This window comes from Thamnophis sirtalis, unplaced genomic scaffold (genome assembly GCF_051295495.1).
Source record: "Thamnophis sirtalis isolate CommonGarterSnake01/CBP01778 unplaced genomic scaffold, rThaSir2_p1.2 scaffold_10, whole genome shotgun sequence".
NCBI lineage: Eukaryota > Metazoa > Chordata > Lepidosauria > Squamata > Natricidae > Thamnophis > Thamnophis sirtalis.
In genome coordinates, this window is record NW_028261390.1 from 28,159,196 (window position 1) to 28,281,091 (window position 121,896).

Sequence of the window (121,896 nt, forward strand, 5' to 3'; positions counted from 1 at the left end):
AGCTATGCCATGATATAATTGAATCTATCAGTGTCTGTCTGTCTGTCTATTCTACCTGTATGGTTTTAGGTTCAGCAACAGAATAAGGAGTTGCAATTTATTAGTGATAAGGTTGGCTGGCTTAAGGCATTTTTATTCTTTTTCCTGTTCATAAATTTAATATTTTATTTTTATATAGAAAGGCTAGGAGAAATTCATTAAAATTATGAACGAGTTAAAATAACAAAATCAGCTCCAATACTTGCATATTGGATTTCAATATGAATCTGAAAAAAATTAAGACTAACTATTATGAGTCACTGAGATACTTTAAACTAAATTTGTCTGTAAGTAAAAGAGATACTTTTGATCAGACTTTCCTGCAGGCCATAGTCTTCAAACTTTAGGGTGGATTATGAAAGCATAGGTAAGTTCTTTGCTTTTAAATGTAGATGTCTCTAATGATGGGGTGTATTTCCTAAAATTTCATATCATAATAAAATGCCAGAAAAGTGCTGGGAGAATTGCATATAAGCTACCTTCTTCTCTTTTCCCATAAAATCTGACCCTGAATAAAGCAAAAGATTACCAAGCAAGGAAACCTTTTTTTTTTTTTTTTGGTGGCTGACATTATAATGAAGTTTTTGTGTCAAGCCAAATTTTTCTTGAATAATAGAAGTACATCTGTAATCTGATCGGAAGATTTCATCCCAGTGAAATTAGGATGCTGTCTTTCTTTTATATTGAGATACTCCATTATAATGTACCTAAGCAGGTTTGGGGAGATGCAAGCACGATCCCATTTAATACCTGTATCTGAATATTTAAGGTCCTCTGTGAACTTCAGCGCTTTCTTTTAAGTTCTCTGTGAAGAGGTTTTTATCTGCCTTCAAAACTCTACCATCACTAAGCAAACAAGAGCACTTAGGGGCTTCCTGCCACAAAAGCTCTTTCACTTGGAGTTTAAACTGATTTTTAACATTCTGGCATGTGAAGCCTCCGCAGGGTGCCGTGTTTCAGTTCCCTGGAGATTGTAGCACAGCACCAGCAAAGGAGGAGGAAAAGTGACAGCTTTGAAGCTTTAGAAGTGGTAATAAGAGGAGCAAGAGAAGGCTCTTGTAAGGCAGTTCTCTTTCCCTGTATTAAAACCAATGAATTCCCATATGCAAAATGCTCAAGAGGCCATCTGCCACTTCCTCTGCTTGGATCCATGGAAAAGTTCTTGCTTCATATGGAGACAAACACAGTTCCCTCCCATATGTTGGTGGATTGGGGGTGTGGGAGGCAGTATTTTATTTGTACTTTATAGCTATGTGAGCTCAGGACACAAAGGACTGAATGTGTTAGACTCAAGAACTGTTTCTACCCTTCTCCTTTTTCATGCTTAACCTTTACAGAAGTTCTTACATTGTTCAATCTTCTTCAATTTGCTGCCTGCCATACTGGGGTATAAAGTTTTGGGACTTCAGCTCCCAGAATTTCCAGACAACTATGAAATCGAATTCTGAAAATGTCTGGCGAGTATCAGGTCCACAGGAAACTAGTTGTATTTGATCTATTTATTCCATTTTGATTGATACCATTAACAGAAATAGTCTATGGATTTTTAGGAGGTTGTCTAACTGCTGCCTGTGATATCACTTTTATTTGTTATTTAATTTTATTACATAATTAGAGATATAAGCGCTAATAATGAAGATAAATGTTGTACCACTCCTGAGATTCCCCCATCTTATTTATTCTCATTTTGCTTTGCTTTCCACTTTTTGTAACATACAGTACATGCACCTTACATGCAATACATGAAATACAGGCATTTGATTCATGGCTTTTATTAGTATATTTGCCATTGATTGATTGGTTCTTGATATTAGAACTTCTTCTATTGATTGATTGCAGATGAAGTGACTATTTGACCTTTAATTATAAGCTTGGCTATTGGGAATGACATTGAGCTATGGTTTCACATAATCTGTCTGGAAAGTCCAACATGATGTTATTCCCTAGAGTTAATTCGGAAGAAGAAAGGAGGCCTAGAAGAAGAAGTGCCATAACAATCAGGTCGGCTTTTCTAAAATAATACTGGAGCAATCCTCTCCCTTTGAATGAGTTAGCAACAAGCATTATAGAGGCCATAAATAGTAATAGCATCTGGCAGACTTCGTCTGGGTTGGAAAACTAAATGGAGTTGGGACTGGCTAGTCTTTAAATAGGAGACTGTCAGCTACATTGACAAGTCAAAGCCGCATCCTGGATGAAGGTAATTGGGCTTGTTGCTAAGAATACTATCTGAACATGAAACTATCGAGTCAAGCTCAACTTAAAGGAGGTTTTTAGAACAAATAGTGCCAGCTACAAGTTGTCAATTCACAAAAAATATAGAAAATTCACCAGAAATTAAGGGAGGTTTAGTCCTGTGCTATTTAAAGAGTCTTATTTCCTGTTTGTAAACCTGGATACGTATGATCAGAAAAATATTATTAAATTATCAAAGAATCATATATTTTCAGGAAGGTCAGTTTTAGGCCATTGCTGAACACAGTGACAAAATTTGACCAGGAGAGTTTTCCTTTATCCTCTATCCCCATGTTTCCTTCCTATTTGCTTGGAAACAATGCCAAATCTTCCGACTTATTTTGGGATGAGCCAGGCAGGATCAGCACCTCCAGTGGTTTCCATTTCTCTAGCAAAGACATCAGTACAATTCTCTGGGGTTTTTTTTTTTGCCATTGGATTTCTAAGTATACTCTTTTATTTATTTAACACACATACAGTCTGCTACAGTCTGCCTATCTACAGGGCGGGGCATAACCTTTTCCTAGGGGGTCACAGCAACACTTGTAATAACAACACAAATAATTCATACACCATTCGAAAGCCCATCAAAAACTGAGTTTATTGACACGATTTAATAGTCAGTATGACCACCATTAGCCCTTCGAACAGCATTCAAACGAGGTGGATAAGAACACAACAAATCTTCAAACAGTTCCGTTCGATTTTCCAGATTTTTCAACACAGTTTCCAAATTCATTCTCAAAGTTTCAACCGAATATCGATTTTGACCTTGCTCCTGAATCATCAGAGCTTCCACTTCATCCTTAATCCTTAATTATGGCCCCAATGTTCTCTGCCAGATTGAGATCTGGCGAATTTCCCGGCCAGACGTCATTGCCCCAAAATTCGACATTGTTTTCCTTTAACAATTGCTGAGTCGCATTTGCATTTCCGAATCGAATTTTCCAGCCATTCTTAAAGCAAATTTAACATTTAATAGCTCATTCAATTCAGTTTTCTATGGGCTTTAAAATGAGGTGTCGCGGAAGTTGTAAACTGCTGTCGATCTTGCTGTGACCCCCTAGGAAAAGGTTATGCCCCGCCCTGTACTTAAACTATTGAAATGCATTTTAAGCCTTTTTAAATGCTGATAGTTCTCAATAATCATGGCATCAATTTGGACGATGGAGCAATTTAAAATGTGTGTCATAAATGAACATGTGTCTCCTAGCTTACAATAAGTATCTTCAGTATTTAAATTGTCAGCAAAAACTTTAATAACCTATTGCTTCAATCTCCCAAACATTAATTAAGTAATAATCAGTGATCAGTATTGTGCCCTATGTCCTAATTTAAAAAATAATTTATACACAGTTTTATTCTTCGTGCCATCACTCTGCTAAATACCTAATTCCCAAGATACTGTCTTATGTCTAAGGATATTTACCCATGTAGTATGGCTGTATTATTATGTAATATAATAATATCATCCTTCTGATCTTCTCTACTATCCCCTCTTATTGGTATCATTGTTATGATTATATTACTTTACTGTTTGTGTGTACACTGAGAGATTATGCACCGGAGACAAATTCCTTGTGTGTCCAATCCCATTTGGTCAATAAAGAACTATTCCATTCCATCCCATTCCCATTCCATTCCATTCCATCCTTTTTCTTTTCCTTTCTATCTATTCTGAATATTCCAGCTCTTTAAAAAAAAAAAAAAAAAAAAACTAAGATTGGTACAAAAATATTTTGTCACCTATTTTTTTTTTCAAATTTGAAATTTGTCTCTTTCTCTTCTATGTTGTTCAATAGCTATGCTAACTACATTATGGGATGCAAATTTCTATTACAATCATCCCTTCCTTGCTCTTTCCCTAAAAAGAAGAAAAGCCACAGCTCATTTCAGATATATATTTATATGAAGACTGACCTGAGTGTGTAATCAATTCAAACTATGGCTTTGGACAATATTAATGTCGTAAGTGTAGTAGCAAACTTTTTAAAAAATGGATATTCCTCAGTTGGCTGTAATTATCCAAAATATGACGGTAGAATATTGAGACTCAGTACAATTGGTTGCAGTATTAAAGACTGGTTCATAGTTGCTTTCAGATAACAACTTGTCCCAAGAGAAGTGGTTTTATCTTTAGTTTGAGTGCTTTTTTATCATTTAAAGTTTTTATTTTTTCATTTTCATAACATATAATCACATGTACACTGTTACATATTGTATTATTAAATGTTCACATCAATTCATCTCCCAAAAACAATTATTGGCTCTTCTTCTCTCCATACACCATGTTTGCACCTTATCTATCACTTTCTTCTCCCTCTCCTCCCCCTCCCTACCTCCTTTCTTCCATCTGTCATCCTGGCGCAGTGGTTAAATGCAGCACTGCAGGCTACTTCAGCTGACTGTTATCTGCAGTTCGGCTGTTCAAATCTCACCGGCTCAGGGTTGACTCAGCCTTCCATCCTTCGGAGGTGGGTAAAATAAGAACCCAGATTGTTGTCGGGGGCAATATGCTGATTCTGTAAACCACTTAGAGAGGGCTGAAAGCCCTATGAAGCGGTATATGTCTAACTGCTATTGCTATTGCTATTCTCTACTTCCCCTTCCTCTCGCCTTCTCCTCTCTCCCCTTTCCACTCCTCCTTTTTCTCCTCCTCTTCCCCCCCCCGCCCTCTCTCCTATCCCACTCTTCTTCCCTTACCCCTCTCCTCTGCTTCATACTCTCCATCTCATTTGCTTGGTGTATTTCAGCTTCTGAGTGAGCTCCATTTTATGTTGATGGTATTTATAATTCCTTTTCAATATACATATTTAATTTTAACATATAACTTCCTCCTTTTTTTTAAGAAATAGAACAAAAAAGTATACATATATAGTCATTGTGCCTTTAAGAGTTTGAGTGCTCTTATTGTGCAATAGCAACGATCTACATTCAATTGAACAGACTGAGAAGCAATTTCAGAGTCAAGAAAATCAGTTTCACAGGAGACTGAATATTTATATAAATACAGAGAATGAAATATAAGTTACAATAATAATTTCATCTAAAATATAATATTTCCAAATTAAACCTTTTTATTTTGGCAGGAAAGTGAGTAATGAAGCATTTTCTAGAATTTTCACTTTGTCCTCTACTGTAGCAAATTTTGAATGAATAGTTAGAAAACCTGCCTGCAGTAATACTAAAATGTGCATCAGAAGACAACAATTGCTTACTACGTTGAGCTAAAGTCTCACCCAAGAGATCACATTCACTTGAAGTTTACATTTCTCCATTTCAGTCTGCAAAAAGGGATCGATAAATATCCATTGTCATTTCAGAGTTGCAGCTGTCCAATTATTTATTTTGTAACATGTCTTTCTAAATGTGTACAATTGGATCAGACACTAAAAACCACATTGCAGATTTCCAGTGACAGCAAGTTCATACTTCTTTATAAATATATATCTTTAAAAATCCTATCCCTAGATGTAAAATGATAATGACACAGGAGATCTTTTTGTCTTCCTCCCTGTAGAAAGCAAAGTTGATTTATCATTTTTAAAACGCCTTATATATAATAGTTTGTTGGCAGGTCTCCCATGGAGAAATCCCATTTTATTTGTGATTTGAAATTCTTTTATCTTATGTTTTTGCAGACTATAGTGATCCGTGCACTGCCTTAATATCATTACCCATATTTTTGGGGTGTAAGACGCACTGGAGTATAAGACACACCAAGGTTTTGAAGAGGCAAATTTAAAAAAAAAAAAGTTTTTGCACTCTGCAAACCTCCCCAAAACAGCCCTTTTTCGGGAAAAGGGCCAGGGTTTTTTTGTTTTTTTTTTAAAGGGCATGAATAGCCCTTAGGAGGCTTGTAGAGTGTTTCTGGGGGGAAAGGCAAAAATGAGCACAAAACGGTCCGTTTTTCATTATTTTTTTTTGTCAAAAAAGGGGCATTAGGAAGCTTATAGAGGCTCCTGGAGGCTGTGGGGGTGGGCAAAATTGATCTAAAAACATTTTTTGCTCATATCTGCCCTCCCCAGCCCCCAGGTGCTCTCTGAAAGCCTTCTACAGGCTCTGCATGTCCATTTTGGTGAAGGGGGCAGGGTTTCAGGAGGCAAAAAATGCTGAATTCAATGTATAAGACGCACCCAAATTTTCAGCCTCTCTTTTGAGGGAAAAAGGTGTGTCTTATACTCTGAAAAATACGGTATATCTACTAACTGCCCAGGTAGAATTATGGGGCCACCCCATTTTTGCCTACTTGAAACAAAGACCATCCCATTTTTTTTCAGTGGGCATAACTCAGTGTGGAATTTGAAACAATCTCTTTTTGCTCATTTTGAGCTAAAATCCGTATGTTAATATGCCTCAGGAGATCAACCAGGTAACATTCTGGGTACTTATGGAATGATGAGAAATAGATTTAAAGGGTAGGTAAAAAATACAGATCCATTTATAAAATATTGAAGGAAGCATCAAAGAACCACTTAATCTGTAGCAGCATAGTTTTTAGGGATTTTAAAGCATCTAGAACAGGGATGTCAAACTTATGTTATAATAGCATCATCACGTAATATATTATGAGTTTTTCCCTTCGCTAAACTCTGTGTGGGCATGTCCAGCGTATTTCTGTATGATTCATGTTTTAATTCATTGCTAACGAAATACTACTACATTACAGAGACCTAAGATAAGGCAAATGTCTTTAAATGTTGGTAACAAATGTTTCATAACAAATATTTGGAAAGTTTATTCAGGTTATTTGTTAAACTTCAATCCCATATTATATAAATTTATGTAAAGGAAGCAGAATACTATACACCCAACTCATATTTTACATGATACCTAAAACAACACTTAAATCTACCGGCAGCGCTACTTTTTTACCAATTGGATGTGAATTCTGTGAAACCATGAGCACTGTAAATTACTGACTAAGTGACCAACTGACTTTGTTGTTTGTTTGTTAAACTTCTATGCCACCCATCTCATCAAGACAACTTTAGGTGGTCATGTAAATACCATGTAAAGGAGGGGTGTCAAACTCAAGGCACGGGGGCTGGATTTGGCCCTTGGGGTGCTTAGATCTGGCCCACGGGGCTGCCCTGGAAACAGCGAAGGACTGGCCCATAGTGCCTCTGCCAGCGAAAATGGATATTTTCTCTGCTCTGTTTTCACTGGCAGAGGGTTGCAGGAAGCCATCACAGCTGAAAACAGAGCTCACAAGAGCCACAGGTGGCCCTCCGGAGCTCCATTTTTGCTGGCAGAAGGTTGCAGGAGGCCTTCGCAGCCAAATATGGAGCTTGGGGGCCCGTTTTCACTGGCAAAGTGCTCAGGCCACCACAGGCGTCCCCAACATGACTGACATCAAGCTGGCCATACTCTGGTCACCCCCACCCCTGTCCCCAAGATTAAACATAAGCTTGATATGGCCCTCAATGAAATCAAGTTTGAAACCCCTGATATAAAGCATTAAAACAAGGACCATGCATTTAAAATTCAGTTAAAATTCAATTGACCAATATGGAGAGGAAGGGAGCAAAGTGCCCTTTGAGTCCTTCCATTCTTAAGATAAACAACTTTGGATAATGTGCTTTCTCTTTGTTTTCCCTGAGTTCTCTGACAGACTTGCAGATAAATGGAGATTCAAAGTTATTGTTGCAGAATTTCCCTATAGGCAAGAGACATAGGCCTCCACACAGAAATTCTGAAAATAAGCCCTTCAGTACTGTTTTTTTTTAGAGAGCATGCTTCATCTACTATTAGTTATAAAGCAAAAGAGAAAAACAGATTTCTTTCTGTCTCTTGTTTCAAGATTTATTGTCCGTGAGACTGAATCATCTCCTTCCCTCAGAAAGATTTTTCTGAAAGAAATAGCTTTGAATCCCAGATTAACAGCTTTGCCTTCATAATATCTTCACCCTGTGGCCTTTCCCAGAATTATGTATAATATAGAAATGTGCATTTCTATATACTTTCCCTCTTTTTAATGTCTACAATATTTATGTCATTATCACTACATACGTTGTATTGGTGGCTGGTGTCAGCAGGGAAAAATATAATATGAAGGCACAAGATGTGGAATGAATTTCACCATAAAGAAAGTGAATGTTGCTGATGTTTCCAGAAGATGCTTCTTGTTTTCCCTGTTTCCCTTATTATTTACCATGCACATGTGTTTCATTTCATTGTAAGGTAAATCTTTTGCTTTTATGACAAACGTTACTGTTTAACTTATATTGCTTTCATAACGAAAGGAAAGCATTCAAACAAAAATTGTTTGCATGTGTTCATCTGTAGTCTGACCTAAACAAGCTTAGCTGCCCTAGATTTCTCATAAATGCTTATTCCAACCTAGCATTGTTTATACTGAATTGATGAATGGGTTACCTTACATGTATCATCCATCATGTGGCTTCAGGCTAATTTCATGCAGCCCTCAACATAATATCGACATTCCCCCTCCTCCGTCCCAAAAATACAGGATACTAGTGAGAGACTTCTAATATCCTCTGCCTTCAGCGCATTTCTGCTACCTGGAGGGGAGAACAAGTGACTGTCAGAGACAAAAATCAAGGACACTTAATGTGACCGAGCCTGCTTCAGCTGAGCCCACTATGCCGACTGCCAGCTACGCCTGAGGAAATGCATTTCTCTCTAGGCAGAAATGCTGGTCATCTTTGCTTTAAGGCTACTATCAAATGACAAATACTCTTTCAGGTCATCTGTTAATAGGGTTTGAGACACTCTCATAAATGTTCTACTACAGACTAGTATAATGGAAAGAAACTTTTGGAACTATTTTATGTTTCTTCTTAAGATACCCAAACTAAAAGTGAGATTATTCTGATTATTTACAAATGCAGTCATTTTCAACTCCCACACAGGTTCAGCACCTCCAGATATTCTTTGATGCCTATTCGTCATTACTTTGACTCAAATGTTTGCAGCACATACGTATTTTACTGGAAACTGTTTCAATACAGATGGTAGCACCTGTAACATGCTTAATTTGTAACATAGAAAAGGCCCTATAATTCTTTTATCTGCAATTCATACCCAATCAATATAGCAGCAACAAAAGGATTCACTCTATACCAGTGATGGCGAACCTTTTTGGCACCAAGGACCCAAACCAGAAGGTGTGTGCATGTATGGGTGCCGGAGCATTGGAAACCCAAAGATCAGCTGGCCAGTACGCACACAGGTTTTCGGTTTTCCAGCATGTGCATGCGCGCTGGCCAGCTAGTCTTCGCACGTGCCTGAAGTGCTGGAAATCCAAAGACCAACTGGCTGGCGCACACATGCCTGTTTTCATGTGGTTTTTCTGGGCCACTTTCAGGCTGGTTTTAGGCTGGTTTGGGGGCTGTTTTCTGGTGCTCCAGCATCTTCAAAGACCAGCCAGAAACCAGAACACCAGCTGTTGACGGCACAAGTACCCAAGAGAGGGCTCTGTGTGCCACTTCTGGCACACATGCCATAGGTTCGCCATCACGGCTCTAGTAGATGTACTACTATGACAATTACTTCAATGGCAAATAAGCCAATTAATTCTTTTCAGAGATGCTCTAAAAAAAAAGCAAATGAGTAAATGCCACTGACTCTCGTAGTCCTTTCATTGCTTATGCTTCCAGGTCTTTGGAGCCTCTAATAATGTCCAAAATAAAAATATCTATTTCAGGAAAGTGCTCTATCTCATAAAAAATAGTGCAAGTTTTTTTTAACCAAATGGTAAAATAATAGGCAGACATTTCTGTTTCCTTTCCTTTTTCTAAATATTTATTTTGTTTCACCGTACCAGTGCTACCTATCCAGAAACACAAGGAAGTACTGTATCCCTGCATGATGTAGAATGACACAACTGATCAAGGCACTGCATATTTTTTGTCTTTTAAATTAGGAATTTGGTTCTCTGCATTGGATGCTAATGCAGCATATTGTAGTTCCACATTCAGAAACTATCAGAGTAAGATGAAGTGATCACCAAATGGCTCCTTTTTGCTTGTCCTTTGTTGTGTATAGAGATGGGTTGAATAGGCAACCCAGAGCCTACTAGCAAATTTAGGCCTATATTTGCATTTGCAGCTGAAATCTCACCCTCTACCCAGAGATCACACTTCTGAAATTCAGCTGCAAAATGCTGGTTTTTGGCATCAATTCTTTTTGTTTGTTGGTTTGTGCATCTGACAAAATAAGAACTGAAACAAATGTGTTAAGCCTCTGCTAGGCTTAATGTGTGTATAGCATTAACACTTCCATACCCTGTGCAGTTTTTGATGCTTTTACACACACACACACACACACACACACACACACACACACTAGATAACTGCTTTAAACCATTGAAAATTTTGTGCACCATAAAACAGTGCAGTTGCAAGTTTTTAGTACTTATTGCCTGACAGTAATATCAAACTGAGAAGTCAAATCAAATTAGACTGTGTTTTAACTTTTCCTTTGACAGATGTCTTCAGCAGTGTATTCTTCATTACAGTCATATATAAAATAGACACCTTTCATCACTACAAGCTTAGGTTAAGGCCCGTTTATATGGCCCAAGGAATTTTGTTTTGTGAAAAGAATATGTAAAAGGAGTTCTTTAGTGGGGTTGTCTTTTTTTTATGTTTACGAGATAACCCTTTTTATGGGAAAAGTTCATTTTCTTTGGGGGTTATTTTACCATAGAAGCTTTTTGTCTTTTGTTAAATATCCCAGTCTGGTGCCATAATACCAAGGATCCTTAGCCAGACTGCTAATGGACATGATGGAGTCAACATAGTTGTCATTTTGGAAAGATTACCCCAGTGCATCCATGTTACAAGTAGCTATTTCCTCTAAAGCAGGGGTGTCAAACTCAAAGGCCAGGGATCAGATCTGGCCCATGAGGTACTTAAATCTGGCCCACAGGACCACCCTGGAAACAGTGAAGGACTGACCTATGGTGCCTCTGCCGGCAAAAACAGCTCAGGAGGGCCGCATGCATGCACTCCATTTTCCCTGGAAGAGGGTTGCAGGGGGCCGTTGCAGCCAAAAACGGAGCTCAGGAGACCATTTTCTCTGGCAGAGCACTCGGGCCTCCACAGGTGCCCCCAACATGATGTCAATCTGGCCACGTCCACCCCAACATCGCCCACTCCAGCCCACTGAGGTCAAACACAAACCTGATGCGGCCCTCAATGAAATCGAGTTTGAGATCCCTGCTCTAAAGCATTGCCTAGAGTCTTTTAGTAAAATATATACTCTACATGGGGCTGCCCCTGAAAAGTGTTCGGAGACTACAATTAGTCCAGAATGCAGCCGCGCAAGCGACACACTACACCTATCCTCCGCGAGCTGCACTGACTTCCTATTGGTCTCCGAGCACGATTCAAGGTGCTGGTTATTACCTTTAAAGCCCTACATGGCCTAGGACCCGGATATCTACGAGACCGTCTTCTGCCGCACACCTCCCTAAGACCGATAAGATCGCATAGGATGGGCCTTCTCCAGGTGCCATCAGCTGGACAATGCCAGCTGGCGACGCCTCGGAGTAGGGCCTTCTCTGTTGCCGCTCCGGCCCTATGAAATCGGCTACCCCCAGAGATCCGGACCCTACCCACTCTCATGGACTTCCGAAAAGCTATTAAAACCTGGCTATTCCAGCAGGCCTGGGGCTGTTGACCTCTTGATTGAGGTCCAGCCCCGCTTAAACTGGGTGCATGTTGTGTCTCTTTTAATCTGCTGTGTTATTTGTTTTATTTGTTTTTAATTTTTTTCTTAATTTTTATTTCTGTAAGCCACCCGGAGTCCTCCGGGATTGGGCGGCCTATAAATTTAGTAAACAGTAAACAGTACTGTAAATAAATGAAGGTGATTTGGAGTGCAATTGAGTAGTAAAAGGATGAATTGCTTTGATGTGACTACTGAAGAAATAGAACTCCAACTACTAGAATAGGCCAAATAACAATTTCATTTTGCACAATGAATTTCCTGTATTTCAGTTTCTACTCTGAAGAAATTATAGAAATCAAGGTACATAAAATAAAAATGTCAAAATAGAGAGTGGATGTAGGGAAGTGAGAATGTAAACGTTGGTTCTTCGTGTGTTATCTTTGTTGTCATAGGTCTGGGATAAAATAAATCCTTGGATCCTTGTTGCTCTTACGTGGATTTCCTGCTTGGGAGATGACAGTTGAAAGCTCTACGTTGCAATGTCAAAATCTGTTGAGTAATTTTAGACAAATGTGTCATGTGTAAGATGGAAATAGGATGTGCTGTACATTAGGATTTCCCAAGTGATTGGATCAGGTAGTAATGTGCTGAGATGATGCTCTTTATCTATCCTTGGTTATACTTGTACACAGTGGGGGCAATTTTTTTTGTATAAATTACATTAGTCAGAAAGAAAACCATTTAGGGATGTGCTTCCTTACGTCTCTCAAACAATGCATGGTATTAAAGAGGCATTTTTATTAATGATTTATAAACATTCTTCAGCATGTCAGTTTTAAAATTCCTGTAACATTGTAAATGCATGTAGAGTGCCATAAAGTCAAATGCTATCTCCTGAAGCCTGCTTGGATCCTGTCAGCAATGGTGACACAGACGCAGCACCTGAGGCATTAACGCTGATTTGTTCATTTCTGTAGCTTCAAGGAAAGCAAGATGGAATTTGCCCATTTGTTTTTACAATTATAGCTTTAAAATGGTGTGAAGTTCAGCATGCTATTTTCACGGAGGATAGCGATTGCAAAAGAAACAGTTGTGAAAAAAACAAGAAAACAGATGGCTGTATGTGAAAGTATGTGGGGTATCAGCATACGACACATACTGTATACTTACTAATTTTCTACTGGGTTGAACTGAAGTCATGTGTGCTCTAAAAAAGAACATCTTTTTGTGCCAAAGGGTGCAGTCTTTTTCAGTCATTTCTTTTTTGTAGATTTCTTAATAGTTTCATTTAGTTATATTTTTTAGAGTAGGCCATAACTAGCACTAGGCAAAGACTTTCCACTCTTGTGCAAAGAGGTTAAAGTAATAGAGGACTTTTTTGCTTTTTATTTTGTAAAAGGTTTTGTGGTTGTCTTTAAAACGCTTGTATTGCTCTGAGCTGAATTTGTGCGTATGTCAGTTTTACAGCTGCAAAAAATGATACTAAATATAAGAAAATTGAAACCCGCAGCCCCAAGTTCTATAAATTTACATGAAAATGTATCCTGACATTAAACATCAATAGGACACAAGAACATGGATGGTAAAGTGCAAGAAACCAATCCAACAAAAACCATAGATTTTTACTGTTTTAAATACTCCCTAAACCAGAAGTATCAAACTCACGGCCCATGGGCCGGATCCACCCTCAAAGTGCTTAGATCTGGCCCCCATGGGGCTGCCCTGGAAACAGTGAAATATGCACACGGCCCTCCCGAGCTTCCTTTTAACTGGCAGAGGGTTGCTGGCAGAGCGCTCAGGCCACCACAAGCGCCAACACAAGTGACATTGTGCTGGCCACGCCCACCCTATCCCCTTAAGATCAAACACAATCCTGATGCGCCCCTCTGCATTTAACAAAAAACACCTGCATGATGCACCCAAATGCCTAACAAATCTATAAAGATCTACAAAGTACAATAATTGCATTGATATTTGCAACTTAAAATATTACTAGGGTCTGAAGTAATTTGGTAGCAGCATTTAGAGTACAGTCCACAGTAGTAATTCAGCCTGGGAGGATCAAGCCCAGAATGGCTTGGATTGGGGTGGGTCCTTGTCTAACAATTCATGGAATTTGGCAATAGGGAATGCCAAGATTGCTGTCACCGAGCTTTATGTGCTATATGACCAATTTGCTTAGTGGCAGAAATTCCAGTCCTAGTTGTGGAACATGCAAAACATCTCACCTTATGTTTAGCTAAGCCATTTAAACCAAATAAAATATCATAAGGCTATTTAAACCAAATAAATTGCATTGACAGAGCTCAACAGGAAAACTGTTGATCCATCACCCTTGTCACCACCCATCATCCCACTTTATTGTACCACTAGGTGATAACCTGGTGTTGCACAAGTATTTATTTATTTATTTATTTATTTGTCCGGACCAAATGTAATTTCTAATGTTGGATTTTTCCCCTTACCAGAGGGAACCCCCTTGTGGAGTACTGTGAAGCCGTTGCCATGGCAAATCCATTATGCTGTACAGTAGAAGCCATTTTATGGCAGTACAGTAGAAGCCATTGAAAGGCACAACAGGCTGCATCTTAACAGAACACACACTTCGAGGGGTGTTAGGGGTGTCTTACCCCCACAATATTTTTCTCCAGAGAGAAAAAGTCATCTGTGTACCGTTTGCTTGAAATTGCTCAAGGTGCTCCAGAGTTACGGCAATACAGTAGAAATCACTGAAAGGTACAACATGCTGCATCTTAACAAACCTTGGGGGGCGTTAGGGGTGTCTTACCCCCACAGTATTACTTTCCAGAGAGTTAAGTCATCTGTGTACCAAGTTTGGTTGTTATTGCTTTAGGCATTCCAGAGTTATGATGGATGGATGGATGGATGGATGGATGGATGGATGATAGATAGATAGATAGATAGATAGATAGATAGATTAGATAGATAGATAGATAGATAGATAGATAGATAGATAGATAGATAGATGATAGAGTTTTGTGTATAAAGAAATGAAGGGAAACTAGTATAGATCTATTTCAAGCTATTTAGCTCATCAGCTATTTATTCATCAGCTAGCGATACCCTTGTTGGGATTCGAACTTGGACTGCTTACATATTAGACAGTTGTATTAACCTCTAAGCTACAAGTTCTCCCTTTATTTGCTGAGCCAGAGGAGAGATTAAATGCTTTTTTTCTTCTGTCAGAGCACCTGGTCTACCCAAATATGGAAGGGCACATATTGCTTCCCTTTCTATACTATAGTCTCCTTTCATTTCTTCATCAGCAAAAATGTAACTCAAAATAGTTTGTCGTGAAAGCGACTGCCTGGAAGCCTTCTGCAATAGGGATGAAAGGCGAAAGGGAAGCAGTATGATCCCTCCCACCTTTGGATAGACCAGGTGCTCTGACAGAAGAAAAGCACGCACTCATGCACGCACGCACACACACACACACACACAAAATAATATAATATAATAAAAAATTATATATAAGAAGATAGTTATAGTATTTGAAGATGTTTAATTTCCCTAAATGGGAATTATTTCTTGTGACATATGACTTCTGTTTTTTAAAATATCACTTTTTCATATTTTCTCACATACTTATAGAATGTTTCTAAGTTCTATGTTCTCTCAGTCGTAGAGTATCAAAGCACTACAAGAAGGCTACTTAGAGATAAGCTATTTCTAGACGGGTCTTTACTGCTAGCAGGGTAATGAAAGCCTGTCAAAGTAATTTTCCTGTTCAATCAATGCCAGGCATAATTGGGGGGATTCTGAGCCTGTTTCTGCCCCCATCCCATACCTCTGAGCTGAGCTTTTGCAACAGTCCTGTTTTTACCTTTGCTTTCCCATAATACAGAGTGACTCTGGATAGTTTATACCTAGCGTTAAAAGCATCAGATTAAAAGCAATTAACAGAGTTGGAAGGTCTTCTAGTCCATCCCATTGCTCAATCAGGAAACCCGACACCACTTCAGACAAAAGGTTGTCCAACCTCTTCTCAAAAGCCTCCAGTGTTGGAATCCCCACAACGGTGCCGCAGTGGTTAGAGTGCAGTACTGCAAGCTACTTCTGCTGAGTGCCGGCTGCCTGCAATGTGGCAGTTCAAATCTCACCAGGTTGACTCAACCTTCCATCCTTCCGAGGTGGGTAAAATGAGGACCCAAAATGTTGGGGGCAATATGCTGACTCTGTAAACCACTTAGAGCTGTAAAAGCACTGTAAAGCGGTATATAAGTCTAAGTGTTATTGCTATTCTGGAGGCAAGTCGTTCCACTGATTAATTGTTCTAGCTATCAGGACATTTCTCCTTAGTTTTAGGTTGGTTCTCTCTTGGATGAGTTCCCATCCATTACTCCTTGTCCTGCCCTTCAGGTTCTTTGAAGAATAGGTTGATCTCCTCTTCTTTGTGGTGGTCTCTTAGATATTGGAACATTGCTATCATGTCACCCCTAATCCTTCTTTTCCCTAGACCCAATTCTTGCAACTGTTCTTCATATGTTTTAATCTCTAGTCCCCAATCATCTTTGTAGCTCTTCTCTGCACTCTTTCTAGAGTGCAGAATTAAAAGCAGACAAGACCAGAAGAATGCATGGCAGACACACTGGAAAAGAAAACTCAAATATATTCCCACCAAAATCTATTGTATGATCATTATATAATATGTTATATTAATGTGTGGTAATAATGTACTGTGACTATATTATACATTGTTATATTTAATTATATGTTGCATTATAATTCAACGATCTTTTAATTTATTGCTTTATTTTTGTACCTTTTTATTATAAATGGGTTTTCCTGCAATTTTTAGCTCAGAAAAATCATCAAAGGATTCTTAATTTTAGTTATATTTCTGCCCACAGGTATACCAATGCTGAAGATAGTATTTGAAGGCTACAAGCATCTGTCCTTAATTTCAGTCCCATTACTTATATATCACCCCGCCCAGATCCTCCTTGGCAGCATTTTGGTACCAACAATAAAATCTTGGATGATTTCTAGACAAAAGGTAAGAAATCATGACCCCATGAAGTTCACTATTTGGAATAAAGAAGAGAAACAATTATTGAAAAGTATGATTTACCATTACATTGTTAATGCTGGAATAAAATGTCCCTAAACAAGCAGTCTTAATGCTGTGAAATAAATCTGAAACAGAACAAAGATTGGAACACATTTGATGGTACTTCTAAGCAATGTGTTGGATGGTGCAAATGTTGAGAATAGACTGTTGTTTTGTAGCTGAAGGAAGATTTAAAATATTTCCATCTTTGCTAAATAGTACAGAAACGGGTATTAAGAAATGGAATGAGATCACCAGGAGGCTGGGGGCAAACAGCAGTAATTAAAACATCCAATAAATCAGAAGAGACACTTTAGATTCTGTATAGTTGTAGAGATGATCAATAGAACTCTTCTAAACTATATTTACAGTAGGATATTCTAGATTGCTCTGAGAAAATACTAGACTAGCCAGAAAGAAAAAACAAACGTGCTAAACATAGATGCACATTAGGACATATTGAAAAAGTAGGTAAATAAAGAAGGATTCAAAATATATTTATCAATTTAGCTTTATTTTTATGTACTTATTTTATATATAGTATTGTGTGTGTGTGTGTGTTTGAGAGGTGGGGTCTTTTCCCTTGTTTCTCTGCATAATTTACAGTAACCACTATTATAGTTGGATGAGTTTGGGTTAAGATTGCATACAGATTTCTTTAAAAAAAAATAGTTACAGTTGATTTTGATGTGTATAAAAATGGTTTCCTGCTTTTCAAATAAATATAGCATCATGTTTTGGTGCTTATTTCCTTCATTTCATTTTGGTATTTCGCTAAAGCAGAAAGCTATATTCTCTTTCAATGAAATCCTAAATAAGGCCAAATTTAATTGTTTGAAAGAATTTAACTGTTTGAAGCTTTACCAACAAGCTTGAAAAATGGTACCATGGGATGTGCTATGTATGAAAACAAAGATCTTGCTTTCTCAATATGTTATGAAATTTTTAAACTTTTACTTCCATGATCGAATACACAATCTTGCAATCATACAGTATTGGGGGGGGGAGGAATCATACTTTCTGTAGGGTCAGAATCCCTACAAATCCTTTGTGCTTTAATATCTTGTTTTCTTCCGGAGAGACCAAATATTTTTTTCCTTTAAAAAGTTCCTATAAAAATAGGACCTCACTCTAAGTAAATGTTACCAGCTCTCATTATTTAAATTATGCTAGATGACTTATTTCATTTGTTATTTGTGCAAATGCCTAAAATGGTAATATATTTTGCCAGGGAGGGCAGAAACACAAAATAATGTCACAATAGGGAAAAAAAGTGTTAAGCCAAGTTGTGATACTATGAAGTTATGATGTGACATTTGTAACAAAACTACAAGTTTTGATTGCTAGTAATCTGAGAGATACATAAATTTGTTCTTGACATTATTTCAGTAAAAGAAGAGGAAACTACTAATACTACAAGGAATTAATTTTGTAACTTGCGGCTAGAACCTTGCATCTCCTGTCACTGCTAGTGCCCGGGGAATATTCCAACAGTTAATAGCCATTATTTTAAAGATATGTTCTATTGTTGTTTAATTGTGATTTTAAGAAGGCAATAAATTGACCTTTGGTTTGATGTTTTTCAGGCAATGAAATTAACAAGGCAGCCCAAAGTACCAGTGAAAGTATAATGGAACAGCCCTCGTGAATGTATATATGTCCTATTTTGTACATACACAGAGACAATGCAAAAGATGATCCTATATGAATGTTGCCTCAGCACTTACTTTATTTTTATACCTACAAATATATTTAAAATACCTACTGAAGTGCCTTAAAATACTTTTGACAAAAGCATTGATTCCAAAATCAGATGACTGGTTATTATAAGAGGTTGCACTCAGAATTTCCATTCATTCACTTTTATTTCTCTTCCTGAGCAAATCATCCTAGCAGTGAAACTTCAAAGCTTTCATGATCACATCTTAGTCTCAATCCACCAAATGGTTCCTCTTCTGTAAGCTTTATTGCAGTGAATGAAGACCAAACTGGACCTCTCAGTTGTCCTAATTATTTGTGAACTTTGTATATGTTTTCCTGGGCACTGTTTTCTTCTAGTTCCTTGAAGATGATTTCTGAAGATTTAAGTGAGAAAAAAAACTTGATTTTTGGTGATTCTGTCACGTCCTTATTTTGACATGCCTTTTTTCTTCCAAATTTGTGTATATTCAGCAAGGGGCCAGCCATTGGAGAGAAACTGAGAAGCATAAACTTTGCATTTGTTGAGACCATTTTCTCCACCTTCCTTCAAAGTAAATGGCTTCTCAGGATAATTCAGATTCATTTTTATGGTGCTGTGGCATTTATATCTTAAATGAACTGTGAACTTCTTCAAAGGCAAGGCCATAAGGAAACACCAGTGATTTACAAGCACTGCTGGATGAGTGTTTTTATTATCATTGCTATAGTTTACTAAAGCCGATTATCTTTTTCCCTTGTGCAGGACATCCCACCCAATAGTGGCAGAAAAATACTAATATTGCAGCGGTCACTTTATTGCCACTTACAAGCTTTTCAGTGCTATATTGTTCGATATCCCATGAGCAGCATACAAAAACTAATGAGGTTGGAAGACTGCCCCCTCAAGCTAGTGTATATATATATATATATATATATATATACACACACATACATACATACATACATACATACACACACATATACATATACATATACATATACATATACATATACATATACATATACATATACATATACATATACATATATATTCCATAGAAATTTAAGCAGCATTGGAATGAATATATATCTAGTTAACCTGACAATCAGAGTTTAAAGGTGATTTTTTAAAAACAAAATTTTAACTTTTTAGCAGGGATGTTGATTAATATCCACATTTGGATAAAAAGAAAGGGAAAATAAAACAATATATATTTAATAATATAATCAACAGGACACTTAAAGATATTGGCCTTCAGATCTCAAATTTAGAAACAACATTATTTCCACAGCGGTGTGGGAGCCATGTAAAGAGTCTATAAAAAATGTATGGGTTTCTAGTGCTTTCAGAGTCCTGTTTTTCTTGACATGTGCAGGGAAGCTGCCTTATCCAAGAGCACATTTATGCATTTTCCTCTGCATAACATCCCATGAAGTAAAACCCTGGTTTTAAACACAGATACTTGTCTGCATTATAGTAGAAAACTACAAAAGCCTCTTGAAGACTGGCATATATCTTGTATGTTGTTCTAATTTCAGATTTAAACTATTGGAAACATGCCTACTCCTTCTATCCCAACATGTTGGGATTAACTATCCTTTCCCAGTAATTTTATCAGATGCCAAGCTGAAATGTTAGAAACAATTTGTGTCAAATAGCTTGCTCGCTAGTGTCCAGTTGCCCATTTTTCTGAAATAAGCAGTTGTTTCCTGAATGATAAAGATGTATGAATCAGCAAACTCTAAGCATCTATTTAACAGCTATTGAATTTGGTGAAATTTCAGAAGTCAGCATAAAAGATACTGGTGTCCTGCCCCTCAATCATTTTTATGTACATCATAAATCATAATTCTAAAGTTGTTGTGACATATAGATGTCTTTAACCATAATCACAGAATTAGCAAAACCTGCAGAAATGCACAGCAAAGCAATCACAAGATTCTCCCACTAAGCCAATCAAGATGTAAATCACACATTCCTTGCATTTCCTACTGGTGGCTTTAATATACAACAAAGACCAATTTTAAAACTTGAAGAGAGAGAAAATTAGAAAAAGCACATGCTGCTCATTTTCCTGTTTGTTTTTTATAAATCTTTTTCTAAGTTTATAAATATGTGTTACCAAGTCAACAGCCCTTTTAGCCATTGACTAAGTAATGCAGGGGTTAAACTTGGCAAGTTTAAGTCCCAGAATTTTGGGAGTTGAAGTCCACAAGACTTAAAGTTGCCAAGTTTGAAGACCTCTGAAGTAACGGAAAGAATGGTTTGTTTTATGAGAGATTTGCAAATTTATTTTGCATGCAAGTTCCAGGGAAATGTAAAGAATTTGCACAAGAATGCATGTTACCTTGTTACAGAGATTCAGTTGAATTGCCCCTTACAGATGAAAACATGGTTCTCATTTGCTTTGGTTCATTTCCCACTCTTCCGTCTTCCTCTTAAGTTAGGCAACATCCTTTGAACAGTTAGTACACTGCTACTATTCCAACAGATCTACCTCGAGTTCAAGATTTTGATGAACATGTATCATGGCAGTTTCATATATATTTTACCAAATTCCATGGAGAGACGTTTGGGGATAATGTTGTTTATGGTTGGAGAAAACTAAATGGCATATATTCTTTTATTTACTTAATTGTTGAGTAGATTGTTTTAGAATGACACATAAAGCAAAACTGAAGGGCATATTTAAAACCACAAACAGAACTTTTTCGTATTTAGAATGTTACATTGTTGGTAAAGATGGTTAAGGCCTTTAAAGACTTGACTTTAGCTATAAAAAAGGTTCCCTGGATTGGATGCTATTTTGGAAAAAGACAAGCATTCTGCAATTGATTTTGTAACAAGGGTCATTATCTTTCTATTCCCTCTCTACCAATAAGTTTTCTATTTGTTTTTTTAAAGCTTATATACATAATTTGAAATAAAAACTACTCATTAAAACTGTTTCCTTGTTTTTCTTCATGTTGGGGATATCAGTAGATGTAACTAGTAATACAGTGGTACCTTGATACTTGACTGCTTTAAAACTCATTGGATTTGGTGCTTGACTCCTTTGGACATGAAAATAATGTTCTGGTACTTATCATTTGTTTGGTACTCAATGTACTGCAAAAGGAAGTGGAAAGACAGCCACACAGGGTGGGCAGAAAGTCGGCCATGCTGGGAAGTTCATTACAAAGGAAGCGGGAGGCAGCCACGAAGGGAGGACAGGAGATCAGCCATGGTGAAAAAATTTCTGATACAGATAGGAAGTCCTTCTCAGCTGAAACAAAGGTAAGTCACATGGTTTATTTGGCACTCAACTTTTTTAGTATTGCCATGTCTCCCAGAACTAATTAAGGATTAAGGTACCACTGTATATGGTTAAGTAGCTCTTGCTTTCCAAGTTACTGGATTGTTTGTGGCCTTCAGTAGAAATTTCCATTCTCTTCTGGAATATTACGCCGAGGTGGCGCAGTGGTTAGAGTGCAGTACTGCAGCCATTTCAGCTGACTGCTAAGCTGCAGTTCGGCGGTTCAAATCTCACTGGCTCAAAGGTTGACTCAGCCTTCCATCCTTCCGAGGTGGGTAAAATGAGGACCCAGACTGTGGGGGCAATATGCTGACTCTGTAAACCGCTTAGAGAGGGCTGAAAGCCCTATGAAGCAGTATATGTCTAACTGCTATTGCTATTGCTATTACAATTTATCCATTTGTGGTATTTCTAAATCTCAGCATAGCAGCAATAATTACATTACTATCCACGTACCAAATCAGGAGATGATCATGCTAACTAATCACTATGCTAAATTATGGATGTATGTATAAACTAAATTATTGATTAGCATAACAATAAATGTTAAAGCAAAGTCATTAATTATTTTCAATATGTTTAAGAATAGTAGTAGCCTTGAGTACTGATGCTCATAGACGTCAACATGAGCATTAGTTACCTATCCTACCACAGTATGTTTGGAATGAAAGAGATGAGGTAAGCACCATTGATTGATTTTTAGCTTTCAGTCATTTTGTCAGCGTTTTATGTATCGTAATGCTTATTTCAAAAGAAAAAGTAAGGTAAAAGAAACCTTTAGCTATGGCCATATTGAATTCCATGCAGTCTTGCAAGAGTGTAATTTGCCAGAATGTTTTGTTTTACTTCCAATCTAACCAATAGCCCTGTAATTCCCAATTTAACTATAAAAGCCAGGCAATGCCAGTTCCTTTTCCTCCCCCTGGAATAGCAATCTTTAAAGTATAGAGGTGAAATTAAAGATTTCCACTCTTCCTAAAATTGATAAATACAAGAGAGTTGTTTCTGTTGTTTCTAATTTATGGGATTCATTGCTCCAAGATGAAGTGATAGGTACTTACTATAAGTGGTCCATCTATAAAACAGAGGTCTTTATAGATGATTATAACAAGCACTACCTTGCCAGAAATGAGTGTGTCAGAAAAATCAGTAGAAGAATGCTCTAGCAATGTCAGAGGAAATATAAAACAAATTACCAGTCCCAGGTGTTGATAAAGAGTTTCCAAAATTTCATGTGCAGAAAGAATTAGGTTGATTTGCTGTTGCTTACTAAAACTGGTGTTTTTAGTTTTGTTAATATTTTTATATTATAACAATATCACATATATACCGCCTTACAGTGCTCTAAGCTGTTTACAGAGTCAGCACATTGCCCCAACAATTTACATCCTCCTTTTACCCACCTTGGAAGGATGGAAAGCTGAGTCAACCTTGAGCCTGGTGAGATTTGAACTACCAAGCTGCAGGCAGCTGGCAGGCAGCTGAGATAGCCTGCAGTACTGCACTCTAACTACTATGCCACCGCAGCTCATTATAGTATATATATTTTTTGTAGACTAAATTGGGGAGGAGCTCTTGTTCATGATTGTTGAATCAGAGGATATATCACAATAATTGCAAATAATATGAAAATGTAGTCCATAGCCAATGAATTCCATTGTATTAAAATTTGATTAGATTTAGCATAGGCCTTTAACTTCACTACCTATTTTTATTGCTATTTTGTTTTGTGTAACAACCTTGGGGCAGTGGGATCACTAGTGAAAAGAACACAAGATTTATGTGATGTTTAGACTGCACCAAGAGTCTAAAATATGACTTGCTGAGTGTACTACCCATCTCCAATTTTAAGCAAAAGAGGGCAGTGATCTGGCAACTTCCATAGTTATTACTTCTGAATTACATTTTAATATTCTGACTGCCAAACAAATCCAGAAGTTAATCAGTTCAGCTGCCCAGTTAAGTATAAACTTCATTTTTTTTAAAAAAAAAAACAATCTAGTATGAAAGTAAGAAACAGCTGATTCATAAATGGCATCTAATTACTATGAGGAAGTATACTAATAGGTTTCCCATTGATTTAAGTTCTTACAGATTTCTGCTAGATACTTACTTCCTACTGAAGAATTTTCTCCTCTGACCATCAATGAATTCCTCTGGACATTCATATTAGCAACTTTAGCTTTTAGGGCCATTTTAAAAAACTGCAGAGACACACTTGAAAACTTATAGAAATAATAGCTCGGCAGCAAAGAAAGAAGCAGCTAAAAAGTATTAAGATCCACAGATCTTCCTTCTGGGTTTCAACGTTAAACTACTGGGATGAAATTTGTATTCCTCCCACAATCCCATTCTAGTCACCTGATCCCATTTTTATAGATATTAATTTCTAGCCATGGAATTTTCACATAAATATCAAACTATTATACACATATATCAGGAGCATCTTTGTTCAAGCTAATTTATGAAACCTTCCCACATCTCACATGATCAGAAAACCAGGCAAGGCCTTTTAGTAGCTATCATAACTTGAAGAATTTGGTAGATCCTTTAGATCTTTTTAGGGGATTTTTTCCCCTTCTGCAGTCAAGCTTTCTCGTGTGTTCACATATTCACAAGGTTCTATGCGATGTATTAGGATTTGTCAGCATCCCGAACATTTTCAATTTTACAATGATATTTCAATACTAATCAATTCCAAAGTGGTTAGAATATTTCAGCAATTAAGAAAAGCTAATTTTAAGCAAAATACTGGTTTAAATATTACATGTATCAGAGCTGATCAGTAACACCTGTGACCTGGAGGCTCAATTCCATCTGGTGCACCAAATCCCAGGTCAGGCTACAGTCACTGTCTCCCATGTCTTGCTCTACTCTCAGTTGGACTATTGCAATGTATTCCTCCTAGGCTACTGAAAAGCTGCAAGTAATTCAGGATGTGGTAAAACTGGTTGTTATGGGGTACATCTCATTTTGCACAATATCATTTCTACTGCAAATGCTGCATTCGCCACTAGTTGGCTACTGGGTATAATTCAAAGTGCTGGTTGTCACCTTTAACATATTATATAGTTATATATACTGCTCCCAGCAGTATCCATCTACTGAACAAGAAGAAGTGAGGGTTCCCACATTCAGAAAAAGTGGACCTTGCTTGTTGCTGCCTTCCTTCTCTGAAATATATCCTCTAGGGCAGTGGTCAACCAACTGGACCCACTGGTGGTCCACGAGAAAATTTTGGTGGTCTGCAGAAAATTCTTTACATTTTTGCATTTTTTATATTGCACTAAATCAGGATCCTCAAACTACGCCCCCTGGGAAGGCCCGCTAAAGCAATCAATCCCACCCACTGATGAGATGGGGTCCTTTAGGCACTTAACTTAGCTGCCTGTTTAGTAGCTCCAGTCCCTCTCTCCCTGGGAGTCCAGGTGCTTCAGTTAGTGGCAGACAAATCTTCAGCCGGGCTCCTTGAAAGACACAGCTTGCAGGGGGAAGATCTAGCACCCAGCTGACTACAAGGCAAACATTCATTCTTGGCCGTATTTGAGATTCCTAACTGAACGGGCGCTTCTCTCCACCAACAGACAGCCAAGCTAAGTGACTGAAGAATCCCATCCCATCACTACTTCATAGTGGTCCACAGGATTTTAAATTATGAATGTAGTGGTCCCTGAGGTCCAAAAGGTTGATGACCACTGCTCTAGGGCAGAGTCCCCCCAACCCCCATGGACTGGCACCAGTTTGTAAAACCGGGCCACGCAAACAAGCGAAGCCCTATCTGCAGGCAGCATATGAAACCGTACCCTCTCTGGTTCGCAGAAAATTCTCTCCATGGAACTGGTCCCTGCTGCCAAAAAATTGGGAGCCATTGCTCTAGGGATAAAATCCTGTTGGCCCTTAAGAAAGCTACTAACACCAGGTTTTCCAAAAAAAATCTTGGGGATGTGAGCTGACAATTGGAATGCCCCGCCCAGCTGCGGTAAATCATGGTTAGTTATTTGAGAAAAACGTATTCCTATATTATGTATTCACACATAATATAGTGGGAGGGAGAGAGGGAGGAATAGAAAGAGAGGATGGATGGATGGATGGATGGATGGATGGATGGATGGATGGAGAGAGAGAGAGAGCAGGAGGGATAGAAAGAAAGAGATGATGGATGGATGGAGAGAGCGGGAGAAAGAGGAATAGAAAGACAGATGGATGGATGGAGAGAGTGGGAGAAAGGGAGGAATAGAAAGACATGATGGATGGATGGATGGATGGATGGATGGATGGATGGAGATAAAATGGTAGTAAGGGCAGATTTTAAAAGAGAAAATGAAAAAGATTGTGTAGATGGGTAAACTAATCATAGCTTACATCTAATCTTCTTTTAAAAGTTCTAAGTAAAAGCATATGATTAAATAAATGTATACTATACATGACAGAAATGTTATGCCAAAAAACAATACAATGAAAATGTAAGGTTTTTGTTAATATTGATGCATCCCAGTGGTTTTGACTTGGGGCTAGCAATCTGAGCTACGAAAACTAGAATAACCAGGAGATGGGAGGAAAGAGTTAGAGGTTTATGTATCTCTGGGATTGATCTTGCCACCTTCTGATTTTTGGCAACCCAAATTGGTAGTCCTATGAGCCTGTCTGCAATATGATTCTACATTATAAAAATACAGCTAGAATCTTAAGTGTGTGTGTTTGTGTCTCAATACATTCATATACATAAACTGAACAAACCAGTCTTTTTCTTGGGGAAGAAAGCCTGAATTAAACAATACATTTAGCAATAGTGCCCTCTTGTGGAAAATATAGGCACCTGCAATATGAATAGAATGGATTGCTTTCCATATTAGAATGGAAAGTAATTATCCTGCTGCTAAGATTAGTATTATTCAGTTACTGTAAGCCTTCATGACAATTGGAACAGGATTTTATGTATTTTTAATATCATCATCATCATTTGCATCTCCAAGCATGGAAATGTATCTAGGGAAAACTGAAGTTGTTGAACATGGCTGCTAATCATGACTTCTTGCCGAGTTTTATCACATCGATATATCTGTCAATAATTAGGTATGCACACATTGCAAAACAATTGCTGTTCTAGAAGCTATGTTCACTGGAAGTTTTTAGGAAACATCTAGAACAGGGGCGTCCAACCCTGGTCACTTTAAGACTTGTGGACTTCAACTCAGTTGAACCGATAGCGGTGGCAGCGGGAGGCTCTGCTCACCTGCCCAGATGTCATCACGGCCTGTTTTTGACGCTCTGCGCATGCGCGGAAGGTCCTGTACATGCGTGGAGGTGGCACATGCAAATGAAGTGTGCATGTACGCACGCTCACATTTGCGAACTGATAGCAAAGATAAGTTGATTTCATCCTTCCTTCAACTCAAAATGCTCCAGCCAGCCATCATAGCTGGGAATTGAAGTCTTAAAGTTGCCAGGGTTGGACACCCTGATCTAGATAATGGCAGCTTGGGGGAGATTGTGTCATATTCATCTAGGATTCACCTGTGATTGTGGTTTAAAGGGGAGAATGTGACACACAGAATGAAGAACAACTTAAAATTGAAGGAGCACAGTACCCACAACAAAGTGGGTATGCCGCAAAGTTTCTTATACTTGTACACTAGTCAGTGAATGCATTTTTCCCAAAGAGCCAAGATCACTAATATACTACTAGATTACAGTTTCCATAGTTACTACTAGGCAATTTAATCAAATAAACCTGAAGAAATCAGGTTCAGGCACCCATTGTAGATAGAAAATATTAAGAGAAATAAGCATGGATTCCCATACGGTAAAATATGCATGGGGGCAACTTGCCCACCTGAAACCTGTTTCAGAGGCTTGGCTTACCTACTGCACAAAGACAAAATGAAGCACATTAGGTAAAGGTAAAGGTTTCCCTTCACATATGTGCTAGTCATTCCTGACTTTAGGGGGCAGTGCTCATCTCCGTTTCAAAGCTGAAGAGCCAGCGCTGTCCGAAGACATCTCCGTGGTCATGTGGCCGACATGACTAAATGCCAAAGGCGCACAGAATACTGTTCCCCTCCCACCAAAGGTGGTTCCTATTTTTCTACTTGCATTTTTACATGCTTTCGAACTGCTAGGTTGGCAGAAGTTGGGGAAAGTAAAGGGGGCTCACTCCATTACGCGGCACATTACAATTGATCAAATTGTATGGTTATAGTAATGGTATGAGCCACATCTACATTACAGGGAAGGTCTGTCTAAGGCTAGCCCTCTTTTAGAAAAATCAGAATTTTCCCCCCCAGAACTTAGCACATAAACTTCCTCTTCATCCAGGAAAGTACAAATATGCCATTGCTAATCTTTTCAGTCCTTGTTTAAAAGTCAAACTGTTAGCTAAAAGAATTTTCTATTGACCTTCTAACAAAGCACATATAGGATTACTTTGGACATTATCTTCTCTTTTATGAGTTTAGGTCAGCACCCTATTAAGTATTATGTTACATCAACATTTCCCCCTCACTGGTGAAGGACTGGCCTTGGCGTCTCAGCAGTAGCACCTAATGAGTGACAATACATATTAATTGTTATTATGATCTTTGGCTGGCCTGTAAAACAGCCACTGTTGATAAAGAATCAATTATGGGTTGACATTAGAAGTAGCTCAGCTGTAATGGATAGTGCAGTTCCAAGCTTCAATGGGGACATCAGGCATCCCTGACCTTAACCTGCAGAATCAAAGTCCTTCTCCTGGTTACTATATGAGTTGTTAGCAGATCACTATCTAGGGACCCTATTATTGGACTGGAGTCATTAAAGCCACTGCAAAATAATTATCATAATAAAGTGCCATTTAAGAAAAGGCAGCTGGAGAGGGCACTGAAGACGAGGTAATGCAAGTACTTCAAGCAAATAACATGAGAAATCAGTAATATGAAGCCATGAGGCACAAACAGCAAATCTGAAAATGCAATGAACTAATAAAAGGGATTCTAATGTCTTGCAAATAAAACATACAAATGATAGGCCTGCTAATAATATATTTGTTGGTATGACTGCTCTTCAGTCAGCTGACTTGCCTCAAAGTATCATGAAGTCATAAAGAAATCTGCCCGCTTTTAATCCCTCCAGAAAAAAAAGAGAGATTGTGAGAATGCCCCCCCCCCATGCACTCTGGACATTTGCTCCTCCTGAGTAGATTGCAGGAACTGAGGTTTTGGCCATCAGTGTATGAGCTGAGTTCCACCAAGCTCAGAACCATTAATAGAGTCTATATTGTGTGAAGAAAAAACTAACCAAACTCTTTTTCTTGACAAATTTTGGAATTGCTTTTTAAAAGCTTTACAATTCTAAGAATCTGTGGATCAGCAAGTTTTACAACATTCACTGGGAATCTTCTTCAACCTTGGAGAAGTAATTAATTTCAGGACCCAAACATAACCAATGACATACCGCTACTTGCTGAGGCAACTATTATACTAAACTCTACTTATCTCACCTTGAAAGATCATAGTCCAGCCATCCTGACTTATTTTACCTATCATTTATATTTCACATGCATATGCAGAAATTTTACTTCTTAAGAAGTAAAGTAATTTTTACTCTTTACTTATTAATTCGATTTTTAAAGCACCAACTCTTTGGAACTGACTTTGATCTGCAAACTGTGTAGGTTAAACAGCCAGCCAAATGTGTATATGTTTTTCCTTATTCCTTATTTTCTATTTTGTCAGAATTTGGGCTGAAAGAGTTCTGAAGAAAACAGAAGTGTGTATGCTTCAGCCTCATTTTGGTTGGTCCTTGCAGAGGGAGGGGTCTGGTTTTTTTTGTTTATTTTTCACATTTGCCTCCATGAACAAAGAGCTTTCTCATCAACAAATCTGGGGGCTTCACAAGAGACATGCCTTTTTCCTTACTGCAGCAGAGGTGGGTTTCTACCAGTTTGCATGCGTGAAGCGAACAGGTACCAACACCGGTAGAAATCCACTCCTGGACCACAGAGTGGACCTTCTACCTCACACCAGGCCCTCGGGTGAACTTCAGCAAAGGTTAGCTTTACTGTGTGTGTGTTTTTTTTAAAAAAAATTACTTTATGTTTGTTATGCTTTTCTTCCATTAACAATTCTTACACACTGACACACTTCAAGCAAGCGTTCTCAAAATTTAGTTCGATTTTGTGTTCAGGCTAATTTCATTTCCCGAGTTTCTTCATTTCTGATTGCCTATGAACTAGAAAACAAGGTGATGACTGGATTTATAGTTTGCAAAAAGCTGAAACATAGCTACACAGCTAACCTTATAAATTAAGTTGACAGGTGAATGGTCATGTTCATTGAACAAAAATTAGAGCAAACTGTGACAGCCATTCTACTTCACTTTCTAAACTCCCTTGTCATTCAATGGTCCTGTATGTTGCCAGAATTGCTCATTGTGGCTATTTAATAAGAAGCTGGGGAAAAACTGTGAGAAAATTGTGCTACTTTATTTTCCTACTCTTAATACAGGGGTTTCATCTTCTCTACTGAAGCTATGGACAAGTCTTTTTAAAAGAAAAAAGGACTGTAGGCTATAGCAATTCCTGTTCAACACAGATAAAGAAATAGTACAGGAGGATATAAGTTTTTGTTACTTATTCATAAACTGCTAAGCCATCAGAACAAACTTTTTAAATGAAAGCTGATAGTTGTTTAAATATTTACCAGTTTGTTGACCTATTTTCTCAGTTAATTAGGAATCCCATTAACAATGTATTGAATATATAAAGGCTTTAAAATTAAGCAACAATTGTGAGGTGCAGAATATGTTTATTTAGTAAGACCTGTGTTGAATAGTTTCCTTACTTTACATGGGAATCAGGATCCAATCCAATTTAGTCACACAATGAATTAAGAACATTGTCCTTGCTGCATTGGTTTTGTAAAGTAGTAAAACACACAATTCTAGGAACTATTCAACCATTGCTGGAATTATTTTTAGTAAAGCATTACCGTATTTTCACGACCAAAAGCCGCACCGGATTAAAAGCCGCAGTATCAATTAACGTTAATTTTTTTAACTTTTTCCACATATAAAGCGCACCGGGTTATAAGCCGCACATTTCCCGACGCTTCTGGACATCGCGAGGAGCGGCACGAGGGTTCTTGGCGCTCCGGGGGGCGCCGAGGGCGGCTGGGAGGGGCGCGCGGCTTGGTTTCTCCTCCCTGGACGTCGCAGCGGCGGCCCCGGGCTCACCGATCTCTGTGTTTTTCGCATCGGGGCATGCTCTTGCAGCGCGCCCCGATGCGAAAGGCACTGGGATCGGTGAGTTTGGGGCTGCTGCTGCGGCGTCCAGGGAGGAGAAACCAAGCCGCGCGCCTCTCCCAGCTGCTTTCGGTGCTTCCTGGAGCGCCGGGAGCCACAGATGTCCAGAAGCGGCTTTTGGGGCTGGTGGGGATTGGATTTCCGGCTCGGTGGCCCCTGTCGCTTCTGGACGTTGTGGGGAGCCGAGGAGAGTGTGGAGGGGAGCGCGCGACGGTTCTTGGCGCTCCGGGAGGCGGGAGAGGCGCGCGGTTTGATTTCTCCTCCCTGGACGTCGCCCGATCTCTGTGTTTTTCGCATCGGGGCGTGCTGCAAGAGCATGCCCCGATGCGAAAAACACGGGGATCGGCGCGCCCGGGGCCGCCGCCGCGACGCCCAGGGAGGAGAAACCAAACCGCGCGCCTCTCCCGCCTCCCGGAGCGCCAAGAACCGCCGCGCGCTCCCCCCCACACTCTCCTCGGCTCCCCACAACCGCAACAGACGTCCAGAAGCGACAGGGGCCACCGAGCCGGAAATCCAATCCCCACCAGCCCCAAAAGCCGCCTCTGGACATCTATTGCAGTCGCGAGGAGCAAAGCAGCTGGGAGATCTTTTTCCACATATAAAGCGCACCGGGTTATAAGCCGCACTGCCGATTTTGGATCAAAATTTAGGATTTTTAGTGCGGCTTATGGTCGTGAAAATACGGTACTTCTAATAAAAATGAATTAATGATCTTAATTAATGATTAATAAGAATCAAGATCACTTGAAGTGTTAATACCACTTTATAATGCCTTGGTAAGGCCATACTTGGAATACTGCATTCAGTTTTGGTCGCCACAATGTAGAAAAGATGTGGAGACTCTAGAAAGAGTGCAGAGAAGAGCAACAAAGATGATTAGGGGACTGGAGACTAAAACATATGAAGAACAGTTGCAGGAACTGGGTATGTCTAGTTTAATGAAAAGAAGGACTAAGGGAGACATGATAGCAGTGTTCCAATATCTCAGGGGTTGCCACAAATGAGTGGGAGTCAAACTATTTTCCAAGGCACCTGAGGGTAGAACCAGAAGCAATGGGTGGAAACTAATCAAGGAGAGAAGCAACTTAGAACTCAGGAGAAATTTCCTGACACTTAGAACAATTAATCAGTGGAACAACTTGCCTCCAGAAGTTGTGAATGCCCCAACACTGGAAGTATTTAAGTAGATGTTGGATAGCCATTTGTCTGAAACGGTATAGGGTTTCCTGCCTAGGCAGGGGGTTGGACTAGAAGACCTCCAAGGTCCCTTCCAACTCTGCGATCATATTATTGTATTTTTATTGTATTGCATTATTATTATCTGTACATTTGTAATCTAACATGGTGGTGGTGTACTTGTTTTATTCCACTTTTAAGTAACCAAAATCTATGCGTGTGCTATTGAAAGATGCAGTTCTATAAACAAAAGTCTTGTCTTAAGAAAAATGTGTCAATTAAAGTAAATGTGGGTAGAAAAATGAGGATTAGACAGCATTACCACCAGATGGATTTGTAACTGGCTGACCAACCACACTCAGCGTATAGTCTCAATGGAATTGCATCTACATGGAGGGAAGTATACAATGGAGTACCACAAGGCTCTGTTTTAGTCCCATTACTCTTCAACGTCTTCATCAATGATTTGGACAAGGGGATAGATGGGGAACTCATCAGATTTGCAGATGACACCAAGCTGGCAGGAATAGCCAACACTCCAGAAGAGAGGCTTAAGATACGGAAGGAGCTTGACAAACTTCAACACTGAGCGCTATCTAACAAAATTAAATTCAATGGTGAAAAAAGTAAGGTTCTACATTTAGGCAAGAAAAAAAATGCATAGATACAGTATATGTGGTACCTTGCTCAATAGTATTAACTATGAGAGGGATCTTGGAGTCCTAGTGGACAACCATTTAAATATGAGCCAGCAGTGTGCTGCAGCTGCCTAAAAAGCCAACACAGTTGATGTTTAATAAATGTTTGATGTTTAATAAATTTATAGGCCGCCCAATCCTGAAGGGCTCCGGGCGGCTTACAACAATACATTTAAAATAGAAGTTAAAAACACAAAAACATAGTTAAAAAGACCACAACATACACCCAGTCTAATCGGGGCTGGAACTCAATCGTGAGTTCAACAGCCCGGGGCCTGCCGGAATAGCCAGGTCTTAAGAGCCTTATGGAAGGCCATGAGAGTGGGTAGGGTCCGGATCTCTGGGGGCAGTTTATTCCAGAGGGTTGGAGTGGCTAAAGAGAAGGCCCTCCCCCGGGTAGTTGCCAGCCGACATTGTCTGGCTGAGGGCACCCGGAGAAGGCCCCTTCCTGTGCGATCTTATCGGTCGTTAGGAAGTATGTGGCAAAAGATGGTCCCGCAGATATCCGGGTCCTAGGCCATGTAGGGCTTTAAAGGTGATAACCAGCACCTTGAATTGTGTCCGGAGACCAATGGGAAGCCAGTGCAGCTCGCGGAGGATAGGTGTGATGTGGGTGTACCTTGGTACACCCAATATCGCTCGCGCGGCTGCATTCTGGACTAATTGTAGTCTCCGAACACTTTTCATGGGCAGCCCCATGTAGAGCGTGTTACAGTAGTCAAGCCTCAAGGTAACAAGGGGGTGAGTGACCGTGTGAAGTGCTTCCCGATCCAGGTAGGGCCGCAACTAGTGCACCAGGTGAACCTGGGCAAAGGCCCCCCTTGTCACAGCCGACAGGTTTTGCTCTAATTTCAGCTGTGGGTGCAGGAGGACTCTCAAGTTGCGGGCCCTCGCTGAGGGGAGTAGATTTTCACCTCCCAGGCATAAGGATGGACTAATCGAACTGTCCTTGGGAGGCAACATCCATAGCCACTCGGTCTTGTCAGGATTGAGTGTGAGTTTGTTCACCCCCATCCAGACCCTGACAGCTTCCAGGCACTGGCACATCACTTGCACCGCTACACTGAGCTGGTACGGGGCGGACAGATACAACTGGGTATCGTCGGCATATTGGTGGTATTTGATCCCATGCCGGTGAATGATCTCACCCAGTGGCTTCATGTAGATGTTAAATAGGAGGGGGGACAAGACCGACCCCTGTGGCACCCCATATTTAAGGGGCCTAGGGGTCGACCTTTGTCCCCCAACCAACACTGACTGCGACCTGTCGGAGAGGTAAGAGGAGAACCATCGCAAGACGGTGCCTCCCACTCCCACCTCCTCCAGCCGTCGCAGAAGGATACCATGGTTGATGGTATCGAAGGCCGCTGAGAGGTCAAGGAGCACAAGGATAGAGGAGTGTCCTCCATCCCTGGCCCGCCAGAGATCATCGATCAGCGCGACCAAAGCGGTTTCGGTGGAGTATCCAGGCCTGAATCCAGACTGAAAGGGATCCAGTTCACAGCTCTTCACTGGGAATAAATAAATCAAAGATTGTTGGTAGTATCAGGTGCTAATTCAAAGTTTATGGGTCATTTTTTAAACTTTCATCTGCTATCAGGAAGATCTGGCGCCACTGAATGGGCAGAGGGCACAGCGGGAGTAAGACTTTAGGGTCAAAAGCCCTCCATGTTTGTCTGAAATGGATAAATTGACTTCCTTGATTAGAGAAAATATTATTTTTAGTGACTGGAAACCTCTTTTATAGACTTATTGTATAAAAATGATTTTTTGGCGATTTACGTTTTTTGATGATTAAACACAATAGATTATAGAAAGAAAAGAATCATGATGTAACTTTAGAGAAAGAAATTAAAATGACTATAAGTACAAAGAGATTTGTATTTATAACAGTTGTGAAGAATGTTGGAAACCACTTCTTTTATAACTTTTTTCTTTCTTTTCTATTTTTCTTTAACTTTGTTCCTTTCTAGTGCTTTTTGCTTTTTCTCTGGTTTCTTTCTTTGTCTCCCTTCAGGTTGTGTTGGTTTCTAACTTTTTGTTTAAAAGTTTTAATTATATGTCAATATATATCTGTAGCCTCCATGCTGGGACTTCCTGAGTTGAACAAAACCTTCCTGTTCTTTAATAAACTACTCTTCCAATAGTTTTTATCAAACTGATCTGGAAAGGAAACAAAGCAAATGCCATCTGTGTACATCTAACAAGCCAAGTGATCAAGGTGTAAATGGTCAGAAGAAGCTTTCTTTCCATTTACACCTGATGAGGAGCCATGTTCCACTCCCAAAAGGTGGCATTTACTGTATCTTTGTTTCATTTCTGGAGATCAATTCATAATAAAGGCAGTCAGTGTGTTGTATGCCAGGAATCAATTTTCTAAAAAGCAAGTGTTGCTCTCCATTGTTTTTTTTCTGAAATGGAAAGTTAGTTCAAGTGGCAAAATTTGACTTATCTGAGAAATATCACACACATCAAATCAAAAACACTAAGTGAGAAGAGGGATGAAGGGTTGAGTTTGTTTGAAAAAGAAGAACCAGAAGAAAAACTTCATTTATTTATTTTTTGCAAAAACTAACTATAAGAGACATAGGTTAATTGCAGTTCTTGTTACTCATAGCATTCAAATGCACCAACAAAACAAAGATGCCCACAGAATTCATTTTAATAAGTATGGGTATTAACTGTAATACTTTGAACAAAAAAAAATGTGACATTTGAAACGAAGAACATCTCCATTTTATAATACGTATCAAATAGTTAAGAGTCCACTGTAATATAATTAAAGCATGCACATTTTGATTGTGTTCACTTAAATGAATATATGCAATTAGTCAGATGTTTATGTTCTTAGTAATATTTATCATAGCCTCAAATATAAACACACTTCAACTATAAAAGAACAATATCAATAATAGTACAATGAACTAACTCCCTACATAGAAGCTTTTTTAACACTACTTGAAGGGCTGATCCAGTTGTACTCTGCCTGCACCACGACAAAGCTATTTTCCCGTATCTTCCTGAAGTGCATCATCTCTCCACTGTCTTGGAGTGCAACAACATTATTATCTGGCTCACTAAAAGAGACTTCAGTCCGCTTATGACAATACTGGGAATGGATGCAGCGGAGGCCAACAGCTAGGACCATGCCAAGGATAGCAGAGCAGCCAAGGAGAACACCAAGTTGAGCTGCTACAAGACGTGACTCTTTGGGTGACCTTCCTTTTCCCACTCCAGAAACAGCAGCTTGGGGTTTTATCCTTGTTACTTTTAGGAGGGTGTTCCTGGAAACCTCCTTCTGATTGTATGTCTCCTGCCCAGAGGTAGGAAATTCAGCCTGGGGCAGAAAATTCAGTGGAACTTTCTGTGTTATTGGTTCTTTATTTGCTATCTGGCTTGAAACTGCTGATAAACTTCGGTAAACATCTCTCTTCTCTTCTCTATCCAAATCTTCTGGCATTGGAGAGTCCCAAAACTTGACCAATGGTGAAGTTGTAAGGGGAGGTGCAGACTTAGTTACATCTGGAGTCGGAGTCATCAAAGTCTCCTTGAAAGCAAAAACATTAAATGCATATTGGATAAAGTAACACCCCTTGCACATATGTGCTAGTTGTTCCCGACTGTAGAAGGTGGTGTTCATCTCCCTTTCAAAGCCGAATAGCCAGCACTGTCTGAAGACGTCTCCGTTGTCATGTGACCAGCATGACTAAATGCCAAAAGTGCAGGAAATACTGTCACATGTCTTCCCACCAAAGATGGTTCCTATTTTTCTACTTGCATTTTTTATGTGCTTTCGAACTGCTAGGTTGGCAGAAGCTGGGACAAGTAACGGGAGCTCACTCCGTTATGCAGCACTAGGGATTCGAACCGCTGAACTGCGGACTTTTTCTGATCTGCAAGCTCAGCATCTTAGCCACTGAGCCACCAAATTCCTATTTGGATAAAATAGGTGGCACAGTGGTTAAATGCAGCACTGCAGGCTACTGCTAGATCAGCAGTTCAGCAGTTCAAATCTCACCGGCTCAGGGTTGACTCAGCCTTCCATCCTTCCGAGGTGGGTAAAATGAGGACCCAGATTGTTGGGGGCAATATGCTGACTCTCTGTAAACCGCTTAGAGAGGGCTGAAAGCCCTATGAAGCGGTATATAAGTCTACTGCTATTGCTATTGCTATTTGAGATCTAACAGTGGCCTTAATTGAGCATCATGGGAATAAAGAAAAGATCTCATTGTAATCTCCAGATAATAATGATTAAGTTACAAGTAGTCTTCCAGTTACATCAACAATTGAGCCCAAAATTTATGTTGTTCAGTGAGACATTTGTTAAGTTGGTTTTGCCCCATTTTACAACCTTTCTTGCCATAGTTGTTAGTAGAATCACTGCAGTTGATAAGTTAGTAGCCCAGTTGTTAAGTGAATCCTGACTTCCCCATTGACTTTGTTTGTCAGAAGGTCACAAAAGGTGATCATTGAACCTTGGGAAACAGCAACGATCATAAATATGAATGAGTTGCCAAGCATCTGAATTTTGATCACGTAATCATGGGGATACTACAGAGGTTGTTATTGTGAAAAATGGGCGTAAGTCACAATTTTCAATGCTGTTGTAAATTTCAATGTTCACTAAACAAACTCTTATAAGTTGAGGACTACCTGTATTACCATTGTTTATTGTAAACTCTGTTGGGGTCTGAGATAGAATTTTTGAGCCCCTAGACTTCTCACTATTCATGTAGTTTTAACATAAAGTAGCATCCAGTTTTATCTAATCAAGCTGCTAAGATTATCTATCTTCTCTGTCATACTGCTAGTCCCTTGCTGACCTGCTTTCTCACTTCTGAAGGAGGTCTTTGTGATAGAATTTAATACCATGTTTCCTCCAAAACAAAACCAGATCTTATTTTCTTTTGACCCCGCCCCAAAAAAACAGATAGGGCTTCTTTTTAGGTAGGTCTAATTATTGACTCATCTTGGCCGCCGCAGCATTGACAGCCTCACCCAGTAGGAGCTCGCTGCCAGCCCACTTCTTTTGCAGACGCTTGCTACTGCTTGCACATATTGCCCCCGGCCTCCGTTTCACCATCAGAGCCTTCCGGAAAGACCTCTGCAGTTGAGAAGTGGGCTCCAGATTGACACATGCAGCACCCCCTGACTTCCATTTCACCTTCAAATGCCTTTCAGAAAACCCTTGGCAGCTGATAACAGAACTCTGGATAAACCCAGGGGCGACACATGTAAGCGGTAGCAAGTGGCCACAGAAGAAGTGGGCTACAGACGAAGCAGCTGCAGAAGAAGTGGGTTGCAGAAGAAGGTGAGGCAGATGTCTCAGGTCCACCCCCCCACATCCCCACCCGGGCTTAATTTTTACCTCACACCATCCCTTGAACTCCAAGGTGGGTGAGGTCTTAATTAGGGCTAATTTTCAGGGTAGTCTTATTTTAGGGGAAATGCGGTATTTAAGTATGGAAAGTCAAGGACACTGTCTTTAAAAACATAAATGTATTGGTGTGGATGATACTGAAATTAATGAATTATTTGTGCCTTTACTATAGTTCAAAGATTGATAATACAACATTGGAAAAATATATGTATAACTCCATGTACTCAATGGATTTAAGACCTGATTACGCTTGCAACGTATGAGGGATTGATTATGGGTATGGAATTTGTATGGATAAATGTAATGAAATATGAGTCTCATTTATACAAAATACAGTAGGCTTTTTTAAAAAGCATATTATATAAGATGTATTAGAAATGATATAGAATTGTATCATGTTTGCAGTAGATAATTAGGTATACAATTGTGTTTGTTGTCATAACAACATATATCTTTTTCCTGCTGCATTTTTTCACTTATTTTAGAAGTTATGCATTTTTTGGATAATGTATGTTTCTTTGTGTGTGGGGGGGGTCATTTCTTTTCTGACACTATTTTTTAAAACAATATAAATATAAAAACACTTTATATCTCACATCTTTACACATTCTTGTGCTTGAAGATATTGGAAGGGGAAGAGGTGGAACTGAGAGAAAGAATTAGGCAAACTTTAAGATTAGCTAGACTGCAACTTATTTTACACGTTACTGTGTTTCCTCGAAAATAAGACTCCCGAAATAAGTGCTTGGTCTTATTTTCGGGGAGGTCTTATTGTTTTTAAGGTTCAGGAAGCAGTGAGCATGGTCACCTCATGTCTGCTACTGTGTTGCAATATTTTTGAGAAGGGCTTATTTTCAGGGGAGGGCTTATTTTAGCGCATGCACTCAAAAGCCCAATTGTGCTTATTATCTGGGGCGGTCTTATTTTCTGGGAGTTTTTAGACTACCCAGGTCAATGAAGAATTGCAGTTGCAATGAAGAGTTCCAATTTCCCAGATACTGAATCACATTCCAATATATCTGATACCTGGGCTAAAAACAATGCCTTTTAGTTGATCATCTGTGCAAGTTTTCTTTAAGAGAGTTCTTTTTTGATCAAAGATAGCAAACATTCTACATAGGGCAAATGTCTGATCACTTATTTGTTTAAGAAAAGGACCTATTGAGCATGTAAACTGATGGGAGTTATTGTAAGTCATTATATACCAATATATACCATATACATTATTTGAAGACATGTTGGTAAGTGTTCATAAATTAATTGTAAATGTTTTAATTTATCTCTGTAGTTTTAACTTTCTGATAAATAATTTTGTCATTATACTATGTTTTAAATCATGACAAAGCTTTAGAAGCACTTTGGCATGTGAGTTACGAGTAAAACTACTGAAGTCTGGCAAAAAACAGGACTTCAATGTATGCAGTTTGAGATTTTTCACTCAACAGGAGTAAGAATGATAGCACTTCTAAAACAAAATTCTAAAAATGTGCCTTATAAGACTGGACTTCTACTATGGAAAGAATTGAGGCTATTATAGAGGTGAATAGATTTTTTCTAAAAGATGTTATGTCTTAGTTTACTACACACACACACACACACACACACACACACACACACACAAAACCTCCCCAAAGGCTTACCTGCATGCTTTTCTTACACGTGAGACACAAGAGAGACATGGGAATACTTGAAACAGTTTCTGTCCTAAAATGTTGAAGAGGAAGTTCCAATTAATTACTTGTAGTATTAGGAAATATTCAGAGATTGTACTGCACTGTATTCATATATTACTACTGTTTGAATTCTGTAGGCACTTTTCTTGCTGCCACTATGTATTTCTTATATTATTCATTTTGCAAATAGAAAATGCAAGGACGAAAGCTCCCACATCTGAGCTATGCTATCCATGCTGAGGTTTTTTTGCTTTTGGTTTTGAATCTGCTGCTTCCTGTTTTGAATCTCTATCATTTTCGGAACAGATGTACAGAATTTTCAAGTAATCAGGATATCTCACAGATGCCAACTTCCAGTTCTCAGTCACAATTTTAACATCTTGTGAAACATTGAGTGAGTAAGATCTTCACACCTCACTCACACATCTTTATAAATATAATGTATTCCCGACATTTAGAAAGTGGAATTTTCTAAGGACTCATCTAAGGACATTGCTCCTATATTAGTACTTCATAATGATTCAGCAATGAGATGAAGCCATTACAGTAGGTAAATGACATAACGAACAATCTTGTTTGTCTTATTAAAAAGCAGGTATGGAAACTGTTCTGACCTAGGCTTCACAAAATCACGAAGCAGACTTCTTGTTCCGACAAAACACCTTTTTATTAAGCTAATGTGAATTCCTCTCATTCGCATCCAGCAAAGTCCTGAAAAACAGTCTTTCAAGGGTGAATTTACAACCACAGACCTCATCAGGCTTGGAGAGCTGCCAGGCCGATATCTTCCAAAAGCAATGCTGCACCATAAAATACTTGGCAAGGAATCTCTGAGAGTCACAAACAAATCTTCACGCTAATTAAACAAACTAATTGTCTCCTGCAAACTCAACTCCCGTTTAGCTCCTCTATCCCTATTAGAGGGGCCATTCACCGTCCACCTGTGCCTTTACTCCTGAGTCGGCCCTTGTTCCTTAACTGTTCCCTTCTTCTGGCAGCTCTGTGCATGAGTATATCAGGAACAGGCTCCAGCTGTTTTTCTGGCCCACTGATCTCCGACTCCAAAGACAGCTGATATCTGTCAGATGGCCCTGGCCCCATCTCTGCCTCCAACACAGAGCACTCATCAGAGCCTTCCCCAGACTCCAGGACTGGCCCATGTTTGTCCCCAACCTCCTCACTCTCTGAATCTGCCACCAGCTCTGCTGGCTGCTGGCGGGCCACAACAGAAACGTATGGCCCTCTGGATGATACTTGATACTTCAATTCCCAGACACCTCAGCATTTATACAGCTACTAGCAGTTGTGAGGTCTGTACTAGATTAATTCTGAGCGATCCCATCTCAGTATGAACTAGAGTGGATAGGAAGTTTAAACTTTCCCAATAAGGCAAGTGAAAGAACTTGCATTGTTGGTAGCCATTCTGTTTTATGAGATACTGGTGGTAAATTTGGCTATGCCATGAGGATTTAAAAGATTAGGATTATAGGAAATGCATCATTTCCATTAAAGATGTGATTCAATTAAATCTGCTTGTAGCAAAAGGTCTGTAAGATTGGGGTTTGAAGGCCAAGAAGAATATTATTTTCCTAAAATGAAACACAATCTTAAGATTTAAGGGGTCCTTAGTGCTCTCTGAGTTTGGTTGTTTTCTTGCAGACATTTCATAACCCAAACTAGGCAACATCATCAGTGCTAGCATATAATGACAATTTTTATATATGCTACTTTCACTATGTGAAACTAGGCATTTTATAGAATGCCTAGGAAATCTATAGAATGCCAAAATGGGACGTCAAAGTATGAAATGCTTAATATTTCAGACATTTGCTAAGCATTTCCATGCAATGCAAAAAACAAACAAACCAGCAAGCTATGAAATACTCCCATTAAAATGCCATTCTAGCCTTCTTTGTTGCAACAAGTACTGGTCTTTTTCTCTTGTTTTTTCCCAAGAAAGAAAGTCCTGTACTTCAGTTTGTAGTTCTTTCATTTTCATATATATGTCTTTCAGTAAAGGGTTAGGATAAAGGTTAGTGTTAGGCAGAGGTAGTATTCAGCCATTTCTCTCTGATTCGGGCGAACCGATAGTGGCGGCTGTGGGAGGCTCCACACACCCCAATGTAATGCGCGACCTTCTGCACATGCACAGAAGTGGTGCGCATGCACAGAAGGTGGTGTGCGCTCACATTTGCAAACTGGTAGAGAAGGTAAGTTAACCCCACCAAGGGGGTTAGGGTTAAGATTAGTCTAAACCTGACCCTAGTCCTATCATGGCCCTTTTCATGGCTCTCTTTCATACTTTGCCTAAATAATTCTTGTCATTCTGTATAATGCCTAGTTACTATAAACAGTGCCTAGGGAAAGCCTGCAGCATATTTAAATACCAGAGATTTCATAATTTTCCTAAAATGTCACACATTCTATAGATTTCCTAGGCATTCTATACAATACCAGCTTTTCACACATTGCCATTAACACGCACACATAGACATTTGATATTCTCACAATACCTATTGTTTGCACTGGAAAAATAATCTTGCACACTGAAATTGAGATCCTGAAGCTGAAGGGATGATTCCAGAATGAAACCACCATTTTTCTCTGTTCCATTACTGAGCATTATCTCATGCGAAGGGACCCGGTCTACAAAGGACTCAGAAAGAAAATTTCCAGTGATGCCAACATCAGAGGCTGGTGTTTCATGGGAAGTTGAATCCAAAGCCAGGGTTGCTTCAGTTCGAATCAGGCTGGGGGTGGGTGTAAACATCGCAAATGGAGTTACAATGGTGTCAGGAACAGAATTTCCTTGTGGAAGGGAAAACAAAAACAAAGCATTTAAAAACAACTGAATAGAACAAAATATAAAACATGCTTATTTACATAAACATTTTCCACATTAAACGATTGTCACATATATTGTAAAGTATTGAGATGAATTATATAATTAGACAAACGTATTTCTAATCCATTGTTTTCTTTCTGAGAGAAGTCAGTCAGATGCCTCTTGAGAAGTGTATTGTCGATGGATACAGCCAGGTTGCAAAAATTTCAGCAACGGGTTCTCTGCCTGGTTGCTGGGTGGGCGTGGGATGGTGGGCATGGCTAGTCGGCCTCCTGCACCACAGAGGGAGGGGAGAAATTTTTGCCTTCCTCAGGCTCCAGAGGCTTTCCTCAAGCCTCTGGGAGGGAGAAAACTACCTCCCTGGGCTCCAGAGGCCTTCCGCAAGGTCCATTTCCCCCCCTACCCGAGCCTCTGTACATGCCCTGCACTTATCTCGCATCCAAAACAGGCCGCATGAAGACTCCTGGGAGAGGAGGGGTGGGGTGGGCAGGGCCAGCCAGAGGTGGGATTTGGAGGTTTCCTGAACCAGCCATAACATTAGCTACAGGTTCTCCCAAACCCAGGTGAGAGCAGAGATTGTTATTGAATGCCATATTTTCTTTACTTGAGGCAGATCTGCTCTCCCCTTTGCCTAAGAACTGTTCGTGTCTCTCAAAAGGAAAAAAGTTGTTCTAATGCTTAAAAGATGCAAAGCAAAGGAGAACAAGGGTATTTGGCCCTTTTAGTATAGTATAATCTTTATTGCCATTGTACTTAAATACAAAGAAATTAGTTTTAACCTCACTGGTGCAAAATTATAGCAGAAACGAAAAAAGAAAGAAAAAGAAAAAAACTAGTGTGTGCATGGAGTGATTGTGATTGTATTTAAAAATCTGACAGGCCAAGGATAGAAACTATCTTTAAACCTATTTGTTTGCCTGGCTATACTTTGATGTCTTCTGCACGATGGTAGAAGTGCAAAGAGACACTGACCAGGGTGTCAATCATCTCTGAGTATCTTCCTTACTCTGCTAAAGCAGCAAGATCTGGCGATGTCCAGTGGTGTCAGAGGGCAACCAATGGTTTCTTGTGCCGAATTGATCACTCTCTGTAGTGCCTTCCTGTCCACAGCTGTTAAACCAGCATACCATACTGTAATGCAATATGTGAGGACACTTTCTATGGTGGACCAATAGAAAGAGGTTATCAGCCGTTGTTCCACCTGATTTTTTCGCAGGACTCTAAGGAAATGAAGTCTCTGTTGGGCCTTTCCAATCACCAGAGACGTGTTGTTTTTCCAGGTGAGATCTTAACTAATAAGCACTCCCAAGAATTTAAAAGAGGAATTCTCCACACAGCCCCTCTCGATATACAGTGTGCAGGCTCCTCTCTGTGCTTCCAGAAATCTAGCACCATCTCCTTTGTCTTATTAGTATTTAGTTGTAAGTTGTTTCTTGAGTACCATGCAGATACCTTCTGGACTTCTTCCCTATATGCTGATTCGTCCCCTCCAGTTATGAGACCCAGCACCGCTGTGTCGTCTGCAAACTTTATTATGATGTTGGATGGATCAGAGGATTTTCTTTTCCTACTTGCATCGAAAGATCCAAATGAGGTCTCATAAAGTTTATGCATATGATATCACCTCATAATATACATGCACACACACAAAAAAAATAATCAGCAAAAGCTCTCCTAGAGAAACTCTTGGTCATTTATAATCTATTCACTTTACACAAGACTGTTAATTGAATTAGGGCAGTAATTAGAAATTAGTTGACTTGGACATTTTGCTCATGAAAATAAGAATCTACTTTATGCCTCAATACATTTTGAATTCAATATAAAAACTTGTGGCAAAAGTAACTATTGTATAGTTAAGAGAACTAAAAACAGCTAAAAAATAAAACGGGCACTTACAGTCTTTCCTACAAGAAAAAATGTATGTCAGAGGACAACTTACTTTTTCCTACAGTGAATGTTCCTTTCGGATCAATAAGTTTCTGAAGTAGAGCTGGTTTAATTGTACTGGAGACATCATTATTTTCAGTAATTGTTCTATTCTGTATTTGTTGAGAAACAGTTGACGATTCAATCTTTTCCCAATAAACAAAGTACGACTGAACAACTGATAAACTGTAAAGTATTCAAAGAAAGGCCTTAGTCATTCTCTGCATCAATGAATCATTTAGTAAATAAAAAAGAATTATTCGAAATCTGCAAGCAGTGTAATTGAAAAACACATGAAAATAGAACAATTTTACACTTAGGTATAATATTCATACATCCTATATTTTGCTAATTAGAAACTCATACCAGACATGAATAAATTCTCTTCTAGATTTTCCTATTCAAGTAAATAAACAATCAGAATGTAAAATAACATTTTAAACATGTCCATATTTTTATCCAAAATCTAAAACATGCAAAGCAGGCAAAACCACACCTTCTCTGGTCTGTAAAAAAACCTCTTCTCCATGAAAGGTTGAGGACCATTGCCCTATTCTCCTCTCAATGAAACATGTAAACCAAAACACTTATCTGATTCTCATTAATTGAATTATTAGAATACTTCCTCAGGAGGCGACGTCATACTTAGCAAGCAAATACTTACAAGAATCTGATGTCTCCAATAGGCTGATCTGGGGCTTTCCACACAAAAGACAAGTTTCTCTTAAGTGATTTGTCTGAATGGGTAACGGTGTCACCATCTTCGAAACAAGTCAGCAGTTTGGAGCCAGGAGGAATGTGTACAAATGTGCCGGTTATTTGGTCATTCAGTACCCTGCGAGCTTGAAGCATGAAACCCATAAAATCACGTGAACTCCTGATTGTAACTGGAGGGGGGGGGGGAGATTGTGATGCAAAAACATTTATATTACTGTAGATGTGGGGCCGAAGAGGAGAGGTTTTCTGTTAAGTATTCATAGTGAAGCAAGTAGCTACACTCAGGTCCACTATTCTGGTGGGAAACAAGATTGAATCTGATTGGTTGAGCTGTCTGAAAGCTCCCTATATAAGGGCAAGCTATCAGACAAGCAAGTTGCTGGATTGTACATAGTTGCCGAATAAAGAGCTGTTTGTTGTTGAAGCCTGAGTCTTGTCTCTTCCATTCGCCCTATCTAACAGTTACACCTACAACAATTTATTGTAGAGGTTATGTTTATACTAGCATTCACTTGCTTCACATTTCAGATGTGCTTTTGCTCACAACCATGTTTTCTGGAAGGAATTGAGCATAAGTATGATTGACAAGTAGGAAATAATTTCATTCCAAACTCTTACCTTTTTTTTTTTGAAAGCCTGTGATACAATTTGTCAGAAGACATATAAAACCCTCAAGCAATTTGGCAATCTTTTAGAAGTTCTACTGAAGTAGAACATTAGTGCTATGGCTTGGGAAAAAAAGAGGTTGCTATTCTGTGTGCCAGAACTACAGTGAACACATTTTTCTTACATATTGTTCAACCATTCTCATCCATTTGTTGGGGAAAACATAATTTTCTTTTTTTCCCCAAAGCAGATGAGAAGTTGCATAGTGTATGATATTCTGGCATATTCTTAGTAATATAGGGGCTACAGAGACCGTTTGGGAGAGCTTCGTGTCTTTTATCGTACAATCTTTTCAAATATTTGCAGCTTTCTTGGCTTTTTACATTCAATTAAGTCCCAAGGAAGGGAATTTCACCTATAGAGCTTCCCATATGGGTACATATAGGCAATAGTGAGACTTCAGAGCAGGAAATAGAGGGGCAACAAGACAGTAATATCAGCAGTATTTTCCAATTAGTGCAAAAGTCCACCCAGAGAAATGGGAAAGCACTTTTCAATCTTCTCAAAAGCAAAGGAGCAAAACAAAATCCATTTTTAGAGAAAAATAACATTTTCAAGAAATTATAAAATCGGTTGAAGCCCAGTATTGCACCTTTATTTCCTATCATTCTCCCTTCACTATAACCCCTCTTCCTTAAAAAGATGCAAATTTTAGGCCCGTTCAGTCATTCCACATTTAACATGAAACTAATAGAGATAAAATAGAATAGTGTCTATACTACTAATCACATCACCAATTCTTTTATCTTTATTTCTTTCTCCCATTACATTTTTTGAGCAAGATTATGAAAATACAAAAGATAAACAAAAGAAAAAATACTATGGAATATTAAAGACAATTAATGACAGAAAAAAACTTGAACAGCACTAAGAAAAGATGTCAGGAAGGGAATATGGAAGAGATATACAGGACAATAATTGTGATAGTGATGAGCATTCCTCTTGCCTCAGACATTTGAACTGCCTTTTATGAGAAGGAATGCCTAGAAGAGGTGGAAGTGTTGTGGGTAAGGGTTGGTGAGGCACAATTCCACTTTTTGTTCCCCACATTGGAGGAGACTAACTAGGACTTTTCCTTTGCTAAGCTAAAAGCAGAAAAGCTGAGCATCCTTGGGTCATAGAGAAGACTATTGGGTCTGAAACCTTCTGGCACATAACCTAAATCAGAGTTTGTCTTTTGAATATTATAATCTCTTATAAACAAAGAATGCATATGGGAGCTTCAAAACTTTATTTATCCAAAAGCTTTATCTATTCAATAAACCCAGCAGCACAATAAACATATCATACAGACTGTCAGAGTTCCAAATAGCATCTAAAAGTAAATCAGAGTCCAAGGCAAAGTATCGCTCAAAGTTCCATTTTATTAAGAGAGCCATGTTGGCACATCTGGGAAAACCCGAAACAGAAAGTTTTCTGGTTTTCCCCACTTAGCTGAAAGTTCAAGATCTTGCCCCCACACCCACAAGTCCGTCACATGCTCCAATCTTACACTGCCATGCTGGCAGTTCCACCCATCCAGTTCCGGTCAGGTGCAGAGGTGCAAAGACAAAGGATGACCTTGGCTTTCTAGAAGGAGTTTTGTTATAGCTACATCACATCTTACTCCTACAATCCCCCTCCCATTTTCCCACAATAGAAAATGTGTGGTAGAATAATAGAAAGTGTGGCAGGCCAAAGATCCAAAAGAAAAGATGGTTGCAGGCGTGACACAGATCAGCATAATGATTAAAATGTTGCAGTAGGAGTGGGGAAACCCAAATTCAAGCTATAGTTAACCCTAGAAATGTAGGGGAATTTAAATGTCATTTCCCATCAACACAGAGCTTCTCTTGGAATTGTAATAAATGGAGTTTCATATTATTTGTCTTGAAGACCTGGTGTAAAGGTATCATATAATGCAATTATTTTTATTGATACTGATTTATGGAGTTTTGTGTTGGGTGATTTCGGCACTAAACTTAATTAGCCAATGAAGGCAAGAGACAATGCCTGTAATGGAAGTTCTCCACCTGCTTATTCTAAGCCCTTCTAGCTCTCTTAAGAATGCCTTATCTGTTGCTCTGATAGAGAACTTCACTTTGTTGAAATACTATAAATTCCACAGCAGAAGGTCAAAGTCATGTCCTTTGATGAGGAAAGTAGGAAATAGTAAGCAGTAGTAATTCATAAGTTCTTTGCAAAAATACTAATGCTTTCTTTTCAACTTTGTCCGATGTATGGGCCTACTACTACTACATTTACAAGTTCTGTTTTTAGAAGTTCGGTTTATAAGGAAATAATTCTGTCTGAAACTGCACCCTAGAAACCTAATGCAAATAAATCATCACATGTATTCTAGGAGCATATGTCTTCTGTGCAGCATTTTATCTTCCCAGATATGCTGAATGCATATCATTGTGAGAAGCATATAAAGCACATTTTTCTAAAGTTACTCCAACTACTTCAGAGATAACTAATGTTTTCTTCCTGTTAGCCTTTTTTTTTTAAATAAATCTTCCTGTTTACAAATCAATTCTGTCTTCCTGCCTTAGAAAACCAAGAGGAATGTTGAAAAATGAAGGCCATTCTCCACAGCAAAATTCCCCAAAGAAAGCAAAAACCGAAGTCCCACAAGTATGGACAAACCACCAAGAAGCATATCAAAAGCACTGTGTACAGGAAAGTTGGGCAACTTCTTATCTGAGCTTAATTTGGCTTGTCTGTCTTCTTTTTCTAGAGTATCAGGGAGCATGGCTGAAAAAGTGGTCATGACAACTAACTTAGCATGACTCAAAATAGGCTTAAGAAATTTCACACATGTATTTCAAGACAGAAAAATAAATGCTGCCTTCCCATTACTATTTTGGCGGTGTGATTCTCAGAATTATGGATCAAGGTGCAAAAATGGACTGTGATCACATGTGTCTCTCTCCAAATAATGACTTATTGTGAAGACCTTATTGATAGCCTTGCACTAAGCTGCTATCTACAGCCTTCTAATTATTCTTGAGAAGCCTGTAATCAGGTGCTATTTCTTACCTGGTACCTTGTCACCTGGAGAAAAGGAAGTGTTGGTGTGGATGGTGATGTAATTATTCTGAGGATTCTGAAGGTGAGCTCGGATATGTTTGGGTCTCATATCAGAACAGGCAGAAAGGCTGGCCCCATGGGAAAAGGCATCCGTATATGAAACCAAGTACAGGATTGTAAATGCCCACAGAACAAGAAAGGACCATGCTTTCATCTTGCCCTCTGCCTGACAGGAAAAAAAACAAAAACAAATACACTTGAGAGGAATATTTTTTTAATCTATCTTCTTCTATCTTTTGTGTGTGTGTGTGTGTGTGTGTTCCAGCATAACTCTGGAACACCTAGAGCAGTTTCAACCAAACTTAGTACACAGAGGATTTACTCTCTGGAAACAAATACTGTGGGGGTAAGACACCCCTAAAACCCCTCTGGGTGTGTGTTCTGTTAAGATACAGCCTGTTGTGCCTTAAAATGCCTTCTACTGTACTGCTGTAAAATGGCTTCTACTGTGCAGCGCAGTGGAGTTGCCATGGTAATGGTTTCAAAGTACTCCACAAGGGTGCTCCCTCTGGTAAGAGGGAAAATCCAACATTAGAAATTATGTTTGCTCTGGACATTTTTGCCCAATAAATAAATACCCGGGCAATGTTGGGTTATCCGATAGTCTTTATATAAAAGATAGACAACCCGAATGAAGTTATTAGTAGTATCTTTTGTGGAGTTCTGCCTTGGTGAGAAGTACAACTTCTCCAGAACAAAGTGGTAGTTTGACTTCTTAGCTGGGAACTGTTTTGAACTGAACTTTCTGATGCGTGTGGTGGGGCTACGTCAGAAACCTCTAGAGTAGAATTTCTCAACTGCAACAACTTTATAATGTATGTATTGTGTGGACTTTAACTTCAGAATTCTGGCTGAGGGTTTCAGGGAGTTAAAGTCACACATCTTAAAGTTGCTAAGGCTGAGAAGCACTGCCGTAGCCATTTTTTTCCCTAAGCGACATTTTAATATGCAGGGAATTAATGCAGCTACTCAAGCTCTGTGACCCATCTAGAAAATATTCACCCAGTAGCAGATCCATTGTAATGCAATCACATTTTTCCATCATTCAAACTGAATTACCTGAAACCTTTTTTTGACCTTGCAGCTGTTTAATCGAAACATCAAAAATATTAACTTTACATCCCTGTACATCCTTTGTACATAAACAAAATGTGTACAATATTTTCTGTGCTGAGGGTCATTTGAGTAGCAGAATGGGGAATGGTGTGCATAGCCAATGGTGGTGGTAGGAAGATCAAGACAAAATTAAATGTTTCAATTCAGTGATACTTGGATTGAAACTAAAGATATAATTGTTCCTGAATGTCTAATTTATACTTTCTTCTTGTTAGAGATTACAATTGAATAATAACTTCTGGAGTTTATGGAAACCACAACTCAGGAGGCTGTATGTAATTCTGGGACCTCAACGTCTGCATTTCTGATTAAGACAATTCCAGGCAATTTGATATCTATAGCACAAAAAATCTTCACTCTTCCAAAGTCCAAATATAAATCATCAGCCCAGTGGAGTAGGCCACTAGAGGTAGACTACAAAAATCTTCACCAGTAGATAATCTTTGGGTGGCTTTTATTATTGCATTATAAAAATAAACATATTATTATAAACAAAAAATCTCAGTACGTTTTACTGTATTATATTTCACATTATTTATATTTCACCATACTATATACTGAAATCTAATAAATAAAAATAGCAGGCTCATTCTATAGGTTTTTCCTTCTATTTACAGTGCACTGATTGGGATAACAATTATACAATGAACTGTTTCTTTTCAGATTTTATTCTCAGAACATTGAGTGATTTGTTCGCTTTTATTCCCCTGAATAGATTTATGCAAACATTTCCATATTAAGGAAAGTTATAAAGTCGTAGAAGGGACCCATTTTAAAAACCCAGTGGCGTGATTGATAGTTTTGAACAAAGAAGCCACTTACACCTTTTTTATTCTGATACCTGCCAGTCAGAACAATTCTCACAAAGCATCATCTATACTACAATGATAAATTTTTGTATCTAAAATTAGTGATTCTATCCTCCAATACACCCATTGGCAATCTCCTGATGGTGAACACCAAAGTTGCATTACAGCCTGCTATTACTTACCTGGGGATCCATATTCCTTCAGACACAGCAGCTTTCTCCTGTAGCCTGACAGGCAGACATTCCTTAAAGAAAAAAGCTTTTTGCTTTCTCCACTAATGGGGAGAGCAACAGCTGTTTCTGTTATTACTTAATAGCTACAGGAAGCCAGTAAGTGCTCAAATCCAGTTTTAATCATGTTAGTTCTTCACACTCTACTCATTCATGGGGAAAAAAAGGATCACAAAGAAATAATTTCTACAGTATTGCATAATGTTGTGTAGGGAAATGATACTGCTTCATGTAAATTTAAGTTCATAATAAGATTGTAAGGGATTCACCTGGAATTTCTTTCAAAAAACCGTATGTAGAGGGCCTCATTTTTCCATCTGCCTCTAAATATGACATAACTGGTGGGTTGTTCTTTTTTGTTTTGCACATTGGAAAACATATCCTGCCTGTTTCATCTTCCAAGTTTGTACAATAATATTGAAATTAAAATCTAACAATATAGGAAAGGGGAGTTTGATTCCATCCAGTCCTGAAAATTTTCTTATTCCTCATCTCTCTTTTAGATGATGTCATTTCAGGCAATAATACAGGTCAGAGCCATAAAATCGATTGTTAACACAAATAAAGGCTGCAAGTATTAACTGAAGTTTCACAACAGGTGTTTGAGGCACTGGAGCATAAGGAAATTCATTTGTCCATGTTCCTTGACTACAGCTTCTCTTAACATAGAAACCGCTCTGAGAACAGAACCTGGGAATAAACTGGCTTAATTGTTTACGTCTTATTTATATTTTATTTAAAAAATTTCTAATACTAGTTGGTAGAGGAATACAACATACTGTATCAAAGTATATATAGAAATTGTCATATGTATACAGGTTGTGTGTAGCCTTCAAATTAATTGGATGACCTCTGCTATAAATTAGATTTAATGAGCACCTAGTTCACCGTATTGAGTGCTTTGTAATTTGATATAATCTTCCATATATTAATCCCTTATGTTCTATCCATCTAATGTTCCTGCCCCCTTTTAATTTATAAATTTATGTAACTTTTATATCTTCTTGCTTCTCATAATTCTTTTTTAGAGTTACATTTTCATTCTTGATGTATCCTTTATGCTTTGTTAATGACTGTATCCCATCTTCCTTATGCTGGTCTATGACCATAATCAAGATTTGATTTGATGTTACTTGTTTTTTCTTCTGAAGAAATATCCTTTTAGTTAGATAGCAGGCAGATGTACACTCTAATGTAGTCACAACATGAAACAACCCTGGGACAGCATATCTAATGTTAATCTTACCTTTATCAAAGATGCTATTGTGCTTCTCTATATTATAGTACAAATGCAAACTACATTCCTTGAGGTAGGTACTAGGTAGATATTGTACAGAAATTTACAAGATCTTAAGTCTTAAAGTAACTGAGCACTTTACTAAAGCACATGTAAAATACATGTAATCTCATATATAACTCCCCTCCATTCACTCACTTATTTTTAAGTGTTCCAAGTTTAAAATCATAAATGTTTGAAGGAAGGACTCCATACACTGATGGGTTTAAAAATTTTTTAGAACCTCTTCTGTGGGTGTGGCCTTTGTGGGGGTGGCTTGCGGACCATGACCGGATGGGAGTGGCTTGGCAGTCATGTGACTGGGTGGGCATGGCCATCTTGTAAAATGTAGTGAAACTCACTTAACAATGCTCTTGCTTAGCAACCAAAATGTTGGTTCAGAAACTCTGGCATTTGAAGAACGCAAGTCTTAAAGCTGTCAAGTTACAAGACCCTTGCACCCCTAACCCTTTAGAAAAAACCCCGTGTTCAAACTTGACAGCTTTAAGACTTGTGGACTTCAACTCCCAGAATTCCTCCTCTGGCTCTTCATCTTGATGATGTGCGGACGGGCGGGGGGAGGGAGCTGGAACCGGTTCTAAATGGCACTGTAGATTTGTGGAACCTCTTCTACAGAAGAGGTTAGAACTGGTAGGAACCCACCCCTGACTCCATACCAGTGGTTCTCAACCTTGGCAACTTTAGTATGGGTGGACTTCAACTCCCAGAATTCCCCAGCAAGCAGGGCTGGTTGTGCTAGCTAAGGAATTCTGGGAGTTGAAGCCTTCCCATCTTAAAGCTGCAAAGGTTGAGAAACATTGGACTAATCAATGGTTAGCAACAATTAAGATTTTTTTTTAATCTCAATTTTTATTTTGTCTTGAAATGGCAATTAGAATATTGACTATGATTTAAGAAAAAAGAAGAAAAATGGAATTATAAGATTTTCATCAAGCTGCTGAATTTTATATTAAACATCATAACTGTCCCAGAATGTGAGGCAATAAGATTTAGGAACTCCCTAAGCCTGCTGAGACAAAAAAATCCTCTGCTTAACGATATTAAAAGAGTTGTCAAGGTTCTGAAAAAATAACTTCTCACAAATTGTGATGCTTATTTCTTTCTGTCACACTAAGTTCTGGATTTTCCTTTCATGGCATTTTTATTGCAATTTCCACCCCCTCCCCTAAACAATACGTTTGTTAGTTAAAGTCAGCAATTCACCATATATATTTTTTAAAAATGGGAATGTTACTTACCCTACCCTACCCTGTCACTGAAAACTCAGATCATCCTTCCCTTTTTGGCAGTGAAAAATATTTAAATGTGGTTATTCTCTAGCTTATAACTATTACCATCTGAATACCAGATGCTGTTTTAAAAAAACTTGAAAGATTAAACAAATCACACTATTTTACATTTTTTATTTCTTTCCAAATTATAATACAAACAATATTGAAACAGAAAAATGTTCCATTTTGTTTAACATTTTAAAAAAAACCATTTTCATACAGATTATGTAACTTTACAACAGAAGGAAGAAACAAAACAATTATTAAGAAAAGTTAATATGAAATAGTCCATCTTCAGCTCACATTCTCCTCTTCTGTGTACTTATATATAAGACTGTTAAGAGAAAAAATAATACATTAAACAAACTCATCATAGACAAACAATCATCACTGTAACTACAGTTCACAAATTATTTATTACTACTGAGCAGGAATATAACAACAAAAAATAATTTTTGAGAGACACCCAATTATGAAACTCTCCTAAGAGATGTTGGCTGGCCCTAATGTTGTCTTAAAAGGGATGCGATGGCTCAGTGGCTAAGATGCTGAGCTTGTCAATCAGAAAGATCGGCAGTTTGGCAGTTCCAATACCCAGCACTGCATAATGGAGTGAGCTCCAGTTACTTGTTCTGGCAACCTAGCAGTTCGAAAGCATGTAAAAATGCAAGTATAAAAATAGGAACCACCTTTGTAACAGAAGGTAACAGTGTTCCGCACGCCTTCAGCGTTTAGTTATGCCAGTTACATGATTACGGAGACATTTTCAGACAGCACTGACTCTTCGGCTTTGAAACAGAGATGAGCACTGCCCCCTAGAGTCGGGAAGACTAGCACATATGCGCGAGGGAAGCTTTTACCTTTTAATGTTGTCTTACAGTTTACTCCAGGCTTAGACTGCATCTAAGATGCATATTATTTTGTTTTTCTTTTTTAAAGAAGTTTTTTTTAATGTTTTTAATTACTGCCATTAAACATTTCTGGTTCTATTAAGGTTGTTTTATCCAAGACTTTAAATAGGGAGTTTATTGTAAATATCTCAGGACTCCTTTGAAAAGAGTGATTATTGCATAACAGGCAGAACTGAAAAAATCCTTTATTTTTATGGAAAACATGTTTTGTATTACTGAAAGAATCTATAACCTGCAGTTCCAGGACTGCATGTGATTTGGCCCATGGAAGTCTCTGCATGGGATTTGGCAGCATGAGGCTAAGGATAGGGAAGGGATATAGGAAATGTAGATGTTCCTATCTTTATCAAATTTATATATTTACTGGGTATTTTTAACAAGATGACCTATTCAAGCCTCTTTCTGACATATGTATAAAATAATTAGGTATTTCATTTTATTTGTTACTTTTTTGTGCTACCTATATACCTCCCCTATAAGGGCTCTGGGCAGCTTACAAGTTGGAAAATAATTAAAATATTAAAACTACATAGATTAAGATTTTAAAACTATACTAAAATCAGAGGGGATGGGATGGAGAAGAAGCCTTTTTCATCCTGTCAACCACATCCAGATTGAATGTCTCATTCAGGTTTTCAGGCCAACCAGCAAAGCCAAGTTTTAACACCCTTCTGGAAAGCCAAAAGGGTGGGAACAGTTCTCGCCTCTGGTGATAGGGTGTTCCACAGAGATGGGACCATAGCAGAAAAGGCTTTTTTCCTCAAACCCTATAAGAGCACAATTGGTGCACAACACAGTTGAATAAAGGCCTTCCTAGCACAATTGCCACCTGCCCTTTGAGGAATTGTATTCAGGAGGATCCCCATGTTGTGTAATGGATCTGTCTGGGGTAGCACGACCCCATCAAAATTAAATATGATAAATCACTGGATCCTGACGTCCCTTGTAACCACAGTCACTGTGTCTTGATTGGCTTCACCTATTGTTCTCCATTCAGTATTAAAATGTTGCCAGCGACATTTCCTTCAACTTTTCCTATTCTTAAACTAACTGAAGTTGAGCTTAAAGAAATCCCAATTTTCCTATCAATTTTCATTTCTCCAAAAAAAATTTTAAAATGAATCCTCTTGAACACTGAAACAAATCAACTTCACAAAAGCTAGACAAATTAGAATTCCGAAAGGAAACAAAGTTTTAAAAAGCAAACAGAAAAAATGCAGGGGTAAATATAAACGCTAAAAAAAAAACCAAATAACATTCTTGCATGTAATACACTATTCATTTCTAAGATTTTTTTATATCAAAGACTGCAAGATGAGAAAAGTTAGGTTTTAAATGATAAGACCAATAAATTTTTAATTGTATAATTAAAAGCTAGCATTTTCTAATAAACATATTTACCATTATTTCCTCTGATGAAGGCATCTCCATATTTATTTTTCAATTGTCCATTTACATACTCTTCTGTCTGTTCCAGAGCAATATTCATGTAGCCATCCAAGCAGGCTAAAACACCTAGAATTACAGTCATTCACATATTATAACGCAATCTTCCAAACCTAATATTGCTCTAAAATTTAAACACAAATATATCATTATACAATGTACAACTAGTGAGAATCAAAGTTAGTTATGGCACAACAGCCAGCCCACTCTTATCTATGTAATAGTCTGCCAAAGAAATTAACGATCAAAAATAAGAAAAGGGAGCTTTGTTACAAAGTTATTAACACCATTACACCTGTCCATATCTTTTCATCTTTATAGACTATCCTTTAAATTACATTGTCACATTAATTTATATACCACTTTTTGTTCTTTAAATTTCTCACTTTTTTTGAGAATCTGACCAACTCTAACCATTACCTTCTTGGTTATGAGCCATTCAATCGTCCTTGATATATCTGTTTTGCAATTCTATCCTCGTGTATTTTTTTTCTATATGACCAAACCACCTCAAAATAGTTGTTTCATGCTAGTTACACATTTTGGTATTCTATCCACATTCAGCATATTTGCATTTTGACTCTATCTAATTTTATTTTACATCACTCACTTTTTAAATAATCCATTCCCATTGCATTCAATTTGTTTTAGCTTTCTCTTGACATACACAGCTATTGCTGCCTTATCAAACAAGCAGGCATAGCCATTTCTGTTTTCTGACATTCATCAAAACTTTGATCAAAAATATATGAGAAATACCATCACTTTCCCAGGCACACTAAACAATCCTCTATAAATTTAATTTTATTCTTAACTTATACTTGGAAATTAAATGTACATGTATAGGTAATCCTTGATTTAGAATCACAACTGAGACCAAAATTTCTATTTTAAGTTGAGGTGGTTATAAGTCAAGATAAAGAACATCATAATACATATATGTATTTTATTTATCAGCACAAATACAACACACACATATATATATATAACTCTATATACACACATATATGTAACTCTAATATATATATATATATATATATATATATATATATATATATATATATATATATATATATATATATATATATATATATATATATATATAAATAAATAAAATGATTCACATGGAGAATTTTTCCTTTTTCATTCACAATGTCACAACTCCTATAAACCTAGAATTCAATTTTGATTAAGAATTTTTCAAGAGCATGCTATTTAAGGATGATCGCTATCGGTCTATTTCATTGTTGAAAGAGTACATAAATCTATCACAGTTGGAAGATGAAGCAGGAAGAATATACCTCGGTAATCAACTCCAGAATTTAATTTTACAACAACTGGTCTTCCTATGATTTGCTTCAAGAAATCACTTGGAGTTTGTTTCCGTAGGCTCATTTTGGTATCTTTCAAGTGTTCTGTGGAAAAACAAAGAAATAATAATCTAATATTTAACTCTTAAAAACTCAATTACCTCATCATTACAATACCCACATGAAAACATTACATTCAACTTTGTCATCTAATATTTAAAGCAGTACTCTACATATTGTCTACATCTCTGCTGAATATACAGCTAAGTCTACAGTTGAAAGTGTTCAAAATTGTCAGGCATGATTGTATTCTGTATTTCACTTTGATACAGAAATATTTGGTACTGCAGTTTAAAAAAACCTCCAAACTTTAATATTCACATTTGGTCTTGGTAGGCTTCCTAAAATATCATTAAAATGTATTCCTAAATAAATCCAAAGTCTGTGTGTGCAATTCCAGACCCATATATTTAAACTAAGACAAATTAAAATCATTTGGCTTATATTTGACTAAGATTGTATAGGAATACTGTGTTCTTTTTAATTGTAAATTCTGTGTTTAGCCAGGCGGTTAGTATAAATGATATTTATCCTAAACATGTAAGGTAGAAGTGGACAAACTCTTTATATTTAGGACCTGCAGCTTTTTTAACCTTTAAGGGCCATAAGAGGCATAGCATAGTTGAAATAATTAATACATTACTGCCATGTCTCTTGTGATTCTTAAAGGACACTTTTAAAACAGCAGTAAGTATGATAAGAGATCTTGAAGTATCCTTTTTCTTCTTTATTTTAACAAAATTCCAGAATCATGCAGCCAAAACTTTGCATTTTACCATCTAATTATGATGGTGAAATTTCATAAACTTCTATGTGGCTTCAAAAATAAGTGATTGGTCAAAAAAAAAGGCTACTATCCACAAGGTAGAGTTAAAAGATACAATATAGTACGGATGCCCTTGAATTTCGAGAAACCCGCATTCTAATATTCCAGTTTATTATTTTCCTCCATATTCTTTGCTCCAGATTTTTTTTTCCCTTTCCCTACATTTTCTACGTTTGATTCCAGATCAGATAAAAAACACATCACTGTAATGTCAGTTTACATTTTTCCCCAACATTTTGCAGCTTTTTCCAACAATTATACTTGAGGTGGGGGCGGTCAGGCAACGAGTATTAAGATGCAAATATCTCTGAAGACAAACAGGAAAAATAGCAACAAAACCCTGTTTGCTACCTGCAACCACTTGAGCAGCGAAAGCCTTAGGCACGCTAGTAAATGTGAAATCAGCCGCTCCTTCGGCAGCCGGGTGTGCGGGAATCCTATCGACTCGTGTTCAAAACGATCCGGTTCTGCGCGCCGTGAGGTTGCACCCTCCAAGCCTATCCAAGCGCTCGGCCGGCGTGCCAGTAAAAAGTGGCGTCGCCGAGCTTATATAGCGGCGGGAGAGCAAAGGAGGAGCGGAGAATAAAGCCGAAGCTCAGCGCCTGCGATCAAAAGCCGCCACCGCTATTCAGGAACTTCCGCGAAAGACGCGGCGGCGGCAGAACGCTCCTGACCCGCCTCTGCCTTCTACTACAGCCTTCAGTTCCTGCTTTTCCCGCCCACCACCACTCACCCGCGCTTCTTCCACTTCTTTAATCAACTCAGGGCGTTCCCCGAAGCAAGGATGATGGGCTGCTCAAAGGACCAATCAGTGCTTCCCGGCTGTGTACTGCGAGCTACGGTGGCTAAACAGAGCCAAAATTCTTATGTGTCTTTAAGAGGTTTCCTGTTTGAGGCCGCCCGGGGGAGGGGGAGGGGTGCTAACGCAGGACGTGGCTCCTGAGCAATTTATGGGTCCTTCCTTCCCAGTTAGTTTACACGCATGGGATCGTTGCAGATCACTCTCTTAGAAAAGGCAGTGAGCTAATTCACAATATTTCTATTTAATTCATTAATTAATTAGGTATGAGCTTCATGAAGTTAAATTAGAAAGTATTGTAGTGCGCTTAAGATGTGGCTATACACAGAGAATATTGCAGTTGATAAAATTATTTGCTGATTTTACTAATTGAGGTGTCAGCCGAGTCCTTTGCAGGTCCAGAAACAAATTGATTGATGCATCATTAAGTCTTTGTCGTTTCTTAGCAGCCACATAGATTTTCATGATGATCTTCTGTAACCTGCTCTTGGAGGTCTACCAATGGTGCACTCATCACCACTATAACAGAAACGGTCCATCTCTCTGCTGGTGGTGGTCTTCTTTTTCCTTTCACCTTTTCCAGCTTAGAGCCTTTTCCAGATAGCTGAATTGTATCTTAATGTGTCTCAAGTAGTATAATCTGAATTTAGTCATTTGTGACTGGATTGAGAACTCTGGTTGATTTATTCAATTCCATTATCTGGTTTTCTTGTCTGCTCCTGATGTTGTCAGGAGTCTTCACCGCCACCAAAACCATTCTTCAGAAATCACCAGGAACTTCACTGGAAGTGTGCAGCTTTACACTAGTAAATATTAAGATTAAAAAACGAATCTGGACATGGGAAGAATTTTTGACCTCACCTCACCCCTCCAGCCAACATTCTTGGGTACTCAATAGATACAAAATAAAATTACTGACTGTGGACAATGCAGGTTACCAATGCCTGTACTAAAGGAGCTGCATGCAATCTGCGGAGCACCCAGGGTGGCTGAAAAATAGATGCTCAATTCTGTTGTAATGTCAGAATTGTCTTAGATACCCACCAAACCATCAACTGACGTCTCAGGAAGAAGGGATATTTTCTGTTATGGGTTTCTTAGGTAATTGAATAGTTTTTGGTGGCACCTATGTGCGATAAAAGAAAAACAAGCAGAACCTACCATAACTATGTACCAAAAGGAGGAGGAGGAGATATGACTAGGCATATCTTAATTGTTCTTAATTTTCTATTATTTGCATATGATTTGCTTTCAGTTACATAATGAGCTATTCTTTCCATGCATCTTGTTTAATATACAACTTCCGCTTTTTTAAAAATAGTTCCTTTGACAAACAAAGCAGGAAATCTACTCCAAGTGCTGGTATGTCTGTAAAGCATGCTTCCTAGAATAAGGGTGTCAAGGGTACACAGAAGAGACACACAGAAGGAAAGAGAAATAGAAATATATTCTTGGTATGCTTTAAATTCTTTTTCTTCAAAGAAAATAGATCTTCAGATTGAAGACACAAATTTCTAGAAAGATCTCTTGCCTGAGTGCCATTGAAATATTTTTCATCATTTGTATATCCACATCAGAGGAGCATAAAGCTATTGGGGGCAAGCATCTTCTAGTGACCTAGTTCAGTCCTTCCAGTCCCTTACAGCCACATAATAGCCAAGTCTGCATGAGATCCGCAGTGCAGTATAAAGTCTTTGGAATCCACTGTTTCCTATATTTAGGCATTATATCTCCTATGAAAATGTGCCCTCTGAATTGTCAGTTCTTCATCCAGAAGAGACTTTAAAATTAATAATAATCTTATATAACAGGAACTTATATTAGTATGAGATCCTTGCCCCATTATATGAGAGAAAACAACTAAAAGTTGTTGAATAGCTTTCTGCCAAATACGTTTTGGAAATTCTAAGTAATGAAAATGCTGCAAGTAAGTTCAACCTTACTTATAAAGGACAGCTATGTACATGTGTGTAACACACATATAAAATTACATTAATTTAAAATATAAGTGGCTTATCTGGAGGAAGTCATATCCTTAAAATATATATTGAAAAGTGAAGGTTGCAGATATTTTGCAAATAGCAATAGCACTTAGACTTATATACCACTTCACAATGCTTTACAGTCCTCTCTAAGTGGTTTACAGAGAGCATATTGGCTGAGTCAACCTTGAGCAGGTGAAACCCAAACTGCCAAACTGCTGTTGGCAGCAGTCAGCAGAAGTAGCCTGCAGTCCTGCATTCTAACCACTGAGTCACCAAGGGTCATATACAGATTTCTTTTGAAAACTGGTCATGTATCTATGTCAGGCGATACGAGATTTTTGACACGATCTCTCTTGATACTGAGATAGTGCCTTCTATGCTGACATTAGTAAGTAACAGAAATCTTTCATAATGTTTTGCTGGAAACACTGGAAAAAGCACTATATTTTGAACTGTATTTTTACTCAGCAACCTTCTCCAAACAATTATATCAGAACAACTCAGTTGAAATCTAAGAGCAGCTTTCAATCAATGCCAAAACCACTACTAATAGCACTTAGAACTTACTTCTCCTTCCTGCAATTCCTTTAATGTGGCTACACATTAAAATTATACCGGTGTATTTTCTTTTGTAGTAAAAGGTAACTCAAGCATCATCTTAGGCAGAATTTTGATACTGAAAAGGAATAATATAAATCACTTGGCTCAATTACTGAATTCTTGTTAAAGCATTTACATAAATAAATATCTTTTTGTTGTTATTTTTTAAAATATAAATTTTTGTGCTTAACAAGAAATGTAAAATTGTGTATCTTTAAAAGGTAATTAAAAGGTATCGCTGTTGTGCAAACAGAAAATACTATATTAGAAATTGAAGATAAAACTGCAGTGGCCAGTGTCTTAACATAAATATTTTATTTACTTGAAGTAAGACTATTACATATGGCATTGCTCAATGTACAGTATCTCAGAGACTGTTAAGCTACCTAAATACATCAAGTTATAGATAAATTAATCAATAGTTTGGAGTATCCCATCAGGAAAGATATAATTTAGAGGGTATAACTTACTAAAGCTTACTAAAAAAAAGTAAAAATAAAATTATATATAGTGTGAAGAAAATTGACATGAAGATTCTAAAATCAAATTCTGGGCAGATGAGATAATGAAATACCATACAGAGCATTGCCATCACAAGATATATTGGTGGCTGTCTAAATAGTTATGAGTGTTGATTTCATGTCCTGCTGTGGACTTGTCACATCTGCTTTCTATGAGAACAGAGTGGTGCGCTAAATGGGCCAGGGGTAGGGGCAGGCAAACGATTTTGGCTAGTGGACACAGTTTCTAAATTCACGATGTTACCTTATATGGAAGCAGTTGATGGTCAAACCATTTACAATTCTTTGGAAATACTATATTTATGACAAAGTGTCCGTTCTGAATAATATTCACCCAACAAGAAAATGGAGGTATGTGTTACCTCCTTTATCAGGCAAGATAAATGCTAATTATTAACAAATACAGTATAATATGAGCATATGAAAGTGAAATATGATTGAATTCTATCTTCATATTTTTATAAAGATAGTGTAATCCTATCTGTTAACAGGCAACTTAAGAATGCTACATTTCTTGAGTGACAAAATGTATATAATATGGTCTTTGGAGGACTTACATATTTAATGTTAATAGATTGTTTAATAGTTTAAAACTCCTGGAGGGGAAACTATAGCTAAGCTAGGTTGGCTTCACATAGCTATGACTTCAGTTAAATTGAAAATAATCTTATGTGTGTTGCTTAAGAATTGTGAATTAATCCGCTCTTTTTAAAAACTTATACTGATGAAAAGATACACTCATTTTTCATTGGAGTAACTAGGTTTCAGAGCTTTAGTGGAACCAGAATCAAACAAAGGCTACTCTTGTACTTTAATCAAGATGAACCTGAAAGGTCAACATTGGAGGTGACAGAAATTATTTATAATTTGGTTATAAAAGTTTATGTCTAGCATTCCATATTTCATACATCTGTGTTGGCCTTGAGAGACATAAAAAGTTTCTTTTTATATATTGGACAATTGTTGAAAAGTTATAAAACCATAGTGATTCAATTCATTGAAATATCTCACTCACAGCATTTTCATATTAACATCTTCAAAAAAAAAACCCCAAAATAAATGATTGCAAAATTACAATAAGAAAAATAATGTCAGGCTTTACCAGTTTACCTTAATGAAGGTAACTAAGCCTATGGAACATGCACCTATTGCCAAGTGTCAAAATGGGGAAAAAATTTCAGAATTCTTTTGCAGAAGATCGAATTAAAATTTTCTGACCATCTTTAAAATATATTTGACTGTCTATTGCTATTCTTTACTCATATACATGGACATTCTTTCACCCCCAGCTATTTATAAAGAAACCTTTCTATAGTTGCACAGAATTATATGGATAAAAAGAAATTGTCATTCAAAGTTATTTTATCTTATCTGTAAGTTAGATATTAGTATCTAAATATAGATCTATTTAACATTCATATTTTACTGTGTTTTTAACTTAGGTGAAATGTTAATATACATTGTAAGTCCATATACATATTTGCCGTATGCTAAATGAAAAAATCTGTAAGTTGTCCTGCAATAACTGTCTATGAATGTAACATGGCCAAATGCTGCAAACACTAAAATTTGATTCAAACAACCCTTAATATATAACTGAAGTTAAAAGTTCTATGTTGCTTTGGAAATACAGGCAGCCTGGAAGATCAGGTATTCAACCAGTAGAACAGATACTAAGATTAGATATCCAGGGGCTTTTTCGTCCATTATCAGCAGTGACGTGCAGTCAGGGGAGGTAAGGGAGGCAGGGCCTCACCACTGTTATCATGAAAAGAAAAAAAAACATGTAAAAGGAAAAAGGCAAGAGCTGAGGTCAGGCTGAGCTAGTTGCTGCCAGAGTCACCGTGGATGACTCTGCTTAGTTCTTAACCGTTTAAAAAAGCCTCTAAAAAGTGCCCTCTACAGGAGGCGACAGGAGAACGACGTGCCTCATCTAGTCTGACTTTAGGCATTTTATGATCACTCGAGCAGAGTTAAGCAAGGGTTAAAAGCCTAAAAATTCCTGACATAGATGAGGCACATCGTTCTCCTGCCTCCTCCTGTAGAGGGTGCTTTTTTAGAGGCTTTTTTAAACAGTTAAGCAGAGTCATCCACGGTGACTCTGGCAGCAACTAGCTCAGCCTGACCTCAGCTCTTGCCTTTTTCCTTTTACATTTTTTTTCTTTTCATGATGGCAGGCAAGAGCAGAGTTGAAATCCTCTCTGAAACAGCTGGAAAAGGTACATGTGGGTCGGAGGGAGGGGGAGGAATTCAAACTTCATCCTCCTGGGGCGGGGCTTTGGGCAAAGGCTGGAGGGAAGTGCTCTCCCTCCCCAAGTGTAGTTTGATTGCAGGCAGAACCACATTGTCTTTTCAAACCTGTAATCAGTGAAGCTGGGCTGGATCCTTCCGGGGCTGGGGGAAAGTGTGTGTGCTCCAGTATGGCTCTTTGACTGGCTTCCTGCCTCCTCCTGTGTTCTCCCTGACTCCCTCCAATCCAACTGTCTGTGTGTGTGTGTGTGTGTGTGTGTGTGTGTTTGTGTGTGTGTTTGAGAGGGGGGAAGGAGGGAGAGAAGGAGGAAGGAGGGGAAGGGAAAAGAAAAAGAAAGAAGGAAATTTATTTCACAAGGGAGAAAAACAAATGCTGCCACTTTAAATCGGAACTGAGCATGCTTGGCTGTGGAATTCTGGGAGTTGAAGTCCACAAGTCTAAAAAAATGTGTGTCAGTGCCTCACCAGCCATAAACCTCACTGCATGTCACTGATTATCAGGCACATTACTGGTAACTAAAGAGGATAACCTAAAGGTGTTTTTTCAAAAGGCAACTGGACTTTTTTCCCCCTTGAAGACATTTCATTTCTCATCCAAGAAGTTTCTTCAGTTCTTCAGCTTCTTGGATGAGAACTGAAACATCTTCAAGGAAAAACAAAGTCCAATTGCCTTTTGAAAAAACATCTTTGGGATAACCATGACCTGGATGACCAAGAATCGTTATAGACATTTAAAGAGGATAAGTGTCTCTTTCTCGCTTGCCTTTATATGAGGAAAACAATAAAGTTAGATATTCCTTACAGTAAAGATTAATTGCGTTCAACTGTTGTAATCAAGATAACTTTGTAAAAAGGTAACGGTTCCTCCGCAAATGCATGCTAGTTGTTTCTGGCTGTAGGGGCGGTGCTCATCTCCATTTCTAAGCCGAAGAACCAACGCTGTCCGAAGATGTCTCTGTGCTCATATGGCCGGCATGACTAAATGCCGAAGGTGCACAGAGTGCTGTTACCTTCCCACCAAGGTGGTCCCTATTTTTCTACTTGCATTTTTTACGTGCTTTTGAACTGCTAGGTTAGCAGAAGATAGCTTTGTACTTATCTTCTTTTCACTTAAGTTACACATGTTACTACTTTAATTTCAGTACATTAAAAAAAAACTTTTGTCACTATTAGCAAATTTGGGATTTTCTTGTTTTCTTGTTTTGCCTAAATCAAAATTTTCCACTTCAAAGTGTATTCTGTTTTATTCAATATGGATCATATTGCCTTTTTCTGGCTTTAAAACTGTATCCTAGGTGAAATGTAGGAAACTGGTTTCCTGATTTGTCATAAAAAAAGAAAATTTGAAATTGTTCTACCTCTCTCATAACATTCAGCTGATTAGCACTCAGCCTAATTAAAATTACACTACATTCCCATACTCAGCAAATCAATGTTTACAACATAACCCAGAGATAGCCATATACACCTTAAAAAGAAGGTTGAAATAATTTGGATTAGGAACAACATATTCCTCCTGGTTCAAGATGATATAATTAGTTCAATAAACTAATAAATTGCCAAACACATGTCTGGTGAGTTTTTAACTTTTCAATTTATTTTCTAGCATTTAGGCAATGCCTTATTATGTTGTCTACAAGCTTCACAAATTTCAACATAATTAATAATTGCCCACTACTAGGAAATATAAATGGAATGTGCTGAAAGCTTTTGGAAATAAAAGAGGGAGGGGATAGCTATGTGTGAACTCTATAATAAAGGACTTAATGAAACAATATGACATGATGATAAAGAATAGCTTTTTCCAACAGATGTCCCTAGTATTGAATCTTAAAAATCTGCTTTGCCCACACTGGCTGGGAAATCTCAAAGCTGCAGTTCTAAAGTATTTGGGAAACACCAGCCTAGAGAAGTTTCTTCGGTAGCTCTTTGAATACTTGTATTTTGCTGACATTTGACAACACATTTTGGGTTATGACATATGTGGAAATTCACAAGCCCAGAAATTTTAAATACCCACCATTTATAAGCAAGCACAATTTCACTCTTTGGAATTATTTGCAATCCATCAATACAACTACCTAAACCATGAAACACAGTAGAAGGTTCTTTGCTTATTCCTGCACAAATGTCTCCCTTGAGAAATAATATTTCTTGAAGTTGTATCTTCTTGGGATGAAATAAAAATTCAGGGTGCTTTGTGTGATTACAATATCTGAGCAGAAAATGGAAATATATAGCTCAAAGATTTCAACAAATAATGTTTCCCATTTATTTTCTAAGGAGGCTTCCTAGCAGATGCAAAGTCTGAATCGTTTCTTGACTAAAATTTAATCTTAAAATTAAGATTTTAAGGACCCTAAATGATTTCTAGGGACACAGTGGCTCAGTGGCTAAGATACTGAGCTTGTTGATTAGAAAGGTTGGCAGTTCGGCAGTTCGAATCCCTACCACCACATAATGGAGTGAGCTCCTGTTACTTGTCCCAACGTCTGCCAATCTAGCAGTTCAAAAGCATGTAAAAATGCAAGTAGAAAAATAGGAACCACCTTTGGTGGGAAGGTAAGAGTGTTCCGTGTACCTTAGGAGTCTAGTCATGCCGGCCACATGACCATGGAGACGTCTTCAGAAAGCATTGGAACTTTGGCTTTGAAACGGAGATGAGCACCTCCCCCTAGAGTCGGGAATGACTAGCACACATGTGCAAAGGGAACCTTTACCTTTACCTTAAATGATTTCTAAGAACTCTCATAGATTCACCCCAAATTTCATGACTACCGTATTTTCACCCATATAACCCGCGGGTTATATGCGTTTTTTACATGCACAGCGCCCCCTGCGGGTTATATGCGTGGGCGGGGTATACGGAAAATATTTTACACGATCGGAGGCTTGCACAGGCTTCTTTCTCCGTTTCTTCCCCCACCCCGATCTCAGCTGTTTCCTTCTCCTCTGTTCCTTTCCTCTTCCCCAGCTTGCGCAGGCTTCTTTCTCCATTTCTTCCCCCACCCCGATCTCAGCTGTTTCCTTCTCCTCCGTTCCTTTCCTCTTCCCCAGCTTGCGCAGGCTTCTTTCTCCGTTTCTTCCCCCACCCCGATCTCAGCTGTTTCCTTCTCCTCCGTTCCTTTCCTCTTCCCCAGCTTGCGCAGGCTTCTTTCTCCGTTTCTTCCCCCCCCATCTCAGCTGTTTCCCTTCTCTCTTACTCGTCGCGGGTTATATGCATGGGCGGGGTATACGGAAAATATTTTGTATTTGTTTCCAAGTTTCTATGTAGCAGTTATATTTTATGTTTCCCTATTAAATGTTCAGTTCAAATACTTTCTCCATTTCACCATCAGATTTATATGGGTCAAATACAAATATCTAACTATCTATCTAGAGTCTAGACTGTCTTGTAAAAGTCATATTATCTATCTGTTTTTAATTTCTTCAAAATAAGATTTATTTTGTTAAGTAGAGCCCTTGCAGCATACAATAATATGAAGCAATGTGGCTTAGTTTAGATCGGATTTATTATTAGTCTTCATGCTATTCCCTAATTATGTATGGTTTTGACTATGATTTTTTATTTTGCATTCAGAAAATATGCAATGTTAAAATATTAAAAATATGCATATTATATTTAAGGATCCTGTATATTCATTTTTCTACTACTGCTTCTACTCTAAGTACAAACAGGTACATCCAAACATTGCCTTAATAGCTATGTAACCTTGCTGTAGTTGTGCATTGTTTTCTTAGTAACATGGAAGCCATGTGCTTATCTTCATATTTTCATAATGAATGGTCTCCCAGCTCAGACAATGATTTTAATACCAAAGGATATATGATAATTTTAATATATAGTGAAGTCTTTGGTTACAAGGTGAGAGATAGCTGGTGCATGGCTTGTTTCTTTTTTGTGCCTTAGCCATTAAGCTAGTAGAAATTGCAGGTGGTATAACCTTTGATAAATGGGAGAAAAGTTTGATTAAATGTTTAATTAATATTTACTTAAAATAAGGAAAACCATTCTCTGCATTCAAGTGGAAGGAACATGTAGCAGCTTGAAGAAGCAGGTCTTTAGATTGGAAATCTAAAGCCATTAAAATTAATGTTGGAAGTATGATAAAACAGCATGATGCTAACTGTGGAACCTTATGGATTATTGTACTGATGTTCTGGTACTTCAGGAAACACACATGGAGGACAATCACCAACTAACAAGGCTAAAATGTTTGGACATAAAATAATAATACCGCGCTTTTACCCCCAAAATAAGCACTTGGCCTTATTTTTGGGGAGGTCTTATTATTTTTGAGTTGCAGGGGCGGCGAGTGTGGTCACCTCATGGTTGCTGTTGTGTTGCAATATTTTCAGGAAGGACTTTTTTTCAGGGGAGGGCTTATTTTAGCGCATGCATTCAAAAGCCCTATTGGGCTTATCTGGGGAGGTCTTATTTTGGAAGAAACAGGATAGCATTGCACCACACTAAATATGGAATTACAATTTATATCATGGATGATAATAACAGTTACAATGCCCTTTCTCCAATTATTAATTAAGCTACCAATCAGAATGTTTTCTCTATATCCACAGAATTACAACATGGTTGTTTACAAATTTCCAATGGACAGTTGGCCAGATTTTGTCTTATCAGTGCCTGCAGGAGATAGTATAGGATACTATAGGATAGTGTAATCCTTGATTATTTCAATAGTCACCACACATCTTGGAGCTATAATCAATGCGATTAAAATGAGAGTAGATTATTTGATTGGATGGAAATAAACAATCTTACTTTTAAATCTACCCATATAAAAATGGCTTTGTGTGTGTATGTTCCAGCATAACTCTGGAACGCCTTGAGCAAATTCAACCAAACTTGGCACACAGATGACTTACTTTCTAGAAAAAAATACTGTGGGGGTAAGACACCCCTAAAACCGCTCAGGTGTGTGTTCTGTTACGATGCAGCCTGTTGTGCCTTTCAATGGCTTCTACTGTACTGCCATATTGTTATACAAACATTCTACTGTACAGTGGAGTTGCCATGGTAACAGCTTCACAGTACTCCACAAGGGGGGTCCCTCTGGTATGGGGGAAAATCCCACATTACAAATTACATTTGATCCAGACATTTTCAACAAGGCTTTGATTATTTTTGAGGAAAATTTATGGCCATGATCAATAAAACATTACTGCAACCTGGCCTGCCTCCACCACTACGATACCGCCATGATGTACTTCATGCAGGTTACAAAGTAGAAAAGAACTACAACGTCGAACAACTTAGTGCAAATATCGCACACAAGAAGCCACTTCTAAATCAAGATAAGAAAAAAGCTTACTAAATGATCACTTTTCTTGACGCTTCTGGGGCCACAGGGAAAACATTTATAACTAATTTAATTGTCGCCAAAATCAAGGATTTTCCTGTCTAATACAGGATTAGGATAAATAAATAGCCAGGCAATGCTGGGTTATCAGCTAGTATGGTAATAAAGATAGGAGCACATTTCATCCTGCTCATTGGCAAAAGGATTATTCCCCAGCTACAGAATAGAACTCCCAATCCCAGCACTTAGGTTCATTCCAAAACCTCATTGGAACTTCCAGAAAGCAGTTTGGAATACTTATGCCAAACACATTAATGCTAATACAGATGGATCAAAGCAGGCCCTAAGAACTACAACAGGTTTGTTGGCTTAATTAAATCTGTGGCTAAAAGTAACATCCCCAGAGGCTACTGTAACGATTACATCCCTAGATAGAGTGAGGAGACAAGTCGCTTGTGTGCTGAGTTTGAACACTACATTAATCCAGAGAAAGCAACTGAATTGCTGAAGTCCCTGGACAGAGCCAGAAAAAGTCCAAGTTTGTGGAAAATCTAAACTTTACTCACTCTAGCAGGAAAGGCTGGTGCTTTATCCGGAAATCCATATTGCTGAGAAAACATTCTACCATCAGTGTAGAATCCATAGGTAACCATCTTGTCTCTACTTCAAGGACAACAAGATGTATGAAATTCACCAGACAAATTAGAGCTGAAGTCAGACTATTGGAGCACTGCTTTATAGAGTATTGCTTTATACTCATGTCCATTTACACTAGAAGAAGTGCAGGATACTTTACAAAATGGTAAAGCTGCAGGATTTGATGGCATCTACCCAGAACTACTGAAGAACTGTGAACCAGCAACTAAACATTGGCTTGCCTCCTTTTTTAGTTTCATATTATACTCAGGATGGTTGCCTGCTTTATTCAAGAAGACCACAATTATTGCAATTTTGAAACCAGGGAAGAATCCAAATCTTCCCCAAACCTTGTACCAAGCACGAAGCCACAGGCACCAGCCTGAAGATCACGAGTGTGACCTCATCGAAATTTCACCAAGATACTGTCAATCTTACATGGGAAAAGACCCGAATATGCCAAGACCTGCATACCTATACCTATCAAGCTGAATTTCACCACAAACATGAAATCATAATAATACTACTGCTGATGATAATAATAATAATAATAACAATAATAATAATAATAATAACAACAACAACAACATCGCAATACCAGGTGATAGCAGGGTCGCCGAGAAGGAACTTGAAAAAATCGCAAGATACCAGGACTTAAAAATCGAAATTCAACGACTATGGCACAAACCAGCAGTGATAATTCCAGTGGTAATTGGCACACTGGGTGCTATTCCAAAAGCACTGGAATTACATTTAAAACAGTTAAAAATTGACAAAATCAACATCAGTCAAATGCAAAAAGCCGCACTGCTTGGATCTGCACGCATATTACGAAAATACGTTACGACGTCCTAGGCTCCTGGGTGGGGCCCGACTAGTAACCAATGCCAAATCCGGCGAAACAACTGGCCGCTGTGATACAATTGTATAATAATAATAATAACAACAACAACAACAACAACAGTTTACATCCACGTGGTGATACTGATAGACTGTATCTGCCACGAAAATCAGGTGGCAGAGGATTATTACAAGTGAAGCAAACAGTTGAAGAAGAAAAACATGCACTGGCTGATTATTTAAAAGAAAGTCAAGAACATCTATTAATCGAAGTAAAGAACAAAAATCTACTGAAGGCCCAACAGACGAAACAAGAATACAGAAAAGATGTGATAAAATCAAGAATGGAGAGTTGGCAGAACAAAGCACTGCATGGCCAATTTCTGGAAAAAATAAAAGATAAAGTAGACAGTGAACAAACTTGGTTATGGTTAACAACAGGTACATTAAAGAAAGAAACAGAGTCACAAATCCTGGCTGCGCAAGAACAAGCTATCCGCACAAATGCCATCAAGGCCAAAATCGAAAAATCCTCTGATGATGCCAAATGCAGACTTTGCAAAGAAGCTGATGAAACTGTTGATCACATACTCAGCTGCTGTAAAAAAATCGCGCAGACTGATTATAAATTGCGGCACAATTCAGTAGCACAAATGATCCATTGGAATTTGTGCAAAAATTATAATATTAAAACAGCAACAAACTGGTGGGAACATCAGCCTGAAAAAGTCACCGAAAATCAGATCTTGTCAAGATCTTGTGGGATTTCCGTATACAAAGCGACAAAATACTGGCGCATAATACACCAGACATCACACTGGTTGAGAAAAATAAGGTCACAATCATAGACATCGCAATTCCAGGTGATAGCAGGGTCGCTGAGAAGGAACATGAAAAAATTGCAAGATACCAGGACTTAAAAATCGAAATTCAACGACTATGGCACAAACCAGCAGTGATAATTCCAGTGGTAATTGGCACACTGGGTGCTATTCCAAAAGCACTGGAATTACATTTAAAACAGTTAAAAATTGACAAAATCACCATCAGTCAAATGCAAAAAGCCGCACTGTTTGGAACTGCACGCATATTACGAAAATACGTTACGACGTCCTAGGCCCCTGGGTGGGGCCCGACTAGTAACCAATGCCAAATCCGGCGAAACAACTGGCCACTGTGATACAATTGTATAATAATAAAAAAACAAAAAAAACAAGAAACTCTCAGGAACCTGACTTCTCTACACATTCAGAAGAATCAACTCTTCTGAGGGAGAGTTAAACTTGTTCATGTAGTAAGGATGGGTTTTGATGTACATAGTTCTAAAAGGGTTAACTCTTTTTAGTGCGTATTTTGGTTGTTCGTGAAAACAAGACCTAGAAATCTAGTAGCATCTTTCATTATTTGTATATAAAAGTCTAAATTGTATTAATATCTTATTAAGATAAGCAAAAATAAAAGCTAAACTTATTATTTGGCTTCAATTAACCATATTACCTCCAAGACCGCCTACTGCCACATTCCTCCCAACGGCCGGTGAGATCCCACAGGGTGGGCCTCCTTCAGATGCTGTCAGCCAGACAATGCCGGCTGGCGGTTCCCCGGAGGAGAGCCTTCTTTGTGGCTGCTCCGACCCTTTGGAACGAGCCACCCCCAGAAATCTGGACCTTGCCCACTCTCATGGCCTTTAGAAAAGCTGTGAAAACCTGGCTATTCCGGCAGGCCTGGGGCTGTTGACCTCATTGTTGAGGTCCAGCCCCGATCGTAACGAATGTATGTGTGTTGTTTTTAACATGTTTTTATTGTCATTTTTTATTCTTATTCTTTCTTCGATGTAAGCTGCCCGGAGTCCTCCGGGATTGGGCGGCCTATAAATCGATTTAATAAATAAATAAATAAATTATTAACATTAATCCTAGTAGTAGGCCATGCACTATCCTTCTAATCTAATGAGTAATGTTAGGACTTTCTTGATAGACAGAGCAGAATAGCATTCCTTTTACTATTTTATTTTGCCCGGAAGCATGTATCAGTAAACTGCAGAAGATATGTTGAACCCTTTGTTATAAAACCTTGTGTGAATAGATTTCTATCCTATTTGCTCTCTATTTTAAAAAAACATTTAGATCATAAATGCATATTTGACAACCATCTCAATCTCTAGGAAATTTAGAGTAAAATCTTCCACTTGCTTATGCAGAAGTTTTTACCATCATTAATGGGATTTACTTTCTGGTAAGTACTATATGTACACAACATTACATTCTAAGTCTCCAGCAGGCATGCCAAATATTTATGTTTAAAAGTCTTTAGTTATGAAAGATAACTGAATGTAATGAAAATGTCTGAGATTGTGCCTTAAAAACATATACTAGTGTGTGCTCACCCTCCCAAGATCTTCCTTTTCAGAATCATTTTTAAATCATGGATAGACCTAGCATATAGTAGCTAAATATAGCATATGTGCACAGAACCCATCTAGGCAAAGAAAATGTATAGTGTTTGTAAATTACCTTTGCTATGGATAACATCCAACCTTCAAAAACTAGCAAAGAATCTCTGCAACATGTGGGAATGTTTTCTATGTAATCAAATTTGTCCAATTTTTTCAACCTTAAACTGTGCACACAATATGGAAATATATAAATGTCAAATATATTGTACAATCAGTTGTTCTCCAGATTTATACTTAAGGTCACATCTGTTCTGTGTATTAAATGTGCCTATAAACCATTTTTATATCAATGTGCTATTTGATTAAAGGATTACATGTTGAAAAATGTTGCATCTCTACCCTCATTTATATTTCTTTATATTTTATTTTATATTTTCATTTTTAATTGATTATAAATTTTTCATACAATCAATTGCTAGGCCTACTTAACCTCCTCTGAATCCTCTGTGAATCTCTTTTATTTAAAAAAAAGTCAGAGATGATAATGTGTCCTGTATTATGAACTCTGGTGAGTGTAGATACAGTAACTTATGTTGTACAAACATTCTCAAAATATACACAGAATAAGTTCACATCATTAATTTATTACAATGGTAGAGAAGACTGTATAGCTGGTTCTATAATTATTATTATTCTGATCAGTCTCTTTCTTGAATACACACTTATGTCAGGTTCACTGGCAAGAACTTGGCAGGAATTCCCAGATACTCATATGAATCATGCGCTTTGGGTGGGTATTCAGTTTAAGGCTCTTGACTATACCACTAGGTATATCTAAATATTAGGGACGCAGTGGCTCAGTGGCTAAGACGCTGAGTTTGTCTATCAGAATGGTTGGCAGTCAGTGGTTTGAATCCCTAGAACCATGTAATGGAGTGAGCTCCTGTTACTTGTCCCAGCTTCTGCCAACCTAGCATTTCAAAAGCATGTAAAAATACAAGTAGAAAAATAGGAATCATCTTTGGTGGGAAGATAACAGCATTCCGTGTGCCTTTGGCATTTAGTCATGCTGGCCACATGACCACAGAGACGTCTTCGGACAGTGCTGGCTCTTTGGCTTTGAGACGTAGATGAGCACCGCCCCCTAGAGTCGGGAATAACTAGCACATATATGTGAGGGGAACCTTTACCTTTATATCTAAATAAGAATATTTATTGCATATTAGAAATAAGACCCTAAAATGATAATTCATTCATTATAAGAACATGAAAGTGTACTTATATGCTTCTTTCTCCTTTTCTTGTCGTGGATGAAAAATTATGGTCCATAGTTTAATCCCTGCAGTATCTTGACAATGACATGACAATACAAAATCAGGGCTAAATTCTGCCAACATTCGCATAGCTCATGCTGGACTAAAAACAGAAACCTATCAATATTCAGGTACCCAAAAGGCAACCAAGCGTTATTGGTTCTATGGATTCTGTAGAAAAGTTAACTAAATATACAAAAATAACACAAAAATTCTAATAGTATATTTATTAGTAATGATATTGGAGCATAGTTTAGCTCGGGGTTGAAATGAAGGATCCTTGGTGCTCTCTGAGCTTGGTTCTTTTCTTGCATACATTTTATTACCCAAACTAGGTAACATCATCAGAGCACTTATTAATAAGCTATAACTGTGTCCTTAAATTCAATGCAATTAAAAATAACAATAATTACTCACAGCGAACATTTAACTCTTTCCTTAAGCAATATTCTTGCAGCATGGATTATACAACATATGCATTTTCTAAATTTGTGATGAAATGAGCAAAAGGAATTGTAAAATATCTCCATAGTTGTGAATAAAGAATAGAGTTCTATAAGTTAAATGCACCCTGTCCAGTGCTAAAGGCAATTAAATTCCTGGATCTTGAAGGCTCCAAAATCTAAAACCACTAAGTCTTGCCAGGCTTGAGCCAAATCCTGCCATTTCCTTATCCAAGCCCCACAGCCTCCAGACAAGACATCATTGTTTAATTTCACACGAGTGGAAATGTACACATGAGTATCATCAGAGTATTAATGACATCTCACATTAGCAACTAAGGACTTCATCCAGAAGCTTTATATTGATGTTAAACAGGAGCAGAGAGAGTACGGAATCCTGTGGGCAGTGACCCTACACTGTAGGAACTGAAGATAAAATGCCTCCCTCCCAATCAACAAAAGTGGAGCTGGCTACAGAGAAAGGAAAATAACCAGCATAATATTGTGCTGACTAACCCATCCCACAACTGTTCTATTGAAAGCTGCCAATAGATCAAGTAGAGGGATAGTATTTTTATTAGACTTCTAATAGCCAAGTGAGAGTAGAAATTAGTCATATTTTCTTTCCTATTGTGATTAAATTCTGGAATGTGGCTAAGAATTATATTCTATGATGCTGTATGTGAGAGACAGCTTACAAAATAGTGCAAGTAAGCTCTTATACAGTGCCTAGGCAGTGATAACTGTATTTCAAGTATCATCTTAATCACATCTGGTTGGGAGATGGAGGAAAGGGAAGTTGTTTAAACTGCCTGCAGGGAATGTGACTGGCAGAAAATCTTCTCTTGTGAGTGAGCCTATCGTCTCTTAAAGCTTTGCTGTTGTGTTCAGCAAAAAAAAACCCATTTTGATCCATGCTATTTAAGCACAACTATCAATAATCAGAAGAATGTATAAGAGAAAAGAACTATTGTTTTAAATCACAAAGTGGACCTTGTTAGCACACACATTTTGCACTGGGATGAAGGACAAATAAGCAGAGTAAAAAGAAGTGACAATTAAGCTTTTGCTGCAGTTGTTGATGCATTTAAACTCTTAATTGTTTATTGTACATTTTATTTATTTAAAATATCAGCTTAGAGCAGTGATGGTGAAAATTTGGGGGTTAGCATGTCAAAAATTCAGAAAACCTCTAACTTTACTCTGTTGGCGTGTCACGCCCACTTTTCCACCCAAAGAAAAGAGAAACAATTCTTTACATATTCTTTTTTTTTTTTTTAAAGATACAATCCAATTATGTGTGTGATCCCCAGGATCTGTCACATACTACTTATCTTCAGGCAGTGTTCTATTGACAGGCCCCTGCAGCCTACCCAAGGCAACTTCAGATCACACAAGGCCTTCATTCTTGAAGCAGCTTTGAAGAATGATCTTCCGTGGTGTCTGCAGCCTCCAAAAACTGTGCAAAAGCATGCCCCATTCTCACATGATTTTCAGATGCTCCAGAGGCCATGCAAAAGCACAACCCATTCCCACATGGTCTTCACAGCCTCTGAAAATCATGCAAGAACCGGATATGCTTTCAAGAATAGTTTTTGTCAGGTGTTGCTTGTGTGTTACCCAAAATGGTGTGGCATTTAGTTACATATATTACACGTTTTCCATCACTAGTGTACGATGTAGAAAATTACATATCGGCATAAGTTGTTTTAAGAGATCCTCAAAAATAAAATTTTGCTGTATTCCAATACCAATATCCTATTAACTATTGTGTGCATGATGTCAATAATACATGTCTTTCATATTAGGCAATAAGTTATCAATTATGTAATTTATTTATTTTTATTTATTCCGGGGGGTCTCCTGAAACACTGAAGGGGAAAACAACCCATGCAGATACATAACTTTGTACAATGTAGCAGAAGGACTCATTATACTGGGATCAGAGCTAAGACTAAGAAATCCTGAAAGATAGAACCAGTGTCTTTGCATTACTGTGTAACCTGAGTTGACATCTTCATAGTCATAGAAATATACCATAAACATCTTGTTGAAATATCAAGAATTATTACAAAGACATCTCAAATACGTTTTGTCTGTAAATGTGTACTGTTGGGGCATTCAATTCCTTGATCATTTTAAGGCTTTAATTGTATCTTTTTTGACACACACATATTAATAATTATTGCTTTTACTTAAATAGTCCAACAATAAGAGGAAAATAAAATCAATCATTTCAGAAAATCAATTAAACTGTGACAAAGACAATTACCTTCCTTTCTCTAGCACTGATAATGAAATAAGGCAACAAAGAACAATGTATTCAAAGACTTGAATTTTAGCTAACTAGATAGAGCATGGCATCCCAAAAACAAAAAATGATTGCTGTCAAATATGGTGGCAATCAAGCAGTCATTTTTATGCTCAATTTGTGCTAATGAATTGTGCTGGCATTTACTTTGATATATTTATGGCCATGAACTTTTTATGAATTATGAATGTGATAGTGTTTTTTTTTTAATGTCTTGGGTTGTTTGTACACAGCTCAAAGTTGTTATTACTTTACATCCATCTGGAATACTTTGCCTATGGAGAACTTAAAACAATAATAAATTATCATTGGTGTTATAAGACTAAGCACTGGTCTTCTTGGATTGCTTCTTGCTATATAGTTCTTGATTTTGTGAACCTCATGAAATTAGTTGTTCTTAGGCATATTAAGGCATATTAAGACCTGCTGAAGTTCTCCATAATTAGTATCATCCAGTCATAAAAATTATATATGCTGTACAAAATAGTTTTTAAAGGAAACTGGAATAGTACTTCAGGAAGTAAATCTGTACTGGAACAAGTCTAAAAAGCTGGGTAAAGAATTGACTTGATTTGCAGGAAATCTTATGTGTTATATGACCTTAAAAACTTAATGGGGAAGTGAAATCTGTTAGAACTTGGAAATCATAAACCAAAACATTGGCTTATATGTGTAAACCAATTTTATATAATAACTCCTAAACTGAATCCTGGTTGCAAACTGACAGTTTTTGTCATGATGTTTTTTTTTGTTTTGCCAGCTGTGCTTATATTCTAAGACATACGGTAGGCTGACTCTTGTCTGTAAGCCTACTGAGCATGTCTGTTCCTTTTTCTCTCTTTCTGTTTGCCTGCCATGAGGAGGTAGGCTAGGAACTTTACCAGAATGTAGTTATTAGCCAGTAAGTTTGTTTGTTATTTATGTTATAATAAAAATATGTTTTTTAGAATATACCTCGGGTATATACTTCGGGTTTATTGCTCTTACTCATAAGCTTTACTCCAAGGAAAAACCATGATTCAACCCCCTCACCAAACACAGGGCTGGATTTCCAACCCTCACAGTTTTGAACCTTCTACTCACTGAGATATATCATCTAAAAGCATAAGAAAATTAGTCTTTTACTGTATCTGTAAATGGCTAATTATTGTGCCTTCCCTTTTATAATTCCCGATTATGGTACTTTTATTATGGATTTATTACTTGGAACCCTGGCAACTCTATTCAATCAATATATCTATTTTTTATGTTTTTGGTCAAAGTTTGCTACACACCCACACATTCATTCTCAAGACACAAATTTCCAAATTCATTTTGGCTTCCTTATTGTTGACATTAAAACTTGAACAATAAAAAAGAACACCTATTGGACAGACAAATATTCCAAAACTTAGAACACATGAATGTTTTTAACAAAAACTGGATGAGGAGATGTGGATTTGTATTAATTGCAGATAACAATACTGAGCTTCAAATAGCAGTATAAATCAGAAAGAATACTATAAATTGGAAACATATTGGGAGGAGTAAAGAAAAAAACTGAATGTGTGCCATGTTTGATAACAATACGTTCATAATAAAATTATATTTTTCCAAATTAAAATGTCACATATTATGATGTGTTGCAATGTTATTTTGTTTTTCAATTTTACCGTATATTCCACTTTATCTTGTCAGAAACAAACCCAAGCCAACTAATGAAGTACTTAAAAAAGAGTAATCAAGTTGGAATATTTGATTTTATTTGAAATAATTAGCGTGTGAACTTTATATAAATAAATGAGTAAGCACTAACATTAAAGTGAGCCAAGCATCTCTGCAGGCAAACCAATGACAATTTCTTCAGCTGAACTGCTAACATTTCCTCTCCGGGTATGCTTTTATTTTGCTCCTGAAATGATTCTTTGTGATGTGATGGTCTTTCATAGTCAGCCCTGAAGAATGATTATACTGCCAATGGATTTGGATTGTGTATATGGATGTCATTTGTCTTTTGCCTCCATCAGCAAAACATCGAGCCAACTCTTTTTAGGGGTTATTGCTCCAAAGAAGTAATGTGTGGATTTTTACCATTTGAGGTAAATCAACTTTGCATTCTGCTTTTGCTTTTGACAATAAAAATCCTCCATCATATAATATGTTTCTCCTGCCATTCATGAATCTTCAGTTCTACTTCCTGATTTTGCCTTGATAATATTATTCCTGATTTATCGCACACTATAACCTAGTCCTGAGAGTAGTACATGGGCGTGTTTCTGCCTTCCTTTTTTATTCTCAGAAGAATCTTGTTATATAAATTAGGATGAGAGAAGACCTTCCAATGAGTTGTACAGCTACATTTGAATCTTTATTTCCCAGATCTTCAGTTAACATTTTAACCACTATGCCACATGGAAAATATATATTTAAGTCATTGTTCTGACTTACAGCATTCATCTTCATGTACAGCTAATTGCAAATTTGAGTCATATAAACATTAGAAAGTTATTGTTGATGGTACTTCCTGCAATCTAACCTTTTGTAATCTTAAAATAGCTCTTCACCAAGCAATTAAAAAGATTGTAAAAGGAATTATGAACAAATTGCTAGAACAGCTAATATCAGCGAACTCAAATGGTGTTTACAACTTTGGCTTTCTCCTTTGAATCTTTTGATCATTAAGTCAATGATCTATGGTTAAAGAGCTGCAATTCTAGGAAGAAACATTTATTTGGTCATGACAGAAAAACATGGGGCATATTAAAGTGGTCTATTACTAGAAGTACTTTAACAGTTGCAAGCAATAGTTGTGCCAACATCATTTCTTCCAAGATCAGGAATGCCAAAGAACCAATAGCCACTATCTTAACCCTACCGTATGTTGAATCAATCTAAAATGAATTGCATTTGTGAATCCAAGTAGAACTTATCCATAACTAATTTCACACTATTTTTAGTAGAATTTAAGTTTGACCAAGTTTGTAATAACTTCATGGATTTTGACAATCATCATATACACATATACAATAACTCTATCCAATAATTTATTTATAAATTATTGGATAGGGTTATGTAAACATAATAAATATGCACAATATAATATTACAACATTTAAAATTATTTTAAGTTTCTATATCATACTAATATTTGGCTTGCTCAATCATGCTAGTGAATAAAACACAACTGCTTGTTTTGTTGCAAAGCCAAACAAAGTATAAATAGGTCCAATGACTGAGTCCAAACAGTGGGCTACTATTCTGGTTTCTAACCTAATCTAAGACCCCTAGAAAAATGAGGTAAAAACTCTTTTCTCAACATTAAACAATTTACTTGTTACCCAAAGAAGAGAACATTTGTAGCTCAAATTTGAACTATGGAGATCTTCCTGCTCTTTGAGCTTGGTTTTTTTTTTGCCATCATTTCATTGCCCAACTAGGTAACATCTTCAGGTGTTACTAGTTGGGTAATGAAACATCTGCAGTACAACAATCCATCTCAGAGAATATCAGGAATTCCACAATTTACTTGTTCTTCTTTAAAGTGAACATACAGCTAATTCAACGTTCAGTTAAACACTTTATGTCAAACTAAGGGCTATTAATGTGTGGAGATCAAACATTGAAGAGGCAAAATTCAAGCATAAAACCAAGAATCTGAAGTCTGTTATAATCTGTGCAACTGTGTATTTTTGCATCTGATTAATTTTAATTAAGTTAATGCTGAACGTTATTTAAAATAAGTAAAATGTAATTGACTAAATATTTACATTGTTTAATTAGTTTTACAAAAGCAAAGAAATCCCAAGATAGTAATAATTAGGGTAGCAGGCTTTAAAATATTCTAAAATATATTGATAGGCCAGACTCAGCCTGATTTCTGGCCCTGTTGTCACTACAGGAAACAAGTAGACTGTTCATGTGTGATTAAGATAATAATGAATATTTGTATGTAGCTTTTGGATGTCCAAGGCATTTGAGATATATCCACAAAGTCTTTATGTGATGTATGTATATATGTATATGTATACAGCATAAGGCATGTCTGTATGTGTATGTGTGTATGCTTATATACATGAATCCTTTAGGTACTCATATCTCACATCATGGAAATCTTTAAAAGTTGGAAAAATACAGTAATTGAATTGAGAAATGAACTGGGAAGCCAGCCAAGGCAGTCTATCCATCATGTACAGAAGTAAACTAACCTGTAAACTATCAGAGCATGGAGAACTGAAGCCAGGTCATCCCCAGTCTCTAGTGATAAACTAGTCTAAGATACCTGACCATACCACAAATATGCTTCAGCAACACATTGTTTCTGGTGTGACCTTGTTTGCCAATATTAAAATACTACTTTCCCCTATTCTGATACTGTCCACACCCCAAGACAGGTACAAAACCATAGACTTTGCCTTCATTACCTTGAAGAAAAATGAGGTGAGTGGCAGTGACAGGGAACAGAGGCGAGAGAGGCAGTATAGGATCAACAGTAGAGACAGCCAATTAATACTGGCCAAGTTTTCCACTGATATGTTAGCAGGTGCGAATGCTGGTCAACATTGAAGGGACAGTATGTGGTCTGTCACAAAAATAAATGTTTCTCAAAAGAAGTAAAAATGGCTATGAATGAAAACATGCTTCTGTCCACTTTGTTGCATAGGCGTAATCATTGGAGATGCCAGGAAAACATAAAAATAAACAAGAACTGAATACAAAAGCAAATGACCAGGATGAAAGATGTATGTTGAGATAGTTTGATTATACAGAGCAAGGAAATCACAAAACAAACATGTGACAGAACTGTCAATGAGCTGAGAGGAAGGGAAGTCTGAAGAAGTTGTGGTTCAACAGAATTGATGTGGTCCTGTCCTGTCCTCCCAAATGATGAGAAATTTAAAGAACAACAAACACAAACAGTATATGAAGCAGTAAATGGGCATAGTAATAGCAAAAGCATTTAGGCTTATATATCAACCCCATAGTGATTTAAATACTCTCCAGTCTAGGTGGTTTATAATGTCGAAGCATTGTTTGCATATTGCCCTCAACAATCTAGGGCCCTGTCAAGATCAAACTCCAGGCTGTGGGTTGTACTGAGTAAGTTGTACTGCATCACTAGAGCACATGATGGAAACAAGGATAGTTTGCAAGATAAAGAGTCCTGAGAGGCTTATTGAATGGTTAATTGCAAACGAGATTTAACTTTTTTTTCTTTTTACCTCTTTCTTTTACCTCATGGCCCTAACTTCTTGCTCCTTTTCTGAGCTGAATATACAATTGCTTACTGTGAAAGGGAATAGTATGATGGATATGGATATGTGGAGAGATAGATTAATTCAATGATGGCGAACCTTTTAGACACCAAGTGCCCAAATTGCGTGCTTGTGCATGCCCAAGCTGAAAGGTGTGCGCGTGTGCATGCACGGACATGCACACATGAGATGTGCGCATGCGCAGCAGAGACCCGAAGATCAGCTAGCCAGTGAGAGGTGGGGTATCCCAACACCGGCAGTGCAGCAAGAGGTAAGATCTTTTTCTTTCAGGAGCTTCTGTTTCATCGTTTGCATCGTTTGCTGTGCCGTTTCTTTCTCATGAAAGAAACGCCAGAGAGATATGACCTGAGGCAACGGTGCACGTGCCAACAGAAAGAGATCTGTGTGCCACCTCTGGCACGCGTGCCATAGGTTCGCCATCACAGGATTAATTCTTCTACAGCAATATAGATTCATGAAGAATTAGCACACTTAATTTGGTTTAATGGACAAGAACAATTAGTTGGAAGTTTCTTAATGTTTTCACAGCAATATTAACATAATTTATGCTGTTCTGTAGTCTTAGTCTGGTTGTCCGATATACAAACATCACATTAAGATGAGGAAGGATATAGAAATATTATCAATATATTAAAGTTCTTCAGTTTATTAATAATTTTATACTTTAATCAGGAAGACTCCTAAAGTCTTTCCTATGATTTTTGTCATTAATGCTTGCTAAAAAGCATCAAGAAATCTGACAATTCCTTCAAGTGGCATTAATCTAGAAAGCTTGCCCTTAATATGCTCGTCTTTCTGAGTTTATTCTCCTTTTGAGGCATTGTTCCAATAACTTTTGTTCTTTTTTACTTTATTTACAAGCTACCTAAATGGGTAAAGTAGGACATGTCCTCATTGTCACATTCAGATTAAGTGATATTTTTTTTAAAGACAGGAAAAACTAACAGCAGGTTGTGGGAGAGGGATAAGGATAAGCTAAAGCTTCAGCCCGCAAAATGGATTTGTAAGAATATACTTCCCATTGAACGTAACATAATTTGCTTATTGAAAATATGCTTTAGATTATAAGCCTAAAAGTATAATGCATACTAACATCCATGCACAATTTAACATGAATTCTTTAAGATTTTTTATTACAGTTCTATAATAGCTACAAAGATAAGGGCAAAAAATATTAAGGGATTTTCAACTTATACAAAATGCTTAAATTGGAAATCCCAGAATGTTTTTTTTTAATGCATGGTAGTCAAGAACAGAAATTGTAAGGGAGCAAAGACACAATAGTCAGTTTCACTATAATTATTTTCATTAAACATCTTGTCAACTTCTAGTTGAAATGTTTTATTAATAAAAGTTGCCTGGAATATTGTGCCTTTTCACTGTAAATACATGTGTCTTTAAAAAAAGAAACCAAATAAACAACATTCTTAGAAAGGGAAATAGCCACATAAGAGTCAAGATTTAATTTTGAGCAAGGACAGATCCTGCACTAACATTGTTCTTTTAAGGAGATGGTGTGAAACATAGGCAGAATAGGATGTCCAAGCAATGGGGGCCAAGTGAGGGATTTGGTCTTTAAAAGACCTACAGGAATCTGTATTACCCACAATAAGCAAGACCAGTTCAGAGAAGTAGGCCATGATTTTAGAATAAATTTGAATAGAGTATAGTAAAGATGACCTCCAATTTAATAATTCCACTTCTCCCCTTTCTTTCAGATCTAAAATTATAACTAAAGAGCCTTTTGGCAGGTCTATGAGTTGTATCCAGGGCTCCAAGAGACATGTAGCTTGGAACTCAATTTTGCTGTAGCCAATATTGATAATCACAATTTCTTTTCAGTGCAATTTAATCGAGATACTATATTTTCCCAGAAACTTTTTCTGGCTATTTAACAAGAGATAGCATCCAAACAGTATAAGTCCATAGTAGAATTTCATCACCCATATAAATTATTGTGGAATAATATTAATATATTCCTGCATTAGATGATATTATTTTCAAATTTCAGCTGTAATATTCAGAAAAATCATAAGCAAGCCTGAGCAAAGAAAAGTGGTGAAACAAGTAAAACAGAATTAGAATCCTCTGTAACTCAAACTAATCTCAGAAAATTGCAGCAACCATACAGATATATTTTCTTATAACAGCAAATGATTTTAAGAACTTGATAGCTTCCCGAGATTAGAAGATCTCCAAGGTCCTTACAGCTCTATTCTGATTGGGGGAAGAGAGCAGGGGTGGGTTCCGGCTTCTGCTACTGCTGGTTCACTCGGGGGGGTGCGCACACTTGATGCGTGCTATGCGCACATGTGCAGTACTTAAAAATGCTTCTGCACATGCGCAGAAGCAAGAAACAAGATGGCAATGCCTATGGTGTCGCCAATAAAACTAGGAGGCCAAGTTACTACCTACTCAGCCGAACCGGTCCAAACCGGTAGGAACCCACCTCTGGAAGAGAGAGAAACAAATGACCCTCAGATGTTCTTGAACCAGCATTCCTCCCACTCGCCATCCTTGATAAAGCTGCTATTCGCTGGTAGACTTCAACAACTTCTGGCAGACCACAAGATCTCAGTTCCTGATCAATGGAGTTACACTTAGTTACAAAATTCAAAATGTAACTCATGAATTATGTGGCTTCATATCTAGGTATCTATTTTAATGAAGTTTAAGGGGGAAAAACCCCTGAAATTTGGATCTTTCTGGGATGCTTCAATAACTGAAGACAGCTTGGACATGTTTCCTGTTTTTATTTTTATTTTATTTTATTTATATCGCACCTTTATTATTTTTACAAGTAACTCAAGGCAGCAAACATATCCAACACACCTTCCTCCTTTTTTCCCCACAACTACTATATTAGATGATATGGCTGAGAGAGACTGACTGGCCCAAGATCACCCACCTGGCTTTCATGGCTAAGGTGGGACTTGAACTCTCAGTCTCCTACTTTCTGCCTGGCGCCTTAACCAGTAGATCAAACTGTCTCTCTTTGTGGTCAAGGTCCTAATCTATTCACTGGGAAGTAAATTCTCCTGAGCTCAATACGGCTTCTTTCCAAATAAATATGTCCAGGGTTGCCTTATTAAAGGCTGCCAGTCATTACGGCTATAATAGCATTAGCGAGGAGAAACGGTTGATTTCAACATGAGTCTGTTCTGTATTGTTCATCTATTTGCTTGCTTTAAAAACAAAACACATCAATACTCCATTAATTTTCCCTGGCAGAATTGCAAGGATTCTGAATTGAAAGGATGCCAGTTTCATCATTAGTTTCAGAAGAAATGTGTATCATTTTTAAACTGAACTATGCAAATTGCCAATTCTGACATCTCACCCCGAGGTCTGAATTCACTTTAGGGACAAGCTGCTGGGCTGGTGCTTCAGTTAGCCACAATTTTTAATTGAACCAATTTTTTATGTTTTGCAGGTGAATAAGTGTGTCTCACATCTGCCTTGCCCATCAATTGTAATCATTCAACCGGTTTTTGGTATGCATGTTTTATCTCTTTCTCATTCTCCTTGATATCTACTTGTGAAAGCCTGAACTTTCATATCCTTTCTCTATTATGCAATAGACCAGAGGTCAGTCATGTTTCCCTGCTTTGAATAATACATATCTCTGAAGTCATGGTATATTAACTATTGGGAAATTTGTTTCTGTCATTTTAATATTTTATCATCTTTTGTCCTAAGAAGATGACCTTAACTGGTTGCAGTTCATTTCATTTCTTTTGCTGCTTAAATATTTTAAAGGTTCCAAAGTGCAAACATCAATCATATAACGTGTAAGAAAAATGCCAAACTTGAGCTTTGAGTTACTTAATTGCAATTGCCAAACTGACAACTGAACAGAAATTATTCTTTTTCTATTCTGTTTGGATTATTTTTTTAAAAAAATTGAGCATACTTCTCCATTTTTATGCTCTTTTGGAGAGAACATTTCAGAGCTTTTATTTTCCAACCCATTAGTAAAATAAGCCGACTTCCTTTCACATTTGCCAGTCTTTGTCTAATAAAAAAGATCACAACAGTGTACAAAGAGGAAGAAAAAGGTTTACAAGAAGAATTGATTACTTATTGATATGCTACCAGCAATAGACCTGAACAAGTGCTATGAAAAACAAAATATGCCTTTTTCTATGTGTTGTCATTCAACTGATGAAAAATTGACTTTCCAGTTTTCTCTGATATGGCCCAATGTTCTTGCCCTTGTGTAGTTACAAGGTAGACGGCATATACTATATATTGCATTTCTTTCATTGTATAATCTTTTCTGCAGTAGTCTACAGCCTCCCTCGCCACACTTCAGTTCAATCTATGAATAAGGAAAGTTCTCCCCTGGAAGTCTTAGTGAAATAAGATATAGCAGTAAACAAGCAACACTAGCAACAGTATCTACTTTAGTTTCCATATAGGAAACTAAAAGCAAATATCACAAAGAGACATTTAAAATAAATGTCAACCACTGTGACTATAAAGTTTTTATTAGTAGAAGATTGTTGGGAGAGAAGCAGAGGTGGGTTGTTTCTGGTTTGACTGAACCGGTAGTAGTGGTGGTGGGAGGTTGTGCCCACCCACCTGGACACTTCTGCGCATGCGCAGAAGCATCACACGCAGGTGGGAGTGCACACACACACAAGTGAACCAGTAATAAAACTGGTACAAACCCACTGCTGATAATAAGTAAATGGTTGTGGATGATCTGACTAGTACCCTGTTTCCCCAAAAATAAGACCTCCCCAAATAATAAGCCCAATTGGGCTTTTAAGTGCATGCGCTAAAATAAGCCCTCCCCGAAAATATTGCAACACAGCAGCAGCCCTGAGCTGACCACGTTTGCCGCCTCCTGCACCACAAAAATAATAAGGCCTCGCCGAAAAGAAGGACAAGCACTTATTTTGGGGGTCAAAAGAAAATAAATTCCTTTCTTATTTTCGGGGAAACATGATAGCTGCTGATTGTCCAGGCCAAATGTCAATCTCATTATCTGAAGAAGAAAGTCAAGACTGATTTAATTCAGATAGGGGTGTCAAACTCAATTTCATCGAGGGCCATATCAGGGCTGCAGTTGACCTCAGGGGTGGAGGTGTTTCTGACTGGGTGGGAGTAGCCAACTGGTGTGACTAGTTTGATGCCATCCCCAACTGCTGGCATGTTTCCTCTTCACCTTGAGTAGACTGGGTTGAAGCCAGGCTGGCCCGATCTTTCCTCTTCACATTGGGTAGACCAGGATGGTCCCACAGGCTGTATCCGATCACATGGTGGACTGGATCCAGCCTGCGGGCCTTGAGTTAGCCCTGACTTTGTGAATTAAAAAATTCAATTCAAATTCAATTTTTTTTAAAAAAAAATATTAAAACCCAATTCTCCTAACCATTCCCTCCTATTTGCTGGAGGGCACCAAGTGGCCTTTTTTCCCTTTAGGCTGCAATTGCAACCACTCTTCATGTACCTTAATTTTCATATTTGTCTTCAGTACGACAGGTGCAATCTTTTAATTTGAGACAATGTTGTTTCTGATAATTAGTTTTCTGAAGCATATAAGAAATAAAGTGCCAGCTGTTGATATCAAGTAGACAAGCAATATCAATCAGAAGGGACCTTAGTGATCTTCTAGTCCAACCCCCTGCTTAAGCAGGAGACCCTATACCATTTCAGATAGGTGGTTGTCCAATCTTTCCTTAATGATCTCCAGTGATGAAGCCCCTACAACTTCTGAAGGCAAGCGGTTCCACTGGTTAATTGTCCTCACTGTTAGGAAGTTTCTCCTTAATTCCAGGTTGCTTCTCTCTTTGATTAATTTCCATCCATTGTTTCTTATCTTGCCTCCTGGTGCTTTGAAAAATAAGTTGACCCCCTTTTCTTTAGGGTAATCCCTCAAATACTGGGATACTGATATCATGTTACCCCTAGTCCTTCTTTTCTCTAGACCAGCCATACCCAATTCCTGCAACCGTTCTTCATATATTTTTGTCTCCAGGCCTTTAATCATCTTAGATACTCTTCTAATATATTTTGTTGTTTAATTGACTGTGAGGTTAGGTTCTGTCTTCTGATTAATAAACATACATTTTCATCTGTGCAATCTAACATGTTCCAATTGGATAAATTCTATATAAATAGGTCCTTTTATGTATTGCCATGAGCTTCACGCTATTGCAGACACATATATGAGCCTCTAGTGGAGTTAGGGTTGCAAAGATTAAAAGGGAGAAGTATGATGACTCAGTAATATCGCTGATTGATCTCATAATGTGTTATTTACAGATAGGAAATATACAGGGCATTAAAGGCCCTCTGCTCTGTAATTGAGTAGATGATAACAGCTAATAGCAAATGATAATAGATGGAATTATTTAGCTAGACTTACAGTAGAGAATTCAAATCATTTAACACTTTTTTAAAATTTATCTAATAATTTCCTGAGTGATAAAGAGAGGAAAAAAGATTACACGAAATAGACCCAGAGTATTTTTAATAGCTGACACTGAATAAACAGAATTTATAATTTTAAAAAAATTACAATAGATTATATATCATTATAAATTTGTATTCTTCCATAGGGACAGTTGTGCAATGATTTAAAAAATGATCTGGAATCTCCAGTTCAAAAGGCTTCATGCAACATTGGGAAAGTGGTTTGTAACTTGACTTATATAATTGTCTATGATTACTAGGAAATAACTACTGTATCTATCTCTCATGTGAGATTTAATCTAAGAATAATTCATTTAATCTTAGATATAAATGAACACATTCTGAAGGTAAGTATGCTTCAACCCATGGACTTTGCCTATAGCATCTTAGAAAATGCATAATGTGCTGCAGATGAGCTGGGAAGGAGATTCTGCAATGATACCTAGTATCTTAGACCTTCTAAAAGTTAAAGGGCATCTTTCCAATTAATTAAAAAATTTTTTATTTAAATTAGATCACTTTACCATCACCAATTATTGGCAATGTAATATAAAACCGAACGTAAAGTGTCTGAAGTTTTGTACATTTAGAATGTGTTATAACAGGGCTGTCAAACTCGTGGCCCACAGGCTAGATGCGTCACATGTTGGCCACGGTGCCCATGCCCAGTTTAGCGAAGGGGGGGAGTCCAAATACTTCCCGTGACATCGCCGTGATGCTGTGAGTTTGAAACCCCTATATTAGAGCAATGTTAGATATTGCCATTAGCAAAAGAGGCTTGTGATCTGATGCAAAAAAGAAGTAAATTTCTTTTTGTGCCTGATCCGAAAAAGGTGCAAAGCATTTTTGCTAGTTCTGCTGTCTCTGTTGGTGATTTCAAACGTTTGCCCCACCCTTGACCTTAAATTGTTTCTGAAGATATCTTTCTGCCACCTTATATTTGTAATCATGATTGCTCTGGACAATTGCTAGTCATTGATTAATGGAGCTGGGAAAGAATTTTATTCAAGCAAACTAGAAGTGGCTTTTGGACTTCAAAGGTGAAGAAGAGTTGCCTTCTTAGAAAAGTCCATCAAAAATTAAGCCAGTCTGAGACATACGTTTTTAATGCAGTATGTCTCTACTATGTGATTGAAACATCACTTTATTATTGAATAAGTCACCCTTGCCTAGGTTTCATGGTTTAAAACAGTGTTGGGTTCTGGATCCTGTTGCAACTGGTACGGTGCAACGGGGCCAGGTGTCTACCACATGAAGTATGCGCACATGCGTACTTACTGTCCGCAATGCTCCGTGACGCTCCAGCTGCTTGGCAGAGAGTTGCGCAGGTGCCCTACACTCTGTATGTGTACGCGGAAGCCCTGAAAACCTCAAATACCGGTAAGAAACGCGGGTGGATGGGTGGGCACTCCAGAGCACTGTACCGGAACGGTACCTAGTGCTCCCGGCAGGCACCAGTACACCCATACCAAGGCATACCGGTCATAACCCACCATAATTTACAAGGTTTACATGGTATATAAACCTTAGTAGCTGATTCAGACAACCTGTAAGCTAAATTTATAAACTAAGCAAATTATATGTAGATTAGAATGATACATGGTTAAGGTTCTATGGGATCTAGATTATTTTCTATGGTTGAGCTCATGCATCATATTAGGCCATAAAGTAATTTGGTTGGTTTTGATATAAAGTTTGCTGCTAACCAGCCACTGGAGTTTGTACATGTACGTGTGAACCAAGTAAAAGATTCATATTGGGTTACTCTATCCTTTCTCAATATTCTTCCTTTCAGATATGTTTAAGATTGTGCCATCCAGGAGGCAAAGAGAGCCAAATAAAAACAATCTCCAAGATATTTTTTCATGGTTAATATGCTTAAACCCCACATATTTATATTTTAATAAATATTAGCATTAACCAAGATAGTTTTATAGTCTTGTTTGATACTTCATGTAAAGGAAGACAGCTAATACGTATATGTTCCAATTTCAGCATTAAGTTGAGGTCCTTGTACCGAGCTGACCGGGAACAATGGCATCTGTGTATATTCCACTTTGGATCATTACGGCAGAACAACTCAATTAACCTTATGTGACACTCTAACATGAACCTATGAAGTAATGTTTGAATACTTTAGAGACTGTTGTTGGAAGGACAGTATGGTATGGGGAAGGCAGTGATAAGAAAAAGACACAATTTATAAATATTTTAGTGTTTAAATGTTTTAGTCTTAAAAATCTATTATTGCGCATGGAAGTAAGTAGCTTCTAAAAGCATAATAATTATGTTTCACTTACTGTATTACAACTATGAACAAGGTATTTCAAAGATTACATTTATAATTTTGCCTTCTTCTGATTTATTTATTTATTTATTTAGCGAACGGCATCTATTTCTGATGATCACAGGTTTATAGGTTTATAGGTTTTATTTGACTTGTATGCTGATCTATTCCCAAAAGACTCAGGGCAGCTAACAATCAGAAGGGGAGGGGTTACAAAAATAAAAATAGAAAAACAGAAATTTAAAATACAGAACAGCCAGGTCTTAGTTGCTTTGCGGAAGGCCGGAAGGGTGGTAAAGGTCCGGATTTCAACAGGGAGATCGTTCCAGAGGGTTGGAGCAGCCACAGAGAAGGCCCTCCCCCGGGGAGTCACCAGCCGACATTGGCCGGCAGATGGAATTCGGAGGAGGCCTAGTCTGTGGGATCTAATAGGTCTTTGGGAGGTGACTGGCAGCAGGCGGTCTCTCAAGTAACCAGGTCCGATACCATGTAGGGCTTTAAAAGTAACCACTAGCACCTTGAAACATGTCCGGAGACCAATGGGCAGCCAGTGCAGCTCACGGAGGATAGGTGTAACGTGGGTGTACCGAGGTGCACCCACAATCGCTCGCGCGGCTGCATTTTGGACAAGCTGAAGTCACTGGAGTCACAGCAAGCATAATGCACATAAATTCAAATGGAAGCCACTAAGGTGCATGGGAAAAATTATCATATATTTTAATTATATAGTAATATGTGAAGCATTACAAATAGATAAGGAAACAATATTTTAATAGCACAATAATTCAAAATGGAACTATAGTCAATAATTAGAGTTGTGGTCCTATTTTATTTCCTCCATATCATTTTTTCTCAATCTAGATGATTCCCACATTAGAAATCACAGGTGAGAAAGAAACTAAGGTACAAACTGTCAAATTGTTTGGATTGAGGAAGATTTAGGTTACTAAAAATGGCACCAAGGAGAGAAAAAGTACATCATGTTCAAACAGAAGCTGGGATTCACATAGAGATATGGTTCTGATGTAGTTCACACCTAATGCTAAGCCATAAACATGATTTACAAATCACAATGCCTAAGCTCACATATCATACTAAGTCAAAAACGTATATATTATGATGGTGTGATGGGTGAAGCCAGGCAATATGTTTTATTGTATGATTAGACCATTAACTTCATTGTAAGTTCTTCTTCCAATCAGATCAGTGGTGATAGCCAGATTTATTTCCTAGGTCACTTGCACAGGCTGGGCAATAAGTAGATTGATATATCGCATAATGTGATTTGCTTGGTGTTGAATACTAGCGCGGGAAAACTAGCGCGCGAACAAAGGGCTCCTTCCTGATTGGTTCCCGGGCGGAGCCGGTTCAATCCTCGCCCTGATTGGCCGAGCTACTCGACGCCCCATTGGCTCCTCGTTCAAACCCGGGGGTATAAATGTAGGGCGCGAAACACGCCACGTTGAATCGCAGTTTACTATGAGCTGAATAAAGTCACTTTCCTCTTAACTCTTGTCGCGTCCTTCCCTTCGCTCCAAGCTACAAAACTGGCGACGAAGGTGGGATCCCGATTCCCGCGACCACGGAGAAGAACAGCCAGCTGCCACCGCGTCTGAACCAGCTAGCACGCTATCCTCGGACCAAGAACGCCGGCAGCGAACGCGAAATTTTCTCCGTCATTCACTCTCTCTCTCCGGCTCCACATCACGATGGCGTCATCGCTTCCTCCTTTCGCGCCATTCGGCGGAGCCACCGGAGAATCATGGGACGGGTTCATGGAGCGGTTCGAGTGCTACCTAATCGCCTCGAAAAACCAGGCTCAGACCGACGAGGAGAAGTGCAGTTTCTTCCTGTCCTGCTGTGAGCCGTCCATGTTCGCCTCTGCGAGAGCCCTGGCCGCCCCGAGGCCAGCCTACAAACTTGGGTGGGCCGAGCTGATGTCCAGGCTGAGGAACCACTACGCTCCCTCACCCTCTCTGTTTGCACGCCGTTTCGCTTTCCGCCGCCGAGTACAAAGGGCCAACGAGTCCATTAGCCATTTCCTGGAGGCTTTGCGCACCGTGGCCGCCCAGTGTGATTTCGCAGACCTGGAGGAGAATCTTGCGGAACAGTTTGTGTGCGGGGTCCGCGACGCACATTTACGCGGCCGATTACTCCGGAATCACAAGATTACCCTGATGCAAGCCGTGGAGATAGCGCGAGCAGCCGAACTCTCCGAACAATCCACGGCCGACATGGAACGCCTCCAGCTAAACCCCCCCGCACAACCCGCCGCGGGGCCGTCCACCCAGACGAACCTCATCGACGATCTCTCCCCTGCCGAAGACGAGGAGGAGGAGGAGGAAATCGTTGGCCAGATGAGGATGCAGCCGAAGCAGAGGCCACCCCAGCAACCGCCGGCGCCCGTTCAGCCAGCATCAAACGCACCTTGCCGCGGATGTGGCGGCCGCCACAGCCGCGCAGCCTGCCCGTACCGCTCTGCCGTTTGCCGCCGCTGCCGAGGAGAAGGGCACCTCGCCAGAGTATGCCGGGCTCCCCTGCCAGCCCCGTCGTTCATGCAACCCAGCAACCAGCGCCCGGCGCCGCAACGCCGCCAGCAACCACGTCCCGCGAAGCGCACTGAGGACTGCTACTCAACCTACCAGCCCTCCAGCGCTGACTGCGTGGTCTACCAGGCATCCCACGTTCCTGCCGGCCACCGGAAAATAAGCACCGCCGTCCGGCTCGAAGGTCAGCTTTGCCAAATGGAGGTGGACTCTGGTTCATCCCGTTCTCTCCTATCTTGGGCTTTGTTCTCCCGCCTTTGCCCCGGGGTTCCCCAGAGAAAGCTGCGCCCCGCCCGGGTCTCCCTCCTAGACTACCAGGGAAATGGGATTCCCACAGCCGGGATATACCACATCCGGGTGGAATACGGGAATTTTAAAGGGAAACTCCCAGTTTTAGTCGTTAGAAACAACCTGCCCGCTCTCCTGGGGTTGGAATGGTTCTCCGCTTTGGGCCTCACCATAGAAGGGGTACACAGGGTAGTTCCCCTCGCCGTAGATAGCGTCCTAGACGAGTTCTCAGACGTATTTGATGGGAGATTGGGCTGTTATAAGGGCACCCCAATTTCCCTCTGCCTCGATCCCCAGGTCGCTCCCGTTAGACTAAAGGCACGCAGGGTTCCCTTCGCATTGCGAGCAAAAGTAGACGCAGAACTGGACAAACTTATTGAGCAAGGGGTACTCGAGCCCGTAGATCACGCCCGTTGGGAAACCCCCATAGTCCTCCCGGTCAAACCCGACGGATCGGTGAGAATATGTGCCGACTACAAGTCGACCATCAATTTGGCCCTGCAGGCAAACCCGTATCCGGTTCCCGTAGTGCAGCACCTACTCCACTCCTTAGGACAGGGCCGCATTTTCGCCAAGCTAGACATGGCACAGGCCTACCAGCAGCTTCCCGTAGACGACGATGCGGCTACAGCCCAGACCATCGTCACCCACCGTGGGGCCTTCCGTTGCCGCCGCCTACAATTCGGCGTCTCGGTTGCCCCCGGGATTTTCCAGAGCCTCATGGAGCGGTTGCTCCATGGGCTCCCAGGCGTCGTTCCCTACTTCGACGACGTCCTGGTCGCAGCCCCCAGCCACTCGGAACTCCTGAAAACACTGCGGGAGGTCCTCACACGTTTTAGGGAGGCAGGACTGAAATTAAAGCGCAGCAAATGCGAAATTGCTGTTCCCAAAGTTGAGTTCTTGGGATTCCTCATTGATGCCCAAGGCATCCACCCCACTCCTTCCAAAGTTGCCGCCATCAAAAACGCACCCGCACCCACCTCTAGGGCGGAATTACAGGCGTTCCTGGGGCTTCTAAATTTCTACGCCCCTTTTATCCCCCACAAGGCGTCACTAGCTGAGCCGCTACACCGACTACTTGACCGGTCAGCGGCCTGGAAATGGGGTAGCCGTGAAGCGCACGCGTTCGCGGCTATAAAAGATATTTTAACTTCATCGGCAGTCCTAATCCAGTACAGCGATAGGATGCCTCTAATTCTGACTTGCGACGCCTCCCCCTATGGCGTTGGGGCGGTCCTGAGCCACGTCCTCCCGAACGGCTCAGAAGCCCCCATAGCTTTCTATTCCCGGACACTCTCCTCCACGGAGCGGAACTACAGCCAAATCGATAAAGAGGCCCTGGCTGCAGTCTCCGGCATTAAGCGGTTCCATGACTACCTCTACGGTAGGAATTTCACCCTGGTCACGGATCACAAGCCCCTCTTGGGGCTACTGGCGGGCGACAAGCCAACCCCCCCCATTTTATCCCCCCGCATGACTAGATGGACGGAGTTTCTAACAGCGTATTCATATACGCTGTTATACCGTCCGGGCAAACAGCTAGGGCACGCAGACGCTCTAAGCCGTTGCCCTCTGCCAGAGACGGACACAGCCCACGTGCCCGCGCTCTCTGTTCTGTCCATCGCCGAATCCGACCTCCCTGTCTCGGCCGCGGACGTCGCAGCCTGCACAAAGGCTGACCCCGTCCTATCTCAGGTTGCTTCATGGGTTTTGAGGGGGTGGCCCACGGAAAAGGTAGCGGAAGAATTCCGTCCATTCAAAATGCGACAAGCCGAACTCGCCCTTCATGGGGGGTGTCTTGTCTGGGGGGATAGGGTAGTGATCCCCACAGCCCTGCGGGCACGAATCCTGCCTGCACTCCATAAAAACCACCCAGGCATAGCACGAATGAAAGCGTTAGCCCGTAGCTATGTGTGGTGGCCCTTGTTAGATTCCGAAATCGCAGATTATGTAGGCCGATGTAGAATATGCCAAAATTCCAGGCCGAATCCCCCCACAGCCGCCCCTCGCGAGTGGGAAATCCCTAGAGGCCCATGGTCCCGTTTACATATTGATTTCGCCGGTCCCTTCCACGGCCGAAACTTTATGATAGTGGTAGATGCTTACTCTAAGTGGGTGGAGCTGGTGATCATGACCTCCACCACAGCGGAGAGTACAGTGAGGGCCCTCCGTAAGATGTTCGCTACCCATGGGTTACCGGATGTGATAGTTTCCGATAATGGGCCCCAGTTTACCTCCACCACGTTCCAAGAATTCCTGGCCGAGCAAGGAATCAGACACGCGGCCACAGCCCCCTATCACCCAGCTAGCAATGGCCGGGCGGAGCGCGCAGTTCGCTCAGCGAAAGAAGCCTTGGGCCGCATGGGCCAGGGCGACTGGCAAGAAAGAGTGGCGGCTTACCTCTTGAGCCAGCACTCCATACCCTGCCCAACGACGAATAAAAGTCCCGCAGAGCTCTTGATGGGTAGGAGATTGCGAACCTCCCTAGACAGGCTCCATCCACTCTACGCAGGGGATCTGCCGAGCAACCTGGGGGCCCTCCCTTCCCACGCGTTTAAGTTAGGGGATCCGGTATGGGCCCGCTCCTTTTCCGGGGATCCACGGTGGGTTCCCGCAACCATCACAGCTCTGACCGGCGCCTGTTCCTTCAGGGTCGGCCTGGCCGACGGAGCACAATGGAGGCGCCACGTGGACCAATTAAGGCGTCGCCTTCCCGCGGAAACAGACGGCCCGAGCCCTGCGCACACCCGCTCACACCAGGAGCCAACATCGTTGATTTTTTCCCCATCGGACCGTTTCCACCCGGGGAACGAGAGGCAAGCCGATGCGAACTTTCCGGACAGGCACGCCTCAACCGGCTACTCTTTTCCTCGAAGCCCTTATCGAGACTCTGAACCTACACCCCAACCAGACTGCACGGGACCGCAACCGGACACTCCGGTTGCCACGGAAACGCCACCCCAGACAGTTGGACATTGGACAGGGGACCCGGGGCCAGCTCTCTCCCGCGGGCCCGAACCACAGGTTCACCGCCCTACCACGGACACACCTCCGCCAGCGGGTTCCCCCCCGTCAACGACCGCCGGGGAGCCACGAAGGTCAGGGCGAGAACGCCACCGCCCCGCCTACCTACAAGACTATGTTTGCCCTTCCCCAAAGAACTCTTTGACTGGGGGGGGAGGGGTGTTGAATACTAGCGCGGGAAAACTAGCGCGCGAACAAAGGGCTCCTTCCTGATTGGTTCCCGGGCGGAGCCGGTTCAATCCTCGCCCTGATTGGCCGAGCTACTCGACGCCCCATTGGCTCCTCGTTCAAACCCGGGGGTATAAATGTAGGGCGCGAAACACGCCACGTTGAATCGCAGTTTACTATGAGCTGAATAAAGTCACTTTCCTCTTAACTCTTGTCGCGTCCTTCCCTTCGCTCCAAGCTACAAAACTTGGTTTTGACTTACCGTGTTTATATGAGGAAGAAGTAGTATTGTGTACCTCACAAAATATTTGTAAGAATGATACAAATTATGTAGTCTGTCTCAGCTTGATGACATCACAAGACCTGCAACATTGAGACTTGTCCCATATTCCTATGTATATTAACCCAGTAATTATAACCCAGTAATAATACGCTGTCTATATTAAGAATTTGAAAGTATCATTTCAAGGTTTTCCACATTTCATTTTTTTAAATTGAATAAATAAGAAAAGGTCTTATATTTATTTAATGTCACAACAACAACAAAACTTTAGCTATACAGAATTTAGAATGCAAAGTAAAACCAGACATCTCTGAAGTTAATCTTATATGCTAAGAAGACATCAAGAAAGTAGCAGCCTATTTTTCCCAGTTCAGAATAGCCTCAACTACAATTCTATAACTTACAGTGTACTGAAATCAGATGTATGTGTGTCCCATCCATCTTCTAAATGAAATGGCTGAACTTCAATTCTCCAATAAAGCAAAATCTATTTTAAGAAATAGGACACATTCACATAAAACATTTGTTATATGGAAATAAGAAAATACAAATGATGCTTACAGTTTCTCTTCAAATTAGGCTATGGCTCATTTGGAAGACAAAACAAATTCCATTTTATACCCGAAATGCCAAAAATACTTGGCAAAAAGCAGAGGTCATGTCTAATTCCTTTGCAAGACTGTCTAGGGGCAAGGATGAATATTTTTCCTGGATGGAGGTCATACTTAAAATCCCCCCCCAGATTCTGGGTAAAAAATAGATCATAGCCACCAAAGGGGATGAAGCCCAAACTATCCCCCCACTCTTTTTAGACAGTCTTTTTAAAAGAAAAAAAAGAAAAGAAAATGTGTGTGTTAGGTCCTCAATAGTAAAATACTTGTTTCCTACACAAATCAGAGAAATTGCCACATACAGCTACAAAGCCTCTCCATTTCTGATTTTCATATGTATACCATTTAGGAGGTTGCTGAAGTATAAATCTATGATTCCTTGGCTCTATTGTTTACTTTTTAAAACTGTCATGCATTCACATTACTTTCAAACGTATTTACAATTTCCAGTAAACCCTACAGTGGTTCATATTCGCATCATATTCATCTTTTGAATCTATCTGAGATGATCTGGTGTGCCAATCAACCTCACTTGTAATTCAAACATGTACTTGGGTGCATAGATCAGCAAAAGTTCTCCATGAGGGTCAGCAGGAGTTGGCTATTTTGAACAATGGTGCTGAACAAGCAACTTCTTGTTTTGCCTCCCTTTGCACATCTAAAACAGATTGTTAGCATGATAGGGTAAATAAAGGGAACAATATTTCTCCTTTTCATCCTTGTGTGTATTAAGTTAAATATGTATTATCTAAGTAAGGAAATTAATGTTATATATGTGAACTAGCATATTTATTCAAGAGCAATGCGCTATTGCATGGATTAATCTGTTTTGTATGGATTGCTATACTTTGATCTCCTACACCTGCTACATTATATTAACTCTACACAAGTATCCTCTTCAGGAGTGAAATGCTACCAGTTCGGACTGGTTCGCCCAAATCGGTAGTAAAAATGCTACTGGTTCACCTGAACCAGTAATAAAAAAAATGAAACCATTTCGGTTTTTCCAATGATCAACTATGACACATGATTTGTATTATCTAAATCACATGACACAGTAGATTCCCCACGCCCGTTTGCTTACCTTTGCAGGTGCACTTGGTAGCAGGCTCCACCCACTCGCCCAGACGTCATCATGTTCGTTTTTGATGCTCTGTGCATGCATGGCCCTGTGCATGTGCGGAGGTGGCATGTGTGAGCGAAGCCCGCGCTCACATTGCTACCGAACCAGTAACAAAGGTAAGTGGATTTCACCCCTGATCCTCCTCCAACATTCAACTTGGTTTATATAGTCACCTTGTATATTCCATTGTTGGAAATGCACATCCATTCTTTTACCAAATTTGCAACAGTGCATCTGTAAATCCAGCAATTTATACAGTGTTTCAAATAGTTTTAATGAAGTCTGTTAATAAATAGGGGAAACATGGGGCTGCTGTTGAAGAAGCCTGACTTCTGTATTAATGGAATAGCCATTAAGGTTTTAGGGAGGGAGGGAAGGAAAACTCCAGAAAGAATAAGAGTATGATAAGCATAAGAGAAAAAATAGGAAAGCAAATTATAGCATATAGATGGACAGCATAGAAAAGTACTAACATAGACACGCTTGAATCCAATTCCACAATTTAAAAAAACCAGTACAAAAATGTATTCTAAAATTTGCCTATGAAATATATGATGATACCTTTTACTTATTTTGATTGGTAAAGTACACTATAATCATAAAGCAAGCAGCTTCTTCTACAAATGATTTTCTGCCATATATTAATTTATCTACCATGGGGTAGACTTTACATGAAATACGATTTCCTCTTGAAATTTAATTATTCTTTTCAATAAACCAAGAAAAATAATTTAATAAGTAAAAAAAGTAAGTAAGAAAATTGCAGTGTCTAGTCCAAGTGGTTGCTAGGACTCAACGCTGACTCAGAAAAAAAAATCTTATATGCTTGTTAAATATTCAATATTATAGTCCCAAATAATTTGACTGTATAAGTTACTGAATGTGGATGCATTCACATAGAGAGGTCATAGATGGCAGGTGCAGCATCAAGATCCAAACCCCACCCTTTTTGTGCATGCATGCATGCAACATTAATGTATATACAAAATGATAGGTCTTGAATTACAATAGCAATAGCACTTAGACTTATCTACCGCTTCATAGTGCTTTACAGCCCTCTCTAAGCGGTTTTCAGAGTCAGCATATTGCCCCCAGCAATCTAGGTCCTTGTTTTACTGACCTCGGCTGAGTCAACCTTGAGCCAGTGAGAATTGAACTGCCGAACTGCTGGCAGCCGGCAATCAACAGAAGTGCACACCAAGCATCTCACAGATCTTGACTTTCCACAGGTGCTACTGCACAAAATTTCAGATGTTGCCAAGTCATGCAACCTTCCTCTTTTCAGGAAGTATATTGGCTAATCCTTAATGTTAATGATTAGCAGCCTTAAAAGAGTGATCTTTGGTGGCCTCTATTGCCTTTTCAACACCTTTGGGATTGGGGGTGGGAGGAAGATAGGTTTTAAAAGATATTCCTTCAATAAAAAATAGTAGCCATGTTGCATTTGGAACATTTCTGAAGTAAATAAAACCTTAATGAACACTTTGTAAAAGACTTTTGATGACATGGCTCTGCATCCTTGCTTGGGGCTCACAGGAGACAAGACATGGGGCTGTTAGCACCCCAAAAGCCCTTCTCTGCCTTTTAATTAATTTTTACTCTTAATTTGTAATCAATCATTGCCTTTTTACATTGTAAATTTCTACACTGTTTTTATATTTTCAAACTTTTATTTTTACATTGCCCAGAGTCCTTGGGCAGTTTAAAAAAATGGATAAGCAAATAAACAAACAAACATTTATCACAGAGTTACACATCAGGACATACCCTTCTATAGCAGCAATTGCATTGATCAGGATATCTCATCTAATACTATAGTAATAAAGGCAAAAAGAAGCAGTTTGAATATCTATTAGCAATAGCTCTTAGACTTATATACTGCTTTACAGTGCTTCGCAGCCCTCTCTAAGCAGTTTACAGAGTCAGCATATTGCCCCCAACAATCTGGGTCCTCATTTTACCCTGAGTCAATCTTGAGCCTTGAGGTGAGATTTGAACTGCCAAATTGCAGGCAGCAGGCAGGCAGCTGAAGTAGCCTGCAGTACTGCACTCTAAGCACTGCACCACCATGGCTCATTGTCTTATATGTAAGCAGCTTGTCCAATTTCAGAAAAAATACTTTTTATTAAATAAAGGTTGGTATATGGTGATGCTATATAATTTTAAATATCTCAAAATACAATGTCTCACTTTTTGAATACCCTGTGTCCCTGAAAATAAGCCATCCCCGTATAATAAGCCTAATCGGGCTTTTGAGTGCATGCATTAAAATAAGCCCTCTCCTGAAAATAAGCCCTCCCCTAAAATATTTAAACACATGTGTAGCCGGTCCCCGCCATTTCCTGAGTGGAGGGGGAACATGCTCCACGCGCCCCACATGCACCTGCCGTCCACGTAGAATCGCCTTGCGGAGGCCGCTATCACAAACCCTAGCTACCGCGCCCCTTCTCTTAGCCGCAAAAAGAGCGGCAGACCCAGCAACACTAGAGCTGGCAAGTGTGTGCCAGAAACAGACATAACTTCCTGCCCCCTCTGGATCAGCTGATCTATGGGCCGCAGGCCGAGATAAAGGACCTCCTGCACCTCAAAAATAATAAGACCTCCCCGAAAATAAGGCCAAGCACTTATTTTGAGGGTCAAAAGAAAATAAGACCCTATCTTATTTTCGGAGAAACACGGTACACTGTACTCTATTCAATTACAATTTTGCAGCCATTATTTTTTGTCACTGTTTTCATGAGGTTTGTAGGGACCAGAAGTTTGTAAACTACAGATCTTCCATTTGAGTTCTTAAAAGTTTTTTTCTCCTATACCTATCCTCTTGAAATAGGTCTATTTGCCTAAATACTTTTTTGTTGAAATATGTATCTCTATCTTACAAAAGGCAAGAAAAAAAGCAAGGCTGTATCTTTAAATAAAATGTTGCTTTTCTTGCACTTGCCAACAAATGCCTTTTACAAAAGTTCACAAGGGTTTTATTTACTTCAGAAACCCTTAAAATAGGAGGCGGTTGCTATGTTCATCGGAGGAACAGTTTTTAAATCCCCTGCAAAATGAAGGGTTTTTCAAAAGGCAAGGTTAGGGTTGCTGGAAATCACTCTTTCAGAACTTTAATCATTAATTTCAGGATTAGCAAGAAGACTTCCTGAGATTAGGGATGACTGCATTATTTCTAGAAGGATTCCTGTTCTGGTGCCATCTGTGCCATCTGGGGTTTGTTTGTTTACTTCGGTGATGTCACTGATCAAAACTACTGATAACAGTCTCATATACCCAGGCATACACTGCTATGAGTCATGAATTGAATAATACATTTTTATGATTGGATTCACAAACTGAACTTAAAATTGTATCCCTAAGCATGATTGATTGGATAAGCCACAATTAGCTAAACATTTTACAAATGGCAAATGCTAGATTCATACAACATACTAAGCCAAAACATAATGCACTAAAGAAGAGCTTAGCATAATAACTAAATTCAGCCAGTGTGTTATTATAAAAAAGCAAAAAGTATATAAAAATCCCAATAATCAGAAATATCATAAAGATTCTAAATTTAAAGTGCAAAATTGGGTTATTCATATGCAGGTATTCCTTGACTTATGGCTACAATGGAGCCCAAAATTTCTGTTGCTAAGCAAGACATGCCCCATTTTACAACCTGTTGGGCGTGCCTCCATCAATAACCAAGAAAGAAAACTCCCAACTCCATTGTTTATGGAATTAAAATACTTTTACTGGTTATGAAAAGACAGCAACAAAAGTAAAGCAAGTTCTGAGCCAGAAAGGCCTGAACAAGTACACATCAAATGATAACCCAGCCCTCTCCCTCCAATGACCCCACCCGAGTGTCTAATCTGCAACTCCCTTAAGTGTCATGTGGATTGCATCTCCAAAAGGCATCATCATGTTGGTATGCAGAACGGTTGACCTTGATCAGGTCCAAACACTGCCCATCAGCATGCGCAGAAGATGGTGAGAAGAAAACTCACTTTTCTGAATCACCTCCTGCACCATTTATTCCCATCCCAAATACCATGCCCCCACCCTCCCCGTTTCTATGGCAGCCGATAGCAAGTAATCGAAGCAGAGGCTGACACAACCTTTCTTGCCAGACATATTAAATGAATCACTGCAGTTGTTCAGTTAGTAACATGGTTATTAAGTAATTCCTCATTGACTTTGCTTCTCAGAAGGTCACCAAAGTAATCACATGACCTCTGGACACTACAATTGTTATAAATATGAGTCAGTTGCCAAGTATCAGAATTTTGATCATGTGACCATGAAGATATGACTGTTTTTCACATGATTGTTGCACAAGTCACTTTTTTCCATGCCATTGTAACTTAGAATGGTCACTAAACAAACGGTTGTAAATTGAGGACTACCTATACACAATATCTGTATTACTTTCCAGTAAATCTAATACTTTTTTTAAAAATGCAGTTGCACCATAAGGCCTATGAGACCAATATCACCGACTTTGTACATACTTTTTATATTATAAGGATTCAAACATTAATTATCTGAGGTAGATACAGGAAAACTGAGTTTCGCCTCCACTGAGAAGGTGGAAATCATACAGTTACACAATTTGCCACATCTACTAACTGAATATAAGCTTATACATAAATATACTCACACATGTGTAATTAATTAGCTGTGGAAAGAGTCAGTCACACAGTTATATTAGGCAACAGTGCTCAATCGTTGCTCTATGTTTTAAAAAAGTTATAAACCTAAATCATGATTGTGTCGTTTATCCTCCAGAGTTCAAAACCAAATGAGAATTCCAAGTAGAACTGTACCAAACTAGGGTGGCCTTGTTCCAGGGTGTTTGTGGTGCATGGTTTTAATGGCCTGGCCTGGCCAGGCTGCTGTTCTGCTGGCATGACTCAGCTTATGGAGTGAATAAATGAGGAAAACAGCTCACTTCTGGCCTTGGAGGGCAGCTGTACTGTCATGAGGCCTGATGAGCTGACCTCTCTGCTAGCCAGGGTTGCTGTGATGAGATGTTGAGATAACAGTCCTACTAGTACAGTCTGATAGGTAAATGTTAGGGACTGCAGCCCTTGGGGCACACCCACCTCTTCAGTTGCTGAGAGAGACCGGGGAGGGGGGGGGAGAAAGAGAGAGAGAGAGACGCGCACGCACGCACACACACACACACAGACACACACACACAAAGATGGAAGAGTAAAAGATTGTGCACCGAGTGAATGGAGCGGCTGCAGAGAAAGGTTGGAGAGACAAATTAAGTGTGCAGACCAGTTATCAGTTCCTGGTTGGGAAGAGAGAAGAAAGGTCCATGGAAAGGCTTTCCTAGAATAAGGGAAGGGAAGACCCAGAGGGACAACAACTCCACCCAAGAACGGGACAGAAGACATCTGCTGTCATCGGCAAAGCCTTGGTTTCTGGTCAGAAGACCCTTGAGACAGCTTCTTCCCCAATGGAGAAGCAGTAGCTGCTTGGCTGAGTGTTTCCAGGAAAAGATCAAGCTATGTTAAACACAATTCCAGTCCATTTCCTTCTTTTCACTTTTTCTTGTCAAGGAAAGGATGAAGGAGATGGAGAGAAATGGGGAGGAAGCAGGAGAGATAGAGACAAGTAGTGTCTTAAAGGGAGACATTAGTAGGAAACCTGAAATTGGGTAAACACCAGTATTGTGTTGTACAGTACCTATTGCAAATTCCTGTTGTAAATAATATCACTGTGTATGATAAAAAGTATAAAAGCCATCACTGTCTTGTTTTTCTTCAACTGCAGAGCAAATTACACCTCCAGTTCAAAAAGACCTCCACACTGTAACAATTCTTTCTGACATTTTCTGCTAAATCTTCATCAGGTCTTCCTCTGCTTTGGATAGTGCAGTGTTTTGAGATACACATCATTTTCCATGTGCTTAGTTCCAGGAATTCAGTGTACTGCCACACTAAGACATCTATAGCTAAATAGGTGATCCTTGACTTACAACAGTTCATTTAGTAACAGTTCAAATTTACAACCGCACTGAAAAGGGGACATGACCATTATTCAAACTTATGGCTATAGCACCATGGTCATGTGATTTACATTCAGATACTTGACAACTGGTTCATATATATGATGGTTGCAGTGTCCCAGGAACACGTGGCCATCTTTTGTGACCTTCTGACAAGCAAAGTCAATGGGGAAACCAGATTCACTTAACAACCATTTTTTAATTTAACTATTGCACAGTGATTCACTTAACAAATGTGGCAAGAAAAGTCAGAAATGGGACAAAACTCACTTAACACATTTAGTACTATAAATTCTGGGCTCAATTGTGGTTGTTAAGTCAAGGACTACCTATAATCTATTATTAGATCAAGATACTCAAATGATATATAAGAGGTGCTGTCATTCTAAGAGGAAAGTCTTCTTTAAACCTTCAGTTCAGTTATTGAGTAAAAGTACAGCATCATTTAAGTGATTTTTTTACAGATATATGAAGATTGCACTAGCCTGCATTTCTATAGCTCATACATCTCTTTTAAACCATTATAAACATACCAAGAGCAACTACCATTAACCTCAGGTCACACTAAAGCTGACTGTATACTAATGCATTATTTCTACTTTATAGCAGTTGGAATCTTACTTACTTGTAGCCACTTGGAACCAAGTAACAATGACCTCTGGATGGTCTGAAGAACATGTTGTATCTCATTATAATCTCAGTTTTAATTCTTTACCCAACATTAATTATTTTCTATTCTAAAACAATTTGTGTTGCTTGTCAGCAGAAAATTAATTTACCCATATTTGTGGCTTGCTTTACTTTCAATCTTCTTAATCTGTGAAAAAGCACTTTTTCTCAAAACAAACCTAGCTTATTTTGTCTTCTAGCTCTGAAGAATGCTAAATAATTGTGGTTTTTTTTAATTTGAAGAATTGTAGTACAGCAAAGTAGAATATGCTTGTTTCCCCTTCACACTGTGCATCTATAACAGTATAAATAATGAAATCAAGAGATCAAATTCATATTTGTTTCCTCAGCCCAAGTAAAATTGCCATCACAGGAAATTAAGAAGCCATGTTCCAGTCTTCAATCTATAGAATTTTCTATAGAATGGAATTTAAAGTAGCATTGGTATGATAATGGATGTTTCAGTTATTGCCATGATCTAAATTGCAGTGGGGGGGAGGTGTTTTGAGTTTTGTGAATTTTGTGAATCCTGTCAACTCAGGCTTATCCAACAAATTATAATGACAACAAACCATGGCTTGATAGATGTTGGGACTTGTTCAATTCTATTTTTACTGCCACAATTTTTTAGCATTGCTTGGAGAACCTTATTTCTCTTAGAATTTACAAACTACATAATCATCTGTTCAGCATGAGTGCCCAAAATATGGATTAGCACCAGGAGAATCCCCTTGATAATCTTTCATTAGATAGCAATCTTAATTCTAATGAGAATTAAGAATTAATGATAATCTAAGGCCTTGCAAACCTACATTTTAACATTGGGGGAGTAGATGAGTCCTGGTACAGATGGTATTACTTCAAATACCACAGAACTAAGCCTCAATTAGCAAATAAAAGTTTCAGCCAGGAAACATGGCAAGACTGCTTCATTCTTGTAACCAAAGGGAACTTATTTTTATACTCCTCAAGGTTTAATGTAAGCCAAGACTCAGGCATGGGATTATTTAATGGCAACACTTGGCTCTAAAATATGTAAAACAATACCAAACAAGGATATGCACAATACTTCACTCTTACTTCTGAAGGGGTATCCTCATTCCCCACCTAACTAGAATTAGTGTCATGCAGTCTCATGCCTTGGCATTATGCCAGTTTGGAAAATAAGTACTTGCCAATTTATTACAGTTTGTTGCTAATCTATTCCTAAGGGCATTAATAGTTCTTGTTTGTGGATCAAGATGGGAAAAGAATCAAATGCATTTTGAAAATGCCTAAGACATTCAAGTGTTGGAAAGATTCTTGTCCAACCTCCTGCATTGTATAGTCCAAGAAAAATGTACACTACATTGCCAAGGATTGAAGTGAGAGCTGTGCATTTTTCTGTGCAAGTTAAAGTCAGACTTTGTGGTTTAGTAAGATGACTTCCTAGGCTAAGAGGCCTAAACCAATGCAGATGCCTCCTCCACCCCCACAGAACCAGTCACAAGCTATTCTGAATGTGATACACTGCCTTGAAGAGGCATGCCAAGAAGAGAATGGTGACATAGACACTCAGCCTGGGATTGTTGGAGGAACACTGCCAACCTTCCCTCAGCTGACCACTCTTAAAGGAAAAACACATGCATTTCACTTAACTCTGCCAACACTCAGCTAACATTTATGGGCTTTGGCTTCCAATGGGTAAGAAATCTTACCTAACAGGCAGAGATTCCTTTCCCTGCCAAAGAATACAGGAGAGAAACAGCATTTGAATTGCATTTACAAATCTGCAAAGTAGGTGGCAGATTTAATCCCAATTCATTTCAGATCCAAGAAAATCGCACAAGGATAAACCAATCTTTGATTATGCTTGTGTTGTGAAACCAATTATGAAAATGTTTAAGTCTTGAGCAGTTCTAACATATAGAATGTTAAAGAGAAGCAGCTATATACAACAAATTTATCTCAGTTTTTGACATAGAAGTACTTTCTTGCTTCATTTCTGACGTAATTCCTAGCCATAGACGATGCCAGTTACAGTCATATACTGCCTCTAAAATAGAAAAATCAAACACCCCATGTGTACTAATAATCCTTTTTGTTCCCCATCTTTCTTTCACAGTCTCACCCAGTAGTTCAGAAAAGATATACATGAAAAGGGCAATGCTTGGCAGAAGTGAACATGCAATAGCCTGGCCATCTGAGGGGCTTTAAGAACAGATTATGGTGGCAACACAAGGAAGTTGTTTGTGTAGGAGAAAGAATTGCTGGTCTGTTTTTCTATTGCTGAAGAATTAAAAAGGCAGGGTCAGGCCACTGGTGGTAGGGTGGCCAACTCTTCTTATTCTTGGACAGCCTAGTTGTGCTTGCACAACATACATACTGTTATTAATCCAATTATCTGAGTTTGCATCACACACTGAACCTTCTGTTAGCCACAGCCTAAGTTTGTGTAACACATAAGTTAAAATGTGATTTGGTGAGTTGATGGTTCAGTGTGTTTTTATGAACATAGCCAGATGGCTGCACTGTACAGCATGTGTGACAAAATCTTTCATTTTCAGTTTCTCATTTTTCTAAATGTGCCAAATTCATTTTATGTGTGAGGTTTTTTTTTTCCAGTTTGTATGATGTCTGTGAATTTGTCAAGTTCGGTTTATCACACCTGATTTTTTTCTATAAAAAAAAAAGAATTTGTTCTGAAGTTTATATTTATTATTCTACATTGCCCCCAACTATGCATATTTCTGCCTGCAGAAATTGTACATTAGTAAAAATGCAAACAATTTCTCCTGTACTTATTTTGGATCATTGTTTTTTAAGATAAGTTCATTTTATATCAAACTTTTCTATTTCTTTTAAATTGGCAAAATCCTTCACAACATGGAAAAGTACACAGCTTGAAGAATTCATTTTATGAATTAGTACAACATATTCACTTTTTAAAAAAATAAATAAAACATGCAATTCCTCTTTCATGAATTTTTTCTTCAGCTTTTCCCCCATTCTGTGAAATCACCATGGCCTGCCAACCTTAGTGCTTTTAAAACTGCAAAAGCTAATCAAGCCATTTTCTCCCAATCAGTTAACATTCATAACTAGTTGTTTTAGCTCTTCATTTTTTATGTTACTTGGCGATGAAAGGGTCTAATTTTCACCTTCTGCCTTTTAACATGTATTGAATATGTAAAAACCATCAGGCTGAACCTTTTATGGCTTTCAGGTAATGAATGCTATCACAAATTAATAATTACAGGCCATGCTGCTGATGACAAATACAGCTATGGAGCTGGTTCAAAAAATTGTCAACTGTATTTAAATTTACATCTATATTTGCATTACTTTTATAATTTAGCTTTGTCTAAAACCTGGCTTCATGCACAGTGCAAATCCAGTATGTCCAGCACACTAAGTCCAAAGCAAACAAGTCCTATAATGGATTAATTTGCTACTGAATCTTCTGTCTCTTGTCATGTTAATGGATGGGTTGACATATTGTGCTAAGCCAAAATATGGTTTGTTTATAATTTGGGGAAATCAGTCAATCTTAGTTCAAATTATTTGCCCTTGAATTCATCCTTCTCTTACTCTGATATAATACAACCATTTTGGTTATTAGAAAATACTCTTGATTTCAATATAATCATTTTAGTTGTTGTTTAAGTAAAAAGACCTGAAAACAAGTTTTCCTGAAAATTTAGAAAAATAGAACTTGCTTCTAACTAAAACTGTTTTTGACTAAATATTATTAGCAAACATAAAGCCTGTCAGTTTCAATCGGCTATTTACCTTACAACAAAATAGCCATGGAAATGTTTCACTGGCTATGTTGATAGTCCTCGAAGGAAATAGTTGGCCACGGTAATTAATATTAGATCCATAGTCAAGACAATTTCTTTTAAAAATCCATATTGTACTTTTATTGCTTTTTACTACTTTGTCAGTTATCCTGAGAATATAATTTTATATTTGAATAATTTTATATTTGAAGCAAATAAATAAAAGCAAAGAAACATTAAACAATAGAAATGGTGGAAAATATTTGTAGCTCGGATGGTTGATGTTGGTTATAGTTTGTTCTCCAAGCTTGTTTAATTTTTGAACATTTTTTCATCAGGCTAGGTAGCATCATCAGCGGAACTTCAATTGAGGTATCTTGTTTCCATTTCCTCTGTTTTTATAGATCTTATGTGATCAGTTATGCAACTGCACACCACACATGCTAATTTGTCAAAGCCTGGTATTCAATAAACGGCTCTTTCAACAAATATATCAATCTGCAACCAGCCTACGAATCTGTAAGAAGTTGGATCAATTGAGCGACCAACCAACGATGGCATTGACCACCAGCTGACTCACATGACCTTCAGCCAGATGACCTCACACAGTGTGACCAGTCGGTCACATGACCAACTGACCCGGTGGTGGGTTCCTGATCCAGTTGCAACCAGTATGGTGCAACGGGGCTGGCGTCCACCACATGAATGCGTGCAGCACATGCACACATGCGTGCATACATCCTTACCTCCTGTGGGTGCCGTAAACTCTGTGCGCATGCACGGAAGCGCCAAAGAGCTCAAATACAAGTAAGGTGGGCGGGCCCTCCGGAGCACTGTACCAGAACGGTACCCAGTGCTCCCGGCAGGCACCAGTACGCCCATACCGGGGCATACTGCCTGCAACCCACCACTGAACTGACCACATAAGACCTATAAAAGCAGAAGAGAACTGAAACAAGCCATTTCAACCAAAGTTCCACTGATGATGTTACCTAGTCTGGTGATGAAATGTTTGGAAGCTAAATAACAAGCTCGGAGAACAAACTACCACAACTAATATTAAACATTAAAATTGTATTGTTAAAAATAAATCTTAATGATCTAAAGGGCTATGTTGCCATATCCTAGGAGATAGATAGTACTGCAAATGACTATCCAGGAAAATAAGAAACAAGATCACAGTATTAATGGGGAAAGATATACTAATGCTAATACCGGTAGTATTACCTTGTGTGAAATTCAGTGGAGATAAATACTTCAATCAATTTTTAACCAGTTTTTGAAGAGAGGGTTTAACTTTATCAATTAGCAGGGGACAATGGTTCTTTCCATACTTGCTATTATTCAAGGAGAGCTATGGAATTTAAGAATATAGCAATTTTAAACTGATTTGGTCTAGAAATTAGGGAGATTGTCCATAACATATGGGAGAAACTGGACTTTCCGGTTTTTCTTTGAAGACATTTCGTTTCAGAGCTGAAGAAGCTTCTTGGGTGAGAAGCGAAATGTCTTCAAAGAAAAACCAGAAAGTCCAGTTGCCTATTGCAAAAAAGGACCTTTGGCTCAACCATGACCTGGATGACTGAGAATCTCCATAGATGCCCCATATCTAGTTACACTGAAAAAAAGACATAAATAAGTATTTTTATGGCCAACTGTATGTAGAATTGGATCATGGTTCAATAGCTGAGATAATTTATTTCCAGTTCAGGTGGTCAATTTTGACTATTTTAAATTTTTTAGATTATGTACCGTGTTTCCCAAAAAATATGACATGTCCTGATAATAAGACCATACCACATTTTTCTGGTGGGCAAAAATATAATCCCCAGCAAATAAGCCCCCTGAACAACCCCCCAACTCTGACCAGGTAGCACCGCTCACCAACCTAGTGGTATCCCGAAGGTGCCAAGCTGCAGGAACCAAGGGGGCAAAGGTGATCGTGTTGCTTGGTGCCTTCGGGATACTGCTAGGTTGGTGAACAGCGCTGTGCCCAGCTGAAGAGGGGGGTTGCCGGGTGGCTGCTCTCTTGCGAGCGGGCTCCCAAAGAGCCGGGCACAGCAGCCACCTGGCAAACCCCCTTTCCAGCCAGGCACAGCGCCATTCACTGACCTAGGGATATCGCCAAGCTGCAGGAGTGCCTGTTTGCCGCTGCCCGGCTCTTGTGTCTTGGTACCTTCGAGATGCCAGTGAATGGCTCTCTGCATGAGAAGGGGGTTGTGCGAGCGGCTGTTCCGCTCCCACTTGTGCGACTCCCAGCCTCACGATGCCCTGGCCCAGCTCTCCCTGCAGAGCCAGGGCACCTCAGCTGCGGCCGCCGCCGCCACCATCCCAGCACGGCTTTTTCAGCTACTTCCAAACGGAGTCTTCCGGCAGTGGCCACTCTAGGCGTATGCTCTATGGTTGTGGGCTAGCTGTCAGCAGAGCGTACAACCATAGAGTGTACGCCCAGAGCGGCCACTGCCGGAAGACTCAGTTTGGAAGCTGCTGAAAAAGCCATGCTGGGATGGCGGCTGCGGCGGCTGCGGAGATGCCCTGGCTCTGCAGGGAGAGCTGGGCCAGGGCATCGTGAGACTGGGAGGCGCGCAAGTGGGAGCAGAACAGCCACTCATGCAACCCCCTTCTCCAGCCGTGCAGAGTGCCATTCACTGGCATTTTGAAGGCGCCAAGATGCAAGAGCCGGGCGGCAGCAAACAGGTGCTCACACGGCTTGGCGATACCCCTAGGTCAGTGAATGGTGCTGTGTCTGGCTGGAAAGGAGGTTTGCCATGCGGCTGCTCGTGAGCATGGTCGCCTCATGGCTGTTGTGTTGTGCTGCTGCAACAGCGCAGCACAGCTGTTCACCCCTGAGGCTGTGCCCGGCTCTTTGGGAGCCCACTCGCAAGAGAGCAGCTGCCCATCAACCCCAAAACTATAAACCCTCCCCTGATAATAAGTCCCAAGCCATATTTTGTGGGTCAAAAGAAAATAAGACCCTGTCTTATTTTCTGGGAAATACAGTAGCTTCTTGGAACTTGTGAGTGGGTTGATGTCCAATGGACAGATACTCTTATTCTTAGACTGCAATGGGGCAAAAAGATATTTTAAAGGGAAAGCAATAGCAATAGCAATAGCAGTAGACTTATATACCGCTTCATAGGCCTTTCAGGCCTCTCTAAGCGGTTTACAGAGAGTCAGCATATTGCCCCCAACAATCTGGGTCCTCATTTTACCCACCTCGGAAGAAGGATGGAAGGCTGAGTCAACCCTGAGCCGGTGAGATTTGAACCGCTGACCTGCTGATCTAGCAGTAGCCTGCAGTGCTGCATTTAACCACTGCGCCACCTTGGCTCTTAGATAGCTTCATGCCTTTTCAGCTCTACAAGAAGGGTTAGGATACAAATGGTGTGACAGATAAATACACCAACAAGTGTAGATGCAGATTGTAAAGATTAAATTACATTACATTTTTGCCTGAAGCATAGAAAAAAGGTTAGGAGGTTTTTGTGGCTACAGGACCTTAGACCCTTGAGAGGGGAATTATTTTGATTCCTTGTTCTCAGTATTTCTGAGCTAGTAGAAGGAAGATGATTGCAGATTATTGTACAAAGTGCTTTTAATGATTTGGGAGAGTGAATACTGGCAGTATAGATAGCTATAAGTGAGATACTTAAGGAAATTTTGCATGCCCATATCATCATGATTTTCAAGGAGAGTATACAAAATTTCTATTATGTGGCACTTTACATATAACAATAGCAATAGCAGACTTATATATCGCTTCATGGTGCTTTACAGCACTTTCTAAGCAATTTACAATTAGCATATTGCCCTCAACAATCTGGGTACTCATTTTACCGATCACAGAAGGATGGAAGGCTGAGTCAACCTTGAGCCACTGAGAATATATTTGAGGTTATTAATTGTTCCTTCCATTCAGTCATTCTGATTTTTGAAGACTACCTAGATTAGTCCCTGAAGTTTTTTAGGCAAGGTTTCCCCAAAAGTAATTTACCATTGACTCTTTTCTAAGGCTTGAGAAAAACTGATTGGCCCAAGATCATACAGCTGGCTTTGTGCCTAGGACAGGATTAGAAATTGCCCCCTTTTTTAGCCTGGTGCCTTAACCACTATATAACTAACCATTAACTCTCTTATTTTGGATTAGAATGATAGTAACTTGTTGTTACACATACTTGGTTCCCAAGAATACATCCAGAAAATACCAACTAACCATTTCTACCTCCACCCCATCCCACCCCATATTCTTATCTATTTTTGCATAAATTGCTTCATGGAATGTATTAAGTATTCATGCTTCACTCAACACAATAATAAGCAATACCTTCTGTTGTGGTTATTTTATCATATCTACTTGTCACTTTCCAGTGTTAGAGACTGCATGTGTCATTTTTAGCATTATGGAAGATGATGCCAAGCTGCAAATATGCAAACTGTAGTGAAGAAATATCGATGTGAAAAACAAAATATTTGAGATGCCAAAGGAATAATACAGAAAAATAAATAAGAAAGATTAGGTATCTTTAAACACTGAAAAAAATATGACCTAACTGGGGAAAAACAGTATACAACCATTTGGCATCAGGCAGAGGGTTAGATTCTTGAGAAATTGCATTTTTCAAATTATTTTTCATTTAAAAAGTCTAATCCTGAAAAAAAAAAGGATTTATAGTATAGAAAACATCTGGTGAGATATGCATGAGAAGGTGAGCTCAGACAGATGTCTAGAAATGCTAGAAGTGAATGTTTTCCCCTTTTTAGCAAAGCAAAACAAACAGCTAAGGCTGAAAAATCTGATTATAAATATTTTCATTTCATTAATAGTGCATTCTATGCATGCATAATAAGCAGCAAGTCTGACTAAATTCAAGAAAGCTTCATCTCCAAATATATGAACCTAAGATTGCAACTTTATGCAATTATTCAGCAGTCAGCCCCACTGGATGTGAATGCTTCTCATTTCTCAGCAGAATATATAGAATATCTTTGCATTGTAATTATATAAGTTTTAAACTGAAATTCTTTGCACTTTATATGGAATATTTGGAAAAAGTCATACTATATATTCATAATATTTTCAGTTTTGTGACTTCAAAATCGAAGTAGAATTTTAGACTTGTAGCCCATCCTTTCTTCTAAGACTGAATTCATAAAAAATACAGATGTGTTTACATAGTTTATGGGCCAAATTAGCGACTAAGTATCTGCAGATGTGAATGACACTTCATGGAATGACCCTGCAGAACATATTTATTTTATTTTCCTGAATTCAGGAAAATAAGAACTAAAATTATTTAATTTTCTTGAAGCTTTTTTGCTATCGGCACTACATTATTGTACAGCATATTAATGATACAATGTTATATTATGAATATTATAAATTAAAGAGGGGGTACCTTTTAAATTGATTCCGACTATGTACTGTTTTTAGAACTACCTGTTTTCTAAAGTCTCAAGTAATATAAATTAACCCATCCTCCATTTTTTTCCTTTGGGCAATGACTGATCTCACAACAATGTGATGAACAAATGTAATATTTATTTTTAATTTTTAATTTTGCATAAATACGTTGCAGATTTTCCACATTAAAATTGTTCAATATTGCATTAATAAAGAAATGTAATTTCTATTTTTATTTTGCTAAAATGCAGGGGACCTACAAACAAGCTCTGAGTCATGTAAATAAAAATCCTGAAGTATAATACAGCCCTTTCAAGTTGTGTCAACTGGCCAGAATACAGTTGTTTATTTGCTTGAAGACTTATGCATAATTTAGTTTAGTACAAAAATTTGTAGTAATATTAGAAGCAGCAGTAAGACTATATACAGACACACAGACAAACTTATATATATAGTTGTTAGCGTAATAACCATATTTTAAATTGATGTCTATGTATAACTATATGTATACATACATACATAAAATGCAGTTATTTTATCAATTTTTACAAACATTGTAATAGATCTTGAAGTTTACAATGCCCCAATGTTTATAGAAATATAGTGGTACTTGGATACTTAACTGCTTTGTAACTCATCAAATTTGTTACTCAACGCATTTTGATGTAAAAACTCTGTCCCGGTATTCGTTTGTTCAGCACTCACCGCACAAGCTAGAAATTGTTAGTGTCAGCTGCCTTGTGACTCACTACATTATTCCTTATGGAAAAAAATTGTTTACTACTCATCATTTTTGGTACTCATTGCACCTCCTGGAATCAATTAAGGATGAGTACCGAGGTACCACTCAAGATAAAATAACAGCATTTTAAGTGCATAATTAGATTTAATCAAAGTAGTAAAAGTTATACACTAATGTGACCGTTGGGTTAAACACTTCCTAGCTCAAGATCTTTAAGGTGCAGGTCACTACTAATTACGTTCCCAATCATATTGCCGGGAAAGAAAGTTATGCTGTTGTAGAGCAATGGTAGAATTGGATTTTTTATTTGAAAATAATAATTTATTTTTAAATTATTATATTATGCTACTGTACTGACAGAAGTGTACAATGTAGACCTTTCCTATTAAAGGTGTTGCCTCTTATAGATATAGTTGTTCTTTTAGTATCTGAACCTACTACAATTACTCCCATATATCTTGTGAACAGAAGCAGTAATCTAGATCTAGAGCAGCGGTGTCAAACTCGCAGCCCATGGGCCGGATGCATCACGTGCTGGGCCTGTCCCCTACCAGTTTAGCAAAGGGAGGGAAATCCCAATATGTTACATGATGCTGCCATGACAACGTGAGTTTGACACCCCTGATGTAGAGTAAATTAAAGAATGTAAACTTTAGGTTGGTTACTTCATTCTACGCTCTGTGTTCCATTTTAGCTTGCAGTATCTAAGTGACAATTATTTCTCTTGGTCAGGACTAGACTAAAAACTATAACTTGAACAATTTCTAATCAATTAAACAATCTCTAATCAATCAATTGCATGCATATATAGCACAACTGATATTGGATTAGGAAAAACAGTATTTTGCTTGGAAAATTAAGAAACCTTTTTAAAGAAAGTTTGTCATGAAAAGCTTTTATGAGTGTAAAGTAAATAAAACATGTACTCTAGTAACTTATTATTACTTCTGCCTTAAACTCACATTTTCCTTTGATCAGAACATTGTGGGTTTTTTTAATCTTATGCCCATTTGCCTAGGAGTAACCACATATTAGTTGCACTAGGACTAAAAATGTATATGCCAGTGGTTGGTTTCAAAAAATTTTGGAACCTACTCTGTGGGTGTGGCCTGCTTTTTGGGAGTGGCTTGCCAGCCATGTGACCGGGTGGGAGTGGCTTGCCAGCCATGTGACCGGGTGGGAGTAGCTTGCCGGTCATGTGACCGGGTGGTATTGGCTTGCCGGCCACATGACCAGGTGGGAGTGGTTTGACAGTCATGTGACTGGGTGGGAGTGGCCAAGACGATGTCACTAAATTCTTTGCCCCAATGGATGAACTACAATAAGATTAAAATAAGTACAAAAACAATAAAAGAGCTACTTACAGAAGGAAGATGACTGTTCTTGCCAGTCTTCAGTATCACTGACTCCAATGAATGGGCTGCACAAAGAAGAGACACAGAAATGAACTCTTTCATTGCCATCATTGGGATGAAACCAGCACACAAAACAATAAAGATAGCTACTTACAGAGGGAAGATTACTGCCTTGCTGGTCTTCTGCACCACCACCTCGCCACCTTGCTCCAATAACCTGCACAAAGGAGAAACACAGAAAGCAAGACTTTAATCGCATGCACTGCATTAGGATGAAACAAGCACAAAAAATAATAGAAAAGGAAAATTACTGTCCATTTTTATGTCTTCTGCACCACTACCTCACCACCTTGCTCCAATAACCTGCACAAAGGAGAGACACAGAAAGCAAGACTTTACTATCTCAAAGATGAACCCAGCACAGAGCACAACCAGCAATAAAGACAGCTACTTACAGAGGAAGGATCACTGATTTGCCGGTCTTCTGCACACCACTTAGTTCAGTCCAAGTAGCTATTCAGAAGTTAGTGGTTAGAAGCAATGGTAAAGCAAGATATGCAATTAAAACCAGAAATATTTTGTTGGCTATTTGAAAGGGAGTACAATATATATTTAATTTTACACATGTTAACAGCTGCTGGAATTGTGTTTGCACAACAGTGTAAAAACAGAGATATAAAAATGAATAAATATTACAATGTGCAGGAATAAATAAAATGACAAAATCAAGAAGGCTTTGAATACTTTTTCACATGGTATTTGTTTTAGCAATTACTTACTAACAGAAACAGAAATTAGAAATCCAAAAGTATGAAAGAAAACACCAATTATGTAAGGAAAGGTCACTAAAATGTAGAAGGAAATATTACTAGATCATTATTAATGCATAGATAACTGCGGGACATTACACACCCACATCCACACAAACTATGGCAGTGCCAGGAAAACACCAAAAAATAAGAATCCCCCCCAAAAAAGACTGCAAATTAAAACCAGTTTTTTTCCCTAACCCTAAGGACAGGAAAAACAAAGCCACTAGAATAAAAACCATCAAGGGATTGTGGGAAATTATAAAGGACAGTGCCAGGAAGCTCACAGAACCAGCAACAACCTCAGAATTACCTAAACAACGAGAGTGAAACACACTAAATATGGCGAAGCTGCCTTGCACCAACCTGGCCTGCCCATAGAAAAGCAGCCACTTTGAGACACATAAAACTGGGTCACTTACCAGCAGGCAGAATCAGCAGCTCTCCGATGCGATGGATGGATGCAGCAGGGAGCAGGCAGGCAGCGAGGCAGCAGAACAGGTAAGACTGGAGGGACAAGAGTTGTCGCTAAGCATGCCGCCTGGTAGGCTTAGCCATCCAGGCGAGGCTGGAGAGAGGGGCGGGGGGCTTTCGGCCACATGGCGTATGCCAGCCCACAGCTTCTGCTAGGGAAGGACTGAACTTAGGCCTTCCCTCACGAAAGCTAGGCTGCTGCCGCCCACCGCCGCTGCCACCCACACGCTTTCGTGAAAGCCACGAAAGCTAGCCCACAGCCGCCCACCCGCTTTCGCGAGCTGGCATAAGCTAGTCTCCCACCGTCCCCCCTGGCACTTAATTGCTTACCTGAGGAAAGCAGCAAGCTGCTGGAAGGCAAAGCGAAGGGAGGACTGATCATCAAGTTGTCAGCTCGGGAACGAGAAAGAGAGGAATGTTTGCCGTTGGCGCCACGCTTTTAAACGAGTCGCCTCCAGCCTGCTCACTGATTGGCTGGACTCCAATCAGTGAGCAGTGGGCTGGGCTAGCCTAGTTTACTTCGGACAGGCGGGGGAGCGAGCAAGCTGCGACCGGCGAGCGAACGACAGGGCCAGGGCAGGCATTCTGGAAGTTACTTCCGGGTCCACCAGTCAAACCTTCTCGCACCAGATCGTAAAGTTCACCAACTAGTTCGCCCAATCTGGTGCGAACTGGCAGAAACCTACCACTGGCATATACTACACACAAAGTAATCTAACTCTATATAACTCTTCTTCCTCTTCCTCTCCTTTTTTTTTTATAGTTACAACTCTCTAAACATCCCGAAAAAGATTTCCAATAGTAGAGACAAAACCAGTGTGCATGTAAATGGGTACTGCCACTGTCAGCACTAATTTTTATAGAAATATAGGGTAAGTTGAAGGAATAACCATGTTACAGAAAATAAAGTCCAAACTTCTGAACTTCAGAGAGACTCCTTTTTGTGGCATCTGCCTTCAGGTCTAAAAACAACTTTCTGGTGCCAACTCTCAAACTATTCCTCTAACGTTGCCTTTGTTGGAAGAAATGTAGCACTAACAACATTTCTGCCAAGTGAAAGAATGAAGCTTGTTTTGCTTTGTTTGTGCTAAAGCTACTTGCTTCCCATATGAAACCTCACTGGAAATGAGCCTGTCTCAAGAAATCTCTTTCTGGATTTCAGCTCATTCCTTTATTTTGGTTATGACTTACTAAAATACCAATTGCTCCTTTCTATAGGTGGGACTTTTCACTATAAACTTTCTTATGAGTTCCACTTCCTTGACTCATTATTTGACATCTTCTCATTGGGTATATCTATTGGTGGAATGATTAAAATAAAATAAAATTCAGTATTGTTTTAACCATTCTTCTCCTTACTTGAGGTGGAAACTGGCAAAATTCTTGTTATAGATGGAGAGAGAGGGAGGGGGGAGGAAGACATCAATGAAAGAAATACAGGCAGTACATTTGCCAGAAAAAGTTAGAAAAAGCTCAACATTTCACCATTCCACTGTTGAACTTGCAAAAAAAAGAGAAAGAAATCAAATATTTAATATCCAATATTTAATCTTTGACCTGGTGGTCCAAGTAATTTTAATCTTACAGTGTTTATCTGCTGGATACTTTCATGAAGCAAACATATTATATTTATTTCAAGATGGTCATTATGAATTGTGATAGCCCTTTAAGATAAAAACAAGTGTGTGTGTGTATGTGTGTATGTGTATGTGTGTGTATATATATATATAACAGCACAAATACAACACATATAACAGTATGTATGTATGTATGTATGTGTGTGTGTGTGTGTGTGTGTGTGTGTGTGTGTGTGTATATATATATATATATATATATATATATATATATATATATATATATATATATATATATATATATATAAAATGTGTGTGTGTGTGTGTTTTTATTTTTTATTTTTTATTTGTGCTGATAAATAAATAAAGGGAGACTAGTATAGATCTATTTCAAGCTATTTAGCTCTCATCAGCTAGCCATACCCTTACTGGGATTCGAACATGGCTAGCTGATGAGAGCTAAATAGCTTGAAATAGATCTATACTAGTCTCCCTTTATTTATTTATCAGCACAAATAAAAAAAACACAAAAAACACAAATATAACAAAGGCAACAGTAAACATATTGGGTTTCTGTCGTGATGGACTCTTGTGACGAGCCGATTGACAGATGATGGAAGCAGTTAGCATAATTGGGGTTTACCAGGGGTTGTGACTCTAAATATATTATATATGTGTGTGTGTGTGTGTGTGTGTGTGTGTGTGTGTGTTTTATTTGTGCTGATAAATAAATAAAGGGAGACTAGTATAGATCTATTTCAAGCTATTTAGCTCTCATCAGCTAGCCATACCCTTACTGGGAATCGAGCCTGTGCTGTATTGCCTCTAAGGCAGATGTGTTAACCATTGAGCCACAGAGCTCGACTCCTTATCTATCTATCTATCATCTATCTATCTATCTATCTATCTATCTATCTATCTATCTATCTATCTATCTATCTATCTATCTATCTATCAACACACACACACACACACATATATAAATAACAGTTTATTTATTTATCAGCACAAATACTAT

The 121,896-nt window shown here is 38.8% G+C and overlaps 3 protein-coding genes across 6 annotated transcripts in view; 1 reads left to right on the plus strand and 2 right to left on the minus strand.

The window, feature by feature from the left end:
- Positions 1 to 19,576, plus strand: part of SLC10A7 (solute carrier family 10 member 7) — a 153,586-nt gene extending 134,010 nt beyond the window's left edge. Inside the window, exons 11-12 of the mRNA XM_014059348.2 lie at positions 16,785 to 16,930; positions 18,571 to 19,576. Of these exons, the coding sequence (XP_013914823.1) occupies positions 16,785 to 16,930; positions 18,571 to 18,615 (191 nt within the window). The 3' untranslated portion in view covers positions 18,616 to 19,576. The remainder of the gene's footprint in view (positions 1 to 16,784; positions 16,931 to 18,570) is intronic.
- Positions 19,577 to 35,722: 16,146 nt separating this feature from the next.
- Positions 35,723 to 51,576, minus strand: REELD1 (reeler domain containing 1). Its single transcript, XM_014059329.2, has 7 exons — positions 51,503 to 51,576; positions 49,345 to 49,561; positions 45,605 to 45,827; positions 44,954 to 45,126; positions 42,680 to 42,974; positions 40,134 to 40,197; positions 35,723 to 36,660 (listed from the first exon to the last, which is right to left on the minus strand). The coding sequence occupies exons 1-7, from the start codon at positions 51,512 to 51,514 to the stop codon at positions 36,046 to 36,048; spliced, it is 1,599 nt and encodes a 532-aa protein (XP_013914804.2). The 5' UTR covers positions 51,515 to 51,576; the 3' UTR covers positions 35,723 to 36,045.
- Positions 51,577 to 54,233: 2,657 nt separating this feature from the next.
- On the minus strand, positions 54,234 to 119,739 carry LSM6 (LSM6 homolog, U6 small nuclear RNA and mRNA degradation associated). 4 transcript variants are annotated; one of them, XM_087724338.1, is made up of 5 exons: positions 119,635 to 119,739; positions 119,253 to 119,337; positions 57,777 to 57,890; positions 56,431 to 56,544; positions 54,234 to 54,452 (listed from the first exon to the last, which is right to left on the minus strand). In XM_087724338.1, the coding sequence occupies exons 3-5, from the start codon at positions 57,868 to 57,870 to the stop codon at positions 54,418 to 54,420; spliced, it is 243 nt and encodes an 80-aa protein (XP_087580464.1). In that variant the 5' UTR covers positions 57,871 to 57,890; positions 119,253 to 119,337; positions 119,635 to 119,739; the 3' UTR covers positions 54,234 to 54,417. The 4 variants fall into 4 exon arrangements, with proteins under 4 accessions (XP_087580464.1, XP_087580462.1, XP_087580463.1 ...); XM_087724336.1 differs by lacking the exons at positions 119,253 to 119,337; positions 119,635 to 119,739 and adding exons at positions 118,031 to 118,086; positions 118,176 to 118,326; XM_087724337.1 differs by lacking the exons at positions 119,253 to 119,337; positions 119,635 to 119,739 and adding an exon at positions 59,405 to 59,435.
- Positions 119,740 to 121,896: the final 2,157 nt, after the last annotated feature.

Excerpts from the sequence above, each read along its gene's own strand:
- LSM6 (XM_087724338.1), bottom strand. The coding sequence starts at position 57,870 with ATGAGCCTACGGAAACAAACTCCAAGTGATTTCTTGAAGCAAATCATA. Across the intron at positions 56,545-57,776 it reads TTCTGGAGTTGATTACCGAG|GTGTTTTAGCCTGCTTGGAT; the intron begins GTATATTCTTCC and ends CTGTAATTCTAG. Across the intron at positions 54,453-56,430 it reads CTTCATCAGAGGAAATAATG|TCTTATATATAAGTACACAG; the intron begins GTAAATATGTTT and ends TTCTCTTAACAG.
- REELD1 (XM_014059329.2), bottom strand. Across the intron at positions 45,127-45,604 it reads ATTGGAGACATCAGATTCTT|TTTATCAGTTGTTCAGTCGT; the intron begins GTAAGTATTTGC and ends AATACTTTACAG. Across the intron at positions 40,198-42,679 it reads TTTTCCAGTGCAAACAATAG|GACAGAAACTGTTTCAAGTA; the intron begins GTATTGTGAGAA and ends TCAACATTTTAG.